Raw genomic sequence first — 117,087 nt, 5'->3', positions numbered from 1 at the left:
TAAAAATCCTGTTTCTTGGCATGCCCCAACAGATATACAGGCTCTGTAGTCACAGATCAGAATTAAATCCAGTCCTTAAAATAGAAATTGGCATGACAGCTTGCTTCAGAATACGCAGGTGTGGAATTTGACCTTGTCTTAGATGCATACAAAGAGCATACTCTTTGTATGCTTTAGTCATACACTTCCTCAACTGAGTTGATATGTACCTGGCATATGGCCAACAGATTAGTCAACATTCTTGTTATTAATATACTAATGGACATATAGTACAATAAATAGGGAGAAAATAAACATAATTTCTAATTTCTAAGCTCAAACAGTAGCCCTTTTACATGACTAATTAATGCAAAGTAAAAAAAAACCAGAGCTTTCATAAGTGGTAAAGATGAAAGAAGGGAAGAGATGATTTACATTGGAAGCATTTACATATTGTACCAAGCATAATGCAAGTTTTTGAAGTTTTAGGTTAATGTGATGCACAAACCCAGCCATTGTGGTTTGTAAAGCATGGTGATTTAGCATATTGTAAAAACTTAGCTAATAGTGTTTATTCAGTAATATAACAACTAAATAAATCATGTCTTACTAGTTATAGACCATCTCTCTCACATGTATCTATTTTACTGCCTGAGATTATAACAAGTGGGGATTTGTTGTACTAAATTTAACTATTTTCATGGAATTAATCAGTGATATGTAACTATTTTCTCAACTCTGCTGGATTCCAGCAGGTGGTCAACCTCTCAGTTTCCTCTTTGGCTGTAGATCGGTTGGCCTTTTGCAAGGTGAAAGCCAAACATAGACTATAAATCCACTGCTTGGGTCACTAACCCTCCTGTTTTCTTTATTTTTCCTTTGCTCCTCTTCCCATAAGTTTTTGTGTAATCACTAAAGAGGAAGGGAACACAGTTTATAGTGCATAGTTCCACACTTGTAATATTATGTAACTTCCTTGGCTTCAAGTGAAGGTTGATGGGAAAGGTGAGATTACCAAAAATGTTCTAGTTCACTGCCTTTGTTATCTTACTTCAGTTGACAAATAACTAATCCACACTTGAGTGATGAAATATACAATAGTCAACTAAGCCCATGGCAAAGGGCAGCAGAAGTGCTTTTGCACTTTTATTTATTTATTTATTTATTTTATTTATTTGATTTGCCAATTATCCCTTAAAACTTTTCTAAATTGTATAAATATAGGTAATCAACAGTGGAATAGTCTGTCAATACTATTTGTGTAGGATTCAGTTTTACTTTCAGTTTTGCAATTGACTATACATTATAAAAAGCATTACATTTTCAATTACTTTTAATTTTTAATACTTTATTTGCAGTCACAGACCAAAACACAAGTACAACAAAAGAACGTGGGAAAATTAATCATGAACAATTGGTCACAAAAAACTTGACTAAGGGGAATTACAGCGTTCTCCTCTGATGGTTACAGCTCTTAAAATTTTTTGGAAACCTGAGAAGTGATGTATGAGGAGCCATCCCCTAGACCTGAGAATAATAACTATTCGCCTCTTTTATCAGCCGAAGCTGCTCCGAAACGAAGAAGGCAGGCAGGCAGGCAGAATGGAGCACTGTGAATGGAGCACAAGCAAACCACCAAACTCGGATTCTCCCCCTGGTCCTTGAGAAAGTGTTTGTGCTTGAAACTGGTCCCTGGTAAAAAAAGGTTGGGGACCACTGCCCTAGACAATATAAGAACAAATTACTAACACTGGGTCTAGAAGAGTCTGTTTCAAGGAGAGGCAGTAACTTAGATCTGCCTACGTTATACATACGGCAATATAAAAGGACATGCTCCACAGTTTCAACCTCAGCTCTGTCACAGGGACATAGCCGCTCGTTAATCGGGAGCCTCTTAAATCGCCCATCCAGTAGACATTTTCAATTAGAAAATCTTGGGGGCAGGAAATACCACATTTTATAAGGTTTAAAATGGCATTTACTAAATTGCTATAGGTAGTTTCAGAAATCTATTAAGGTATGACATAATACAGCTTTTTTACTTTTTGTTTAGTGTGTAGTATAGTTTCTTTAACCCTGACAATTTTAAGATGTGTGAACTTCAACTCCAAGAATTCCCCAGGCAATATGCTGGCTGGGGAATTCTGGGAATTGAAATTCATACATCTTTTAAGTTGCCACAGTTGAGAAACACTGGTGTAGTACAAACCAAGCTAATTGTGATTTGTCAGGATGTATGATTTTTACTTATGTATTTGCATTTCGTTAATGTAGAAACCTAAAATCTGCAGCCGAATATCTCTTTTTCTACGCAAGGATATACTGTATATTCTTGCAATGGAAGCTTTTCTAATGGATTAACAGTGTGACTGAAGCGGTTGGAATAAAGTCAGCCTTGTTTCTATTCCAGCTGTCTTTTTAGTTTTATAATATTTGGGAGCTATAACTTATCAAACTATTTCGTCTACTGTTATTATACTGGAGGCATGGAGTAAAATGACACTCTTGTCTCTGGGTTGACCCATTCAAAACAAAATAGTGTTGTACTGTCTCTTTCCTCTACAAAGTGATTTTGTAATCACTATCTTGGAAAAGATAACATTTCAGTGTTTCCAAGAATGTTGGGTAAATGTTTGATCTACTTCCAATCACTGAAATCATTTTCTTACAAATGTTGCTCATAATGGGTGTCTAAATCCTGTTTTATTTCTAAACACACTTCTCATCATCCAAGGGCATAGCCTCATCTGCCAAGAAAATATTGGTTTCATGGAAGTTAATAAAGCCAGAGGCTGCTTTAGACAATGGATCCATTGTCCAATATTTTGCCTTTTTCTGATAATTTGGAGACAAAAGATCCTTCAAAAATTTAAGCATTACTGTGCTTACTATTTCACAAATGTTCCAAGAAGTGCTTAATGGGGCGAAAGGAAGTGTTTTACATCATAATTAATGACATGTAGAGATTACAAGCCTGTATGAGTTGAACCATCAACATCTGGGGGTGAAACACAAATCATCATAGAATTTTAGGATACAGAGAACATGAAAGTAGTGGAGGGTTATTTCTATGTAATTATTATTTTGAGGAAATAGTATTCAATTACAGAATCAATCTTTGGCAACCAGTTTTAGTGCAGAAAAATACTTTGAAAAAATCATTAAAAGAAACCCTAAAACTGCCTAGTTACATTTTCTGGAATGTAGTCCCTGGCTTGAAATCAAAAGTCAAGTGCAGTCATCAGACTGAAAAAATACACTGCTCAAAAAAATAAAGGGAACACTTAAACAACACAACGTAACTCCAAGTCAATCACACTTCTATGAAATCAAACTGTCCACTTAGGTAGCAACACTGATTGACAATCAATTTCACATACTGTTGTGCAAATGGAATAGACAACAGGTGGAAAGCATAGGCAGTTAGCAAGACATCCCCAATAAAGGAGTGGCTCTGCAGGTGGTGACCATAGACCACTTCTCAGTTCCCATGCTTTCTGGCTGATGGTTTGGTCACTTTTGAATGCTGGGGGTGCTTTCACTCTAGTGGTAGCATGAGACGGAATCTACAACCCACACAAGTGGCTCAGGTAGTGCAACTCATCCAGGATGGCACATCAATGCGAGCTGTGGCAAGAAGGTTTGCTGTGTCTGTCAGTGTAGTGTCCAGAGCATGGAGGCGCTACCAGGAGACAGGCCAGTACATCAGGAGACATGGAGAAGGCCGTAGGAGGGCAACAACCAGCATCAGGACCGTTACCTCCGCCTTTGTGCAAGGAGGGACAGGAGGAGCACTGCCAGAGCCCTGCAAAATGACCTCCAGCGGGCCACAAATGTGCATGTGGCTGCTCAAACGGTCAGAAACAGACTCCATGAGGGTGGTATGAGGGCCCGACGTCCACAGGTGGGGGTTGTGTTTACAGCCCAACACCGTGCAGGACGTTTGGCATTTGCCAGAGAACACCAAGAGTGGCAAATTCGCCACTGGCGTCCTGTGCTCTTCACAGATGAAAGCAGGTTCACACTGAGCACATGTGACAGACGTGACAGGGTCTGGAGACGCTGTGGAGAATGTTCTGCTGCCTGCAACATCCTCCAGTATGACCGGTTTGGCAGTGAGTCAGTAATGGTGTGGGGTAGCATTTCTTTAGGGGGCCACACAGCCCTCCATTAGGTACTGAGATGAGATCCTCAGACCCCTTGTGAGACCATATGCTGGTGCGGTTGGCCCTGGGTTCCTCTTAATTCAAGACAATGCTAGACCTCATGTGGCTGGAGTGTGTCAGCAGTTCCCTCAAGACCAAGGCATTGATGCTATGGACTGGCCCGCCCGTTCTCCAGACCTGAATCCAATTGAGCACATCTGGGTCATCATGTCTCACTCCATCCACCAACGCCACGTTGCACCACAGACTGTCCAGGAGTTGGGGGATACTTTAGTCCAGGTGTGGGAAGAGATCCCTCAGGAGACCATCCGCCACCTCATCAGGAGCATGCCCAGGCGTTGTAGGGAGGTCATACAGGCACGTGGAGGCCACACACACTACTGAGCCTCATTTTGACTTGTTTTAAGGACATTACATCAAAGTTGGATCAGCCTGTAGTGTTTTTTTCCACTTTAATTTTGAGCATAACTCCAAATTCAGACCTCCATGGGTTGCTAAATTTGATTTCCATTGATAATTTTAGTGTGATTTTGTTGTCAGCACATTCAACTATGTAATGAACAAAGTATTTAATAAGAATATTTCATTCATTCAGATCTAGAATGTCTTATTCTTGTGTTCCCTTTATTTTTTTGAGCAGTGTATTATATGCCACAGAATTACACCTTGCACTTAATTAGAGTCAAATAAGTTGTAGCTGTCATAGACAAGCAGCACCAAGAATCAAACTGTATGAAACTTGCAATATGCTTGGATATAATTATCTGTCCATTAAGCATACAGTAATATCTCAACTGATGAATATAAAAATTTAACAAGATAAAAAAATGGTCTGCTTTAAAAAAAATCAAGTGAGAATAGATGCCAGAAAAATAAACATAAAGTGCCTTCATTATAGTCAGAGCTATCAACCATTAGAGCAGAAGTGGGGACCTGTGGCCCATTTAAGACTTGTGGACTTCAGCTCCCAGAATTTTTGAGCCTTACACTGGATTAGTTAGAAAAACATACCCTCTCTCGCGTTCACACACACACACACACACACACACAATTTATATTTGATGAATCTAATTGCTATTCCCCATCCCACCCACCAAGAATCTAATTGCTATTTCAAAGGGTGTACAGATATTGCCTGGGTACTCTAGGTTGATATTTTCCCCAAAATTGCCCTCATACTCCCATCTATCTCACTATTTACATTTAGCAAAAAGAAGACACTAAAGATATTTTCCATGGAAAAGAATGTCAGACAGTGAAAGAAAAGAAATCCTAGAAGGACACCTGGGCTCAGCACATGGACACTTTTCTTACCAGCTATGAAAACTGGCCTCACCCCAATACATGGTCTACACAAGATTTGTTTCCAAGAACTACAGCTTTGACATTAAAAGGATTCTCTTTGCTTCGTATAGATTAATTCAGTGAATAAAGGAAGCCAAATCCAGTGAATTAGGTCCCTCTAAAAATGTAACAGTAGAGATAACCCTTGACTTACAACTTTTCATTCAGTGACTGTTCAAATTTAAAACAGTACTGAAAAAAGTGACTTACACCAGTTCCCAAGTTCCCACACACAGGCAGAAATTATAGTCTTAATAGTGGTTGTAAGTTAAGGACTACCTGTAGCAAAGTTTGCCATTTGTTTCATATGTCCGAGATGAATCACTCTTTTATTCCTGAGATAAATCACCTGTGATTTGGCTTGTATGTATGTATGTACATACTGTATATTTCACATTTCTGAACATCTACCTCCATTTTTTTTTGCTTGTGTAGTAGAAATGCTGTAGTTCTGCAAACTTTGGAGGCATTCATAACTTTCTTTATAAGTGCTAAACCGTTAAAACAATATGGTCTCAAAAGAGAAGTTAAAAGAAAACAAAATATGAAAGAACCATTAAGCATAAGAAAAACAACTGGCAGAGGTAACTTTTACAAATTCAAAACAGTTCACATTTCAAGTGATAATTCACATTTCAAGTGAATGAAATAGTTCACATTTCAAGTGATAATTCTATGCTATACTGAACATTTGGCTGTGTTCCTCAGATCTGCAGGTACAAAAAGGCTGTTCCTTGATTTTTGGAAAAGTTATTTCTTATGTAAAACTGCCCTTTTATAGTTAAGATAACAGAAAAGTTCTTCACTATGTAAATATACTATTTTCCAATAAAATCATCCATGGATTTTGGCTGGAAGTGGAGAAGGGAGGTGAATTATATCAGATTTGTCAAGATGTCACACCTAATTGCTTTGGACATTATTGTAATATTATTGCATAAGTGACATAATTCATGCAGACAGCATTGTTTTCAGGTTTCTAATGCCTTTGAGTCTGAAACATAATTTTATGTAGTTCAGAATAATTTGTTGAATAGTTGTTTAATAGTGTGTTTCACAACAACTTGCAGTGCAACTAGGTTGTGTTATTACTTTAAATCTCTAACACAGTAAAGAAGTTTGGGCACTGAGAATAAAATGGAACACTGCTGCTTAGAATAATTCAGATTTCTAACAACTCCCACTAGCCTTTATATTTTCTTGTTTCTATAGCTCATGTAGGTTTGTATGTGGCTCTGTGGGTTGGTCCAAATCACAATTTTGAATTAGTTGAAAGAAAAATTCCACTTGCTTTGCATAATCTTCCACAGAGATCCTTTCATTCAACCCATGGAATCTGATTAAAAGGGGAAAAGAAAGCAGCTGTTTAATACCAAATTAAGTAAAACTTAAATAAAAGTTTTATGTTACAAATATATATGTGCAGTGCAACAGTACCCCAAAGTTTAGATTCAGATTTAATCATACTTGGAGACAAAACTAAATTAATGCAGGGACTAGTTTACACTTTACAGTAATCCTTAATGGAATTCCTTGATTTTGTTTTAGCATGCTATACAACCCAATGTTTATGATAACAGTGCACAACCTCTGGCCATACAGCTTCTGAGTTTCCTATTGGTAGTTTCCAAAGCACCCATAGAATGGGACAGGATCAATATTTTACAATTGGGAAGAATTTGAGAGGTGAAATGAGTTCCTTAAGCCTGGCCAATTTCCTCCCTTTTGCTGGACTTATCTACTCTAAGCTCAGTATATCATTAGCCAAATTCTTTAAACCAGGGGTCCCCAACCACCGGTCCGCGGACCAGTACCGGTCCATGGAACAAGTCCTACCGGGCCGCTGGCTTGCTGGGCGCCGCCATCTTTTTTTGATGAAAAAGTGCTTCCGGTGAGCTTTTCCGGTAAGCTCACGGCTCAAAGCATCGTGAGCTTTCGGTAGAAAGCCATTTCTACCGGAAAAGCTCACCGAGCGCATGCCGCCATCTTTTTGATGAAAAAGTGCTTCCGGTGAGGTCACCGGAAGCACTTTTTCATCAAAAAAAGATGGCGGCGCCCAGCTAATGCCGGTACCGGGCCGCGCCATAAAAAAGGTTGGGGATACTGGGCCGCGGCGTAAAAAAGGTTGGGGATCACTGCTTTAAACTACCAGGAAACTGTTTTTAAATGTAACTCCCAGCAAAGTTGCCCACTCCTTGTTAACAGCTTGGTAGCCCAATAGTTACCGTATATACTCGAGTATAAGTCGACCCGAATATAAGCCGAGGCACCTAATTTTACCACAAAAAAACTGGGAAAAGTTATTGACTCGAGTATAAGCCGAGGGTGGGAAATGCAGCAGCTACTGGTAAATTTCAAAAATAAAAATTATTAATTTGGGAAACGATCTCACTCTTCATGAAAGGTTTAATTGATTCACTAACCCAAAAGAAGAAGATGATGATGACAGCGGGAGGCAGGAGTCACTCTCTTCCCCTCCCCTCGGAGGCCCCCTGAGTCAGGAGTCGCTACCGCCCGCGCGGCCCCAGTCCCGCGTCGCCTCGGGAAGGGAAAGGCAAAAAGGAAGAGCCGCGGCAGCGCTTTGCAACGGCAGCAGCGGCACCGGAGGCTCAGGCTCAGCGGCTCCTGGTTTTGCCCCACCCTTCCCAAGGCAACGCGGGACCGGAGCCGCACTGGCGGCAGCAACTCCCGACAGCCTCAGCCGGACACCTGAGCGGAGCCTGGGCGGAACTGCCTGTTGCCGCCATGGGCGCCGCTGCGGGCGCCCGGCTGCCCAAGTAAAGAACAGGGCGGCGCCGGACCATCGGAGAAGCGGAGCAAAGCCGGAGACCAGCAGCCGCCTCCCTCGGCGCAGAAAGCCTCCCCCAACCAGCCGGCCGGTCTCCTCCTCCTCGGCCACACAGAACAAACAGGCAGAGAAGGAGGAGAGCAGCTGGCCAGCCGGGGGAGGCCTCCCGTGCTGCGAAAGAGGCAGCCAACGATCTCCGGCGCCGCCCTGCTCCATGCGCTGGCTGCTCGGACTTGCTGGGCCCGGCACATAGAACAGTGCGGCGCCGGATGTTGGAGAAGCCGAGCGGAGCGGGATCATTAGCCGCCTCTTTCACAGCACAAGAAGCCTCCCCAACTGGCCAGCTGCTCTCCTCCTTCTCTGCCTGCTTGTTCTGTATGGCCGAGGGGAGATGACCAGCCAGCTGGTTGGGGGAAGCTTTCTTCGCCGAAAGGCAGCTACTAATCTCCGGCTTTGCTCCGCTTCTCCAATGGTCCGGCACCACCCTGTTCTTCTTGTGCTGCGAAAGAGGTGGCTAATGATCTCCGGCGCCGCCCTGTTCTATGTGCTGGCTGCTCGGACTTGCCGGGCCCGGCTCATAGAACAGGGCGGCGCCAGATGTTGGAGAAGCCGAGCGGAGCCGAAGCCACCTCGGCTCGCGTTGTTTTCTGAGCCCGCGAGCCTAGCGCCAGGGCGCTTTCATTGCACGGCGGAGATTCTTGTCTCGGGAAAAACCGGGCATCATTGCTGCCCCCTGAGGGGAGGGCGATTCTGGGCTGCGCGATTGGGGGATTTCGTGGCTTTGGGTGGGAGCGAGGACGGACGGAGTCCATGAAGTGGGGCTTGCCTGCCCTTGCTGGCTGCCTCTGCTTCCTTAGGGGCGGGGAAGGGGGCTCATCTGGACCAAGGATGAGTCTCCCCCTGAAGGATCTTCCGTCGCTTTTGCCTTCTCCCTACATCTTCCCTCTGTTAAAATCCCCCCCCCACACACACACTTATTTTCGGGCGGATAGATTTCGTGTCTGAGCATTCTCACATGACGGTGGGTCTTTCCCCCCCCCTAAAAACAGTTAAAAAAAGAAAAAAAATATCCTCATGCAAGAACTTTTCTGCTTCCGATTACCCCCATGCTTAAAAGTTGCAAAGGAAACACGGAAGCAGGGAAGCGCCTGCCCAGCTCCGCAGCTCCACACCATTTTTTTTTTCCAGAGGGGAATCTGACTCCAGTATAAGCCGAGGGGGGTTTTTTCAGCACAAAAAATGGGTTGAAAAACTCGGCTTATACTCGAGTATATACGGTACTTTAAAATCATGGCTAAATAGCCTAATCCTATGCAAAAATCCTGCCTACATATGAATAAGTTTGGATCCTAATTATGATAGTCTTTATTGTGAGAATGTTCATTCAGCATTTCTACTTATATTTAAAACACTCAATGACATATGTTTGTATAGTCAAGAGCCTATAGTTTTTTTTCAGAGTTTGTTTTAGACCCCAGCTAAGAAATTAAAATCAGGAATTCTTCTTCCCCAAAGAGTTTTAAACAGACCACACCTTTAATACAACAGAAATTTCAGGGCACCTCCATATTGCCACTGCTTTTTCTCCCCAGTCCCCTAAAGCAGTTTGAAATTGTCCTACAATTTTCTTAAAATTTGCAGAACAATATAAGTGAAGGGAAAAAAAAGACAATGGAGCCAGGAACTGGGAGTGAGTTCTTGCTAATGGGAGAATGTTCTGTCTACAGTAGTTTCAAAGTGGTAACATTTTAAGCAAATACATTATGACTGAATCAACAACATACTCATTTAGCCCCAGGCAAAGCCAATACTGGATATACCTGAAGATGATTCTGAACTGAGGTAAACCCCAGGCAGAAATGCAAGTGTCCTCAATTAACCAGTTAATCTATCTGTCAGGTGCCTAAAGAACTTATGTAGTTTATTTATATAAATCCTGATATCCTCAGTTTCTTTTAAAAAGTGTCCAAAACAGCAAAGCCATTAACTTAAGGTGTGGTGTGTTTATAATCATGACATTGAAAAAAACACGTGAACTGGTTCATAAACCATAGTTAACTAAAATGGCTGGAGTTACATTACGCAGAAATAAGCTAGCATTATAAATGAGTGCAATATATGAACCCAGACACAGATAAATAGGAAAGTACTTTGTAAATTAATTTCTCTAATTCATCTAGCTGACAATATAGGAATATGCAGCAGTGCAGGTATTAATCTCAGCTCCATGTGTTGCATTGTTTGCCAGTTTGCTTCCAGGTCCAATTTAAGGTAATAGTTCTAACTTTAAAAGTCCTTCATTGAATAAGCCTGAGTTATCAGAAGGATTGCCTCTTCCCAATTGTATCTGCCTATCCCATTAGATTGGTCGAGAAGGCATGCTGTGCGTCATTGTCTGCTAGGCAGGATCCAAGACACAGGGCCTTCTTGGCCATGGGACCCATTTTAAAGAATATTACCCCCTTCCTCCAAAATAAGGGCTAGCTCTATCCCTGTTAATGTTCCAGAAGTCCCTTAGGACTTAGGGCTATGTTATCAGACCCAGGGCTCCCAGGGGATTCGTGAAATTCTAAGATGGCTCCATCATTGTAATTAATATTCACATTCGTTTGTAACTGGTGCTTTTGATTTATTAGAAGCACTAGGTACAAGACTGTTTTATATTTTAATAATTATTTTTATATATCTACTGCTTCAATTAACGAGATTGCACCCTGCCCAGAGTGACTTTTTATGAGATGGGCAGCCCTATAAGTTTGATAGATAGATATCAATATCCATTTAGTTCTAGAAAAGATCCTGCACTTTCATTTTGCTTTTTTAATCCGGACAGATACCAGCTCTAACTCTCCCTCTATTATTTTTTAACTAATGCTATGCACATAATTCAGGGCCATGAATTACTGTTTTCTTTCTCAGGTTTCAATAGCTATGTCTCATTTGCTTTTCTTAAAAAAAAACACTCATGTTTCTCATCCAGTGTTTCATTAAGAATGATCATTGTACTGTACCTTGGCAAATCATCAGCATTAAAGACTACTGAGCTAAATCGATAAATTGCCTTTGTGAGGCTGCTGTAGTGCCTGCTATCAGTGTTTCCAACACAAATGCCTGTAAAAAAAATAATCAGTACAAAAAAGTTAGCAATTAGTATGTTTTTGTTTGCTTGCTTATCAGTTTGTATTTTGCTGTTTAGCAGTTTTGAAATAACTAACATTGTATCAATTTTAATCAGGTTCCTCTGATTTGCACTGAATCTTATATGCCAAAGTTTTATCATGAGCTTTGATAATTCTCTCCTGAATTTTTAAAGAGTATAGAAAATAATTAAATTTTTCAAGAAGAATCTGTTTAAGAATGAAAGTTTTTAATGCAGTAAATAATGGCTGAAAGACTCATAGTTTGTACTGGAACAATCCAGCGCTATAAGACATAATTGAATAGCAGAGATGGTCTCACTGAAGGAAATAAAAGCACAGGTCAACATAATCCTGAAAAAAAACTTATGTATGAATGGAGAGTATACAGTTCACCAGTTCCTGATAGTAATAATATTAATAAAAAAACAGCTCCCAGACATCAAAGAAAAAAATGTAATTGTTTCCATGTATGTATGTAATTTTAATAGTATTTGAAGTGTCCATATACTAATGTGCATCCACATGTATTGGAATAAAGCAGAGGAACAAAAGAGAACATAGAAAAAAATGGAAACAATGTTGGGATTGAATGGAAACAGAAGAAAAAAACACTAATGATCATGCATCTGCCACTACCTGGAACTACACTGGCAACATCTGGGAAAACATCCAGGATGGTCTGGCGGAAAACCCGTACAGCGAAGGTCTGATCATCCCAGGGGCTAATGGGGGGTGGATCAAAGGTATCCATCACTTCTATCTTCACTCTCTTATCATTAATTGTTTTGTCTAATATTTCCAGGATCTAAGAATACACCCAAAGAACAAACAAGTTAAAGCAGCCAAGATGGTTTTCATCATGATACTAGCACAAGTTCTAGGCTTTTCCTCATTCCTTCATACCAGTTTCAGTTCTCCCAATAAAAATATGTAGGCAGGACAGGAATCTTTCGGGAATCTTATTGTTCAGATCTTATTTCCTGTTATACAAAGGAACTGAAAGTTCTTACAATTTGAATTTGGGTCCTTGTATCAATATATTTTAACAGTCTCTTTAATACAGATATAATTCCAATATTTAAATCACTCATATTAAATACAGAAATATATAACAGAACACAACAATCAGGCAGGATGGTAAAGACACTGTTACGATCTTAACATTTGGCTTAAGCATTATTTCATGTATTTTTTATCACAAACACTGTAGGAGAAAATGTTCCTTTCATGCCTTCCTCTACCACAAAGACATAGGAAAAAGGGGATGCAACTCCAGGGATTTAACTGTTTTGTCTTTATTATCCTTTGTACAGACAACCTATCATACATAACAGACAGGCATGTTGATGTTCTGCTGGCTGATTTAGGCAGCCAGGCAGCTAAACGGGTGCAGCCTGATTCCAACTGAGACCATTGTGTCATCTGGTTCAGTGTTGCTTTCCCTGACTGGTGTGTCTTTCCAAGCTTCCAGAAAATCTTAGCCAGATATTTTAGGGACTGAATTTAGGGCCCTTTATCTTCACAGCATGTGTTGCAATATTCAACTATTAAAAACTGTTTGTTCCTTCTCTAACATCATAGTGGGAAGGGAAGAAGGACCTCTGGAAATGCCCAATACCTCTGGAGAGAGAATTCTACTTTCTAAAGCAGGGAGCAGGTTTCCCAGTAACATTATCACTCAGGACCCATCCATTAGAACTTTGTGTTAGCGGAGATGTAGGTGGTGAGGGAGTGCCTGCAGCTACTGGAACCCTACACAGCGTTAAGGTGGAGAGGAGAATACGATAGTTGATCACTCCCAATTATGCCCTAACTTCCCCTGCTACAGCAGCCAGGAGAATGCCAGTAGCTGTGCCATGGAACCAGCTAGCATCCTGACTACAAGAAATAGGTATTAACAGGATCAGGATCAGGTTATATCAGAGCTACTTAAAGATGGAGGGTGCAGCACTATATCTAAATTAGGTAACCTGTTTAATGTTTCCTCAAGTAAAACTAAAATGTTAAACTCTTACAAGCCTAGGTCTGAATTATGACAAATTCTAAGACTAAAACAGCAAAGGCATATAAAACTCCACCGCACTTCATCATACTACCTCCTCAACGGATTGTGAAGAGTGGATGCGGAAATTCACTGTGGCATCAGCTTTTGGTGGAATAACATTTGACTAAAAAGAAGGAAAGAAGAAAAAAAGAAGATCTAAACGAGGGTAGAATTATCCTCAAGCATCAATACATTTTAGATCTGTGGCAGCAACTCAAAGCAGTTTCACCTGAAGCCATAACATAGTTCCTGGTTTGTCGGTAGCATCTCTTTAAGTTCAAAGGAGACTTGCAAATGTGCCTTAAAGAAGCATTTGCTTGCTTTTGTTCTTCTTTTCTAAATGCCATTATTCCTATGCCACCCTATTAAGGCTGAACAAAGCTCTGCCTCTTGTTTTGCAAAAGGAAAACTTGGCAGACAAATATGCACTTGGAAAAGATGTAGCCACATACTATGTGAGATGACAGAGAATAGCTTGCTTCTGAAGAATAGTAGACAGACACACTTGTGGGTCCATCTTCAGGGAAAGGAAAATGCTGCCAATTCATGTCTTATATCAATACAAATTTACACTGGGCACATATGTCTATGTGACAACAGCAGACCCATTATCTTAAATCAGAGTTCAGCCCTAAACATGGATAAAAGAGTGGGTGGAGATTCAATTTGAAATATATCCAGGGTGCCGATTTGCTGGATCATATTTTTCTCCCCAACAGTCAACCCTCCCACCCTAACTTTTTTCTCTTTTGGATTGTTTTATTATAAATGAACTTTTTGCAAGTAAAGCAACTGTATTGTGGATTAAGTTGTTTTTTACTTAAAGTCACAGACAGACACATCTCCATTTCACACTTGACTGGGACAGAGTAGCATTTAGAGTTGTGGATTTGTAATTTGGATAACTTGTCTCAGCTCTACCAGCTGATGTCGCTGTTTAACAATAGCCACATTACTAAGTGATAAAACACTACATCTCTGGTATTCTATTTTCTACATGTGTGCACAAACACACACAGCCACAGACATCAGATTAACAAACCACTTCCATTATTCAACAAGCTTACTTTTCTCAAGCATAGACTGACGTTTATTGTATATCTAAAATTATCAAGGATAAATATGACGAACTATTTGTAAAACTCTTTGTGCATCTTATGTATATGCGTACGTTTATTGGGACTGTGCAGTGCTTCAGTTTAGAAAGACAAAAGATGTTTTGGAGCATGTAGGGATGTGGATGCTTCATTGTGTTTTCTGGGATTAGATAGCAGTAAGGTTGTCTGGGAAAGATGTGTTCCCCTTGTGAGAGGTGAAAAGGAAAAAGACAGGGATACCCACTGTCCCCTTTTTTGTTTATTGTGATTTTGGAAATATTGAATAGAGATATAAGACAAGATGAGACGATTGTGGAGGAGATTTTAAAAGGAAGTTATGAATTGGGGGCTTTATGAGTCACTTGCTATTGCTTTTAGAAGACCCTGTAAAGGGAATTGAAATATCAATGGGCAAATTAAAAGAATTTGGTGCATTAGCAGGCTTTAAGATTAATAAATGAAATATGAATACATTAACAAAAATGTATTAAGGGACTTCAAATTTATGCTGGAAAAGTTAATAATAAGGGACATTTTATCATGTTTGGTGGATGTGTAAAAATAGCTAGAAAATTCTGGATTCAAATATACACACTGATTCAGAGGATTTTAAAGATTAATATATAACTGAAATTGGAAGTTTTTCATTTGGAACTGATAGACAAGTAGTTGGAAAAAAGTCAGAGATGTTTTTCTACATGTTAAACGCAACAAGATTATTGTAAAAGTGAAAAGTGAAATATTACCCACAATAAGAAACAATATGTAAAGATGATGAATGGAGATGGCTAAATTGACTTCCATGATAAGAGAAAGGACAATCTACATTTGTTGCTGACTGAAAACCCTTTATAAACTTTTTGTGTGAAACAAAAAAAAAAGGATTTTTATGATTTTTGATTATTAGAAACAGCATATAATAAAAAATAAAGATATTTGGCAAAAGGTAAACTTACACTTGTACTTAGTGTAAAGAAAATTAGAAGCCACTTCTTTATATTTTTTTATATTTTTCTTTACTTTGTTTTACAGTCTTGCATTTTTAGTTTCTTTGATTTTTTTCTCTTCTTTTTCTTACTTTATATTCGTTTCTATTAGATTTTTTCTTTTTAAATGTTTTAAAATAAAATTATATATATTAAAAGGAAAGATGTGTTTAGCTTAGAGATGCACCCCACCTGTTTCATGTGGATTTTCCCTTTAAATCCAAAACTATGCATGTATGTATGACTTGTGTATACACACCAACCCACCCACACACCGAGGTGCAAACATAAAAACACTGAGAGAACTGATGTGGCACAAGCATTCTCTGATGTGCAGGGGCAGGATGATTGAGAACAGTGCATGGGTATGTGCAAGAGATGCCACATGGGTCAGGGAAGGGTGTTGTGTGTGGGGGTTAGGTAGGGTGCATGGGAGTGCCCAAGAGATGCTGTTTGGGTTGGGGAAAATATGCAGTGGGATAGAGTGAGTTAATAAAGAGTGTTTGGGGATACCAGGAGGTGTTATGCGGATAGGAGTATGAGCATAGGGGGCAGCACGTATCAGGTGAATATGGACCAGAAAAGGTATACTGGATTTCCTTCCTTCCTGTTCTCCCTCCTTCCTTACTCCTCCCTCCCTCCCTCTCTAAATGGTGGCAGCTGGATGGGGGAGTGAGTGAGAGATTGTTAGATTACATTGGGAAACATTGAAAATGAAGATTACATGACTGCACTAGCTGCCCAACAGCAGCCAGTAGCAACAAAGTAGTCACAATGTCCCCGAATTTCATTCCCTTGGGAATTGTGGGTCTTGGATTTTGGTCACATCCTGTAAATTAGCCAATTGAGATACTTTGGTTCAAAAGTAGTTGCCCTACAATGCATTGTTTTGCCCAGTTAAAGGTTATGACGAGAGTTTTAGTAACATAATAGATTATTTCTGCAGGAAGGAAAATAATGCAATATGAGACAATTGGGTGGAAATGAAGGAATTCTTTTGCTGATTGCATTTTTGTTCTGTTTAAGCATGTTAAGCATTTCCATTGGCATATATACCTGTTTTGTTTTATTTTCTAGCAAAAATGGCGGGAAATCTTATCTGGATTTATTTTTCTATCAAATGTTTATTTATTAAATTGATGTGCTGCCCATCTTGCTTTGAGAGCAACTCTGGGCAGCTTACAGTGCAAATGTTGGGTAGGTTACAAAGTGGGGCAGGGGCCACTAATTGTCCCATTCAGTTTTCTTTCAACTTTTCCCAATCTAGTGTCTTCCACGTATACCTTTATTCCTGCATGAAACATGGTGATTGCAGTGGTGGTCCGAACTAAAGCATTAGTGCTAGGAGTTTGCTCAAGAAACCTGCATAAAGATTTAAAAGACAAAAGTTTATGTGGTATCTACATTAAACCAATATAACTTTCTGTACTCTGCAAAATAGCAGCAATATTTTATATTGATTGAAGTACAGTAACTGATACAAAAAGGAGAAGAAAGAAGAAGCACTTGAATTTTATATAATCCAGTTAAGTATATTGCCTGTAGCTTCCAGTATATTTTTCATTTATTTACCCAGACTCAGCTTACTTCCTCTGCTCTCTTTTACATAATAAATTTTAGATTGATAACTGCTCAGGGCATAATTTTATCTTGCAGTTTGTGAAGACACTCAATAGCAGATACTTTTCCTCACACAGATGTCATAGCATTCTATTAACACTTACATAATTGCCTTTTCAGAATTTGATAAAAGATCAATGCAGTTGAAGAAAGTTTTCAGACTTTTTGCTGTTGTTTAAAGGCTTCTCAAAATAGAAGAATAGTTTTAAGAAAGGAGAAGAAAGAAAGATTATGGAGAGGAGAAACTACTACCACCATTTCCTAATTAATTTATGCATGCAGGTTTCAAGAGAGGAAAGTGATAAAGCATCTTTTCTTACCAGCCAACAAGAGGTCCAAAGAGCCACAGATTTGCCATGATGATATTGAGGGGGAAGTCGAACTGAATAGCAAGGGATTGGGAATGGAAAGAGAGTATATACACATCAGCAAATGTATCCTCGCATAACACTTTCTTCTACATACTATTTATTTACCATTCAAAAGAACGATGATTGTACAAGTAAATATAATTACTATATACAAACCACAATCCAGTCCATTCTTGCTAGAGGCAGCAGTGGGCTTATGGAATTATTTTTTATAATATTTTATTAATTATAATCTGAGTTGAGTACTTGTTTTAGTTGAGAACAAAGCCAAGATACAATTTTCTTTTACATGGAATAAAAAGAAAAATAGGAAACGAATCTATAGAACAAAAGAAGTAATAGGTAACAAATTAGGCTATTAGATGCAATTCAAGATTCTGATTATTACCTATACAGGTAGTCCTTGACTTACAATCACAATTAGGACTGGAATTTCAGTCATTAAGTGATGTGGTCATTAAGTGAAACTAACTAGATCTGATTTTAACTATTAGGGTTAGGGTTAGGGTTGTTAGTGGTTGTTAAGCAAGTTATTGTGGTCATTAAGTGGTCATTAAGTCATTAAGTGAATCATGCAGTTGTTAAGCGAATCTGGCTTCCCCAATTGGCTTTACTTATTGGAAGCCAGCTGGGAAGGTCACAAATCATAGCCACATAATTGCAAGATGCTGCGACCATTGTGAACGCGAGCCAGTTACCAAGCGCCCAAATTGTGATCATGTGACTGCAGGGGTGGTATAATAGTTTTATTTCAAGAAAGGGTTGTAAATCACTTTTTCTAAAGCCATTGTAACTTTGAACCACTATTAAACAAAAGGTTGTAAGTTGTAAAGTCCTTTATGGCACAGATCTGACTATCTGAGCAGACACAATTTCTGCCCATCCAATATGTTCAGATAGTACTGATATGCTGCATGTCTAATCCATTAATCAGTGCCACCTGATGAGATCGAGGAAGATTATCCCCTCCCCACCCCAAGATACATCTGGCTGCGCTCTTGCTATGATCAATAGAGCTCTGAAAACTTGGCTGTTTCCCCAGGCTTTGGGGTAAGTTGGTGGCAAGTCCTGCACCTTATTTTATCTTTTAATGGCTGTCTTTCTTCTGATGATTGGGTTGTTTTGGAAACTGTTTTGCATGTATTGTATGATGATGCTACCCAGAGTAGTTTTCTCTGAAAATCAAGTAAATTTGCCTAGTGCTCAGTATAGCAACTCATGGGAATTCTCCCAAGGGGGAAAATGCCTTAAAATGATCCGTGTGTTTCCTGAAAGCTGTAGAAATGAAGAAAACATATATGCTCAATAACTCACCACTGGTACCAGCTGTTCAAACAACATGATTTCAGGTCCATGACCAAACAAATTGGGCATAGGCTGTGTTTCCAACCTATAGGAATCAAATGCAAAAAGCAAAATAAAGTACATTCAGTTGAATTATTTTGTGCCTGTTGACACATTGCACTAAGATGTAAGTTTGTTAGATATGTTGGCTTCTTTCTTAAAACAGGAAATCAAATTATCTGCTTTCAAAACAGGTTTTAAGAAAAAAGTATCCCTTAGAATGTGGAACATGTAGTTCATTTTTCTGAGAGTATCTTCTTTCAATCATATTGTGTGGCAAAGAGATCTTTTATAATTTGAATGTAGCCCTCTACAAAAGAAGGGAATCCTGGTGGTGAGACAAGCAGAAGATATGGATGGATGAAATCTCATTCTCTATTCCCAGTGTAAAATGGATTAAGATAGAAATGATTTTACTCTGTGTGATTGGTATATTTTAACTTTCTATACTATTTGTACTATTTTCCTTTTTAGTAATGATTTCTAAAATATTTTACAATTATTATTTTTATGGATCTTATTTGTTTGTTGTATATTGCCCAGTCACTTACTCTGAGATGGGCAGCTATATAAATATGTTGAATAAATAAAATAAAAGTATATAAGAATCTATAAGTCATGCACTGTGTTAATTATTTGTAGCATATTGCACATAGCTTTTGATCTTCAATAACAATAGAATTAATTGAAGAAACAATATTGAAAGAGAGAGGAAAATGGAGTGGAAAAAGAATATGCAATTAATTTAGTTAATTGTTCTTAAGTACAATTACTTGCTCAATTGCAGCAGCGTATAATAGGTCAAAGTTGCCCATGAAGGCTGAAAGATTCTTCAGAAATAGAATTTCTTATTCTTGTTCATTCCCTATGTTGAAATGATTGGAGGCAGGAGAATGATAGGCAGGAAAAATGTGAAGTAAAAGTAAGGAGACAAAACAAAATTATGCTTTCTTTCCTAGTAGCCTCTCAATGGCACAGCAACAAAGCACCCCATAAAACTTAGATATATCTCCCACTTTGCAACTTATTGTGACTGGTTCTAGAAAATAACACAATAGAACTGAATAAATAGATACCACTTATTTCAGAACTCTACAACCATGACTTTCCCCTTGAAGATGTGTTGGACTGTAACATCCAGCATTATGGGTTAGGGATAGGTTGTAAATCATCCTATCGAAAAACTGCCAGGTTGTAAAATTCTGTTACAACTATTTATGACTTATTCTGACCCTTTCATTATTGCAGATATTTAACGTAGCACCTTAGATTACTATGCTTTGTGTGTTTTATTGGAAACTTCTGCATTCAACCCAAAATAGGTTTTTTCCCCATTCGATATGCATTGAATCGCAATGATAATGTGTCCCCAAGACAGACACTCACTTGTATAAGGCTTCAGAAAGAATACCAATGCTGGTCCTCTTAGGGGGTGCAGAAGAATGGCCAACTTGAGATGTTACAGTGAGATTTACGTCAAGTGCACCCTTTTCTGTGATACCTATTCTGAGTTGGGGGGAAAAAAACATTAATGAAATTCCAAATGCAATCCAGTTGTATTGTTCGTCATATTCAAACTGAATAAACAAAGAAGTGAGGTCTGACTTTTGCTGCTTTTTGCACAATTTTATGTAGACCTTTTTTTGCTTTGCTTAAATAACACATATACATCATCCAATTTACTCTGCAGTCAGATTTCTTGCCTGCTGTGCAGAGCAGCAGGAATTTCTACTAAAATCCTCACCCATCTGATATTACAAAATACATGTTGCCCTAATTACTCTAGTTTTATAAGAGCAACAAAAGCCAAAAGGGGCTTGTGCATAAGTGCACAATCATGCCTACCGTCCCTGTCCTATTGTCCCCATTTATTCGTACCTATTTTCTGTATTCTACTCATGTTTATACTTATACCTATTATCTTGTAAGTGATTGACAAATCAAATCAAATAAATAAATAAGTAAATAAATATAAACATCTAGAGATGTAGGTCTATGTTTTTTACTCTATTGCTGGGGTATACTGTGATCAGGCATTCATGTACCTGAAGTTAATTAGTTACTGTATGCACAACCTGGAGAAATATGAGATAGAGTACAATGTCCATACTTTCATCATTCCAGAACAAAGGTAGGCAAAGTACAGACAAATTGATAAATTACAGTTTCAGTTATTTCTGAATTGCAAGGCATGGCTTCCAACATTCAATTGTTTAAACCTGATGCTATGAAATAAGTAAAGAACTGCATTTACTGTAGCAAACAACTGTATTTCTTTACTTACACAGCTACTGGTTTCTCTATTTTAGGGATGATTCCATCAAAAATAAAACTTCCTTCATCAAGCACAAAAGTAAGTTGTACCCCTCTAGATTCCAGCTCAGCCACAATTTTCATTGCTCCTTTTTTACCACCCACCTGAAAGGGAATTAGAGTAACATTTTCTAAGTTAAGCCATTGGCTAGCCTTTAGAAAGAAGGCAATTATTATTCAGCAAAGGCTGTAAGTGATTTACTAATTATAGCCCAAACCACTGAAGTTTGAATCTAAAGAGATTATACATAATCTCATTGAAAAAGCTACTACAGAAATAGCACTTAGACTATAATGTTGAAATATATTTGGCAGGGAAAGAAGACAAGAATTAAATTTAAGTTGTTACAGGATGCTAGAACAAGGGGAGGTTTTGGATTACCCAATTGGAACTATATTACCAGGCTGTAACAATGATGTGGTTGAAAGAATCAATTGTTCTGAGAAGTACTAGACTGTTAACATTGGAAGGCCATGACTTACAATTGGAGTGGCATGCATTTTTATGGTATAAGGAAAGTAAAGCGCACGGGTATTTTAGGAGACATTACATTCAAGATGCCTTGTTATCAACTTGGGAGAAAATAAGGAAACAACACTATTTGAAAATACCAATCTGGTTATCAAAAATAGAGTCATTTGCGTATCCAATTATTTTTAAAATGGAACATGTTGTTAGATATAGTGAAATTTTAAATGAAAAGGGTGAACTCAAAACAAAGCAAGAACTAGATGAACAAGGGATAAATATGAACTGGTATTCATATGTGCAAATACATTCTAGATATGATAAAGATAGTAAGATAGAAGGATTTTATAAAGAATTTACTGAATTAGATAAAATCTTAACAGGTACTGATGAGAGGATGATTAAAAATTATATGGTTATTTATTGGGAGTGAAATTAGAAGAAAAACAAGTTAAAAGAAATGATGATTGCATGGGGGAAAAACTTTGGATATGGAATAGATCTAGAAAAATGGCAGAAATTATGGACTAGAAATTATAAATTAACTATGTCAACAGCATATAAAGAGAACTTGTATAAGGTGTTTTACAGGTGGTACCTATCCCCGGCAAGACTAGCAAAGATGTTCAAGGATAAATCGGCAAAGTGCTGGAAATGTCATCAGATACCTGGATCATATTACCATATGTAGTGGACATGTGCGGAAGCTAAAAGATATTGGACTAAAATACACACATGGTTGGAAAAAATGACAAAAAGCATATAGTTCTAAAACCAGAGATAAGGATACAACAGAGAATTGACATATTTGATTATTAATGTTTTAACTGCAGCTAGAATTGTATTTGTTCAAAATTGGAAAAATGAGAAAATTCTGAGAGGAGGATGTGGTTAAGAAAATAATGGAATGAGCAGAAATGAGTAGATTAACATTTGTAATTGGAGAGCAAGAAGAAAAAGAATACTACAAGATATGGGATTTATTTTATCAATGGCTAGACAGAAAAGTAGGAAATTGAAGTATAATATAGTAGTAATGATGTATTGAAACTGATTATTTTTAAATCAGTTATAATATGAATAAAAATTATTAAGAATTGAGGTTTGCTCTAAAGGATAATATGGATTTGAAGTTAATAGTCTAATGATGGTGTAATAATAATACAATATGATATGGGAATTAATGCAATATGAATGTAAACCTAAGAGGAAAAGACCATAAACATTGTGCACAAGACATATGTACCAACCAACACACTGTGTAATTGAAAGGTTTTATTTGTTATGTTTGTTGTAAAAAATAAAAAACTTTTTATACAAAAAAGAGAAAAGAAATAGCACTTATACTTATATACCACTTCACAGCAGTCTAAGCGATTTACAGAATCAGCATATTGCTCCCAACCATCTGGCTCCTCATTTTACCAACCTTGGAAGGATGGAAGGTTGAGTCAACCTTGAACCGGTCAGGACTGAAGGAATCAAACTCCTGGCAGGCAACGTGAGGACAATTAGCCTGTAATACTGCATTCTAACCACTGTGCCACCATGGCTTTATACTGTATATCTAAGCTGTCTTTTCATATGTATCTAAATCCTAATTGGAGTTTTTAAAATATATTTTATCCAGTTTCTTATTATTTTTATAAATGATTTAAGGCAACATATATACCTAATACTCCTTCCTTCTCTTATTTTCTTCATAACAACTCTGTCAGATGAATTGGGCTGAAAGAATGATTGGCCCAAAGTCACTCAGCTACCTTTCATGCCTAAGAAGGGACTAGAATTCACATTCTCCTAGTTTCTAGTCTGATGCCTTTAAAAAAGCATTTTTAAAAAAATTGGGGATTGAATTTAGAGTACCAAATGCAATATTTAAAAACATTCAATATCTTATATTCCCATTCAGCAAAACAAAATACTCCTATATAGCCAAATTATGATCAATGGGCAATAACCTTCTACTTTATTTGGACAGTATACATTAAAGATATTTAGGTTAACAGAATTTTTAAAAAGCAGTTTACTTGGAATCTATTATTCAGTTTATGGGGATGGCTAAATAAACTTCAAAATCATAAAAACATAGGAGAAATTGAGGTTAAAAACAAAGACATAAACAAATAATACCTCTTCATCATGCCCAAGGCCTATATAAAAAGATCTTTGTGGTCTGTAATTTCGTCTCAGTAAAAACTCTAGAGCGTGCAAAATGCCCTGAGGAGTAGAAAGAAAATAACTATTTTACATATGGTTATACAGTGAGTTTTATCATATACATTGATTATTGAGAATTAGACTACGAGAAAGCAGAGCTCTATACAGAGACCTTAACTCAATTCACTAAAGGCTTTTGACCATTATGGAGCTATATAGTACTATCTACCCCTCGAGGAAGCATAAGCCAATGAGTTCCCTGGAGTTGGGCGGCCAATAAATGTAAATATTTGGCAAGAAATTTGTTGTCCCTATAGCTGAGCACTATCCAATAGGAACTTCTATTGCCTCTGTCCCTAGTTATCTTGCCTTTCTTCCACAATAACAGATGATGAAGCCTAACAGGTTTTACACTCCTTGAGGCTAGCCAGGTATGGTATTGAAGCAAACAGGAAAATGATGCTTAAAGACTGGTTAAGCCTGCATCACTCATGGGCTGGGGATGAGGTCCATCATGGGAATACATGAAGATGATCCTATGTTTGTGCTGTGTTAGATGCAAGTGAGAGTCAGAGCAGCAATGAGAGCTAGGTAATTTTCTGTATTACCTATCTCTGTATAATCTTACTTCCTTTTCATTGAAGATAAATTACTGTCCCAAACACTGTGTATGGATTTCTTCTCTCTTTTATATTTTTTAAAATGTTGTATGTGTGCTGCCCACCATTTCTAATAATCCCCCAGGGCAACTGACTCAATCATGCAATAAATAATGCTTTGTTAACATCGGAGCAGGGCAGTAAAATCTGTTTCGAGCCAACAGCTGTAATTGCCTATGGCAGCATGCCAGGGACAATACTCCAAAAGTGAAGTGAGCCAAGACAAAAACTATATTTTGTTTAAATTAAATCTACTTAGTCTCATCATGTATTTAATCATTTTTCCCTTCTGTCATATTACAGACATGTCAATTTGGTGGCAGACGTTACGTTTTGGAGCTTATGAACATAATAATGGGTTCTTAATCCTGGGATTAAGCAGTATTTTATTTTTCTCAGAAGAGGTATCTCATCTGTCGTCAATCGAAGTCTTCCGTGCATCAGCAGATATGCTAGATACGTTGTTATAATGATCTAATAATGGTCTATGTGACTAATATGCTATTAATCAGATAACTCATCTTGCTTGTTTCTAACTTTAAACCAGCTTTCAGAAAGGATATTGGGACAGAAGGATTACTATCGCTTTTCCCTCCAGCTTTCCAATCTGAGTTAGAGTAGTATTGTTGTTCCTGTTCTTTGAAGTTCTGCACTTCATTATATCCATGTCAATCATGAGTCAATTCGTTTCAGAAAGGTTGCTTTAATCACTAGTTAGCCAGTTGTTGTGACCAGAGAACTGAGCAAGACTGATTAGAGCAGAGATAGGAAATGTGCAGCCCAGCTCCATTTTTGCATGCCTATAACTCCACTAAAATCACACTATTTCAAGGGAGGCTCAATTTGCCATTATTTTTCATAGAAAGAATTTACTACTTTTAGTTGCCAAATGGCTTAATTCAGCCATAAAACCCCAAACAAACAAATAAAAGAGTCGAAAGCCACATCCTTTGACTCTCTTTCACTACTTTTCCATTTTATCTGGTGTTCACCAATCACTTTTTCACTTCAAGATAGCATGTGTGACCTGTATTCACCCTACAATCAGGGGTGGGATTCTACCGGTTCGGACCAGTTCTATAAACTGGTTGTTGATTCTGAGCAGTTCGGAGAACTGGCAAAAATACCCCCCAGGAGGCTTCACTGAGGCCCAGAATGCTCCAAAACAGAGGGTGGGGGGTGCTGTGCACTCCCCCGGGCTCCATTTTTTTCTTCCTGAGACCCAGGGAAGCCTTCTGGGAGCAAGAACACCCCCACCGAGGAGGCTTCCCTGAGGCCCAGAAGCCCAAAAAATGAGAGGGGGGGGGGGTTCTGCCAAAAAAAGCCATGCCCACCTAGTCACATGGCCATGTCCACCTTGCCATACCCACAGAACCGGCTGTTAAAAAAATCGAATCCCACCCCTGCCTACAATCATCAATTTAATTTATTCTGGAAAAAAATAGAGCCATTTGTTCACTGAAAGCAGGAAAAGCCAGTGTAATTTCCAGCTTTTCAATTTCAGTTTTCCAGGAGGAGCAATTCAGTGGTGGGTTTCAAAAAAAATTACTACTGGTTCTGTGGGCGTGGTGTGGCTTTGTGGGTATGGTTTGGTGGCCATGGCAGGGGAAGGATATTGCAAAATCTCCATTCCCTCCCCACTCCTGGGGGAAAGTTACTGGAAAATCCCATTCCCTCCCCACCCCAGTAACCTGCTTTCCAGCTCCATTCTCCTGTGCAGGGCAACCAAAGAAGACCCAGCTGATCAGCTGGGACTTGTGAGGCAGAGAATAGATGGGGGCGGGGCCAGGCAGAGGTGGTATTAGCCGGTTCTCTGAACTACTCAAAATTTCCACTAACGGTTCTCCAGAACTGGTCAGAATCTGCTGAATACCACCTCTGGAGCAATTGTAACTGATATTGAAGCAGAAGGTGTATCTAAGAAGTCTGTATGAAGCTCAGCCAAATGCAATTCTAAAACCAGTAAGATGCTTTTGAAAACTGCAGCATACAGAAAGAAAACTGACTCCCTCTTCCCACACTGTGTAATGAAAGCCACGATTTATCATAAATATGGTATGGTACATAAAATTTCATAGACTCCTGCAACTCATAGTATTTCTGCATCCCAGCAAAAGGAGATAAATTGATATACCATAGCTGAGTTTTTATTATCTAGTGTTCCTCTTCCATATATAAATCCATCATGTTCCTCAGCAGAAAAGGGATCACTGACATCCCATCCATCAGGGTATGCTGGGACTACATCTATATGTGCAAGCAGCATATATGGCTGTAACTGAGGGTTAGCTCCCTGGATGGTGAATAGATGGCTGTAATCTCCGATGACTTCATGTTGAATGAATGAGGTAGAAAACACTAAAGGAAAAGCTTCAAGAAAGAGAATTAAAGTTAGCCACTAGATTTAATTTTGAAATTACGGTTTGTTGGGTAAAGAAGCCAGATTTTTAATGAATGACACGTATAAAAGAATAGTGGATGATATATTTGGAAAATGGTTAACTGAAGTAAGGAAGAAAGAAATCATTTTTGTATTTCTGTATGTGAATAAACTGTTTTAAAGCAAATAATATAAATAAGAAATAACATTCTGAAATTATTCTTTTCCCTTTTATCCACTGGTGGACAAAAAACAAGTACAACTTAGTTCAGCAAATGTTCCGCCTGTGACCAGAGCAGTGAGAACATCTGCAATACAATAATCCTTCAATTTACATTGTTCCTGCATCAGCATTTATTATCTTACTCTGAATATAGACATAGCAACCTTTGGATGCTCAAAGTTCTACTCATACTTTATCTCAGAAACTGCAATAATCTAAAGTAAACCGAAAGTATCATCCTTGTGTTGCAGTTAGATGAACAACACTTTGCCATCACAAAAGGAGGAAATGGGAACTTGGTGCAAAGAAAACCACCTAACAAAATTACTGATTAAACAACAGAGAACCAAATTTGTTCCCTAAGAAAATTTTATGCCATGCTGTTTCTCCATGCCTGAGAGAAAGTGGCTTACTTAAAGCCTCCTTGTTTATTTTTTTAGTTGCATTGATTTTAAAACTTTGCATTTTCTGGTTCAACCCACGAGTTTTAGATTGCAAGGAACAAGGTATATTGAAATAAATAGGACAATTTCTAAGTAATATATGGTGCTTTCCTTTCCTAAAAATGTTTAAAGCTGCAGGTACATATCTATATCAACATTTTGAACTCAAAACATATTTGGGTAGTTGCAAAAGTACTCTCCCCGCCAAATTGTTATGATACAAATTTTAACAACACTAGAAAGTCCCTTTTACAGAATCATACCATGAATCCACTGATGTCAGTCCTGTCTATACTAACTTTTTCGTGTGTCACACTTAAGAGTCAACTGTTTTGTTTGGCTTAAAAGTGTATATTTATGTTATACACAAATCAAGTATTGAGTTAGAATCCATAACATGTAGCTTAGCACTGTGTATCCAACAAAGCAATTAACGCTGGTCATAACTTAGTATAGTACCTCTGACAACCACTGATTGAAAGGGAACTCATTTTTCCACTTACATTAATATTAAACTGGGAGTATTTGCCATGAAAAATACATGTTTTACCCTTTTTGTCGATCTGTATAATTTATGACAGAATGGTATACATTTATGACAGAATGGTATAACATTGAAAAACAATATTAAATTATTGTTCAAATACATTTTCATTTATAAAGAATCCATATTTCTTCACTGATGAAACACCTATATGTAACATCTATAACCACTTATAACCACCAACACAATTTTGTCAATTGAACTTTATTAAATAACGAACCATATTTTTTCAGTTTGGTACTTCAGTTCTATCAAGAAATAAACACAATACAATAATTATATTTTCTATGCAATTATTAACATTGTCACTAATAAAAACAAGCATTTAATTTTAAATACCTTTGTAAATATATGGCTCAAATTCTTCCAAGGCTGTTATATTCTGATCATTTGGTGAGAAGGAAACTGTTTGTATTCTGACAGCACCTTTTGGAAAGGATAAAGCATTTTTCAAAATGCTCAGGCAATATTTCAGAAAAGTAACACAAACAGATGAACTACTGCACCCATTAAAATGCCTTAAAGATATGCTTATATACAAAAAACAATCATTATCACTGGATTGATAAACTCTAGTATCAATTATAAGAGGGAATTTGTGGAACTTTTGGGATAATAGTGAACAACTGTCATGTAAGAGCTTTGTACATTAAGATGGGAGCACATTCCAGAAGGGCACAAAGTTGTTTGTGCACAAGTTCTTCAGAAAGATCTACCCAACATGAGGCATGAGAGTTCAGTTTGTTGCCATTCTTGTATTTGACAGTGTTTATATGCCATGCCAATCATAGCCCCTGAAAGGCTCATAATAAAATATCAAATACATATTTAACTTCCCCAAGAGGTGCAAAATGATTTTAAAATACTTTTAAAACCCACAGATCCTATTAAAACACTGAAGTACAAAGCATACAGTAGTCATCAATTTGCACAACAAGTTATCTCCATCTCCTTAATATCTCCCCCCAAAAAAAAAAAGGATGCAAGAAAAGAAAGGATTTTACTAGCTGCTGAAATCTACGGGCCTTCCTATGTTTGGGGAAAATAATCCCCCCAACCATGGTTTGGGGAAGCCATGAAAAAAGCTCCCCTCCCTGAAAACTCATGGGAAGATAGAAATCAAGCAGGAAGATTGAATGTGGAGTAAATGATGTTCCCATGGTAATTGGGGATCCAAGCCTCAAAAGGTTTCATAGGTGTTGACAAGCATTTTGAATTGTATTTGGAAACTTGCCAGAAATTAATACAGTTCCTGCAGAATAAGTGTCACTCTGCTGTTCCTGCAAAACAATTGTAATTCTCTAATCTGCCTGGTTAGCAAATAGGCAACTATTGTTGTCAACTGTTCTTTCCAAGTGGAAATTATAAAGGATCTCAGCTAGTTCTAGCAATGACAAACTGATGGCATGTGGCAAAATCATTGTGCAAACACACTCCCATGCACTTGAATCCTGATGTGGGAGGGGAGTACATTGTGATGTTACAACACATGTTTCATCACTATGTCAGCAACCTAACTAGAGGTTAGGTTAACATGAAAGCATGGGTATCAAACCTTTTGGCTTTCTTGGTCCACAATGAGTGAATAATTGTCTTGGGCCACATATAAAATATATAACATACTTGATCGCTAAGAATTACATAATAATGTTAAACGTCTATAATCTTATTGGGCCACATTACTAGCTGTCCAGGGCCCTTCTGCAGCCTGGAGCCCATGGGTTGACACACCTGCATTAAAGCATCTGGAAGGTGTTAAGGGCATGAGTGACTAAAATATCTCCTATTGGGACAAAAGTTACAATGACAGTTCAACTCCAATAAAAAAAGGGATCAAATAAGAATTATTTAGTGACTGAATGGCAACTGTCTGGAAAAGCAGGTTTCCCACCCCACTAACTTGAGGAAGGAAAGAAGAAGAAAAATGAATTCATCCATGATACTTCCCCAAGTCCTGCAGGGTGCAAAGCCTGCATTTTATAACAGACCAAATTATATGAACACTGTCTTTTCTAATACATTTGTGCCTACAAACTGAATTCCTGTAGGTCATATCTAGAAAGAACTATATACAAGGGTAAGGACCCTAAAAGTGATTTTATTCAAAGCTTAGAGACTCCAAGAAGCTAGGGTTATTCTGGGCAGAATATAAAGTTGTTTTATGCATTCTGATTGTGAAAGAGTATCAGTAAAGCAGGAGTTGTAGCAGAGGTGGTAGCAACAGCAGCAACAGACATTCCGTCCTAAGCAGCTATTCCCGGGCAGGAGATCTACATATTGTACCAAACCATTTAAGCCAGTAACAGAGGAAAACACAAATTTAACGCAGACAAGGTTATAATTTTGTTCTCTCGAACCAACAGCACCAACTTCCTATTAAAAACAGAGAAATATTTACTTTGAAGAAATGACTCTTTTACACCCGATTTCATCTTTGCTTTTGCATGTTTTTTTTTTGTTTTTTTTACCTTTGAGCACCTCTTTGAGCTCTTGCAACTCGCGGAGGCTAAAGGTAGCCTCCCCTCGCCGCTGCCGTTCCTGCTGCTGTTTTTCCCGCAGCCTTATGGCCAAGCCGGAAGTTCGGGTCCCATAGGTTCGGAGGAGCATCGCGACCACTAGAAACAACACTATCCCGCACAGTCCCAAGCCAGCCCCGCAGAAAACCCCTCGCAGCCGGGCACCGAAGGCCGCCATTTTCCTGTGTCTTGGCCCAACCGCGTTGGGAACTGACAGGCAGGCGCGGCTTCTAGCCAATCATTGACCGAGCTGTTAATTTATCACCGCCGCGGGAAACTTGGTTTGGTTGGCCTTCTTGGTGCTGTACCGGAGGACCCTCGCAGTTCGCGGCAGAGGGGAATCTCAATTCACTCGGTTGAAGGCATTTAGAAATGGCCCGTACAAGATTAAGGGTAGTCATTACAGGTACTCATCGACTTACAACCGTTTAGTGACTGTTCAAAGTTACAAGGGAACTGAACAAAGTGACTTATGACCATTTTTCACAGTTAAGACCTTTGCAGCATCCCCATGGTCATGTGATCAAAATTCCGATGCTTGGCATCTGATTCATATTTATGACCGTTACAGTGTCCCAGGGTCATGTGATCCCCTTTTGCGACCTTCTGACAAGCAAAGTCAATGGGGAAGCCAGATTCACTTAACCAAGGTACTGCCTTAACACCTGCAGTGATTCACTTAACAATTGAGGCAAGGAAGGTTGTAAAGAGCAAAATTCATTTAACATGTCTCACTTAACAACAGAAATTTTGGGCTGAATTGTGATCATAAGTTGTAACTGCTTCTTATGGCTTATGAATGCCCTGTCCCTGTCTTTCTGTCAAGGAATTGGTTTAAAAACAGTGTCTTGCTCTCTTTTGTTGCAAACACCCTTCCAGTTATTCTTTCATGCGACTCTGGCAATTGCAGCAGAGAACAAGTGCTGATCAATCTTGTCTGGACTTAAGTTCTAGTGACCGACCTGGTTAGTGCTTGCCAGGATACCACAAGCACAAGAAAAGGCCAGTGCTGCAGTCAAACTGGGAAACCACTTGCTCCACTTGCCAAATAAAGATGCAGGGATTCATCCATGAAATCACCAGGAATCCAGTTTGGACTGAATGAGAGTTTACTATTTATATACACTCAGCATGAACTTTGAGACCAGTAATTTTAAAAACATACTTTCAACTATTTTAGAGGCAAAACCTAGTTAATTTTTCACAATTCAATGCATATAACGTTTTGAAGAAGTCAATCTTTATTTGCTCTAATTTCAGATTCTACCTTAATTGACTTCAGAACCACTGGGTACTTTTCTACATTAGCATTTTGAAGATAAACTTTTCATAGAACTAAACTTTGGTATATTAAGAGACTTTGAAAGAAACATCCTTTGGTTTGTGGTGTTCATATGATGCATATGTCCTGTATATCATACACTTTACAGAATCATCCTGGTGGAAGAAAAAATCACAACAAAAAACTATCCAACCTCAATAGTCATTTGCATAATTCACATTTTTATATAAAATTATTTTGCATTTACAAAATACAATTTTAAAAACTATATTTGCTTAGATTAGCTAGTTAGGCAAATTTGCCTGAGAGGTAGATTTTCTTCATTGTGTCATAATTAAAAAAAAGAACCTTGAGAATGTTTGACTAAGCAGCTTGAGAGGAATCGGATGATAAACTGCTGCTCTTGAAATGAGTCCTATAACTCATTTAAGAACCCCTTAATCCAAACTATATGCAAGGCAAAACTTGAGCACTAAGAAAGTTTTAATCTAAATTATTTTAATGGTATGCTTAGGCAGTAAGATTTACTAAGTCTGTGCAAAGCAGGGGCATTAGTGGGGAGTCAAAAATATCAAGATGGCAGCAGTGATTATGCAATTGAAACCCAACCCCTTTTAAATATGCATCATTCATGCAAACTATGTAAAAAGCTTCGGCTCTGATTGTGTCATTGTGGCCACCATTTTGACTTTTTTTAAACCCTTCCTGAATGCCCCAGGTACAAAGCATTCTGCAAATATTTTGCACTTTGGGAAACGCCTCTTTCAAATGTGTTGGACAGCTTTACACTTCTGTATCTTTTTTTGAACACAATACACAGGACTGGTAATCAGGCTGAAAAATAATTGTTTCTTATAGAAATTTTATTTTTCAAAATGAAGCTAAGGTAAATTTGTTTAGTTATTAAGAACAAAAGGCTACAATATCAAGAATAATGTGGAATTATCTTGAGATTTCTAATCACAAGTATAGTAAAAATGTTACAGGTAATCCTCGACTTAACAACAGTTCATTTAGTGACTATCCAAAGTTACAACAGCATTGAAAAAGTGACTTATGACTGTTTTTCACATTTATAATTGCAGCCATTGCCGTATCCCCATGGTCATGTGATCAAAGTTCAGACCTTGGCAATGACTCATATTTATGACTGTTGCAGTGTATTGGGATTGTGTGATCGCCTTTTGTGACCTTCTCACAAACAAAGTCAATAGGGGAGCCATATTCACTTAACAACTGTGTTGTTAACTTGACAACTACAGTGATTCACTTAATAACTGTGGAAAGAAAGGTCGTAAAATGGGGCAAAACTCACTTAACAAATGTCTCACTTAACAAAAATTTTGGGCTCAATTATGGTTGTAAATCAAGGACTACCTGTATTGGAATAAATTAAAGTATCTTCTTTGGTTTTGCTTAATTAAACCTACGTCAAGCTTAATTTTGAAAAAAATATATAAAAGAACTGTAGAAATGCTCTATATACATAGATCCTATGAAAAAATATTTTCATCCTCTAAACATCAACACATTCTTCAGAAGAGAGAAAATAGCTCAGAGATAGGTGTGGTTTATAATGAAAAAGGCATGTTGCTTCTAGGCAATACAGTAATACACGTTGGATGATGTCCAGTACTACAATAAACACATTTGACAAATGATTTGACAAATGAGTTGGTGCATTTAGGCCACAAAAATAAGGAATATAGCAGTAGGTTGCAATGAACAAAATTAGAGGAAAGTTAGGCATCATTGTAGTTGTGTTTAACTTTGGTGTGGAGTCTATGCAATGAAACAATTGCCCCTCCTTGTGAACTGAAACTGCTGCAATTTGTGAGCAATTTATCTGGCAATCAAACATTTTCCATATTTTCCTTTGTTTTCCCTCATAAGAACAATGCTGGAGAATTAGTAGATATGCATGTCTGTTACATGCATACTTATGGCTCCATAAATAAAGAGGAGGAAAATAATGAACCAGAAGATATTCAAGCGATCCTTTTGCTTCTTCTAGATGGATGAAATATATTCCCTGAGTTTCTTCCTTCCATGCCAACTGTTTCAAGAGTCAGATGCTCTGAGGTTCATAATCCAAGAGGAATTATAGAAGAGAATACCAGGTCCAAGAGTCTGTCCTCAGTGTTATAGAAGCACCCATGGCCCTTTGCTAGAAAGGCCATTTTCCTTGCCATTCAGACACAGGAACCTTCATAAGGAAACATCATGAACAAATAATTTGCCATCACAGGAATGTTCCTGACTTGCTCACAGCGCTGTTTGTGTTTCCGAATGAAAAATGCTTCCAAACATTTCCTAGAAAAAAATGGAGATTTCCATTATAAACTGATACCAATGTTAATAATGATACATCACAAAATTACATAAGATGTATGTTTGGACTATAGCTTATATCAGATAAACTTTAGTTATAATTAAGTTAAGGAATTTAGTTTAATCTGTGACTAATTTTTCTTTTTGATTTTAGAGAAACGAATGTTAATTCTGTTTGAATTTAACCATTATGAATTCCTTATTACTTATGCTTAGATTTTATTATCTGTTTACTCATAATTGTGTGCTGCCTCAATTTACAAATTTTAGGTAGCTTACACTATAGTACAATACAGAAGCAATTCATTATAAAGCAATATAATCCCGAACAAAGAAATACAATAGTTAACATTTCAGTATAACCACCACTGAATTCAGTCACAGCACGGTAACATTACTGGAAGGCCTGTGGGAAGACCAGTGTTTTAACTGCTGTCCTAAATATTAATAGGGCCATCTTGAATTTAGGGAAGCAAGCTGGTCCAGATGAAGAAAGAGATAGCAGGGTTTAAGTCCCACTCCCTCTCTTTCCTATAGTGAGCACCATTGGTTTGGGCAGATATGAATCAGAACAGAGGTCTGATTTTCTGAAGCCATGCAAGCCAGAGAGTTAATCACCAACCACCTTGAATTGCAATTGGAAGCAAATTAATACCTATAAATAATGCAATTCCTGCAACAGGATGACTGTGCTAACTGATATTTTGTGAATGTATTCAGTAGCAGGCCAGGTAGAACAAACTGCAATTCAAACATGAAGTGACTAGAGCATGAGAGATAATAGACAGTACATCTGGCAGAGGAATGAGTCAGATTCTTCATTTAATATCATTTTGTTCTTTTAACTGACCTCTTCCAAATTTTGGAATTCAGCACTGCTATCTTCCAGAGATTCATCTGAGACAGAGACTTCAATCTGATTTGACCTCTGAGTAGGAAGAAATGACTTGTTATTGTTTACATATGATAATAAAGCTTCAGAGTCTGTTTTTTTAGTCAAATATCAGCATAGGATTCTAGAGGGATCCCCCCGGCCGGGGGGGGCGGGCGGGGGGGGGGGGGGGGGGGGCGGGGGGGGGGCGGGTGGGGGGGGGCGCGTTTTTTTGGGGGGGTTTTTGTTTTGGTTGGGTTTTCGTTGGTTTTTGTTGCTTCCGGGGGGCTTTTTGGGGTTTTTTTTTTGGTCCTGGTTTTTTCCCCCCCCCCCCTTTCTTTTATCTTTTCCTTTTTTTTTTTCCTAAATTTTGGGGGGCCCCCCCCCCCCCCCCCCCCACAAAATTTTTTCCCCTTTTTTTGGCCCCGGCCCCCGGGGGGGGGGGGGGGTTGCCCTGTTTTTTGATTTCATGTAACATACATTTCAATAAGTCCATAAATCAATACACAAATATGTAAGATGATTAACCGAAGTTACAGCATAGTATAAATTTTTATGGGTTTTTTTCAGGAGCCACTGATAATGTTTCAGCCTTGTAAGATATACATTTAGCAAATTACAAACTGTAATTATGATACATGAATCATAGCTCTGAGTTGTAATAAATATACTTGGTGTGAACCAGCATTTCATACCTTAACAATAGCATTCAAATAATGTTTTATGGTGGTATGAAATTTTAATCAACTCTGTCATTATCTTTGTGCTTCAAATATCAGTAAAATTTTCTGGATTGTATAACAGTTGACAGGAGTTACTTTTAAATACTTAAGGAATAGAGTTGGAAAAATATAAATGGAATTCATAGCTGGCAATCATCTTCTATGAATGTACTCAAACCAAATGATTAGACATCCCATGAAAGACAAATCCTAGAATACAAGTCCTATGTTTTTCAAAGTTTGGGGTAACATTATTATTTCTCTATTTCTCTAATAATCTATTAAAGAAGAAACAGAGAGTGGAAATCATTCTCTGTTTAAAAAAGTGAATGTATACAACTGGATTTAACTGCAAATATTTGTATATACCATTTAGTATTTTTTTCATATATATTATATAGACTGAGTTTCATAAATGATTATTCTAGTCCAAAAATTCTGTTTTCTGTTTCCCAAATGTCTACACCTTTTTTTTTCTCCTTCTAGAATTTTGACTGCTAAAGTCAGCTTGGCCATGGCAACCAAATTACCAGCTACAGTTTTGGTGGTCATGAGAAAAGGTGAAAGAGCATATATTACATCGTTACAGTTTTTTGAAGTGATATGTATCCATAAATATTTTTTAAAAAATTAAGATCAGGGTATAAAATAAAGTAGCAAATATAAATAAATAAGTGAATTGTATGGTATTCAGCTTTGTTCGGGTATTTGTTCGGGTACAATACATAAGCCTGATGATGGCAGATGAGATTCTGCCGAAACGTCGCTACAACTTTAAAAGCTACAACTCTAAAACCAAAGGTCTATAATGACTTGGGAAAATACCCAAACAAAGCTGAATACCATACTTATAGATACCTGCAAAAACTTAAGAAAACAAATAAGTGAATTATTTATACCTGTTCTAGAATAGAATGACAAGTAGTTCTGCTGCTGTTCATTGTTGCAAACAAAACAGCATCATGGATAGTCACAAAGAGGTGACAAGGCTCAAGACCTCCTTCTTCAAAGACTCCACCAATACGAATATCATCATACACTTGAGCTAATGAAAAAGACAAACTTAAAATTACTGATTGCAGATCATTTCTTTTTGACTATAATTGTTGTGGGAGAGGGATTTCCAAAACCTTTAAAGTAAATTAAGTAAACTCTATTGTTGTGTCAATCTGAAGCCAAATAGATTGAACAGGAAGACTGAAAGAACTACACTGCCCCTACCTGGATAATGAGTTTATTCAGCAATATACTCAGAGTTGATTTTACATAGCAGAAAATTTTTCAGGGAACAGGAAAAACCTGTACCACTTAGGACTGGCTAGACAACGTTCCTTCTTTGAAAGAAGATAAATTTTATCTCTGGCATGACAGTCAACCAGTTGAGCGCTTTGGAAAATTTAAAATTGTTCATCTCCATATATGTTACTTTTGGAAGCCTTGTATGTAAACTGCCTTTTGGTCTGATCATTCACCCATGGTTGAGTTTAAACTTTGAAGCTATCTTACATTTTAAAAATAACCTATACAACTCACATGTTTCTGCATGCATATTACTAGAAGGCTATCTCAAGTAGATTGATTTCATTTCTGCTCTTTTCAGGAGCAAGTATTACTGTAAACTTTTTCCTTGTCCTAGATCAGTAAAGGTCTATTTAAAGTGTTTTTGTCTTAAAAAGGAAGTCTTTGAGTCAATGTAATTTTATCAGTTTTGTATTTGTTTTTAAATTCTAAAAAAAACCCAGAAGATAGCAAAATTAAACTATCGCTTGAACTGTGATTTTCCAGTCCCTGGGCTATACATTGCATGTGTAAACCTACACGTGACATGATATAGTAAGTGAACATTCAACTTTTGATATTTGCCACCAGAAAATATACCTCTTGTTAAATGGAAGTCAAATGAAGTTAGGTATATGGGTTTGTCCCTTTACCAAGCAGCTTATTCTAACAGCTGTGTCATTAAAGTTCTTAAAATATTAAATATGCATATTTCCCTTATTCCCCACCTCTTTCAATGGTTTTATTTACCTTTCTATACTAAACTCTGAAAGCATGGATTCTTTATTAATCTGAAAACCACCCTGGGCATTTTTAATCTCAAACAGTATCGCATTTTAAATAAATAAGTAATAAAAATAAAATTCTTACCAGATATATTTGCAAGAAAGACCTTAATACCAATCCTTTGATAGTTGTTACATAGCTGCACAAGAAAACAAAATGAGAGAGTGGTAATGGATTGATTTTGCATCGTTGTGGCTTTAGCATGTACAAACATTCATTTAATGTGCAGGTATTAGACATAATATATTAAGTTCATTTTTTTTCTAAAAAAGCCAAAGACAACACAGCACTGAATTTTCCAAAGTGCCCAGTTAGTAATGATGCAGTATATAGTCTAAAACCAAATAATTAGAATGGGAATGGAAATCATAAGGCTCACTTTTATTTATAAGGTATATCTTTGAAAATGAAAATAACATTGTACTTGGCATATAGAATTGAAGCCACAATCTGCATCTCCTTATTATGTGGCTTGCTATATACTTAGTCAGAAAGTTAAAATAACAGTGTAAAAACTCATATTTTATCTACTGACGGTGCAGCATTTATTTTTTGTTTGATCAATAGAGTGTTGATAGTTTCTTTGGTTTCATAAATAATCTCTTGGCTTCTCCCATGTGTTCTCCAGAAACAACCTTCAACCACAACAATACAAGAGCACACAACAGATACAAACTCACTGTAAACCACCCCAAACTTGATTGCAGAAAGCACAACTTCAGCAACAGAGTGGTCAATGCCTGGAATGCACTACCTGACTCTTTTGTTACATCCTCGAACCCCCACTACTTTAACCTCAAACTATCCACTATTGACCTCACCCCATTCCTAAGAGGTCTGTAAGGGGCGTGCATAAGTGCACAGTCGTGCCTACCATCCCTGTCCTATTGTCCCCATTTATCGTACCTATTTCCTGTATTCTTACTCATGTTTATACTTATACCTATCATCTTGTAAGCGATTGACAAATCAAATCAATCAATAAATAAAATAATTAAAAATAAACCTCTCATTCTGACTATACTGAGTTGTCAACATTTCCGATTTCCATCCAGAAGTACAATGCTACTTGTATCAAACTTTAGTCCTGATTAAGTTTAACCCTATTTAAACAGAAACCTGTCATTGAACAAAACAGGTTCCGAAAGAACAACATACCTTTCCCAAAGCTTTCGTACCCATCAGATCCACAAAGCAAACTCCACTCATGTCAAGAATAATGGTGTGAAAGTTAACAAAAGGAGGTGCTATGTTCATAGGATCAATACCGGAGGCTGGAATAACGCTGCAGTTGCTGTTCCTATGATCACCTGTGTTTCTCTGTTCACATGAGGTATTATTTGGACTTAAAGAGTTTACAGCTGGATTGAAGACAATATAGGAGATGCTGTTGCCATTGGCAGCTGTCTGGTTGTTGTTGGTATCTGTTGGAGAAGTGCTTTCAAAATCCTTATGGAGTTCTTGCAGAGACACAGTCTGTAACAAAGAAAAGTAGTTATTTTACAAATCTGGGCCAGGTGTTCATAATATTTTATGTGTGATAAATATATTCTTTTTTCTTCTTTCTAGGATGAAAGAAAATACCATTTTTTTGCCTAGCTGTAGGAAACCTCACTTATAACCTAGATAATTGCTTGGTTACCTTGTCTTTTCTGAAAATAGATTTGAATTTGCTTGTTTTCTGTACTGCTGCTGTCACCTTTTCTTGATTTTTCACAAACTTTTTTCTGGCCAAGTAGACTTTGATGGGATCCACACCAGTCTGTTTAGGGGGAAAAAATGTATTTAGCTGCATCATCTTCGTACTTGGACTTTTGGGATATTTGAATGTTAAAGAAGTACTATTTTTTATGCTAAGACATAAAAAATAAAGCAGAGGACCTCTACTTAATTAATTGGTTTTTTTTGTTAGTATCCAATAATAGAATTTATATTAACACATCCCTGATTAGTTTTTAAAACCATATATTGAGACTATAAAATATCATATGAAATAAAATTGCATTTATTATTAGATAACAAACCATACCAACATCTCTCTGGGAAACACTGAGGAAAGTTAAGACATAATTTTGCAGTATAAATGTTTCTCCATGGGCTGCTTTTCCATTGCAATAAACTTCAGCAAACAGACATATTTGAGGAGTTTAATGTCATCATTCAGTAAAAATATTTTTAGGGTGGACTATGAATAAAAGCACCCCTTCCCCTAAAATCAAGCACTAATAAAATATTAAAATCAAAACTTGAAGCAATGTATAAACAAGCACATTGTAGTAATGAAAAAACTAAGGAGAAATAACAATATATTCACTTCCTATGAAAAAGATATCAGAAGAAGTATCAATCTTGTCTCCCTGGAAAATAACTCTGCAAGGAGCCCTCTCATTCGACAAGGCCAAAAGAAATTTAAAGAACTATCTGTGTACAAGTGTGCATGTGTACATGCATGTGCATGTGTGTGCATATGCAGAAATGATTCAGTCTTTTGTTTCTAATTTGGATATGTTTCATTTGAAGTTGAAGTTTCTTACCTTTGCGATAACTTTCTCCCTGAATATTTCTGAATTAGCAAAATATAATGGGGAGCAGTAGGTGACAATTTTAATCCCTTCTATTTCTTGAACCTACAAAACAAGAGTGACAAATTTCAGTAAGAGAATATTTCCTGGGACCAGCAAAATGAGAAGGAAGAAAAAAATAGGGAGAAGTTAAATTATACTTTGTCTTTTTAAAATAATAATAATAATAATATCAACAATGAAAATAGTTGTTGCTTTTCACAGGTGAATTAGTGCAGCAAAATAAGGGCTATATGTTTAATGCTGTATATAGTACAGATATATAACCTCTGTAGATCAAATAAATAAAATAAAATACAAGCTGAATAGTCAAGACCTTGTTGATGATCCAAACTCTGTCAAGGACCTTAGAATTCTCATCTCAAATGATCTAAGTGCTAGAGCCCACTGTAACTGCATAGCCAAAAAAGCATTAAGAGTTGTTAACCTAATCCTACGTAGCTTTTTCTCTGGTAATATCACACTACCAACTAGAGCATACAAAACATTTGCTAGACCAATACTCGAATACAGCTCATCAGTCTGGAACCTACATTACATATATGATATTAACACAGTTGGGAAAGTCCAGAAATATTTCACATGAAGAGTTCTCCACTCCTCTACTCGTTTTAGAATACCTTATGCCACTAGACTTGAAATTCTAGACCTAGAAAACCTAGAACTACACCATCTTGGATCCGATCTAAGTATAGTATATAAAATCATACATTGCAATGTCCTACCTATCAATGAATACTTCAGCTTCAACCATAACAATACAAGAGCACACAATAGATACAAATTCAAGGTTAACCGCACCAAACTTGATGGCAGGAAATATGACTTCAGCAACAGAGTGGTCAATGTCTGGAACACTCTACCTGACTCTGTGGTTTCTTCCCCAAACCCCAAAAACTTTAACCTTTGACTTTCTACTATTGACCTCACCCCTTTCCTAAGAGGTCTGTAGGGAGTGTGCTTAAGCGCACCAACGTGCCTACCATCCCTGTCCTATTGTTTCTTTTATTTTTCTTATGTGTACCTATTTCATGTATTCATAACTATGTTTATTCTTATACCTATTATCTTGTAAGCAATTGACAAATCAAATTACAATTAAAATAAAAAAAATAAAAAAAAATAATGCTGCAATTTCTGGAGTACTACAAAGTCCTTTTCAGATTCTAGTAAATTGTGACATGGAATGAAACTTAGGTTTCTTCAAAGTAGTTGCTGCACTTTATTTTTTAATGTGATGAAAAGTTGTTTAAGGCAGGGATCCCCAACCTTTTCGACGCCGCGCCCGGTTCCGGCGCAGCTGGGCGCCGCAGCCCGGTTCCGGCGTTGCTGGGCGCCGCCATCTTGACGAAAAATCACTTCCGGTGACGCCATCGAAGTGATTTTTCGCCAAAAATGGCGGCGCCAGCTTGGTGAGCTTTTTCGGTAGAAATGGCTTTCTACCCGAAAAGCTCACCGCTGGCGCCGCCATCTCTTTTGATTTAAAATTGCTTTTTTACCAAAAAGATGGCGGCGCCCAGCAACCAGCGGCCCGGTAAGGCTTGTTCCGCGTGGCTCTGCACGTCCGCGGACCGGCGGTTGGGGACCCTGGTTTAAGGCATGAAAAATAATATCAATTGTATTATAAAATTTGATTTAATTTTAATTTTAAATATGGTAATTTTCTTCCCCTTTTCTATTCAATGGCCATGAAAGTAAGGGGTGAACAAAAGAGCAGAAGGGTTTTCTAGTTCTGCTTGCTTTCTTCCCTTTGCAAAAGGGACAAATAAAATAAGGAGGAAAACCAATTCCATTATAAAACTATTTCCAAAACCTGATATTTTCCCATCGCAAAATGGCACTAAAATTTTTGGTGGTGGTAGGCAACAGTGCTTTGGGTGAAAGAAAAAGAAGTTGGGGTGGACTTTTGGTATTAAATTATCTGATTGCATTTAAACCAGGAGTGGGATTCTACTGGCTCGGCTCGATTCTATAGAACTGGTTGTTATGATTCTGCACAGTTCAGAGAACTGGCAAATCGTGCCCCTGGCTGGCCCCTCCCCTCTCCTCCTGCCCTCCCCTCCTCTCCCCTCCCAGTCAGTCCCTATCGCGCATGCCTGACATCGTGCTGACTGCATTCTCCCCCGCCCAGTCACTCCTTAAGGTATTTGTTTCCCCCTCCTGACAATCAGCTGTTCTGATGATCAGCTGTGCCGAGATCCCCCTCACTGTTTTACTGTGTTGCCCAGGAGGCTTCCCTGAGGCCCAGGAGACAAAAAGGGGCATTGTAGGGGGGTGTGTGCTCCGTTTTTTGCCTTCTTGGGCCCAGGGAAGCCTGGGAGCAAAAACGCCGCCCCCGGAGGGTTCCCTGAGGCCCAGGAGGCAAAAAAACTACCCTGTTTCTCCAACAATAGGGCCTCCCCCAATAGGAAGTCCCAGCATGTTTTATAGGCATGAAATGAAATTAAGCCCCTCCCCCCAAATTAAGGCCTATATTAAAACATGCGAAATGGGGGGGGAGAATGGTGGGGGGGCTTGCCCTTAGGAAGTGCTTTTGTTGCACACCCAGATATGGTGCTGCCTGCGTTGACCCCGATACGAAGTGCCCCACCAACGCCAAGGTCAACATCCAAGCTGTCGCCACCCGCCCGCCCGAAGATGCAAGGGGGGAATTAAGTCACCCCCGAAAAGACAACCTAGCCATTTTTTCAGGGCTCAAAAAAAAAATAAGACCCGGCCTTATTATATGAGAAACACGGTAGGTGGGGTGGGGTTGCTGCAAAAAAGAAAAAGAAAGAAAGAAAGAAAGAGAAAGAAAGAAAGAAAGAAAGAAAGAAAGAAAGAAAGAAAGAAAGAAAGAAAGAAAGAAAGAAAGAAAGAAAGAAAGAAAGAAAGAAAGAAAGAAAGAAAGAGAAGCCATGTTCACCCAGTCACATGGCCATGCCCACCTAGCCCACCTAGCCAAGCCACAGAACCAGTTGTTAAAAAATTTGAATCCCACCCCTGATTTACACCATTTGCTTCCAAATGTGATATGGTTTCATGAAGCCTAATATCAGATAATAAATGTTAGAAGTACGGGTCCTCCAAATAGTGTGGTTATACGGAGAGCTCCTTGATTTTTTTTAGTAATCCCAAACTATAGTATTCACATGAGGAACAGAATAAATCTAAGGATAAAAGAATGACTTTTTCAATATTTTTGAAATAAGAGCCAGTAGCAATAATATTGATTTCCAGGTCATGAAGCCGTGATATTGTTTGAGCATTTTGCCTCTCAGTTTCTAAACTATGACTTCATTGGAATAGGTTGCACATCATATCCAAACAAACAAAAATGTTTTATAGTTTAGCATTATGTAGAAACCATAATCATCCAACAAAGTCAAATCACTTCAATATGGTATGAGGTTCTTTTGTTGTTTCCATTACCTTGCTGTAGACTTTGGGGTTCTTGTAGATATCAGTAGAAGCTACAGGGCCGAGGACAGAACCATTGCGACTGGGGAAAAAAATAATGGAACATGAATGTTAAATTACAGGTAGCTAACAGATGCAGTTTACAAGAAATATACAACAGTAAATGCAAAAGAGGATGATGACTTTTTTAAACCTGCTAATTATCAAACTATCATTGGTCTTGTTGTAGGAGTTTGGACCCAGTGTTATCTCCTGTAGAGTACAGGAGAAAAGAAAGCTTAAAAAGGACTGTGTCTAGATCCAATAAAAGAGCCTTCAGGAATGGGTGGCATAAAAGTAAGTAAGCAAGCACATAAATAAATATTTCCAAGGAATTAGCTCTCATACATAAAATACTAGGGAAAATCCACACAAATTAACTGGAATTATTTTGAATTCATTTTTTCCTGGTCTGAATGATTAATTTTGATGCTGGGAGAAGTTTCCTTAGTGAAAGAGATGAACGGTATGTATAGAAGCAGTGTACTACTAATCATATTCAATTATTCTTCCTTTCTCTTTGTCAGGGATTGTTACCAGGTATCAGGAAGATGACAGAAGTGATGGGAAAGCTAAGTCCTTCAGAGTGGAAGACAATATTTGCACTCTGTAGGAGTGGAGGAATGAGATGGAGCAATCAAGTCCATCTTGCCTGCTTAAACTTAAACAAAAGCCTAGCCGATCTCCTAAAAACATCATTGTCTATGTCCATCATGTTTACCTAAGCTAAACAAACCTATACCTTGCCTGACAGAGTTGGAAGCATAGAATCATTCATTCACTCAATAGAAGAACGCTTACTAACACGTCTTGAAACAACTATACAAGCAAGCCTAATCTCTCTTGAAAAAAAAATACAGCACAAATAAGCGAATACCTATCAGCTAAAACTCAAGTCCCAACTCAAAAACCACTACCACAACTACTACCTCAACTACAATCAAAAATAACCACCAAACCACAGCCACAAACAATCACTATCCCATCAAATAATTCCACAAATGATAAGAGAAACAATAGGACAGGGACGGTAGGCACGATGGTGCGCTTTATGCACGCCCCTACAGACCTCTTAGGAAAGGGGTGAGGTCAATAGTAGACAGTCTAAGGTTAAAGTTTTTGGGGTTTGGGGAAGAGACTACAGAGTCGGGTAGAGTATTCCAGACATTGACCACTCTATTGCTGAAGTCGTATTTCCTGCAATCAAGTTTGGTGCGGTTTACTTTGAGTTTGTATCTATTGTGTGCTCTTGTGTTGTTATGGTTGAAGCTGAAGTATTCATTGACAGGTAGGACATTGCAATGTATGATTTTATATACCATGCTTAAGTCAGACCGAAGACGGCGTAATTCAAGGTTTTCTAGTTTTAGAATTTCAAGTCTGGTGGCATAAGGTATTCTACAACGAGTAGAAGAGTGGAGAACTCTTCTTGTGAAATATTTCTGGACTTTCTCAATTGTGCTAATATCAGATACTAAATGAGGGTTCCAGGCTGATGAACTGTATTCGAGTATTGGTCTAGCAAATGTTTTGTATGCTCTGGTTAGTAGTGTGATATTACCAGAGAAAAACTACGTAGGATTAGGTTAACAACTCTTAATGCCTTTTTGGCTATGTAGTTGCAGTGGGCTCTAGCACTTAGATCATTAGAGGTGAGTATTCCAAGGTCCTTTACAGAGCTTGGGTCATCAACAAGATCTTGACTATTCAGCTTGTATTTTATTTTCTGATTTTTTTGCCAATATGTAAGACAGAGCATTTATTTGTTGAGATTTGAAGTTGCCATTTGTTTGACCATTCAGATACATAGTCAAGATCTTTTGTAGGGTAGCAGTATTGTCTGTGGTATTGAACAGCTTTACATCATCAGCGAAGAGAACGCAATTGCTCTTAATATGATCACAGAGGTCGCTTATGTAGAGTATGAAGAGAGTTGGTCCTAGAACACTGCCCTGGGGACACCACTATTGACAGGTACTGGATTTGATAGGACGCTCCCGATTTTGACCATTTTTGTCTGTTTGACAGGAATGCTTCTATCCAGTTATTCAGTTGTCCAGAGATACCATAGGATTTTATTTTTAGGAGTAGTTTGTCGTGTACCACTGAATCAAAGGCTTTACAGAAGTCTATGTAGATTGCGTCTATTGCTTTGCCCTGGTCGAGTTGTGTCGTCCATATGTTTTTGCAGTGTAAGAGTTGCAGATTACAGGATAGTTTTTTTCTGAAACCAAATTGTTTATTGGAGAGTAGGTTGTTTGTCTCTAAGTGGAGGATGATGGATTGGTTAATAATTGATTCCATGACTTTACAGGTGACGCAGCATAAGGAGATTGGCCTGTAATTTTCAACTAGGCTTGGGTATCCCCTTACTCATCAGAGACATCATGGAACATGATCAGAAACATCCAAATGCCATTTTATTTGGTCTTGAAGACACCAATGAATCAGATGATATCACCAAAGTTCACAATATCATAAGCAACTTAAATACAACAAACACCTCTCCTGAAGATATCATTGAAATAACCAGAGATGGCCCTGAGTTCAAATACAATGACGCCTCAGTGGCCCCAAGATTTTGTAGAATTGTTTGCAAAAATGAGGCCAGCAAACGTATATTCATCCATACAATAAACACCATTGCAAAAACCAATCCCAACCATAACAAACTTCGCTCAAGACCAGACTTATCCATACGGCAAAGAATCCGCTCCTGTGAACTCCACACAGAACTCAAAAAACATCTAGACAATGGAGAGAAGGATCTATACATTGACTACCGTGCTGATTGTATCAAAAGTAAGTCACACAACGCACAACTCCACATCCAACCCTACCTCATCCAACCCACCATCACTCAAAACTAGGCATGCACACCCCTAACTACCTCAATTCCAACTACAACTGGCCTTAAATGCAAACTACACAATGCAAGAAGCCTTATAAATAAAATACCTGAATTTCTCCTCTTACTAAATACGGCTAAATTCGACGTCATATTTGTCTGTGAAACATGGCTGAACGCATCTCTCCCTGACTCCATTACCACAGTAAGAGACTATCATGTTTACCGATCAGATCGTGAAATCCGTAGAGGAGATGGTGTTGCTATTTTTTATAAAAAGTCACTACATCTAAAAAACATCCAAGTTACCCAGGAGCTTGCTCTTCCTGAGACCATCATCTGTGAACTGTCCTTAAATATCACATTTCGATTCTTATTATGTTACAGAGCCCCTGATTATGATATCGAACATGCAAACAAGTTAAATTCACTACTAACATGGGCAACATCCTGCCCACATGCTTTTATCTTTCTTGGTGACTTCAATCTACCTCATATTAACTGGACCCTAAACAAATGTAAAACTGAACCCATACATGCAACCTTCTACAGTGCTGTAACAAATCTGGGACTGGAAAAACTAGTAACCAACAATACTAGACTTAACAACTGCCTCGATCTCATTTTCTGCAATAGTTTGAATTCAATTTATGGAATACAAATTAAAGAACCCTTTTCCAACAGTGACCACAACATGATTAACTTTTGTCTCAACATACATCCACACAAAAATCATCATAACAACAGGATCCCCAATTATAACTTCAAAAAAGACAACTATGATCTTATAGACAATGATCTCTCATCTCTTGATTGGCAATTTATATTCACTGGATGCAATACTGTTGAAGACCATTGCAACATATTTTTACTTGAAGTCAAAAGAGTCATCAAACTAGATGTACCAATAACAACTCCCAAAATCAGAAAAAACAAATTACCCATAACAATAAGGAAGCTTCAATCCAAAAAGAAATTACTTTGGTAGAAAAATAAATCTGGTCACGTTGCCAACTTCAAAAGCCAATACAAAAATTTATGCCACCAGATAAAGACTGAATGCACCAATTATCACATTAAACAAGAGGAAAACCTTCTATGCACCAGTTCCATCCGCGCTTTCTACAATTTTGTAAACAACAAACTAAAAGATTCAAGGTCCATCCCACCCCTGAAAGGATCTAATGGAAAAGACTGCAACAATGACACCATTAAAGCCAACCTCTTTAACACATTCTTTGGCTCAGTATTTGTAAACAGCAATGGATCATGCCCAGTATTTCCTAGTCGAACCACAGTCAACTACAATGATCTAATACATATCAATTTTACAGAAGACAATGTTGAAAAAGCACTATGCAATCTAAAACCATCTCTATCTATTGGACAAGACGGAATATGTGCCTACTTCTTAAAACAACTATCCACTGCCATAGCCGAACCTCTAAGCATAATCTTTGAAAAATCTTTCAGGACCAGCTCCTTGCCAAAACTATGGTCACAAGCCACGGTCACCCCCATCTTCAAAAAGGGAGACCCCAGCCTAGTTGAAAATTTCACCAATCTTTTTATGCTGCATCACCTGTAAAGTCATGGAATCAATTATTAACCAAACCATTATCCTCCACTTAGAGACAAACAACCTACTCTCTAATAAACAATTTGGTTTCAGAAAAAAACTATCCTGTAATCTGCAACTCTTACACTGCAAAAACATATGGACTACACAACTCGATCAGGGCAAAGCAATAGACGCAATCTACATAGACTTCTGTAAAGCCTTTGATTCAGTGGTACACGACAAACTACTCCTAAAACTAAAATCTTATGGTATCTCTGGACAACTGCATAACTGGATAGAAGCATTCCTGTCAAACAGACAACAAATGATCAAAATTGGGAGTGTCCTATCAAATTCTGTACCTGTCAATAGTGGTGTCCCCCAAGGCAGTGTTCTAGGACCAACTCTTTTCATACTCTACATAAATGAGCTCTATGATCATATTAAGAGCAACTGCGTTCTCTTCACTGATGATGTAAAGCTATTCAACACCACAGACAATACTGCTACCCTTCAAAAAGACCTTGACTATGTATCAGAATGGTCAAACAAATGGCAACTTCAAATCTCAACAAATAAATGCTCTGTCTTACATATTGGCAAAAAAAATAATCAGAAAATAAACTGAATAGTCAAGACCTTGTTGATGATCCAAACTCTGTCAAGGACCTTGGAGTACTTATCTCTAATGATCTAAGTACAAGAGCCCACTGTAACTCCACAGCCAAAAAGGCATTAAGAGTTGTTAACCTAATCCTACGTAGCTTTTTCTCTGGTAATATCACACTACTAACTAGAGCATACAGAACATTTGCTAGACCAATACTTGAATACAGCTCATTAGCCTGGAACCCGCATTACAAATCTGATATTAATACAGTTGAGAAAGTCCAGAAATATTTCACATGAAGAGTTCTCCACTCCTCTACCTGTTGCAGAATACCTTATGCCACCAGACTTGAAATTCTAGACCTAGAAAACCCAGAACTACACTGCCTTCGGTCTGATCTAAGTATAGTATATAATCGCTTGGCAAAACAAACAAACAAACAAACAAACAAACAAACAAATAAATAAATAAATAAATAAATAAATAAATAAAAGGATGGCAAACCAGTCACAATGCAAAGAACTGGAGAGATAAACAGGCAAGAACTTTCATCTGATGCAGAGGTGCATGGAACAAAAGACCTCATTTCCAGGTCTTGTGGAGCAGCAGGAGGTAGCTCCGACAAAATGATGAGAGGTGACTTCCAGAGTAATCACAGGGAATTTGGCAATGGAAGACATCTCTTCAAAATGCATCTGCTGCATTTCTTGGAAATTCTCTAATTGAAGGACAGTGGTTTTACAATATGCAAGTGTGATTGTATCTGCAGTTCAATCCTTCTCCCTGTGGGTAATGAACTGAGTGGCCCAGAATTTTGGATGTTACGAACCGGCACATCCAAAGACTACTGGATTGGGAATAGCAGAACTGGATTTTCAGAGAAAAGAAAACCCCAATGGTTTTTAGAGAGTTTGATAAAAAAAAAGGGTGAGGATTGGAGCCACAATATGACTGAAGCTCCTTCCATTTATTTTATATGCACTTGCAATGCAAATGAAAAGCAGGTTGAACTTCAGTCACACTATTGTGGCCACCTCCTTGATTATTTCTCCCAATAACCTGTGAATTCCTCTGGAAGAAGTGGAAAATATGTGTGAATCAATCTGTTGTCTGAAGCATGCATTAAAAAAAAATCCACTTTGTTTTCCTCTAGGTGAACCCATGATAAAGTTTTATAGATATATTTCAGAATACTAAAATGCACTGAAATTAAGAATTGAAAATGAACTAGTTAATTGTAGAAATAGAAAGGGATGAAATTCCATGGAAGTGGATTATTTATTACATGTGGAACTGGACCTTTATTACAATATTCCTGCATGCAGGGCAGGGGTGGGATTCTACTGGTTTTGTCCGGCTCTGTAGAACCGGTAGCTCTGAAGAGCAGCAGACATAGAAACGGTTCTATGTCTGCTGCTGTTCTGGTCCATCCGCTAGTCGGGGCTCAGCTGAGGTGGAAAAATCAGGAAAAAAGTGCCTTTTCAAACGCTGCGCACCTGTGCGCAGTGCTGCTCAGCTGTCCAGGCTGCAAGCTGACAACGATTTACATGCGCACACAGTGTGCGTCAGGTGCGCATGCGCGCAAAGCACAAATGCGCATGCAAAATGTAAATCACCGAATCGGTAGTTACACCAGTCGGATCCCATCCCTGATGCAGTTGTAATCACAAAGATACAGCTTACTTAATCACAAGTAAATACCAAATATCACCAGGTGAGGGCAGACTAATGATAATTATCTTCCTAAATCTATGTTTTTCAAACTTGGCAATTTTGAAGATGTGCAGACTTCAACTCCCAGAATTCCCCAATCATCATGCCTAATACAGACAGGGAAGCCAGGATCAGCACTGCTAGCATCGCATGTACACTGTTCACTGTTGTAAATTCCTACTGTAGAAAAGTTTCTCTTATTGGTTTGTTTATCTACTAGGTGGTAAAATGTGTGTGTGTGTGTGTGTGTGTGTGTGTGTGTGTGTGTGTATTTATATATATATATAAATAATTTCTGTGCTGTTAGAAACCAGCATTCTTTGCTTTCTAAGAATTATTTCCCTAGGAAGAAAAACCAACAGACAAGTACAGATTCATCCAATATTTGCTTTTGTCATCTTTTCCTACTCTTTTTTCTCCTTTTGTATCATGTCCATTAGAGAATGGATAGGGATTATTCCATCTTTTCATAATCTGTCCAGCACCTAAAACACTTCAAATGCTTCCTCAATGTTTATTTACCAGAATAGCAAATAATGTAAATAATACAGTGCATAAGCACATGCAGATGCTCCATAGACCAATCATGATTTCCCTGGGGTTCATAGAGAAGCCAGTATAGTACCCAAGACTGGCTTTGACAAGTGAAGTCATAATGTGGAAAGATTAGCTTAGGCCAATAAACCCTTTACTTCTTACATTGAGCCCTTGATAAGCAATAAAAGGAAATTCCCCTGTGTATACATGGCAGAAGTACTTTCCTATTCCATCCTTGGAATATGTTCACAGGAAAGATAGATTAGCAGTTTGTTAACAGTGGGTAGTTCTTTCATGTTCCACATCATGCCATTCTGATTTTCATTGACATCTTGACATAAATTATGGAAAATGTCTCTACTGATGTGTTAATACTCACAACTGGGTGTGGAAAACTACCACTAGGATGGAAAAACCCACTCCCACAGCGAGTCCGAAAGGCAAGCCTAGGAAGAATGCTGATAGGAAGCTCACCACCCAAACCATCTGTGGAAAGATAGAAAAGCAGCAAGTTACTTCCTTGCACTGAGCCCAAGCTTGCGGAGTGGATAAAGCAGAGCATGTATTTGGAATACAGATGCATAGCTATGGCTTATGGAGACTAGAACTTGGAGTTACATTATTGCCTCTAGATAACTCAAGATCAGGTACTCTAGAGCAGTGATCCCCAACCTTTTTTATGCCGCGGCCCGGTACCGGCATCAGCTGGGCGCCGCGGCCCGGTACCGGCATCAGCTGGGCGCCGCCATCTTTTTTGATGAAAAAGTGCTTCCGGTGATCTCACCGGAAGCATTTTTTCATCAAAAAAGATGGCGCCAGCGCTTCCGGTGAGCTTTTCCGGGTAGAAATGGCTTTCTACTCGGAAAAGCTCACCAGAAGCGCTGGCACCGCCATCTTTTTTGATGAAAAAAGTGCTTCCGGTGAGCTTTTCCGGGTAGAAAGCTCACCGGAAGCACTTTTTCATCAAAAAAAGATGGCGGCGCCCAGCAACCAGCGGCCCGGTAGGACTTGTTCCGCGGACCGGTACCGGTCCGCGGACCGGTGGTTGGGGACCCCTGCTCTAGAGGGATCACTAATATGCACCCGGAAACTCCTACAAATGCTGAAGTCACTATTCTGTTTTTTGTAAAGATCAAGATTGCAACCTTGCCCTGTATGAAAATATTTCAAGTGCAGGACAATTTCGGCAAAGTGTTCATAAACACCAAGTCAAATTCTAAGCCCATATGCAACACCTATTCTTTTCACATATTTGCTCTGTAGCAATGAACACTAGCATCTCTCTGTACATCATTGTGGAATAATTTTTCCCTTTCCTGAAAAATGCTCAGGCAGCATCAGAAAGCACTGATGTAATCTGTTCCAATTTTCCATTATGCTAACCAAGCACAAGCATTGTAAGAGTTTCTATTCCCAAGAGGAATGGCTAGTAAAACTGAGTAACGGAAGAAATTTGTGTCTGAATTTCCCTTCCCCCCCTCTTTTCTTCCTAATTCTTTAAATAATAACAATGGCAAAACTCTTAATTTTTACTGAAACAGTAGCTCTTTAGTTACTGTTACTATTAGTTTTTATTGATATATAAGCTTCTCTTGGAATCTTTGCAGCAGAAAAGTTAAGTATCAGTGCTTTAAATCAGAGATAAGTAACTTTTTCCATTGGAGCCCTCTTTCCTATTTCTAAATTTGCTCTGACCACAAAGACTATGGGAGTATTATTCAAGTAGGGGGAAACTTTTGTAACTTTGGGGAAGAATTGGGTGGTTAAGGTATAAAACAGGCCATGCAGACATTAGTCACATTTATTTTACACATTTGTTTGCTAATACCACAGAAATGTATACTGATCAAAGACAAGATTTGGTGGCATTTTCTGAACTGCAAAAATGGGCCAGGGGAGGTTGCAGGAACTTTGGCTTCTTTGCTTGCCTACCTTTGCTTTTACATAAAAGAGAATTTAGTGGGAGAAGAATTCCAAGAGTTACAGAGTCAGTGCCTCTGTGTTTGCAAACTGATGTGAGCCATTCTCGGCAATGCTAACTGACAAAGCATAAATTAATGAAATGCAAATCTCCTCTTTTTTTACTGATGAAGCAATTTCTAATAAACTTTTACCAAATATGGCCAAATTTTGTCAGATGTAATCTACTGTTATACAATTTGCTCAAACAAAATATCCAACAGCAAACATTTAAGAGATTTGCTTTTTCAATGATAAAAGATTTGGAACGTTTTATACTTTTGTCAATGGAATTTATTTCAATCAGTGCCTAGTACTTTTATCGTTTTCTTTTTAAACCTTTTCCTTTGGTCAGTGGAAGGTCATCTATGTTCTAGTATAGCAACTCTCAAAGTTGCAGGGTGCCTAGTATGTGACATCAAATAAATAAATATTTTAAAATGTTTCAGTTTTAATTTCTAATATAGTAAATATTAATAGATAAAGCCCCCCGAAGCCAAATGATTGAGGGCTCTGTCCTCAATCATTTATAAAAATGTAGGGGCTGAAAATGTTTGAGAACCACTGTTCTAGTAAATCAGCCACCTGGTGGAAATTCAGGTAATTTGTTTCTAGTCTCATATTTTCTACTCTGACTAGCATCTGCTATCCATGTTCTCAACTAAAAATCTTCCCACATTTTTAGCTGTGGTGATGTTTAAATTCAACATATACAATAGTAATTCAGGTCTGGGTATTACATATACTACAGCTTAGTCCAACTTACTTATTGTAATATCAACTCAGATACGCTTATTAACATCCATGCATAACTAGTTATAAAGTCACAAAAGAAAAAACCCTTTGAACAGTAACAAAAATCTGGTATCTGGCTAAATATGTACAAGTTCTACAATATGCATTTTGTGATACACGGTGTCTTTTAAAATGAAAGACATGATTGAAATACTCCTCCGGACTAGATTGTTTTAACAAAGCTTCTGAAAATTTTAATGGTAAGATTCCAAGAGGAAATTCTGATGTACAGAAATGCAAAAAATAAACACCTTTCAGTATAAAAAATATTTTTCAAGTTTTTTGCTAATGTTTTATAAAATAGTGAGTTAACTTACACTAAAAGGTATATTCTGCTTTCTCTAAATATTCTGATACTCACACAATCCAACTTGCTTTTTTTCCAGAGGTAATATGGGTCAGTCAGTTGCTTGAGAGAATTCTTCAAATTTACAGCAATCAAAGCTCCCAGAACAGCCTGTGATGGAGATTACATGATAAAATGAAAAATCTGCGTGAATATGTAGGCACCCCAGTATATTGCCTGTTTATTTGTAAACAGGATACATTTATAGAAGCAACCCACAAGAAGTAATGTAATTAGGCCTTTCAGGTATGGGCTGCAACAATCTGGTGACCACCAGATGGCAGAAAATATTTTTGTTGTCTAGTATAGGGATTGCCAACCTTTTGGACCTCAGGGACCACCAAATTTTAATTTTAAATCCCGCTGACCAGAGACCCTGGGAAAATCCCCAAAAAAGTCTGCAGGAAAATTCCCCACCCCGTTTTGCTACTGATTGATCATTCTTTATTTGGGATCGCATGATACTGTCTCCAGCTCCATTCTCGGGGGGGAGACTTTTGGCTTCATGCAAAGAAATCAGCAGAAGCAACAGAAGTCTTTCTTTCTCTTCCCCAAACTCTGCCAGAAATGAATCTTTGCTGCCGCAGCCTCTTGGACTAGGATGCCTTGCAGGGCCCCAAAGACTCATTTCTGGTGGAGTTTGGGGGAGAGCAAAAAAGACTTTTGCTGCTTTTCTTGCGTGCAGCCAAAAGCAGAAGAAGAAAGAAGCGGAAAGAAGCAGCCCGGTGGGCAGCCCAAGCACATGGGGCGAGTGGGGCAAGTTTCCCACTCTGCCCTTTCCCCCCTCCCCTCACTACCTCGTGTTGTTTGCAATACAAGTGACACATAACTTGTGTTCCTGTGCAGCCTGTATTAATTGCTTTGAGGGTGACATTTCTCTGCGAACCACCAAATTTTATCACAGACCACCAGTGGTCCCTGGCCACTGGTTGATGACTACTGGTCTAGTGGATAGCCAAATGTTTTAAGTCCAGACCTGGCAGCTCTAAATGTGTCTCCTTCCACAGTACTTGATCAAAGTACTGTGTTATAATTATCACAGTCCATGTTATCATATAGAACAGTACTTCTGGACACAGATCACAGAATAAAGAAAAGTAGCTGCACAATCATACACAAATATTCTTGAAATTAAGTCTCAATAAATACAAGGCTTAATCCCAAGAAGTGTATGTAAAATTGCTGTCCTAATATGAGAGGCATCTAGTTTTTTTAAAAGCTTCTTCTCTAATTCATGTTAGTTTGTTATTTTCTGTTCCTCATTCCATTAAGCAAATACTTTCTTGAAATAAATTACTAATTGCTTTCCTATGATTATATGCAAACCTACTCACAAAAGTTTCTGATATTTTCAGTCCCTGACCACTAGTCTTATTGATTTGGGATGATGAAAAAACAGTAACCCAAAACATTTGGGGTTGTGTGTGTTAAATAATAAGTGAACTTTTTTCTAATTGATAGATATATTTAGCTTCCAAAACATATTAAAAAAACTACTATAGAAAGGAGGACGGAATTATGGTGCAAATAGTACATGAGTGAGGAGGGAATATTTTGTAGTATTTCTACTAAATCTAGTTCATGGCTTTCATCACTGATTTTTTTAAAAGTTTCCTACTTTAAACTAGAGTGGCTCCTGAAATCTTCTTGCTCAGTCCTACTTGAAGGACAATTAAATTCTACCTAAAATCTAAAAGGCAACTTGTTTAAGAGTCAAACAACTTATGATGTTTTGCCATATAATTTGCCCTTAACTGCAAGGAAAGTTACAAGCTGTTGACCCCCCTTGATCTTAATTCCAGTTTACAATGCTTGAAAATCATATTTACTTATTTATTTATAAATGTTTTACAATATTTCTGTGCCGCACAAACATGGGATTGAGTAGCTTATCAGTGCAAAGCAACCAGACAACCAAGCAGGAGAATACAAATGTCCTATTCTAGAAGTGGAAAAGACAGCACACATTAAAGTTCAAATGTGTAGGAATGGGAAGATTCTGTTTGAAGCAGACAATCCCAAAGACCCAAGCCATGAGGGCCTTAATGCATAATAACTTGAATTGTATGGGAAACTATTAGTAACCAGTTCATTGACTGAAGGAAAGGTGTCTGTTGAATCATCTTTTAATTGTCACCACATGGGCCACCATCTTTTCTACCATTCTTTGAAATGACTTCAAAGGCAGCCCAAGTAGCCTTCCCTACAGTTGTCCAACCATAAGATATTAAGGCAGTGAGTCACATTAGCCAGAGCATGTAACTCTAAGAACAGCCACTTCTGGTGCCTCAACTAAAACATGGTAGCATATTCTTCTGGTAGCATTTCCTATCTTCTATTTGAGCAGGAGCCATAAATCTAAGATAATCTAAATCTATTTGAGCAGGAGCCATAAATCTAAGCCATAAATCTAAATCTCTTCAAACTTGACAGCTTTAAGACTTGTGGACTTCACCTCCCAGAATTCCTCCTCCAATCATGTTAGCTCAGGATTCTGGGAGTTGAAGCCCACAAGTCTTAAACTTGCCAAGTTTGAAGACCCTTGATCTAACAGAACCCCCTAATCATGGATCTGGTTTTTCTTGGGGACAGGGTTGTAATTCTATTGAAAGGCAAAATTGGAGCTTTTAAGGAGACAGATGATTTATGGACAAATTATTACTGCATCACATAGTTTGTTTTACTCATAGTTTGTTTCTAGAAGTTTAGTCAAGGTATTTTTTGCATCTCCTGTTCAGTTATTTAGTTGTTTAGTTAAGTTCAGGGGTGGGATTCTACCAGTTCGCACCTATTTGCTAGGACTGGTTGTTAATATTCTAAGCAGTTCGGAGATCCGGTTGATAGAAGAAATTACTGGCCTAATCCTGTAAGGAAGGCAGGAAGGAAACATTCTGATGTTGCTTACAGAAAGTGCCTCTCCATTAACCCTTATTACATTCTTGGCAGGACTAGACTTCCTGTCTCTGGAACTTCTCTGGAGTTATTTTTCCCTCCTTTGCTGGTACTTTGTTTGTGTGGAGTGACCATTCAAAGTTACAATGGCACTGAAAAAAGTGACTTATGACCATTTTTCACACTTACGACTGTTGCAGCATCCTTACAGTCATGAAAGGCCAGGCAAGGAGATGCATGCCTCAATGTGAGTGATATTAAGTTGGCCACGCCCAGCCAATAACATGACCACCAAGCCATGTCTACCAACACCCACAGAACCGGTTGTTAAAAATTTTGAATCTCACCCCAGTTAAGTTGTTTGTATATCAATTCAATTTTCCTGGCTTTTCCTATAAAATTTATAATTTGGCAATCAAATAATGTGTTCACAAGAAATGCAGTTCCCCTGTTTAAATCTGTGATGAAAATATTTAAAAAATGAGGCAATAATTCTGATAAACACCCTCTAAAAACAGATCTAGTGATTACCTTTGGAAGAGGGTTAAGATAGCTTCCCAAAGACAACATGGTCAACATTACCACCAATGCTACACAAAAACTTGCCACCTGAGAAGAGAAAAATAGCTTATTGCAAAAAACTATTTGGAAATATGTCATAGAACATTCCAGTTTAGGAATAAAAATCAAAATAACTGATGAAAGGAAGTGTTATGAAATAAAGATAGTTTCCTATCCTAATTTAATCCACATTTTAACTTGTCCTATGAAATCATTGTAATAATAGCTATTGCTGCTGCACTGAATATTTCTTCTGCATTAAAGAAAAATGCCATTTCATTGAATGTAAAAGCAGTTCCCCAAAAACAAAAACATGTAGTGATATTAGCAATAACAATAGCACTTAGACTTATGTACTACTCCATAGTACTTTACAGCATTCTTTGAGCGGTTTATAATGTCAATATATTGCCCCCAACAATCTGGGTCATTTCATGACCTTGAAAGGATGGAAGATTGAGTCAACCTTGAACTGTTCAGGATTGAACTCTTGCCTGTGGGCAGAGCTAGTCTACAATACTGCATTCTAACCACTGCATCACCACAATTATGATGGGTGGAATGGAATTCATTTCACATGAATGGGAAGTGGAGTTCTTTAATTAGGATGTGGCCAAGTTATGTGTCTGTGTGTCTTGCCTTTCAATGTACAAACCACTTCTCAATGGATTGCAATTTCCCTAATATCTCACACCTCAATTAAACCCCAAGAGAAGACAAGACAAGATACAACTTCCAAGATCTTTTTCAGATTAGAAGGGATAGACAACCATTGTGACTTCCGTGGGTAAGAGAAATATGCATTAGAAAGGAATGCTAACATTCTCCATTACCTTACAGAAACAACAACAAAATATGTCCAAAAATACTAAAGAACTCTGTGAATTAGACTGGAAAAAAAGCTTCTCTTGCAGCACAATTATTTTTAACTACATTATTCCCCCAAAAGAAAGAAATGTTATGTATATGATAAGGAAGTTGAATAAATTCCTGGAATTATTGCTGATGAAAAATGACTCATAATATGCTGAATTTGCTGGATTTAAAATGGAGATTCTAAAGAAATAGCAGGTCCTAGCTCACAAACGGGTGTAGTGTAATGGAGCAGAATAATGAAGAGATGGGATTCTAAATTAATAAGGTGGTCTTAGCTGCACCACTTCATCTCTTTTCTACAGTTATAGGAACAGTAATACCGATCTACCTGGTATGATTAATTAAAGCAGTGGTGACCATATGGCATTTTAAATGCTAATTATTAGAGCTCTCCAATACTTTAGATTTGATTCCCCAAAAGGTGCTTTGGAGGACATGGGGTGGCAAAGGTAGTATGTGCCTTCAACTCCTTGAAGCAGCCACATCTTTTTCTGGGTTCACATATCACCTTTCTGGAATTAAATCTAAAGAATTGCATAGCTCTGCCATATATCACTAGGAGAATCTAATTTTCTGGGAGTTCCTTATCCTTCTGGCCACTTCTTTAAGAATGGCAGTACAAATTATGCAGAGAAACATTGATCTCTAGTTGTTGCTCCAATACAACACTCAGCAGCCCCAACCACCATGGTCAATTGCAATGTGAAGGGCCAGAAATTCCCAGTTATATCTTACAAATATTCTGTATTAATTTAAACGTGACTCTAGAAATATGGGTTTAGAGATGATGCTGAAAACTTTAATTGTGCATTCCCAGAATCATCTATACAGAGTGTGAAAATGTCTAGAATACTTTTCACAAACAAATCTTCCCATTATGAAGATGAAATAGCAAGAAAATGATAAATTACCTGAGATTTTCCACCAGCTCCATCCACAGCTAAGGTGACTGAAAGCGCACAGCAGATCACATGGATTTTAAAAAAGGATCCAAAAAAGTTACTACAGCCCAGGGCCAACATTTCCTATAGAGACAATGGATTAGTCAGTTAAGGTTGTAGAAAACATCAAGCCCTTGTCCTTATAGTAAGTTTGTTTTGGTAACACTTAACTGGAAATAGAAATAGGTCAGTCATTATCCTAATCTGGTCCCTCATATGTGGGTGACATTATTTATACAAAGACTGCGCCGATTAAGTCTTCAGAATCGGCTATTCAATTGCAGGAGAATCATCCAACACCAACACTACCTGAGGATTCTTTCCACTCATTCCAAAATTATCCCAGGATTCTCTGGGTCACATCAGTCACATGTTTGGAAACTTTCAGGCCAAGTCAGTACTAGCAGGTATCTGTCAATTTAAATCTGCCACCCAAGTGAATCATCCTTTCAGCTACTAGGCTAAGAGAGAGCATGTCATGCAGAAATGGCACAGCTGGCTGTTTTGATTGTTTAAAAGGCCAGCATTGTGCAAGTTATTGTACATGATATGCCTTGATGGCATTCTCGGATGGCATCATTCTAAGTTACTATTCAAAGAAGTTTGATTAATTAGATTAAAAATATTTACATATTAAATTCTTTGAACAGTTTGCTCCAGATTCTGCTCTGAGGCAAGTCAGCAGTTATGAAGCAATTGAAGGATAGCAATTATCAGGTTCTTACTGGCTGCCTGACTGTACAACTTCTATATAGAGGGGTCACCTAAAACTATGACACGGGGAAGTGGAGAAATGATTTTCTTTCCTTGCTTCCTCCTCGTCCTGTTGTTATTATTTATTCAATGTAACTTACATCCTGTTCTTCTACACGTAAGTTCCCAATCAACCATGCTGAGAAGCAGAGACAGTTAAACTGCTCCACCCAATAGCCATCTTTATGAGGTTGTGTTTTCTGTGAAGTAAGCAATCTGCTTTCTCAGAGTAATACATGCCATTCCCTTTTGGAAGGAATACAGTATTGAGAAAATTATCCAAGTTGGTTTACCAATTTACTATCAATAAGAGAGTTCCTTGGAAAAGGCTGAGTCACAGCGACCATTTTCCTTAATAACTTCAAATCATTTATTATCACTGTATTTTGCAGTTTTCAAATTATATAAAGATTTTTTTATTTACTGACATAACCGTACTGTATTGTTTATAGGGGATTACATAATCCCAAAAGGAGGATGACACTGTCCAATAAGTCCCGCCTACATGTCCTTCCATAGATCTAGTTGTGTCTCTCTGAGGAAGAAAACAGACAGTAGTCCTTGACTTTTGACTGGTTGCTTAGCAACTGTTCAAAGTTACAATGGACACCTCCATCCCTCAAAAGTGACTTATAACCCAGTCCCAAAGTTCAGATGGCCACACCTTCCAGAAGGCCATATGACCACACTTTGTGCTCAGGAAGTGGCCTGCATTTACAGCCATTTGCAATGTCCTGCTGTCACATTACCATAATTTAAAATTTTTTTTTTCAGGAACTAGCTTTTCCTTCTAGTTTCCAGCAACAAGTGACCACAATGAACAAAGGGTTTGGTTATGACTGTGCCATTCACTTTATGACTGCTGCAAAAAAAAAAAAAGGTCATAAAATCAGGTCATTCATGTCATGACCTGCTTTATAACCATCACAACATATGACTGATTCTTAGGTTCAGTTACGCTAGAAAGTCCAGGACTAACTATATTTAAATTTCCAGCCTTGGAAATGGCAGCCCTGGAATTATGGGCAGGTAAACCATGCAAACTTTCTATATATTATCCAGTTATCAAGATTACCTGATTTGGGTCCACATCATAGCCATGCTTGTTACCAAGGGTTCTGCCCATGGCTAGGTTGATCACGTAGCCCACAATGGCAAGTGAAAAAGCTGGGCCAATCATATCTTTCCATTTGCCCACTAGTGGAAGTGTGGCAGATGGAAACCTAGAATCAAAAGAAGAAAAACAAGGTTGACATAAAAGCCTACACTTCAGTTTGAAACTGATAAATCAGACTAAGACATTTTGTTCTTAGCATGGAAACAAAATTCCATACAAAATTACAGAAATCCATCTCGATTGCACCTGGAGTGCACCTTAGTTGTTGCTTTTACAATTTAACCCGGTCAGCCAAAACTTTCACTTCTTATCTTCCTCCTGCACATTCTTTTCCGGTCAAGTTCTTCTTTGTGGTGACCGTTTCTGACCACCGCTGCAACCGCCTTCGGGAAAGGGAGTAATGGCCAGCTGAGGAGGAGAGATGTGGCTCTCCTCAACCCTGCTGGCAGTCTCCCGCCTCTTCACCACCTCTACGGGGTGGCTTAGCCCCAAAACCAGCCGGCTCGGGGCGCTCCAGCGGCGAGCCCAGACCGAAACTGCGCACAATCGCACATTTCTGTCTGTCACCAAAGAGACTTCAAACCGGAACCATTATTGCATTATTTTTTTAATTATTTTTTTTTGAGTTCCCCAAAAGCTGTATGGCTAGAGGGGCCCTGTTAAGTTAATATTTTGCAAACAATAACTGGATATCTGTATTTCTAAGGATCATTGTTCAGGCAAAGGTTTTCCTGTGCAGTTGTGTCTGATTGTAGGTGGAAGTGTTCATCTCTGTTTCTTGGCAGAGGGAGCCAGCATTGTCCAGAGACATTTTCCATGGTCATGTGGCCAGCATGGCTATATGCCAAAGGTGCACTACCTTACCACTGAAATGGTAGCTATTTATCTACTCACATTTGCATGCTTTTGAACTGCTAGCTGGGCAGGAGCTGGGGCAAGTAATGAGAGCACTTTCTGTTGCGTGGCATTCAGCTCTCAAACCGGGTCGTCAACTTTCTGGCTGACAAGCTCTGCATCTTTAACTGCTGAGCCATCATACTCTCCCTCAGTGTTCAACAGCCTTAGTAGCTGTTGAGCTATACTCAACCCTTATGACTTTTTCAATGCACTGATATATACTATAGGTTTTGATCCTGTAAGTAGAAGTTCCATAAAGTATTAATGGTTCCAACAGAGGTGGTATATGTCATGAAAAATGTAGAATAAAAGCCATGCATGAAATGTAGAATAAAAGCCATGCAAAGAACATCTAAAGATCTATGTTTATCACAATCTTCTTGAAATTACCCCAAAAGCAATAAACTGGGAAATACTAGTTTATTGGATTCCCAATAAAGGAAATACAATATGTCCTTCAGCATAGAAATGCAGACAGTGTAAATTTATAATTAGAGCATTATAATGAGTTGTCACCTTTACATAGCAATAATTATTATACATATTGTAATTATGCTATTACTGTAAATTATTAGTGGATTGACTCATTGTCATTCGAGCCTTGCAGATACTAGCACTTTTCGTCTGCCCTACTTTCTACAAAATTCTATGGTATTTATAAATGGTATGATGAATGCAGCTATTGGAAATTCTAATTTAAATTTAACTTGTTTTCAAAAAGATTCATCATTTCCTTCCTTTCAACACTGCTGGTTACAATACCGGAAGTTGGAGAAGAGGAGGAGGAGAAGTTAAGTCCTTCCATTTGTCTTGTTGATGGCACTAATGAGATAGCTTCATTAGCATATTCCTTTTTGGAGGAGAATAATATTTACTTACCCCATATTAATAAGTCCAACAATTGGCATGTCATATTTCTCAGGCATATTAAAGCTTCCAGAAATGGCTGTAGCCACAATGACCTGAAGTCAAAGCATAAAAGAATTTTTTTTAGCTTAGTCACATCTTTTTAGTCATAACTTTTTAATTTGTGGTGTTAATTAGCACTGGAACTGCATACTTTCAGAATATAATGTTTGTGTTTGCATATCTGTTTGAAAGAGATTCAATTTATATTATAAGCTGTTACTCAAAGTTCATGAAATGTTGTGATGTGATTGAGAACCTCCAGGACTCTTTCTTTCAAGGTTCATAACAGTTGATGACTTTATATGAAAGAGGAAGAATTAAATTTATTTCCTCCTCTTTATTGAAAAGAGTATTTATTACCTTGTCAAGACTGCCCTAATATCAATCTTTGCTCATTAGTTTCATTTTAAAACAAGTACTATATGAAAAATGAAAAAAATATATTGTACAAAAGCATAAATCTCTCATGTAGTAAGCAAAAATGACTTCTGCATATACAGTATATTAATACTTTATTATGCCATTAAGTTGTTAACATTTCAGTCAATTCACCTAAGTAGGAGAATAAAGGAAAACTAATCTGCAAACTATACCTTTGTTGATGCAGTTTAAAAACTGCATTTGTCTTTTTTGCAATCATATCACACTTTGGGCTCCTACATAATATTATTCCAAGAACTTTTTCACAAGTACTATTACTTGCAAATATTTCCTAACTGAGTAAAGGTAGTTTCCTTTGCCCCTGCTAAATTATTCTATGATTTTGATTCATTCATCTAACTTATCATCAACATTTTAAATTCTTATTTCTAGTGAGGATATGGTGACTCAGACATCACTGAAGGACTGAAGAAAATATTGTGGTGAGATAAGCTGCTGAATGGTTTATTTTGGCTGCTTTTCTGGATAAACACCAGGTGTCCTTTATTTTTTGTCTATCTGTACTTTAGTTGATCTTCATTATATGTTTTGTGTATAAATAGTATTTTTTTTTATTTTTTATTAGAATTTATTTTAAAATTTGTTAAATATGGGGGGGGGGGGTGGGGGGAGGATTTTGGGGGGGGGTTTGTTTGGGGGTTTTTGTTTTTGTTTTTTTTTTTTTTTTTTTTTTGTTTTTTTTTTTTTTTTTTTGTTTTAAGTATTTTTCTAGCCCTACCCCCCACCTTCCTCCGAATTTCCACGGGTTTAAATGTAGGCGAAAAACATCCACTAATTTTTGTTTTTTTTTTTTTTAAAAAAAAAAAAAACCCGGCCTATCTTCATAGCACTGCTTCACCAATTAGTTTATTTCAGAACAGTAGTAAATGAACAATAAAGGTTCTGAATGTTATGAGCCATCTTTTTTATTTTTATTGTTAAGTTTAATTGTCCCCAGAAAGTGCAAGTGATCATAAAAATCAAACTGGAGTTACACATAGTGCCTCCCTAATATGATAGAAGTGGATATTGCATTTTAACAAAGTAATTAGACCATAATACTTCAATTTATAAATGCACTAATTTCAAGGTGGCCTGTGGAGGGAAATCCCCAATATCCAAAATCAGAACATAGTTCTAGAACAGTGATGGCTAACCTTTTTGGCACCAAGTGCCCAAAGTGCAAGCACAAGCACACCTCCAAAATGCAATGTAGGTGTGCCCTGCGCATGTGCCCCACGCCCCCTGCATGTGTGCATGACCCCCCACACCCTTGTGCATGTATGTGTGGCTCCTGCGTGTGCACCCCGCCCTCCCCTGCGCATGCCCAGCAGAGACCTGAAGACCAGCTGCCCAGGGGGAGGCGCGCCTGTGCATGCGTGGCGGAGCTGAGATGGGGTGATGGCTCACGTGCCCAGAGAGAAGGCTCTGCGTGCCACCTCTGGCATGCATGCCATAGATTCGCCATCACAGTTCTAGAATCTAAGGACGATCTAAGATTTGAACATGTATAGTGTTTGCATGGATAACATAGTTGGCTGTTTGGATCTCCAGATTTAAACTTGATCTGTATCTATGAGTAAAAGTTCTTACTGGGTTCTTGTTCTGAGTTTACTACCATAAGAATAGTTTCCACAAAATACCCATTTTCTCAGAAACTGTTTTGCTCACTATAGTTTTTGAAACTACCATGAACTCTTTTCCTGTTATCCTGTATCCATTACTGCTTTTCATACAGAACAGGGAAAATTTGGTTAAGAGCAATGCTCATTTCACAGGAATGCAATTCTGGATGGATTGCAAACTGAAACCAAAGGCATTGTCTGCCAAACTCTGTGCATTTCCCACAGCTCTAATTACACCAATACTCCCTGGATGTCAGCACGTACCAGACACATGTAGGAAATCTTACTATACTTTTTTTCTCATCATATTTCAATGCCTTAGAATAAAGCTGCATTACCTGCATGTACATTTTCTACAGAATAGTTCAAGGATGTTGAACCCGGATACATTGAAATGTAAGTCAATCAAGGTCAACCTATGCAAGCCAATGCTTTATCTTGGATGACCAAAGTCCCATATCTGACAATAGTTTTGAGACTGAGACAATTATAACAAAGACCATGCAGGCGGGGGAATATGGAGTTCAACATATTTAGGTTGCAATATCTTTGGGATGGCTGCCTTTAATATCTCAGAGCTTCCATAAAATATAAGTGATCAAGAGTCTATTGGCATCTCAGTAGTAATCTCATTGCCCCAGTGATTTATATACAATAGTTCCGAAATTATTGTACGAAATATTATTGCTAAATTGTCTTCTTACTTTCACCAGGACTGTCTTAGTGCATGGGCCTTATGGGCACTTGCCCATTGGCCTCACGAGCATAGGGGTCCCATACTAATCTGTGTATATTAACTATTCAATGTACCTTGTAACATATAAATACAGCAACATATTTATTACATTTTACTGCATTTTTATTAATACTAACATGCAGGGATGGGATTCAAATTTTTAAACAACCGGTTCTGTGGGCATGGTTAGGTGGGCATGGCCATGTGACTGGGTAGGCGTGGCTTCTTTTTTTGCAGCAAACCCCCCCCCCCATTTTGGGGGCCTTCTGGGCCTCAGGGAAATCTCCTGAGGTGGGCGTTTTTGCTCCCAGAAGACTTCCCCGGGGCCCAGAAAGGCAAAAAATGGACCGAGGGGCAGGGGGCGGGAGGGGGTGGCATGCCTCCTCCATTTTTTGCCTTCCTCAGCCTCAGGAAAGCCTCCTGGGTGAAGCAGTAAGACAGCAACGGGAATCCCTGGACAGCTGATCTTAGGACCTTAAGGAGTGAAGGGGCAGGGAAGAATGCAGTCAGCAATATCAGTCATGCGTGCAATGTCACACATGCATGATAAGGACTGACTAGGCAGGGAGGGGAGGGGGGGGGGACCGGCAGGGCCAGCCAGGGCACGATTTGCCAGTTCTCTGACCTGCACAGAATCATAACAACTGGTTCTATAGGACTGGTCTGAACTAGTAGAATCCCACCCCTGCTAACATGCAAATATATGTTTAATTTTATTGACCATTTACATTTTTATTCCTGTGAGTAGTTGTCATAAGGGCCCCAGTACACTGGGTCCATAATGCTGTTAAGACGGGCCTGACTTTAACTTATAATCATATCAGCATTTCCTAAAATGAACAACAAAAAGGCATGCTGTCTCAATCTTAAAAGCTATTTTTTCCAATTTATCTCTACTGAAAAGTACCAATCTCAAGGAAAATCATATGTGAATGAAAACATCTGTAACTGCTACTTACTATAATGATCTCCATGGGAATTGGGACTCGAATCTTCTTCATATATTTCATATTTAGCTCCTTCACGATGATGAGAAGCACAGAGCTGATCAAAGCAAAGACCAAAGAAGCCACATTGGTTTTTGAAAGGTTTTTGCAAATATCAATAAAGGTCTGGAGGTTTAGACAAGAAAAAGAGAACATGAGGTTTTTCAACATCCCATCTAGACTGGATAATATGCTATGGTGTTTGTTAGTCAACATGTAAAGATTGAGGACCATTATTTAACCTAGAAATCTGCATTTTGAAGTAATAGCCAACACTCAAAGCAACACAAAAAAGTGCAGTTCTGACAGTAGCCAACTTTGAATTAATTAAAAGGTCAGTAAACAGGGCCTGACCAGACAGGATGTATTTAATCTAACCTGAACATCCTGCTGAGACTTTAGAAGAAAATTCAAGAGGCCCACAACAGGTAACTGAGAAACTCCAAAACTGTATGAAGGCTTTCTCCTAATCCTTTATAATTAAATTGGACTAGAATTAATTGTAACTGTCTGCTATTTGTAAGCTCATTCCTTAATATTGCAAAAACATTGGCATTTGTGGTCTTAAGATTCAAGAATTGCCCAGAAAGAAAACATGTTCCAGGCAAAATTTTATTTACTTCTTCTGTTGCAGTGATTTGAGGAAAATTATATAATAAAATTCAAGTTTTGGTGTAAGATTTGGCAGACAATGGAATCCTAATAGGAATGGAAGCCCTTGGCTTCGGACTTTATTCTTCCTTTTATTTAAAACTTCAACAACACTAACAATGTTAATCAACAAATATTAACAATGTTATCAACAAATATTTAAAATAATAATAATAAAAAATATAAGAACAGAGAAATAAAAAGTCCAGAAAACAATTTTTGCTCATGAACAAAAAGTAAAATAATTGGGAGTTAATATAAATACACTGTGGTACCATATTCAATATTTCCATCAAATTTTAAAATAGAAGTACTCTATTGTTATTGTGTTCTAAATAATAGACACCAGATTCCAATAATACATTTTTAAAGGTTTCTTCAAGACTTTTTGTTGCTATGTCAATTTTTCAGTCAATACTTTTTCACCTATTTTTAGTTACCAATGGCTCAGAGAAAGTGGACTTTCCTGTTCCATTATTTTGCAATAGCATACAATATATGGTAGCTAATAACAAGCAAACAATTAATTCCTTTTAGTAAGGAATACATATAAATAAGTAATTATACTTTCTAGGAAGATGTACAATAAATTTACATTGGTATTAATTATTATAAACCACTGTGTCCAAATTCTTATACAGCTTTCAATCACAATGAGAAATTTTAAAAACTATTGTTACCTTGGAAATGAATATGTACCGTGTCAATTTAATTACAGCCCACTTCACCTTCCTATTGGTTAAAAGCAAGAATGTTTTTTTTTCATAAACATTTGATTGTTGTGTAGTTTAATTACTTGTGTTTTAAAGTAAGAAGAAATTGTTTCATTCATTAATGATTTCATTTTATACTTTTGTTAATTCCTCTCTTTGTACAGGGAGTTGTAGCAGTCTCTTGCTACTTTCATCAGAATGGTGGCAGCAGTGTCACAATATCATCTAGCAAGCTCTACCCTTTGGGTGTATGAGTGCAACATTGCGGTACATGTAGAAAAGGGGAGGAGCTTGTGTTGTGATACAGACTGCATCACTCTATTCACTGCATTCGGTGTACCTTGGCGTATAGTCATCCAGACCACAAGACCATGGAAGTGTCTTTGGACAACACTGGCTTCCTTGGCTAAGAAATGGGCATGAGCACCGTCAGTAGAGTTGGATACAACTGGACAGAGGAAACCTTTACCTTTACCTTTATATGGAAATAGGTGAAACTCCCCATTTTGGTAATTAAGTTAAAATTACACTTAAATATTTTTAAACTGGTGAAAGTGAGAGAAGATAGTTGTGGAGAATCAAAGGTAAATAGAATGTAAGGAGAATATCTTTCTTTTTCTCATTAAATCACTATCCTGCTTTGGTTGTACTGTCTTTCTTTCTTTCTTTCTTTCTTTCTTTCTTTCTTTCTTTCTTTCTTTCTTTCTTTCTTTCTTTCTTTCTTTCTTTCCTTCCTTCCTTCCTTCCTTCCTTCCTTCTTTCTTTCTTTCTTTCTTTCCTAAATTATATGTAGCCCCTGACAAATTCAAGCTATCTGTCTTGATCCTACTAATTGTGCACTCACAATCAATGTAAGTTTGTGTAAGATTTAGCAATAATCATACTATCAGCCTCACTTACATAGACAATGGCAAGGGGTCCTGTGTAGGCTTCAATCTTCAGACCAAAGATATACTTGAGAACCGAGATGAGAATCTGTAGACCAGCTGCTGTCATGAAACCCCTAATGAAAGATTCTGAAAGGTAGATGGCTACAAAGCCAAACTGCACAAATCCCAGGCATATCTATGGAAAGACAGACGATCAGGCATGTCAGATACAATAATAAATGGAATTTCTCAGAGAAAGAGATTGTTGATAATAAAAAATTGGCACAACCACTGATGTGTGGAAAGATATGCTAAGAGATAGTCCTTGAATTATGACCATTTGTTTAATGATTTTTTGAAGATGTGGAAGACAGGATTCCTGGGTCACATCAGTATTTAAATGCTATCTATGAAACATGGAAAGAACATTCCCATTAATTAATTTGTGTTCCATGTTTACTGTTCTAATGATAAAAACCTTTGACCTATTCTAATCTCCTTCTCCTCCTTCTTCCTCTTCCTGCTCATTGTGGTTATCATCTGCCTGTCTGCCTGTTTATGACATACAGATTGATAGATTTCCCACTATGCAACAAATATTAAAATTATATTTCAGTCAAGATAGGGAAGAATTCAGATGTCAATGCTTTCTTGATTCTCATACAAAGAACTTGGAAAGCAGTAGCACCATTGCATAGAGTATATTGAAGTATGTAATACAGATAAGGACAATAAAACTAATGATGGGGAACATATAGTCTTCCATTTGTCAATAAATTACAACTCCTTGTATTATTTATTGTTAGTCATGTTTTTGAGGGCTATTGGAAATCTTAATTTAGCATAAACATGAGATCCATATGCATCCCACTCTAGTTCTATCAGACATCCAGTCACTGGAATTGTAGATCATATGGACATTTCCTATAGTTTTGTATGCAAAAAAACAAAACAAAAAACTCTTACTTGTATTATAGCTGTCAGACAAGCCAAGGTTGCAGATATTTCCAATCTGGCTGCTTCCATGGCTGTGTTGTTAACCATAATCTCATTGGCTGTGTGGTTAAAGTATTGAAATTCAGAGTCTGGAGCAAGCTCATGGCAGACATTTCCTACGATAATACTGATGACTGCAAATGTACCTGTTTGGAAACACATATGAAACTTATCTTACATTTTTGAGCTGAGTACCTTCCAAGTTTGTACAGAACAATCTTCTTCAACTTGGTGCCATCAGTGTATATTAGTTTTAAATCCTGTAATTAACAGTCAAATGTCCTTTGAAGTACAAAAGTACAACAGTCAAATGTCCTTTGAAGTACAATATATCTGGATTGCATATAAATTAGTAATAGTAGTTAATTGGTAATTGATTACACTCTAAAGGAAGTTCTTTGATTCAGCTCTGGCTTTAATCATAATCAAGAAACCAATAATTCACAATTATTTCATGAAAGCATTTGTGATAGCAAATTGAGAAAAAAATATCCAGAGAATATGATTTCATGCACTAGGATTACAAACATGTAATATGTGCATTCAATAAATATTAAAGTAGAAAATGAAATCTTACCTGGAACCATCTGATGAATACCTCCTAGCAAAAAATAGGTAATCAAAGGAAAGAAAGAAGAATAGAGCCCATTCACTGGAGGTAGGTTGGCCAGTAGGGCAAAAGCCATGCCTGAAAAATAAACATGAAGAACATATCAAATTTTCCTTCCTACAATTACACTCAAGATCACATCATGCAAAAGGATGACATTCTTATATCTGATGAATGTTTTATGGAAGGTGCTATAGATATGTTCAGAAATGAATTATAACATAGGAACCTATGTGACAGTATTAGTCTTTTGGGATAATTTGTCTGCCTGGTGTTTGTCTGCTTGGTTTTTGCTAAACCAAAGATGGGTGAAGCTAATCTTTGGAGTGGTACCCCTTGCTTTTCCTGTCCTTTTTCAATTTCCCTCCTTTTTCCTTTTGTATTCTTTCCAAGCAGGTTGCTGGGAGAAGTGGAGAGGACTTTTGAAATTAAGTTAACAGTTTCAATGAAAATTGTTGTATGGACTGCTTGTGACTGATTGTAAGCCTTTATGTTGTCCAACCTTAATTATTGGTAACACAAAGTAACAGAACAGTGATTAGATGTTGGGGAGGAGTTCTACAAAAAGCAGTTTAAGGGTGAAAAAAAAGAAGTTAATATATTTGGTATTACAAAACAATTCATATAGGTGCATCCATTTACCTATATGAATCTGTGTAAAGGGGTTAAACCCTGAAATGGAAAGGTTTTATATTCCTATAATATGCCCATGCTAATGTTAATGATTTATTCTTTTCTGAAGGTAATAGAAAGTGGTTTTATTCGGATGTCAATGTATTGCATTAAATAATTGTTTGTTTAACCCATGTTTGAATAATTCACAATTTTCCTGCTTAGTGAGCTATAGTAATCTAAAAACAATATTTTACAAAGAACATTTGGGTTTGCAAAAGCAAACAATCTCTTTTATGGTCAAATATAATATTCGAACCATATTTTTGTGAGAACCAGAACATTTTCTGCTATTTCATACTTCCCAAATAGGAAATTGGAAAGTTATACCCAAATATTTTTTAAAAGCTTGGGTAGACTTTTTTCCCCCAAAAAAACGAAAACTGGAAATTTTGTTAGTTCATTGAACGCATTGGCAAACTGAACCTAAGCATGACTGCAAATAGGATTTATATGGAATATAGGAGCAAGAAACATATAGGGATTTTTTTTTTTTGCAAATGTGTCTAACAATTAAACTACCCAGTAATGTTTGAATAATATGGGAAAGGCAAGTTTCTTTCACCTTGAGGTACTTGAATGGTTCCAGCACTTACTCCACCAAGGACATCAGGCACAATGTAATCTCTGATTTTGTATTTTGGAAGCCATACAAGTATGGGAAATAGACTGTAAAGGATGAGCTTGAGTCTGGATGGTGAACATCTGAGGAGAAAAAACATTAATAGGAAATATTTACTATGAGGTTTATTCTGTAACTTGGGAAGGCAGATGATTATTCATTATCTGAACATGCAACTAGAGCAAAGAGCTACCATTTCAGGTTTGTTTTCACCACCCACACAGCACTGGAACAAATCATAGAAAGCACAATGAATAAAAAAGTATCTCTCCTGTTATTCATAATTATCCTCGCATTGTACGTAATGCCCTGAATCCAGGCTTCATCAAATTCCAGAGAACATAATATCTGGCCTAAGTTTTGAATTGTTTTCAAGTTTTTGCATACCAAAATGTCAAACTAAATAAAAATTTAGCAAAACAGTTATATCTAGGATGTTACTGGGAAATTAAACACCAATTATTCTAATTAGCTCCTATATTTTCAATGCAAGGAAACATAGTACAAGATGTTCAGCAAATTAGCTAAGAGAACAAAACAGTCCTAAGTGGCCTACTTCAGTAATGGAACAGAAGAAATCAATGGGATATAACAGCACTTAACAGCCTAGTTAAGTGAATGTTTACTACTAAGGAAATTTGTTAGTACAGCCTTTTCTCCAGGATGTGTTGGGCTGAGTCAGAATAGTTATAAGTAGAGGTCTCCCAAGAAACCTCTCTTGGTTAGAGAGGTTTCTAGAAACCTTATTTCAGATCAGCTTGTAACTGGAAACGCACAAATTTGAACCTAGCAAAGCACATGCTCCAATGCATACAATGCATTCAGAAAGTATTAAGACCCCCCTTCACTTTTGTCAATTTTTCACTGATTCTACAGTTGTTAAAAAAACTATAGCGCATACTTATGCCAATGTGATATGAAAAAACTGAAATATCACATTGGCATAAGTATGCACTGTAGTTAGTGTCAGCATGCATAGAATTATAGCTTATTCCAGTAATAGCTTACTGCTCTGTTACACTGATTGCACACAGATAAGATAATTACAAAATCCTCTACTGTATAGCATTTAAATTTAAGGTGTAAAGAAACAGGGATATTGCAACAACAACATTAATGACAGCAGTTATAACTCTTAATTCAGTGTAAGTGCTGCATTACTATAATGATTATGGTTTAAATTAGAATAAGGCAGTAGTTGTGGAAGAAGTCTACTATCTTCCAGGACTATACTCCACCCCCCCCCCCCAAAATAGTAATCTCAATCCAGCTACCTTAATAAATCAATAAGGAATTCAAGGTGATTGTTTTATCCTTCTCTTTAATCTTATCTGTATGCAGAACAGGCTTCTTATTGACTCAGCAACCCAACAAGGCACATCAGCAAAGCTGATCAGAGTATTACAACTCACAGATAAAATACACACAATATAAGTCTGTTTGCACCAATGTGATCCTATAGTTAGAAAACTAAGAGCAGTAAGTGAGGCAGTTTCTGTACTAAACAAATGCCAAACTTGTACAGAAACCATTAGACACAAAATCACTCCAGCAAAGAATAAATATCAGCAGAAAAGAAAAAAAAAAAGAAAAGAAAAAAGAAAGCTGAACAAAAAACAGTTGATTCTGAAAGCATAAGGAGTTAATCACAGCTAAAAAACCTGAACTAAGTTTCCTGGTTGAACATGAAAGCTGTCAGGCTTTTAATTTTCAGTAACATTGGTAATAAGTGGAAATAATTAAACTACTGCTGCTTTTGGTTAAGCATTAATACATCCAACATAACAGGTGTGTTGTACATTTGCTACTGAAATGGGTTCTTTTCGACTAAGAATCTAAAGTAGCTCTGATCATGTATCTATGAGATCATTCAGAGAGCAATTATTTATTTGGCATAATTCCATTGCTGTCCACTTAAGAGACCATTCAGTCACATTGGGTGCCACCCAAATCTAAAGTCAACATGAGAATTGCTGTGTAGTTTAAAGTAATGCATCCAGTTTACTTAAGTAAAGCTAGTTCAGTTATGCCTTCATTTAACTGACATCTAGCAAAAGCATACATCAAACGACATGCATACAGGTCACAACAGTAGAAACATACTATTCAAATAATACCGTAATAAAAATGTTCTTGCTACAGAGTCTGGTTGTTATTTTCATATTTCTTGCACCTGAATTATGCTATTATTGATACTCTGCATTAAATCGGGTATGTTCTTTCTTCTCTTCAAAACAAAGTTGAAAACTCAGAGGATAATTAGACATGCATATGACACCCCCAACATAAAATGTTTATTAAGTATGAAGGACAAATATAAACATTTATTTGTCTATGCTTGGTTATAAAATAGGGATCAAGTCAAGTTTCTATTGCCAGGAATTAGGGTTGATTTAAAGGATTCCCCCCCCTCCCTTCTTATATGAAAGGCTGGATGAAGATGAATGGTGGGACAGATGTCACAAAGCAAAAGGCTGCGTGGCTAATTTCGGTGATGGACTGATCAAAACTCACCTTTTGCTCTGACCTCTGTTTTTCCCTGGACTCCTCCTTTCCTTATAGTCTCTCAGACTCTAGGCTTCAGGGCAAAGACAGGAAGTCGTTTATTTTGTTATATGTACCACACCTCTTTTCTTCAGGTGAACTAGAAATTATACCACACTAAGAAACTGTAATGCAGCTTGGAAATTCTCTTATTCTCAAATGTTTTGACCAACATTTTTTTGAAAAAAGCTAAATGTAAAAATGTCCATGCCCTGAACCACAAAGCATTTTTGATAAATAAAAAAATAAATAAAACTTGCTTTGAAACAATAAAGGGCAAAAATTTTTTTTGTAAAAAGAAAGTTTTTTTAAAAGGCTCCATAGTTTGCACAAATGTCTTTTTGTTCTTCACTATTGCTTACTTTTTAAAAGTATTCCTGTAATGTGTTGGGTGTGCCTGTACATGTCTGTGTATGCACAGATACATATATACATAAATATAAAAAATTTTGTAGGAGCTACTAAACGATATTTTTGTTCTTTCCTTTCTTAATGAAAAGCATCATATTTGCTCAATAACAAATAAAGGCAAATGGAAGGTATGTTGGCACTGAATTAGTACAGCCAGTTCCCTTATCTACATCCTTTATGACGTTCTGTTGATGAAAGTTGGAAAGTAATTTTGTATTTTCCTCTTTGCATAGTTTGCCTATTCTAATCTTACTTGGCCTTGGCAATGGAAACATACTCTACCTGTGCTTTACCAAAACACTTTTTATCAAAAAAGAAGAAACCTGGAACTATTTCCCACATTTTTCCAATGTCTCTAAGATTTGGTAATTGGTACTCCTGATGCCAGGTCTGAATTATTCCTTTGACTGCTAGTTCTGAATGAATTGACTCAGAAAAAAGGGGGGATTAAATTTACTGGAAAAGACTCCTAGGATGAAAGTTGGTCTCTTTGCTTTTGGATTGTACAAACCAAAATTAGATGTTCAATTTGACAATATCTGTACATTTACCATCAAGGGCTAACGTATCCAAAAATCTGGACAGCATGTGTGTTTTACAATCTATAATATCCCACCTACCTGAAAAGACTCTTTATTTTCTCTCCAAGGGGATAACTTCTACTTTTCCTGTCAAACTCTTCATCAAAGTAGTTGCTAGAATAAGCTGGACGGTTGATAATGTAACGTGGCCGAGTTTCAATCATTTTGCTTCATGAATCTTTCACCTCAAAGTGAAATGGAAGTCAACTGGAGAAGGAAGTGAGCATCACCAAAAGAAGGTCTGTTAGTCAAATGAGTAGCTTTCTTCTCTTACCCTTATCCCCATTAACTTGTGTTTTAGAATTTTATTTTCCAAGCCCCACCCCTTGTCCTTGCCCTTTCTCCAGAAGCCAGGGATTGGGCTTCTCTTGAGACATCACTGCCTTAAGGAAGGCCTCCTGGAATTTGAATGGTGTGGGAGGAAGAGCAGGTTCAAAAAACACACATGTGGCCAAGTGATACAGATGATACTGTTGTGATGACACTCCTGTTCTGTTGTTAGTTGTGGGCCAGTCCTTCAGTTTTTCTCTATCATGGTTTTATCACAAAGAAAATGGGATTAGTGTCCACTGTATCTCATGTTTCACACATGAGCTAGAAACTGCCAAAGATTCTACAGCAGAGCCTTGAGGATTATGGTTGTATTCAGAACAGCCATTCCAAAAACTTCAGTGTGTGAGCTTCCATTCAGCAAATATGCTTTGGAATGAAGGACAACACAGAAATGCAACAATTTGACCTATTTAAATGATAATAATGCCAATCAATCCAGCTCAACCAGTCCTGTGTCAGTATCAAGGTGTTACCAGTGGCACATAATAAATAAACTCCTTGAGGTATAGGCCTTAATATAAACAAAAGGATCAAAGGAGGGGGAAAGAGCAGTTTTGCATAATGATAAGCTGGAGGAGAAAATGTTCCAAAATAGAACAAGGATACAGGTGATTATTTTAGTATTATGCTTAGGTATTTAGGTGTCTTGTAAGTGGGCAAACAATCAGGAAAAGAATTATGAAGTAACTGGAGAAACAATTCATATAGTTAAATTCAGAGGGCATTTTTTTGCATTATAGGTAGACCTCAATTTAGGCATCATTTGATGTTCTAATGGTCTTATCTAGAGGGTACTTACAACCTGGACAGGAAGTTCAAATGGTTCCCCCCCCATTGGTCACATGACTTGACTTTGGGTGCTTGGCCACATTTATTAGACATTGGGTTGGCAATGGAATCAGTTCAGTCCATGTTAGGTGTACTACACAATTTTTTTTTGTCCTTCCCATCCAAGTAGGAAAAGCAATGGTCAGTGTCTGTTTGCCTTTTCCTTTTAGAGATTGTTTCATCTTTCATGAATGAAGACAAATATACATGCAGGATTCAGTCTGAGTTGATCACTGGAATCAGAGGTTTCGTCTTCCAAGCTTCCAAGACTGTTTCATCTTTACCAGTTCCTAGGTTTTACTCCATGCTTTATCTAATCTGAGTGGAAACCAAATGGATGCCCATAAAAGGAAGCGATATGGATTGAAAGGAGCAATAAACTTTTAAACAGGCTGGGAAAACACGGCACAAGGAAAGTGGATTGTTGGATTAACCACAAGATAATTAAAAATGGCATCTGCTGACCAGTGGATAACATAGGAACCTGGCACCCAGTTGAAATGGTTGCATAGAGTAATGACCAGAAGTTGGGTGGGAAGGATATTCTTATTTCTGTAGCCAATCAGAGCTGTCACTAGAGGAGAAGGCGGCGTGCAGGCAATTCACTTGAAAAGGTCTAACATTGCTTAGATGGAAGATGGCAATTTTGAAACAGAAAACAAACTTCAAGTTTGCAAAAGGACGGAAGAAGATGGAGAATGACATCAAATCATACATTCTTGCTCTCAAGCAGTGGTAGGTGCCCTTTAATGGCAATGGAGCAAGCAGAAAGTTGGATAAATTCTTATTTTAAAGAGGATTATTTCTTTATTGCTAAGATACCAAGGTTAAATTCCTTGGTTGTGATAATTCAATACAAGTAGACTTGCTTAACAAATTCCCTGGTAAGCAACCATTCCCCAATACATCACAAAATAAAAAAAAAAATCATTGAAATACAATTGCCCATAAAATGTCAAGCTTCTGAAAAATATGTGTGTGTGTGTGTGTAAATAAAAATATTAACTAATGTCAATTTGATATATAATTTTCAAATATCAGATCTTGATACAATTTCTTTTGGGGTTATTTGTTTTGCAAAACTGGACATTTGGATTTGATTCTGTCCAGCGACTAATTGGAATAAATAAGCTGAACATGGGTGATTGTTGAAACTGAGATTGCCTTCATGGGTTTTGGAATGGGGAACCGAGTCTGCTTTCTGTTTTGTCAAACTGAAATCCTAAACACATTTAAACCCTTAATGAAAAGTAGACTCCACAAGACACAGAGGACCCTACTTCTCCGAAGAAGCATTATTCATGACTCTCTTCAGCTGTGAACACTTATTTGTCTTTGTATGAAAAACTTTGGGAGCATTCAAATGAAAGAATTCACCTTGTGACCCCTTTCAAAATTATTTTTTTTTTACTAGCTGCCAAGTATATTGAAGTTTCCAATATCTATTAGGAGTTCATAATAAATGGCCTCCTGCATCCCACCCTGAGACTGCCTAAGGGAAGGAGAGAGTAAGAAAGGGGCAGCAAAGATTGCCAGGGGAAAGGCAAGTTTCTGCTAGAAGTTTCTGAAATGGCCCACTAATCATTGCTGTCACTAAAGGAATTTAGCTCTTTGTCACTCATTTTAGAATTTACACTGCTTTCTCATGAGATGGTAGCAAAGAGATGCCCATGGATCGGGTCCATCTCTCAGAGAACGATGCAGCCATTTTGATTCACAAAAATACCTAGAAGAGATTTGCATTTGTAGTGGGATATAATGGACTGCAGAAGAGCATGCTAGGTAAGCATATGCAGGAATAATCCTGTGTTTGAAAGACAATTCAAGCTGCTGATGTTGAATTATAAACTAGGATTTCTTTGAGTTTACCATTTGCCAGACCTGCTTCAGTTCCTAGACATCGATCATGATTTGGTAAAATTCTTGTTGGGAGGATTATTTTCCTTGTATAATTTTTTTAAAAAAGCAAACCCACACTACTTTGAAGTGGGTCTTTCTTTCCTGTTCTTTATCTGATCAGATTATCAAGGTTCAGCCACAGCAATACATTCAGATCACTTTTTCATTTCTCCCCCTCTGCCCCCCAGCCAAGTCTACAGAATTTGTCTAGAGCAGGGGTGTCCAACCTTGGCAACTTTAAGACTTGTGGACTTCAACTCCCAGAATTCCTCAGCCAGCAAAGTTAAAGTCCACAAGTCTTAAAGTTGCCAAGGTTGGACACCCCTGCTCTAGAGGAACTAGACTGATAGGCTGAAGCCTGATATATTGAAACTGCTTCCAGCATGAAACTAGCCAAATTCTTCTTCAGATTTGGAGAAAGGTGGAAGAACAAGCTGAAAGAAAGGATAACATTCTTTTCACCATTTCTTGATGTCACTCATCCCCAGGACACAACTCTTTGCCTTATGTAGATGACCCATCAGTTGTTTTCCATCCTACATTTTCTAGGTCTGTGCTATCAAATCCCAGGAAAAGATGTATTCACTGTAAGTAGTTGCACATGGGCACTAAATTTGAACCCATTGCTTCCAGCACCTTTTGGGAACTGAATTGAAGCACTGCACAACTCTAGTACTTTTGTTATTTGTCTTTTTACTATTACAGTTGCAGCATTCCCAAAGTTTCCAGTAATGCAAAAGGAATTAATCGAATTCCACCCCGCCTTGATTATCCTCTTGCTTGGTTCCTTGTGTTGTTCAGTCAGAACTTGAAACACTCTCTTTCCATAAACTTGCCAGCTATCTGAAAGGCTACAGTTGGGATAGGGGACAATGGTAATCACAAAATGAAGACAAATCTTGCAATCACTGCATCCAATTTTCTTAGTATTTCTAATATTTCCAAATATTAATTCCCAATCATTCCTTTCCTGCTTGATTTGTTTTGTGTGAAACAATCTGGAGAACAGTAGAGTTCTGAATAAAGGTTGGTATCAACATTTTACAGAGATTCTAGAATCAGAATAGAGTCTGATGATCAGCATGAACAAATAAAAATGTGTTCTCAATTTTCTCTGGAGCTTGCCTTGTTTTCTATTTCAGGTTCAGTGTCCTCTATTGCATGGTTCCTAATCTATAAAGTTTCAACTTGTATTTAACCCAGGGAAAGGCCATTGATAAGACCAACTCAAAACCTGACTCTTGGTGATGTTGACATCATTGACCTGTTTGTTTTAGGGGGAGCTTTAATCATGAGACTTTGTTATCATTCTGCTGCTTGCCTTTCCTCCATTATTTCTGCTTTGTTCTTTGTTGCCAAGAGCATCTGGTATCACTTGATTGGAAGAAAAGTCTTTAAATGTTCTACATTTGAACTTGTGTAACATAATAGAATGCTCTATTAGGAGAGATAAAATAAATATAGACTTTTAAAAGAGTTATATTGTGCTCATGAAAACAAGGTTCAGTCAAACTCAAAAGCTTGACCTAAACATAATGCTTAGGGATATATTTTAGTGACACTTCTGGAAAGTAAGAAACTGAAGTATTTTGGGAGTGATGGAATTTCTGGAATACATTTTGAGCTATGAGAAATCTCTCTTGCTCAAAAATTATATGGGCTCTCCAAATAAATTGTTTTCTATAATCTTCCAATTTCCCCCACCTCTTCTATCATTCTTTTTTCTGGGAGAAACAGTTTATGGTTGGTGATACTACGGTACCAGGCTTCTGTTCAAAAGCGTTCTAGGAATTTACAGCTAAAACCAAGCACACTTATTTGAGAAGAAATTGCATTCATTTCAGTAGCAATAGTTTATGTATAAATGGATGAACAGGCTACTGAAGAACCTAAGGAGTGTTCTTTTAGCAAATAAAGATTTAAGTATTAAAATATTACAAAATAAGAATGCTGTTTGAAAGGAATGTGAAGTTTTTCTACTACATTTTGTTCCTGCTGAATCTGGTCATATTAAACGAAAACTAGATGCTATAGCGAATAAATAGCAGTCATCCTCTTTCATTTTGAAAAATAAAACTTAGATCTCATAAAGTAGAAGCTGGCAAGCTGGTTTGCTCCAGATGTTCTAGACAGTCTAATAGGTTGTGACTAATGGTGCAGATCAGAGGTGGTATTCAGCAGGTTCTGACCAGTTCTGGAGAACCAGTAATGGAAATTTTGAGTAGTTTGTAGAACCAGCAAATACCACCTCTGACTGGAGATTTTACAGTATCTTTCCCCTGCCATGCCCACCAAGCCACGCCTACAGAACCGGTAGTAAAAAAATTTGAATCCCACCACTGGTGCAGATTGTGGGATTGGTTCAAAACATCTGGAATGCTTCAGGTTATATATTGTTGTAATGTACACGTACTTGTTTATGCTATTATGTCTCTATTACAATCTTAAAGGGTTCTCTTCATGTGGGATTCAAATTTTTTTACTACCGTTTCTGTGGGTGTGTCTTGGTGGGCGTGGCAGGGGAAGGATACTGTAAAATCTCTAGTCAGAGTGGTATTTGCCAGTTCTCTGAATTACTCAAAATTCCCGCTACTGGTTCTCCAGAACTAGTCAGAACCTGCTGAATATCATCTTTGGTTCTCTTGGTAGTTAAGTACACTACAAAAATATCTCCAGCAGAATATTGGTGGTTATAGGCAAAGTTTGTTAGCATGAATGTAGTAGTTGTAAGTACATATGTATGTAAATATGTAGTACTTACTAAGAATGATTAGTAACTACTTTCCTGAAATTTAATCTTTAGAATGTTCAGAGCATGTTCAGCCCAGTTTTCAGATGAATTGTGTATGGGAATAGGATTATGAAAATTGTATGTTCTAGCTGCATGGATTATTAAAGTTTCCATCACACATTTGCATTTGATTGTTGTTTTGATTTCCTGGCTGTATTCCATTGGGCTAATTATTGGGTAGTTGACCTATATACCTCATAAGAGTCATCTGTATGGACGTGGTTTGCTTCCTATTTTACTCTGCTCTCCATCACTATAATCATCAGAATTATCCTAGAGGAAGACATATTTTCACAAGAACAAGGCGTTTTTATTTTGTTTCCCTTGTTGCTATTAGAACAAGACTACATGGAAAATGCTCATAGACATTGAACCTGATTCTAGTGACCTGACTGGTTGAATCTTCATGCATCTTAGGATGCAGATCCTGAAGTTGCTAGTTGCTATCTGTAACTGATTTCCTAAAATATAGTATATCTTGTATAACACAAGTTTAGTTTTAGATATCAAAACTGAGCCACTTGATTCTCTGGAAAAAAGAGGAATAATCTGCCATGTCCTTATTATCTTAGAGATCCTTGCCCATGCCTGTTATTCACGAGAAGGTGGAAGACAAAATTGTAAGAGTACATAACAATTATCAATTTCAACTATCTTGAAGGACATTTGGCCATGGAAAATCTTCATTTTATATTGGAGATTGCTAAAATGCATACAGGTGGTCCTCAACTCAGATTAGTTTGTTATTCAAAGTTATAATGGCTTTGAAAAAATGCTCTCCTTACAACTGATGCATCCCCATTATCATGTGATCAAAGTTCAGATGGTTAGCAATTGACTCATATTTATGATGGTTGTAGTGGGCCGAGGTCATGTGGTCCCCTTTTGCCATCTTCTGACAAGCAAAGTCAATGGGGAAGCCAGATCCACTTAACAACCATGTTACTCACTTAACACTGCAATGACTCCCTTAACTGTGGCAAGAAAAGTTGTAAATGGGGCAAAACTCACAACAACTGTCTTCCTTAGCAACATACATTTTGGGCTCAATTGTGGCTGTAAGCCAAGGATTACCTGTATTATCTTAATGAAAATGAAATGGGAGCTTCTATTACCCTTTATTTAAAAGGGGAAATAAAGTTTGTGTTTTACTATAAATAAACCCCTTCTTAAGTAAATAGGATGCGGGTGTTCTGACCCAAACCTGGCTCCAAGAGAGCAAACACAGGACAAAGGCAGCAGCACAACCTTTTAATGTTTCATCTAAGAATTCTGTTTCTTCACAGATAAAAGGCTGCTTCCAACTAATTAGCTCCGACAAGAAAGAGCCTTGCCAAGTTTTTGCAAGGCTGTCAAAAAAACAACAGATAAGAAATAGTTTACAATACAAGAGTCTTCAAATACCAACTGTATTGTCCATGAGGCTGAGTTTCAAAATGTCTTTGCTTCCTACAAAGAACGTTCACTACACAGTTGCCTTTTATCTTCTTGAAGGAGGGGACATTACTTTGCAGCCTTACTCTTGAGTCGCCTGTGCTGTTGTAGCTGCTCTTTCCTATGAGCAATCCTGCGCGCATGCGCACCTGGCATAGGCTCCTCAGGAACCTCCTCATCGCTGCTGCCAGTCCCCACAATCTCTGAAGTCAGCAGTCCACTCCCTAATGGTCCTGGCCCCTCATCTGAGTCCTCACTCTCCTCAGCCGTCCATACCTGCTGCCAATTAACCACAACAGGGGGAAATGGAGGATTACCCAGATTTGAATGCATCATCTAGGACACAACTTAGTCATATTACAGCACATTCTAATGCACTGTATTATTACAATGGTCTGTATGTTGCAATATTACGGCAGAATTCATGTCACAGGAAGTCGGGTACCTTTCATTCAGACCAAATATTGCTCTGGAATGACTAAATTAAGTACATGACGATGGTCTTCACTAAACATGTCTTCAGTTGTCTTTTTATCCTTGATCTCATCCACATAAATATTTCTACTACTAAAGCAGGTAAACACTATGATTCGGGTTGAAATCAGCAATAAAAGTTAGTTGATATAGTTTCAAGCTTAATTGTTACTTTATTTTAGTGAGTGTAATATATTGTACTAAGCAAGTGAAAATAATTTAGCTTCCTTTTCCCTTTTGCAGATGTTAGTAATGGTCTAAAAAAAAACAAAAACAAAGGGGAAAGTAGGAAAGAAATATGAATTAAAAAATGCAGAGTTGCATTGCAATTATATAGCATTTTGTTATATTTGGTCATTATATTATATTACTACATTTATTCTGCACACATAAAACATTGTGAGAATAAATTAGCTAATATTGATTCAGACGAATGTAAGACTGATAACTTTGAAGTGAAAATCAAGATCATAGGATAAGTTGAATTGTTTTAATAACTCTAAGAATGCAAACCTGTATTCATAAAGTGACATGAAATGAATCATGAACAGTTTGAAAGGAAAATCTCTGGAGGCAGAAAAATAATTTGCATTCTAGATTCTGGGCCTCAGGGGCAACAACTGCAATCATATATAGAATAAATTGCCCAATAAACATGTATAGAATTGTTTTATTTTTTCCTCAAATTTCTCTCTCTCCCCATCTTACCATTGCTAATGTTATTGTTGAGCCCTTTGAGATATGACTAATCTTCCTGCTTGGTGTGAATTGATCATATCTTGGGGGAGTTAGTTCTTTTAAGAAGCTTCAGCAACACAACATAATAGCTGCCTTCAGTGAAGTGCTGTATTTTCAGATTAAGGTTTCCAGAATTCCTAGCCATGCTGGCCAATCATAGCTTAAAAAAAAATCTAGTATGCAGTACATGCTTCATGTAGTATGAAGATTTATATAATCCCAGAATTAAAAGCAGGAAGAAATGGGATATGATTTTTTTCAGGAGTGGAAAGGCAGTGTGGATTGTTTTTTCCTGTAATAGATCACATTCTATTTCTTCCTGCTTTTATCTAAGTGTCTAGGTCCGAATTTAGTATGGATTATTTTAACTAGTCCTCAGCAGTCTTTGAGCTTCAAATCCACAAACTGGGATAAAGACACTGTTGAGGTAATTCCCCGTTAGGAGAATGAGCGCATACAGGGAGACGTATTTGAGAGGAGTGTTTGAATAATACACACAGAGCACACAGATACACTGTACAGTAAATGTAGGTTTTTACTTCCAGAAAGGTTTAAGCAAAGTCCAAAATAAGCAATCCAAAAGTCATTCACAGGTAAAATCAGTCAGTTTTCATCCAGGGATAATCCAAATATCAAATTCCAGTGTCAAAAACAGTTCAGTATCAGGCTTACATTAAATCCAGTAATATCAGTCAATTAGAAGAAATGGAGCAACGGCAATACTTTCCAACAGAAGGAAACAGAGCTACACTCACACTCTCTTCTGAGACTCACTCACACTCCCCTCTGAGACTCAGACTAAGACAACCCAGGTTTCTGGCTCCATCTTATGGCCGTTTGAGAAACCACACCCAACTACAGTTTTGTATTTTCTTAAAGATACAGTTTTAAAATGTCTATCCTGGTTTATATATTTCTAACCCAAATACCTGTTAGGTGACTTATATTCCTAACAGACACCCACCCATGTCTTCAGACACATGAATATTTGTTGGAAGAAGACAAAAAGTCTACTTTAAAATTGGAAGTGGTATATACAGTTTTAGGTAGGAAGGAAAGTATGTTATAGAAGTTCTCAAGCTTACAGGGCAAAAACCTCTTATGCTGGTATGTGGATATATTGTGGTAAAGGCAAAGGTTTCCTCTGTCCAGTCATGTCCAACACTAAGGGCGGTGCTCATCTCTTCTTAGTTGAGGGAGCCAGTGTTGTCCAAAGACATTTCCATGGTCATTTGGCCAGAATGACTACATGCCAAGGTGCCTAGAATGCTGTTACCTTCTCATCAAAGTGGTACCTATTTATCTACTCACACTTGCATGCTTTTGAACTGCTAGATAGGCAGGAGCTGGGGAAAGTAACAGGAGTTCACCACATCACATGGCACTTGGGTCTTGAACCTGAGTGGTCAGCTCCAGCTCCAGATATTTTACTAGATGTATTAAGCACCTTCAGTTAAATGGAGCCAATAAAAGATAGTTATTCAGCTGGTGAGAACTCCTAACATTCCTGTACTAATTTATTAGAGAAATACAACCACCTTAAAGTGATCTTATATGGAAGAATAGTGTGAATTCTACCCAAAGCTATACCCATGCTATACCTTCAAACCATTGCTTCACAGTGCCATCTGGAGGCCTTGACCAACAATGGTGCTATGTGCTGTACATTAAGAACTGATAAGCTTCATTTCACTTTTGGCCAAAATTGCTTGTTCAATATTCTGAATCCAATTTTTCCATGTTAAATGGTAACCTGAATCAGCTACATGGCTGTAAAATTTTGGTAGCTCTTTTCCTGATATGGAAATGCAACATATTATATAAAAATTGAGAAATGGAATATTGCCTTTTATCACAACTCCCTCCCTCCCTCCCTCTCTCTTTCTCTCTCTCTTTCTCTCTCTCTCATACACACACAATCACAAAAATGGCTGGATATGTGTTGCCTGTTGAAAGAACAAGAGGTAAGCCAACAAATTATGTTTCGGACCATAAGATGCACCGGACCAGAAGATGCATCTAGGTTTAGAGAAGGAAAATAAGAAAAAAAAAGTTTTTGGCCTCCCTGCATCCCGTTTTTTGGCCTCCCTGGCCCCCAGAAGCACTCTGAAGGCCAAAAACAGGCTTGTTTTTAGCCTCCCAAGCCCTCTGTGCATCCCATTTTTTTCCTCCCCGGCATCCAGAAGCACTCTGCAAAAACGGGCCCATTTTTGGCCTGCAGAGTGCTTCTGGACACCGGGGAAGGCAAAAACGGGACACGCGGAGGGTTGGGGAGGCCAAAACCAGGCTCATATTCACTCTATAAGACACACAGACATTTCTACCCACTTTTTTTGGGGGGGGAAGTGCGTTTTATAGTCCAAAAAATACGGTAAAAAGCCATTGTGTAATTTTCTTTGCCTCTGCTTTGTGATCTTTTATTGCCACAAGGAAAGCCCAGTGACATCGGCATATTAGTGCAGAATGGGATAAATGGCAACAGCCAACTTGCCATGGCCAATAACTTGCCACAGGACAATTCAACAAGTTAAATTAATTTCAATGTAACTATAACCAAAAATTATAAAATAAAGCTAATCCAAAAACAAGATTTACAATAATTTCTATGAAAACATGGTCACCAATAATAAAAGTAACTGAATGAAATGCAACATTGAATTGTACTGCAGCAAATTGTCCTGTACCGAGCTGTCCTGTGGCGAGTTGGTCATGGTGAGTTGCTCTAGACCAGGGATCGGCAATCTTAAACACTCAAAGAGCAATTTGGACCCATTTCGCACAGAAAAGAAAACACCGGGAGCCACAAAACCCTTCCCATGCCTGACTATTTCCTGAGTGGCCACAAAACTAGCATATGTAGTTGAATTAAATGTTCTGTTTTCTTCTGAAACTTTTATTTTCTTGGATTTATCCATGGTTGGCCTACTGGAGTTGAAAAGCTCAATAAATCACATGCCAGTGGGTGTCGCACATTGACAGTTATGACACATATTTTGAGTGACAGGGAGCCACAGCAGAGGGATGAAAGAGCCACATGTGGCTCCAGAGCCGCAGGTTGCTGACCCCTGTCCTAGACCTTAGTGACATTATTGGTTGGATTGAAAGGTGACTTTAGGTTTGATTTCAATCCCAGTCAGTCATGAAGTTCAATAGCTGATTTTGAATTGGCCATTTTCTTTTTCAGACTTTTTCTCCTCCGTTTTCAGAATTATAAAAATGGTGCCTCAGAGTTATTGAGTGGAGGAATGAATTGCAAGGAGCAGGACCATGGGTGGGATCCAGAGGGCAGCATTAAAAGAATCTAAAATAGTGATTTAAAATAGCAGCAACCATTGTTTATGCACTATGCATGCACACACATACATTCAGCAGCAAGTATAATAGAGGTTGAAAGTAGATGTATTTTGATGTCTTTTTCATTTTCCTTTCTACTCACTGTTTTAAAATGCTCTTAAATTCATTTTCCCAAAGAAGGACGTCAGCATAAAGCTCTCTGGTTCTCACCAGCCCTCTTGAGCCTCCACTAGTTAAGCCAAATGTCAATGTTTTTCTTTGCTTACATTAAATATTTGGAGCATTTATAGATGATTTTTACAGGCAGATGGTCTTTTAAAGTGCAAAAAAATAAAATAGCCAGGAGTCATTCATAGGTTCGGCACTTTCACACTTGCTGAGCCTGTGCCAATGTTTGATGTACCACTTCACATGAGTTTCAAATCAAACTAACGATGGGCTTGGCAGCCAGAATGAGGATTCCAGACACCTGGCAACTACTAATACACACACACACACACACACACACACCTGGAGCAATTGAATTAAAATGGATGTGCACAATTTTTTTTCTTCCATCTTGAGTCCAAGGATAGGAAATGAAGTTAAGCAAATAAACATAGCCATAATGCATAAAGAAAGGACATGTTTTGCGAGAGTCAAAATGAATTGAATTTTAGACCAGTCAAATTATTTTGGCCCCAGAGGTGGGAAACTATGATTTGCTTCCTGGCAGTAAAAATACGATTAGCTGGATGCCCTCCAGCTGTTGGACTACAAGTTCCATGACCACTTAGTATTGAACACAAAGCTGAGTTTATATCTGGAAGTGTATATGACATTCCATAAAACAAAAGAAAAAAAAAGAAAAGAAGAAGAAGGGAGTGGATAAACCAGGACATTTGTTCCACCAGATGAAATTGTTCATCTGTTCTTTCTGAGGAAGAATATCTTTGAAAACTTGATGGGCTCATTTATTTATTTTTTTGCACAATTTTGTCTCTACCTCTTCTTTTTCCTTCTAAGTTGTTGTATCTTCTCTTTTCACTTCAAGCTTAGATAAACAGTTAATATCAAATTGTTTGAAATCTGGGTCAGCAATGGGCAACATGGTCTTGATCTAGATAAAATCCAAGTCCTATTGACATTTATAGCTCCATTTATATCAATGTTTTTTTTAACTTGTCAACTTTAAAATGTGTGGCTTTCAGTTCCCAGAATTTTCTAGCCAGCAGGCTAGTCGGAAAGTTCTAGGATTTGAGGTCCTAGGATTTGAAGTCTATGCATTTGCCAAGTTAGAAAAACAATGATTTAGATTAGATCTTCCTTGTGGACATGAAGCTTTCTTTTTAAAATTTGATATGTTGGGATTGAAGCAAAATAAAGAATATGAACAAAGATGTGCTGGGGATAAAGGATGAGGCAGAGATAGGTGGGGATGAAAAGAAAGAAAAATAAGAAGCAGAGTGTGAAAGAAAGGAAGATATAGAAGCAAGCAGAAGAATCCATCGATCAAACTCCTACTTTCAGAGGTGTTCACTGCAGGAGCAAATAATGAAAGCAACATTGCACTTTTGATGCAAACTCTGCTCCTTCTCGGAATGCTGTTCTTGTATGTCTTTGAATGAAGGATGCAGACTATTGATCTCTGGAATTACCCGGAGAAGATAGCCATGGCTAATGCAATTGGGAAAGGGTGGATCTACAAATCTGAAATCTAATGACTGGTCACCTTGTGATGCGCCAATGAATCTTGGCTTGTAGAAGTCATAGGTTGATTAAAAGATGAGACATACTTCTCTCCCCACTTCTTTCAGACAGACAGAGAAAATTCCTTTTAGAGCACAAATATTATTTGCAACCAAAAGATTCCCATTGTTTTTTTCTTGTGGAGTATGAAGGACTACAAGCTGAAACAATGGAGGCAAAATAGACAATGAACTTGTTATTACCCCTTACTATGTAGAATAATAGGGAATAATAGGGTTGAAGGGGCCTTGCAGGTTTTCCAGTACAGCTCCTGCCTGTAGCAGGAGACCATTCTGGAGAAATGGCTGTCCAGTTTCCTCTTCAAAATCTCCAGTGATGGACTACCCACAACTTTTGAAGGCAAGCCTTTCCACTGATTAATTGTTCTCACTGCCAGGAAATTTGTCCTTAGTTCTAGGGTGTTTTTTTTTTCTTTAATGGTATACCACCTGTTATTTCTTGTCCTGTTGTCAAATGCTTTGGAGCATAAGTTGAGCCTTTCTTCTCTGTGAGAAGAAGTCCTCAATTATTGGGAGATTCTCTTTGATGGACTAGACATACCTAGTTCCCTCAATCATTCATCATATAGTTTGGCTACCAGACCCCTTATCATATTTGTTGCTCTTCTCTGCTCTCTTTCTAGCATCTCAACTTCTTTTTTGTATCATGATGATCAGAATTGTATGCAATATTTTAAGTGTGCTCTCACCGGGACAGCATAAAATAGTACTATCACTTCACGTGATCTTGAAATTATCCCTCTGTTGATGCAGACTAGGACATTTTTTGACCACTGCAGCACACTGCTGGCTCATAAAGTGGTGGTCTACCAGGAACCTACATCTCTCTCACAGTTGCTACTATTGAGCCAAGTACCACCCATTTCATATCTGTATTTGGTTTTTCTTGCCTAAGTGTTGGACCTTGGTTTTCTCACCACTGAATTATAGTTTGTTGAATAGGGCCCAGTATTCAAGTCTGCCAAAGTTTTTCTGAATCTTGAGTCTATCATTTAAAGTGTTAGCTATTCCCCTAGCTTGAGGTTGTCTGCAAATTTGATGAGTTCCCTTTCTATCCCCTCATCTAGAACATTGATGAAGATGCTGAAAAGCATTGGTGGGATTCAATTTTTTTTTACTACTGGTTCTGTGGGCATGGCTTGGTGGGTGTGGTGTGGCTTGGTGAGTATGGTATGGCTTGGTGGGCATGGCATGGTTTGGTAGGCGTGGTTTGTTAGGCATGGCAGGGGAAGGATACTATAAAATCTCCACTCCCTCTCCATTCCTGGGGGAAGATTACTGCAAAATCCCCATTCCCACCCCACCAACCTGCTTTCCGGCTCTGTTCTCCCATGCAGGGCAACAAAAGAAGACTCAGCCAATTAGCTAGGACACGGGAAGCAGAGAATAGATGGGACGGGGCCAGTCAGAGGTGGTATTTGCCAATTCTCCAAACTACTCAAAATTTCCACTACCAGTTCTCCAGAACTGGTCAGAAGCTGCTGAATACCATCTCTGGCCTCAGACAAAACCTTGGGGGTACCCCCAGTGCACACTTCACTCGATGTAGTTGCAATTCCATTGAGGATCACCTGGTAAGTGCAGTTGGTCAGCCATATATTTTATTTGCTATACATACTGTTAGTACCCCTTCGAAAAATGAATGCCTAACGTAAAGTATTATAACATTAGAAAGTTTGCAGACTGTAGTATTCAACTAGCACCTGAAAACACTTTCAGCCAGATGCCTGCAGAAAGCTCTCTAAGCCAGGCACATCCTTTTTAGCTCCCCAAGTTCTGTTAGAGAACCAGGCACTGAAAAGGACAAATATTTTCAATGTCCCTCCAGAAGCGAAGGCTTCTGAAAGTAGGAAAGTTTCCCCTTTGGGAACTGATCCCTGAGGCAGCTTCTCAATTCCCAGGGCTCTCCAGAAGTGTTGGGACTATAAACCCTAGAATTTCCAGCATCACACCTCATTTTCATAAAAGCATCTCTCCATTTCATGCAAAGCGTATTAAGCATGTAGGCAATACATTTGAAAGTGCCTTGCTAGATATAATTTCTAATAGTACCACTCCATGTGAATGTTTTTTTAATTAATTAAAAGGTTTAAAATATTTATCTTTCTAGCAATTGTAAGCCACAAGTATTTTAATGTTTTTAAAAAAATATGAAGTAGCACATGATCTACATGTTGTGAACTAAACATAAAAGTAAATTCTGAGATTAATGGAATTTACTTTTGTACTTTTGTATGCATGTATGAGAGTGAATCTTAAACATTATGGCCTTTCTTTTTCTACTTTTTGTAAACTTTTAAGTTGGTTTAACATAATTTTTCAATTAGTTTTGGTAGAACCTGTTCCCAAAGCTCAATCAATTTAGTATAACTTGTTCTCAAGGCTCAATTTAGTTTAGTAGAGTCTGTTTTTCCAAATAACTGTCCTAAAGTATGTATTATTAGTGATTTAAATTGTAAAAAATTGCTTTAATATGGCTTCGGATTATGTTTATTTAAAACCCTTCTCTTTACATGATTAATGGTCCACTGGTGATGTCACAGCACAAATCTGATTTCTGCTTATCAGATCCAGAACTGTAAGTTGAAAAGTTGTGATCTGACAGCTGTTTCAATAACAGTCACCCAAATCCATCAAAGAATATTAGCTCAGGATGAATCAAATTAAAATGTATATATACATTGGATAGTGTTTGTGGTATACATCTCACAATTTGTTCAAAGGTTATGTTTTGTGTGTGTGTGTGTGTGTGTGTGAGAGAGAGAGAGAGAGAGAGAGAGAGAGAGAGAGAGAGAATAAATGTGAGTAAGGTTAAATCCTCTCCTTTTTCTGCACCAGCACCCCAGATTGGAGCACAGGTACCATTTTCAAATGCTTCCATTGACAGAGAAGTATTCATATGTTTCTCTCTTTCATCCCTCTCTGTTCTTGCAGTTGCTATAGTTGTTCAAAGGGAGGAGAATACAAAAAAATGGGATTCGGTTTCTTTTTCTGTGTTTCTAGGTTCAGGCGAACACAAATAATTGGATACGGATTTTCTCTGTGTGTGTGTTTATAGGTCTCATGTTAATGATATGCATCCTTTCATTGCTTTGAAACAATGTGAGTGATTTTGTGAAGACTGGCCTAGAAACCCAGGGAAAGAGGGCATAACCACACCTGATTCCTCTCTTGTAACTTCTTTTGCATGTTTAGAGCCCAGAAACGGATCTTTTTCTTTCAAATGTCAAATTCTTGACTCTTGGATAGAAGCAAATAAGACAATAGCATCCTGACATTTAAAATGTCAATCTGACACAAACTATCACCAAAACACAGTTTTTCATGACTTTCCAACTCTATTATCCTTGAGCTAGGTGGAAATTTGTGTCCGTTTTTCCCCACAAGAAAAAAATGAAACATAACTACTATCTTCCTTATTTAGTGCCTACTAGGTATCTTCTATTATAATTCTCATTCATCATCACTCAGTATACTGAGCTTTCTGGCTGCTCCAGATGGGAATTGTAGTGCAAGGCTTTGAAAGATAGCAGGAAGACTGTCATCCTTCTTTTGTTCATATATCTTTGCCTGTATGCCATTACTTCTTTTTTCTTTCATAATTTTCTGACAATCTCCTTTCTTCAGTATCTAGGCTGTAAGTTCTTTGGATCCGCTCCTTGATTTGCTGGGGACTAAAATCTAATTAAAAAGATTCACTGGCTGAAGTTTTAAATCCCCACTGACTGGAGGGTATACTGAATAACTGTGGACTATTTACTCCGTTATCCAGCATTTTTTTTTTTTTGTAAACCCAGTGCAAATTTGTCTGAACATGGAGCGCTAGGGCTTTGATACTATTTATAATAGTGAATTCACATACATACTGCCATATTTTCCTTCATAAATCATTACCAACTAATTCCTTGGTAAATTTGCTTTGCACAAAAAGAAGAAAACATTTAAAAAAAAAAAAAAAAGGCACCCTAGGTCTTATAATATTGAAATTCACACCCAATGGTTTGGCAAGCAAGTCTCCCTCTCCTCCCTCCCTGTGCCCAAACTGAACAAAGAACTCAATTGTGTTGGAGCAGAGCTTACCTTCACTCAGGAGGAGAGCCGCAATGGGCTGATCCTGGCAGATGAGAGAGCTGCACAAAGTGACAGGAGGCAGAGAGCTGCCTGCTCTAAGGAGTTGCAACTGAGAAACACTGGGCTTCAAAAGCCCGGCGAGTCATTTATAACTCACCTCAGTCAAGGGGACAGAGGGCAGAGCTTGGAGTCTGATTGGCTTGCTAGCAAGGCAGTTGTCAGGGGATAGGAAAAGGAGATAAGAAGGCACTGGAAGGACAGCTCCCTCCACCCCCAATTTTTCTATATGCCTCCCATCCCTTTAGAATCAGGTTGTTTGATCCCTTTGACCTAGGTGGCCACTCTTAGACAATACATTACATTCAGAGTCCAGTGGGCTTCCCCCCCCAGCATCACTCTGTTTCCAAAGTTGGGACTTTTGAGAGGGTTGCCAATTGAGGAATTGCTTTTGTTGACCTGTTCTATGGTTTCCTGATGGACTGGACAGTGTCTCCTGCTAGTCTATCTGTCTTCTTGATGGCCAATCTGCATCAGTCAAGGACAATGGGACTCATTGTGCCATCTACTGAACTCCCACAAACTGGGCTTTGAAGATGGGATGTCCAGGGGAAAGCACTTCCTTTCTTGCTTCCAGGTTTTATTTTAGAAAAGAATGAGATAAAGAGGTAGAATGAAAGCAAAGGAAAGGCCTCCTCAACAGTGGCAATTGATTCTGAACTCCCTGAATTGAGTGAAGAGACTGAAATTGAGCAGTTTCAGTTCTCCCACTTCCACCTTGGTACGGACTTGCACACAGGCATACAAATCACACAAGGCTACAGTTTTAAACAAGCTCATTAGAGTTCCAAAATAAAAACAGGTCATCCCCATTTGTATGCCTGTCATGGTCCTTTAAAAAAATAATTTTAAAGAAATATACTATGACTAGATTCCAGCTTCTGTCGGGAGAGCTAATGTCATAGACACTAGTGCTAATGTTAGGAGATGATGGAAATTGCATTAAAAAAAGCATTTGCAGGGTTGCCCTTTACTTACCTCTGCATTTTCTTGAGAGAAATAGAAAAGTGGAATGCTCTGTTCACTTTCCACACAGTGGCAGTTCTTCAGATAGTAACACAAGGGAGATTGCATACATAAAGCTGGATGTTGGTCAAGTTTGGCTGGTGGATGCATAGAAGTGAACATCACAGGTTAGTGGTTGGGAGGGTGGATTAGCAGACAACATAGACTGAAGATGGCTTCACACTGATTCTGTGCACTCAGATGCTAGTATCAGGAGATAAACTACAATCCAGTCCTACAAATATTGGCAGAAATGTTCACAGCAATACTCTGCTTTGTTATTTTGATATCCAGCTGCTAAGAAAGACCAGGAGAAGGAGAAGAATTGGAAGCAGAAACAGAAATGTAAAGCAGGAAGAGAAAAAGATGAAGATGTCATTGTCAAGTTCCCAAAAATCTACAATTATCCCTGGGAAAATAATTTTGATATATGGGTATTTTTTTCAAATGAGGAGTTGCAAGAGTGTCAGTAATTTTTCATCTGTAAGTATCATTAATATTACAAACTTATCGCAGTGCCCAGAAATCATACTTGTTTAGTTTATCAATGAAAGCAGAAGTCTGATTAATTGTTTCCAGAGAGATAAGAGGAAATAGGTGCACACTTGTTCCCCTGTAAATATAATTAACTTTCTGTATCACCTGATGTTACAGGTAGCTTGATATGAAACTACAGGAATCCCAGGGGAAAAAATGCAGGGAATATCATACCTGTAATGTTGTCTTTCCTGCCCTCATGTTCTTGAGAGGTGTTGGAATACCACTGCTCAAACTTCTCTGCCAACATAGTCAAAGTCTGTTTCAGATTCTGGAACATGCACTTCATTATACATCTCAAGAATACCAGCTTTAAGGTGGTTGCTTTGTGAGGTCTCAGCTCCAAATCTTTCTACTATATGCAAGCATAGATTAGAACTCTGAATGATATCTTCACAACATCACTGTGAAGATGGGATGGAAGAAAGTGATCTCAAAGCCATAATTATTTGACCCATAAATATATGACTCTTTTCTCTTTTCTCAAAACATGCATAATGAATAGTGAATGTATGATGATGGAGTGATGACTGCTTACTAAAAAAAAACACCTGCTATATGTCTACAACCCATGGCTATATATAGTTGCCAAATAGACTAATCCTATGCTTCTGAACTAGTGGAAGGTTATCATCTTTGGACTCTACTTTATGGGCTTCCTGGAGGTTTCTATGTGACCACTATAAGATGCTGGACTGTATGTCATGAGCAATGAACTTCACCACCCTTGCTTTCTAATAATTTACTTTTGAATAATATTTAATATCATGGGATTCAAGGGATTTAAGGTTAAGTGTTACAATGCTACAATGCTGGATTATAGAACAGAAATGAACATTATTTAGAGACTTACTAATTGTTAAAAAAAAAAATCCTTCTTACGGTCTCATAGCAAATACTCAGAACATTGGAATGGTTGTTACCCCTTTCCTCTTCCCTTCCCTTGCAGAATGAAAACTACTATTGCAGGGATGTCAAACTCACATTGTCACGGCAACATCATATAATGTATTGGGACTTTCCCCCCTTCACTAAACCAGTGTGGGCATGGCCAGCACATGGTGCATCTGGCCCATGGGCCAGGAGTTTACAGCCCTGTACTACTGGATTTCAGTTTGATATTCCATAGGTTGCATGAGCAGCATTAGCACATCTACCATCATCATTCAATTAAAAAAAAAAACCACCAGGAAATCTCAAATGTAATGGTTGAACTAAAAGAAAGTTTCATGTCTTCTTTGTAATCTACTGCTCTAACTCTGTTCCAAGACGATTTAACTACTAATAGCTGTTTTACTAGCTATTACACATCACATATTTATTTCACTTTCTTGCATATTTCCTTTCTTAACCAAATATCATAGTTAACATCATTAGCCAAATCTCGAACTCACATATACAATCAGTGTGCATGCCTGACATTCAAATTTGGCATTATACTTCTGTGCAGTTTAAAAGTTGGGTTACACCTTTACGATATATATAAGATAATAGCATACTTAATAATTCCTGGAAAATGGAATCTGATATGAAGAAATATAAATATGCAGCTACGAATTTTTTATTTTTGGTAAAGGTGTTAGCTTTAACTTTAGCGGCTTTCTGAAGTTTTCCTTGGTGTGTGCACCCAGCTCATTTTTTGGGTTCCATGTTCTTTGAAAACCTAGGTTTTCAAGGAAATTGTGGGTATGATCCACAGGAACTTCAATCAGGATATGTCTTTCCTAGAGTTACCAAAACTAGGGTTGTAAGAATCCAACAGATGGCAAAAATTCAAATTTTATTTGCATCTTTTTATTTCTAGCTAGTGCATATATACAGTAAAGTTTTGCCAGCCAGGTCTGTAATTACTAATCAATCTCATGTACTTTCTCAAAATGCAAAGGAGGAATATTGTCTTCAGCCATGGGGTGCCATCTGGAAGGATAGTGATTGCAAGGGTGTTAAAGGGAAATTGTGACATGATGGTGACACGAAATGCATTCTGTCAACTATCTCTACTGCTGTGTCCATGTTAGTACAAAATGGTAAATCAACTTTTATTTATTGTTTATTTATTGTACGTGAGTATCTTGTCTTGCACTGCTTGCTCTCCATAGGTAGTGGCTTATATATGCTTAAACATACCATTTGAAGCTGAAGCATTATTGCCATTTCTAGGACGCAATAACAGGCATTTGAAACCAAAATGGCACAAAGCTCTTGCATCTTGAATAATTGTCAGCAAAGCTATTGACATGGTATACCATACCAAAATTATGAAAGATACAGGAAGTTTGTCCCTATCAATCGGTAGTCGCTGAAACAGATAACTCTGCAGAATGCCCTGGGCAGAAGCAGCTGAGAGACATCAAAGGTGAGAGAGCTTCACTGGTTGAATTCATTTGATTAATCATAGATTATTGAATAACCTAAATTGGCTGTTCAATGTGCGAAGACACAAACCACATCTTGGCTTAGTATAGGGATGAACTTACTTCTAATTCTTGCTTCCAAGAGAAGACCAAAGTTGAGTCAATCTTCTTCAAGATGGAAGTTTAGCACTGCTTCACTTCTTTTCCAGATGGGGGAAAAAGCTTTGAAGAGAACTGAGTTCTATATCCAGAGGTATTTACTTATTGCTCTGCTGATAACTTGTTCAAGGAAGTTTGAGAAAGAGGAAATAAATTTATCCTGTTCTAGACCTTAGTGTACCCTAGAATGTACATGCATATAAAATATACCGGCAATTGTTTTTCACATGATAACATTATCAAAGTAGAGCGTTTATTTCTAGACACTTAATATTAGTGAATTTATGACTCTTCATTGGATAATATCTTAGGATGGATAAACTTATAACAACCTTCATGAACTCAACTTAGAATGGCAACTTTTATGATTTGAAATATTGAAGTGTTTTAAGGGATACAAGCTTGACAAATGGCATTAAGCTTTCACTAAAATCATAACAGTCCAATTCTTGTACTATAGAAAAGTCAATAGGACTTAATCCCAGATGAACCTCTATATATTTGTAGTCATTACAATTAAAATGCATTAATTCCTCATTGGGATTTGCAACCTTATGACTGAGGTTCTAACTTCACGTGAATGTGCTCTAAGCACTAAGAAAAAGTTCTGCATATAAATTCTTTATAATATTATCACTGTAACTATGTTTCTGTATGAAAGTTTTTATTTTTAAACAGACTGGGGCAATCAGCAATACTCCTAGAGTAAATGTTTCTATTAGTCAAATGAGTTTCACTGCCTGGAGCAAAGCAGTTTTGAAGGACTTGGCCAGAAATGTTACTCAGGAGAGAAACAGGTCCTTTGCTTCTTTTAGGTGAAATAATCCGTATTGAAATTTTAGCTCCCAAGTTGCCTTATGTTATATTTTTAGATCAACTAAATCCCCTTGTGTTCACTTGAATACTTGTCTGAGCTAACATAGGGAGGCAGAAATTTATCCAGGCAGGAATGAGGAACTGAAATTAGAGAGAAAAGGGGGAAGGGGTGCGGGACAGAGGAGGCCTTGGGAGAAAGATGGAAAGAAGCAACCAGAGTGTTTGGCCCAAACAGAAAAAAAAAAGACTTGAAACCTGTTTCTACCTAGATAAAATATATATGAGTACTGTTTTTTTATTTTTGTTATTATCTTGCTTCATAGGGAATCCTTGAATTACAACCACAATTGGCCCCCAAATTTCAGCTGCTAAGTTGTTAAGTAAGTTTTGCCTCATTTCATGACATTTTTGCCACAGTCGTTAAATGAATCACTGCAGTTATTAAATGAATCTGGCTTCCATCTTGACTTGCTTGTGAGAGGTATGCAAAAAATGTCAAATGACACTGGACACTGCGATCGTCATAAATAAATGTCAGTTGCCAAGCATCCAAATTGTTGGTCATGTGACCTTGGGAATGTTACAATGGTCATAAGTGTGAAAAACTGTCATAAGTCACTTTTTTCAGTGCCATTGGAACTTTGAATGAAAGATTGTAAGTTGAGGACTATGGTAGCTGTATAAACTTTGAGAAATCTCATTATGGCTATAATGAGGGTTGCTATGTCCTAACACAAGTCCAGGCCTGTATACCTAAAATACACTTGTATATATTATATTTTACCAGGGCTGGTGTCAGCATAAAATATATTTGGCCAATTGCTCAGATTCTTATAATGGCTAGAGTCTAGACTGAGCAGTCCATATCCACTTGAATGCCATCAGTTGATGAACCCTGAAGATTCTCTGACAATTGAATGGAATGCTCTGCAAGAATTTTGCTCAGGTTCTCACTGGCATGGAGTCATCATTCATTTGTGCTATAAGATCACTGATGAGAGAAACATGGCAGATTAGTTGAGTAGAACATCCCTCACATCCCAGACATAAACTGTTTCAACTCCTTCCCTCAAAACGACGCTATAGAGCACTGCACACCAGAACAACTAGACACAAGAACAGTTTTCCCCCCAAAGCCATCACTCTGCTAAACAAATAATTCCCTCAACACTGTTCAACTATTTACAAAGTCTGCACTACTATTACTGTTAATCTTCTCATCACTCCTTATCACCCATCCCCTCCCACTTGTGACTGTATGACTGTAATTTTGTTGCTTGTATCCTTACGATTTATATGGACTGTTTCCTAGTATGATTTGATTGCTTATTGTACCCTATGACTATTATTAAGTGTTGTACCTTATGATTCTTGATTCTTGACGAATGTATCTTTTCTTTTATGTATACTGAGAGCATTTGCACCAAGACAAATTCCGTGTGTCCAATCACACTTGGCCAATAAAGAATTCTATTCTATTCTATTCTATTCTATTCTATTCTATTCTATTCTATTCTATTCTATTCTATTCTATTCTATTCTATAACCATGCTTTAGTCCTCCCTGAATGATAGGGTTCATATATTATACTGGGCAATTTTTATATTAACTAAGATTTGTTGAATAGCCACAATTGGTGTATAAGCCATAATTGACTGAATTTATCCAACATGCTAAGCAGATACCAAAAAAAGTCACTTTATAGTTTTGCATATTCAGTGAACTGGGCCATTTTCTTGGCAGCAGCAGACGGATATCTATTTATTTCGAAGTATAGTTTTTCAACTTTTCAACCATCTATTCTACGTGCAGGTTTAAGCAGCTACTTGATCTGCAAATCTTACTAATACGTATAGCAGTGAACATTTCCTTGATGATTTCTCTATTTCAAGGTACAAAACTTGGGCAAGCTATTTAAAACTAGCAGCAAGTTGGCATTCCTATTTGGAAGTAAGCCCTACTGAAACCAAACAGAATTTAACTTCCTAATAAATAGAAATAGCATGGGGTATCTGGTTGATTATTTAGTAAAGATGACTCAAATAGGAGGAAGTGATAAAGATTTAAGTTCTACTATAGAATGAACTAACCCAGAACTTTTTCTTGCTCAGTTCTAGTACTTGACACAAATACGGCAAATCCTTCACTATTACAAATTATTTTAACTACTATAGAAGATACGAAAACCCATAACAATAGTGTACTTTTTGTATTTATTACCACATTATTCAATAATAAAGCTTATATCCTGAGAGGATATCTGCAATACCATGAAGAAATAAAAAACAGCCTTTCCCAGGTTCTTGGAAAGGACTTGATAGATGGACAGAGATGCCAAAACCAGTCTGAACATCTGGCTGACTGTGCAATGAACCATAATAATAATGATAGGTAGACAAAAATGCCAAATCCAATTGAAACATTTGGCTGACTGGCTGACCAACAATAAAATATAATTTATTAAGGACTTTTTTTAAAAAAAAAACTAAGACCCTAGTCAAATCAAATACTTCCAGGTAATTGATTACTAATCTTGTTAATATCTAATAAGAATCACCATAACATGACCGATCACATATATAGGATAAGGAAAATGTTGGAAGTTTTGGAAGAATTACAAAACTGCAACAGTGTATTATATTTCTTTATGTTTACTGTCCACCTTTTATCTCGAAGCAAAAAATAGCATATAGTTACTTCTAAGTGTATTTATGCATTCATTTATTTATTTGTATTCCACCTTTGTTATTATTACAAATAACTCAAGGTGCCAAACATATCCGACACACCTTCCTCCTTCTATTTCCCCCACAATAACAACCGTGTGAGCTGGCTTGGACTGAAAGTGCCCGGCTCAAAGTCACCCAGTTGGCTTTTATGGCTAAAGGAGGACTTGAACTCACAGGCTCCCACTTTCTAACCACTGGACCTAACTGGTTTATGAAACCAATAAATCCTTGGATTATAGGTTTATTAGTGGAATATCACTGAACAGGATAAAAATGATTCTATGATATTTCATGACAAGAGAATAAAATTTTCACACAGATTTAATATCCGTAGATAGACAGATTGGCAAAGAATAGAAAGGCTGTATGGTATCAGCTAAGTTATCAGATGGTACAATATCCTGTAATTAGTAAAAGCCAGAAGCTAATAATTTACAGTAAGTTTGGAGGAGTATATTTAATCTTGGAGAGCAGGCAGCTATGGTACAGTTCAATTGTATCGAAAGCTTTTCCTTTTGCACAGAAATGAGAGGCATTACACTTCCTTTTCCAAACGTTCCAGCTCTAAGGATTCTTAACATTCCTTTTCACTGAAGTTTTGAAAGAACATTAAGCTTTAGACTAAGATTTTTGCTTACAGAGGTCATTGTATATGTAGGTGGACTTCCAGCAAATCATTAAATCCTTTGTTTTAGAAAGCCACACATACCTAGAGTGCATATGCGTAATGAAACACATAGGTACATAAAATTATCTCTGGAGTTTGAAATATTTGTTTTATGTATGCTTTGTAGGGATAAGAGGAATTGTTTATTGATTATGAAATTCTCTAGACTTTAATGCCAAGTCACAGATCACATATAGCATATAAAGTCCTTTGTACATGTTATTCACAAGATCAGGGACATATAGCTCCATTCAGGTGCCCAGACTCCACCCTGCAAGGGATTCTGGGGTTGTTAAATGATTATGATGATGATCATAGTGAGCTCCTAGGATAAATGATGAATATTCCTTGAAGCAGGTATATCTAACAAATCATCCTTGGTTTGATTTATCACTCTTTGGAGATATTTCCACAAAGGTTCTGGCTTTACCTGTCCAAATAAACTAAAGCATGGGTAATTTACTTTTCATTTTTGATATCTTTGCTCTCTGGCTGTTTTCAGACAGACAAAGTTATATCTCATGTGTAAAAATCATATAAGCATTGGCTAATAGAGCTAAGCAATTTAAGTTAAAATTATAAAATAAATTTAGGACAGAATGCTCCAACGTTTAGCTATCAAGTTTGGGTTTCAAAAATCCAGGGAACCACTAAATATTTCTATGCTGACACCAAATAATCTACAGGATTATTGCAGCACAAATTTGGTAGCCCTACGAGCCCTACCAGCTCCTGCAATTGGGACCTTGTACTTGAATTAGAAAAACTTCCTGTCATGGATGTACCCTAGACCTGTACCCAGAATGTAACTTGCTGTAGTCAACTCACCATGGCCAATTTGCCACGGTCAACTCATCACAGCCAATTCACCATGGCCAATTTACCATGGCCAATTAGCCACAGAATAACTCACCGTGGCCAACTCACCACAGGACAACTTATTGTAGGACAATTCAACAATTCAATTTATTTAAAAAAAATTAAAAATATTTTAATTTTTTTTCTTTCACATTTCATTTTGTCCCTTTTTGGGCATCCTTTCCTTAATGATTCTATTCCATATTTCTTCAATATTAGTGTAACTCTTGTCCCTCAGCAAGTACAGTGGCAAATTACCCATGGAGAGTTGGCTGCAGAGAGTTGGTTGTGGTGACTTGGCTGTGGTGAGATGTTATACACATGATGTTGTTTACAGCAGAAATAGTGGAATAGGTCTGTGAGACAGAAATCACTTAGTGGTACAGAACTGTACTGTACTGTACTATATTGTACTGAATAGGTAGTAGTTCCTCTGTTCTATACAATCTGCTTGAAGGAAGGGAAAATTAATTATTTGGTTATGCAGTGGTAGGCATTCATATTGATCTTTAACTGTCATTTTTTTTAATTGAGAGGAATTATTAATTCCTGCATAAGTAGTTATTCCCTAACTGAAGTAAAATAAGCAGAACCATTTATTTACCACTCTATTGTACTTACTTCCACATAAAATCCCTCTCTTAAGCAGAGGCTTAAAAGAGATGAACAGAAACATCACCTTTACTCAGAAACAGGGTCCTATCTTACAGCCCTGATTGATTAGTCAAAGGGAATACAAGTTTATTAAGTATAAATATTTGGAGTTGGTAATATTCAGATTATAATCTGGAGGCTACAAAGAGGATATCTGCCCCATTATTCATATAAGATTCACCTTATAAGGCAGATTTTATTTAATAAATAAATAAAATAAATTGAGAGTTGTTTCAAGGTTAGTTACTGGTTATAAACAGTGGCATCAACATTTTCAGACTTCTGGGTTTTCCTACAGTTTTCATTTTATTTAATTTTAGTTGAAAGGGAAATATCCTATATTCTGTTCAGTGGAAGTTTGGAATAGACTAGGATAAACTATTTGAACACATAATCTTTCTAAGAACCTATACTTGAAAACAATTTTAGTTGAAACTAGTAAGAATGCCAAATGCTAGTATAATTAACTTCAGTGTGATTCAAAAATGTTGAGTTTGTGGAAATAAACTGAACTATGTTATTTCTAGAATATTTCAGGCAATGCAAAATTATATGGCACAAAGAGATGGTTTATGATGTCATTTTTATACACCATGATTAGCCAGCTTCTGTGTAGCCTGCAGATTAAAATGTACTCATGATAAGATAAGGTGTTCATTGCAGAAGGTTTTGTACCATAAAAGCAATTTATGTTGGCTTTTTTATATTATGGAATGCAGGGGAAACAGAAAGTTTAAGGGCCTCTAATATATTCCCATATATGCTTTTCTGTTTTGTCTCTAATACAACTTTCAGATCTCTCTTACTGAATTGAGATATTCACTCATGCACATTTTTTGTGTGTGGTAGTGGTAAGAAGGGGGAGGAAAGAAAGAGAAACATTGCCAGATACTTCAGGAGAAATGCAGGAAGTGTGAAATATAAAGTAAATTCATTGAAGTGGAAAATCCTTCCAAGAAATCAAGCATCAATTATTTACTAATTATGGTACAGATAGTTAGTCCTCTGAAGTTAAAACATTAAAGAATATTGTATAATACTGTATCTTGAACATGATTACTAGGAACTATTTTGTCCGCTCTTAATGCTTTAACAAGGATGGAAAACTATTGAAGTCTGGAAGTTGTGCTGAATGTGTCATGGGCAGCAAAAGTTGGAGGTGGCACAGTAACAATGTCTAGTGAATGTGTTCCATCTTGTGTTTTTCTGAAGCTAGGATTTCTTTCATTTCTCTGGTTTGCTTTCAAGGGAGATGTGGTGTGTTCCTATGGTAGTTTTAGTTTGGCTTACCTGGTTTGGTTTACTTTAACCATTGCAGTTGATTTAATATAACTTTACTTTGCTTTTTCCTCACAAATTGGGAGGGGAGAGAGAGAACATAGGTATCAAGATTATGGAACAACTCTGTAGTTCATGTACTTTTTGTGAAAATAGAAAAAAACAAAACTAAGAATGTAACTTGCTGCAGAAATGTGGTTGTATACCATATGACCAAATATTGCTGCTTTAAAATTCAAAACAGCGATTTGCCCTTAGCCTTGGGAGACCAAAGCGAAATTCCATAGGGGCTTTATTGCATCCCACAGAGAATATTTATGCCAAGGTCAATGGTGCACTTGAGGCCAGAACTGACTGCTGATTTCAGCAAATCCCAAACTTGGCCAAGGAAATAGCCACATCCTTATAATCCTTATTACATGCTGATTTGCAGAAATGGTATGTAAAATTGTAGCGTTAGTATGGCTTAGATCTTTGCCATTCCACAGCTATACAGATATCATGGGTTGTCATTTTGTGCAATATGTGATTATGCACAGCAGAGAAAATCCCTATATCTCTCAGGGATTTTTTTTTTTTGCAATACACTAGTTTTACCTTCAAGGCTATTAAATAGCTTTTAATAATGATTATGAACTATTTTTTCTCCTGATCAGGTTAGATAAAGTGGAGTACTTCTTACCAGCTACCAACTCAATGTGAGATGAACAACAAAGATGACTTCAAGAAATCAGGAATTTATTTGATATAATGGTTATAAAAGATTACAAAATGTTGATAAATGATTACAAAATATTGACCTAGAGAGATCTGTAGATAGCTTTAAAATGAACAAAGTGAGAAAACAGAATGATAAACACCAAACTCCATGTAATTCAAACCACTTGATATGAAACTTACTAATTCTTTGATGCTGTGACCACTCAGGTTAGGAACAATGACAGAAGAATGAACATCCCAACTGGATAATTGACTAGATTAGTCAATTGACAAAAGTCATTGTGTATGATATCAGAATATTTCAGTGGGATGAGGATTATGTATGCCCCACTTTCTATTTCACCTAAGAAAACAATGCATGTCCCCATGATACTAATATTCATAAATCATACACAATTAAGCAGCTTTCTTTGGTTCCTAAGGTTGGATAACCTTGAAGAGACAAGTAAACAAGGGAGGATCCTGATAATAGATGCTGATGAAATAAGCACCTGGTCCCAGCACACAGAAGTGGAATATCCTCTTCAGAACTCTTTACACATAAGAGAGTGAAATCAAGCACCCTTTATTGTGCTCCTTACCTATGTGGAGAGTTAACATTCATTTATTATTGGACATGCAGATTTCATCCTGTTTGCCATTTCTAAGAGCCCTTTCACATCAATTACTGCCTCACTTCGGATCAGCTCTGCATGTGATTAATCTCATTGTATCATTTGCTTTAGCATCAGATTATATCTATTATACTTAAAACTATAGCAATGTGGGCATTTTCTTTGAATCATCACAGATCTTCTAACTTTCATATTGGCAGGAACTCTTGCCTTGCCATGCCTTCCAGATCTAAGACTCAAATCAACTGTCACTTTCTCAATCACTCCTTCCCGCTCCCTAAAAATTAAACATCTTTCTTCCTGGAACTTGTCGCTTCCTGGGTGCATTGTTTATTTCCTTTCTTCCCCAAATCCAGCCATTGTGGCAACATGTAACCACGGTCACAGCTATGCAGAAAATTGCTGAGATGCTCCCATTTCACTTTCCTCATTCAGAGGGGCTTTTAAACAAATCAGAGGAAAGATAGTGAGTAAGCTCTCTGGAGGATTTCTGTTCTTATCTTTTTTAAGAATTGATGTTATCATACAGTTTTCCCTCACAGCACTTTAATGGATATTTTGGCAAACTAAGAAGTAAATGCATGCAAATACCTGCAGGGGGAAGCTAGTGTAGCAAATTCTTTTGTAAGTAGAATTTTGTTAGCACAGGACCTATGATAGCTGAGGTTAACCCTATGGTCAGCTGAAGGAAAGAGGATGAGCCCTGGCTAACATATGGAGTTTTCTGTGTTATGACATTAGAATAAATGTCACAGTACAGTGCAGCTGTGGAAGTGGAAATTCTGGTTCTGTAGAAGTATAGGTATTTCTGACTAACCAGGATAATGCCCAAGTGTGACTCGCATAAACAAACTATGTCCTTTTGTACTTGTATCACAACATCACACACAAGAGGCACAGTTTGTGGCATTTTTTCTTACTTGTTCAGCTTGTCCTCTTTCTGTCTGCCCTTCCCTATCTTGCCCTGAGTCTGAAGATTGGTTTAAAAAAAAGGCTAAAGAACTTTAAAATTAGAATGGTATTTCTTTCTAAAATTCAATTCATAGATTATTTGGATAGGATAATGTAAGTATTTTTATGCTGTTTTGCGTCATCCTAAAATCTTTGGTTCCAGGGTTGAATTTACTTGAAGTATCAGTGATTTTCTCCATATTTCATTTTAAGCAGGATATCCATAAGATATATTTTTTTTACAAAAAGGAAGATGATCATCATGGAGTGACTGAAGGTCCACCCATTTTTAATGGCATTGCATGTGCAACATGTCATCATGGCCGTCAACTTGTACTTTCTGAAGGGGAAATGTGACAACTTACCACAGCCAACTTGCTGTGGCCAACTCACCATGACCAACTCGCCGGAACCAACTCGTTGCAACCAACTCATCACAACCAACTTGCTGCAGGACAACTCACCGTTGGACAATGTAACAATTCTATATAATTATTTAAAATAAACAAAAAATATTTTAATTTTTGCCATTCACATTTTATTCTGTCCCTCCTTTTGCATCCTTTTTAAAATGATTCTATTCCATAATTTCTTTGATATTAATGAGTTGTCCTGCAGCGAGTTGGCTGTGGCAAGTTGGTCATGTGAGTTGGCCATGGAAAATTGTCATAGACCCTTCTGAAGGCACTCCTGAGTTTAATACTGGGAACATTCATGGCTTTAATAAAATCTATTCCCTAGATTTTATGCGTGCCTTTTTTATCCCTGAAATCTTTTTTGCTTTCCCTGAAAAAAATTAGGACAGAGTTTGCCGAAGTGTGTGCTTTTAGGGTAAAAAAAAAAAACCTTAGAAACTGATTTAACTTTTTTTGTTTTTGGTCTAATGTGGACTATAATCCCAGATAAAGCACATTCTGGCATTGGAGAGAATGAAACTTCTTATGTTGATTTGAAAATCATATTAGATCTAAGCAAAGCCATAATTTTTACTGTTTTTAAAAAAATCTATCCTGTAAATGTATGCTTTTCATTCTGTAAAATGGAAGTAAAAGAAATAAAAAGGGTGAAAAAATATTACAAGATAAATTAATCTTCCAAGAAAATGAATAAATGTGAATGTGAAGAAAGGGAACAAAAACTTGGAAAATAATAATTAGATGTTAGTTATTGAGTGACACAAAAGTCCGTGGAGGCTAATGGGAAATATGAAAAAGAAAATGCTTGGTTGAAGTGAAAGAAATTGTGGACGAGAAACACAGATATACAAGATGGAAAGATATTGCTATGTGTTGCATAATGGAACAAAACAAAATCAAAGACTATTGTGAACAATAGAGGAAAAGAAAATTCAGAGTGATTTTGAAAAAAATAAAAGGGCTTACTATTTCTGTCACAGTTTCTAAACTGCATTATATAACTTCTCTGTGATAAATATGTACCGGTACTATATTTATGTACACATAAGAAATAATGTATATTTATATCTATATTCATATGCTTTTATTATTGTCATTTAACATTTGAATATCTGAAACCAAACAATCGATTGATATATACAACCTGCACTTCTCCTTGGACTTTACACTTTTATATTGAATTTTATATTATATAAGGATATGGTTAGGGTTACATTAGTCTTCAAAGAGACCTTCTAGAACACGGGTGTCAAACTCAAGGTCGGTGAGCTGGATCTGGCCCATGGGGTGCTTCAATCTGGCCTGTGGAGCTGGCCTGGAAGTAGCAAAGGACCAGCCTGCAGTGCCTCTGGCAACCGAAACAGGGTGCGGTGGGGCTGTATGAGGTCCTCCCACACCCCATTTTGGCTGACAGAGTTCTGCAGGTAGCATCTGTCCCATCTCCTGCCCCCCCCCCATCCTCTGGTCCGTGGAGCAGAACTACAATGATGATTCGGCCCTCGAAGAAATCCAGTGTGATACCCTTGTTCTAGAAGTTTTAGACAATTCTGAGAAAATAACTACTGATGGTAGAAGATAAGATATTCTGTCATTAGTGGGGGACAAATGTGTAGGAATTAAATAATTTAAAAAAATTATCATTAGATTTATCAACCAGGAGCAAAATGTAATTCATGCACTTCTCTCACCTGTATTTTTTGTTGTTGTCATAATAACGATGCTATGTGTTATATTCTGGGCATGGGTGCAAGGAACGGAGACAAGTCAGAGAACTAGTGAACTTCAACTCTTTATTAAGGATTAAGAACAGAGCGAGCAAAACCTTGGGCAGCAGCAGCTCTTTTATAGAGCTGGCTGCTGACCCGTTAACCAATGACTTGTGTCCAAATGCTTAACTTTTGCCCAATGAGAGATGTTCAACTAATAGCCAATCAGGTTGCTCCGTAAGGACCAATCCCTGTTCGCTATCCATGGGCCAATCAAAGGTGCAGGATTACAAGCCTGCTTATCATGAGGTTGATAAGTTTTATTAAATAGTTTTTATTAGTTCATAACACTATGGAATAGGCTGGACTGAGGAAGAGTGACTGATTGAAAGACACAGAGTTTCCAAAACTAAGAGTAGATTTGAGCCTATCATGATACTATTACTATTCTGTATCAAATCTTTGTACTTGCCATTTATTTTGCAACAAATGGTATTTGAATAGCATGGAGCTGCTTAGTTCATTTTTTCATCACTTAAGAAGTAAACACATTGTGTTATATTACAATACTAATAGGAAGGGCCATTAATGTTCTAGTGAAGATCTAATAAGAAAGGCCTAAAGGCAGCCTTTTTAAAATGAGCACCTATTCGTTTATGCAAGCACTCTTATATTGGAAACCAAATAGAAAATACAAAATAAGAATGGGAATAGGAAACCTAACCAACTAAGGATCTTTTTGTCCAGTAGTGGGATTCAAATTTTTTTCACTACCAGTTCTGTGGGCGTGGCTTGGTGGGCATGGCAGGGGAAGGATACTGTAAAATCTCCAGTCAGAGCCGGTTTTCCGAACTACACAAAATTTCTGCTACTGGTTCTCCAGAACTAGTCAGAATACCACCTCTGTTTTTGTCCCTGTGTTGTAATATTTACATGGGATGAGTCACCCTTGAATGAAGTACACCTTCAAAATTGAACCAAACACATATTAATTCAAAAGCATTTCTAGTGCTTGAGGTGTAATCAAGAGAACGGGGAATATCTCACCGTTTTTCTTAACTAATTCAGATAATTATAATTAAATACTGAAACAGAATGTACAAATCTACAATATTGCTGTATTTGTGGAACTATGGATTGATGGAGGGAGTGGAATCAGAACTGCTTCAAAGACGCAAATTGGAGGTATACGCATTTTGTAAAGAATTCTCTTAATTAGTTTGGACTCCTTGAAATCTACTTAAATTGAGATAATTCTACTGATTTTCTTATTAGATAATTCTAATCCAGCATTTAGGATAATAGAAGACACTATTTTTGTAACTAGGGTTTCATTTAATATTTGGGAGAATGCCAATGGTCACAGTCAGGGTGGGATTCAAATTTCTTAACAACTGGTTCTGTGGGTGTGGCCTAATTTGTAGGTGTGGCTTGGTGGTCATGTGACCGGGTGGGCATGGCTTGTATGTAAATTATAAATATTATATTTATGTAAATATTGATTTTTTTATATATAAGAAGAACTTTTACCCCAAAGCAGGCAAAGCAGACAGGCAGATTGAGTTGCTCACAAAATCACAGATTCATTTAGAGGTCTATCTATCTACAATCAGCTACCTGAGTCTGTCACATAAAATTTGCTTGTAAGCAAACTCACAAAATTAACTCACAACACACCATGTATGTAAAAATTGATTTTTTTATATATATAAAAAAGCAACTTTTACCCAAAAGCAGGCAAAGCAAACAGGCAGATTGAGTTGCTCACAGAATCACAGATTCACTTAGAGATCTATCTATCTGCAATCGACTACCTGCACTGAAAAGTAGAAGCTTCAGACCTAAGGAAGGTTCGGCTCTGCTTTTAGATTAATCTCTAATCTAAATCTCCTGGCAAAGCAGAACAGCTGATGGTTGGGAAAAGAAAAAGGAAAAAATAGCAACTTACCAAACCAGCCAAGTTGGATGGCTCGCATGCCAGGTAAGGAGTGAGTGGGCAGGGAGGGGAGGGGCTAGCCAGTGGAGCGATTTGCCGGTTCTCCGAATTACAGGTGTGTGCAACATTTGCAAGAAATCAGCCGTGCCACCTGAACAGCTGATAAGCGCTGCTCAAGGGTGCGCAGCATTTGAAAATTCTCTTGTTTCCTGCTTTTTCAACCTCAGCTGTGCCGCGCAAAGCAGCTGAGGAGGGAAAAGCAGGGAATAAAGGACAGCCTAGAGCCCAGACAGGTGGGTGGGCCAAACACTGAACTGGTTCGGTGTCAGCTGTTCTTCACAGCTATCGGTTCTATAGAACCGGGCCGAACTGGTAGCATCCCACCCCTGGTCACAGTAGATGGGACCCACTTATGGACCAAGATTCTTTTTATAACTGATCAAAATTTGGAGATAACTTTTATATAGATCTGAGAGTTTATGGAACTGTGTGTGTGATTTCTGAATTTATGTATGTATGTACGTATGTACCCATTTGTTTTATTTATTTATTTTATTTATTTATTAAATTTATTAAGTTTATTGGCTGCCCATCTTACCACAGGTTAACTCTGGGTGGCTTGTAATCATTCATGTATGTACTATATGTATGTATGCTTGAATGTATACATACATAAATGACTTAATGCCAACTGCTAAAATCTAATTACAGATAGGGAAGGTGGGGGCAGGGTAGGGGGTGGGTGGGATCTGTTGTTACTCGATCAACCACCTCCACTCTGACACTCCCCCATTGGGGCTTCAACCTAATGGGCAGTGCCAGATCTTTAAGCCATTATGAAAGGTCAGGAGAGTTGAGTTTGACTTCACATTGGGGGTCAAGATGGTCCAGAGAACAGGTGCAGTGGCATGGAAGGCTCTTCTCCTGGATCCTGCCAGCTGGAATAACCGGGCCGATGGGGCCTACAGCATGCCTTTTCTGCCAGCACAGGTGGGATGGACCAATTTTTGGACAAAATGGTAGTATACATTTTAACAGTTGGGTTCCAGGGACTTGGAGGCTGTATGCAGATCTGATATTTCAGATTGACTGCTTCTGTTTTAGATATTTCTGGGCAAGGAACTGGGCAACTAGTCAGAATAGAAAGCAAATAATAATGCTGTTTGGAATGCATTGTATAATTCCAGGAGATCACATGGAATAAGTTTTGCAATGGGAGATAATGGAAATTTTGACTGGTGTTAAGAGACACAAATAGGGTGCCATACAGGTGAGTTATCCTTAAACGTGCTTACTTAAACTGTAATTAAACAATATACCCGTCTTCATTTAGAAAGTGTATCTTACATCAATCTGTTTCTTAGCTTTGTGGCAGTTGTTATTTTTACAGGAGGACATTCCCCATCAGGTTTATGGTGAAAAAAATGATGTTGGGAAAGTAGTTATATAAGACTATTAAATCTGGCCTGAAAAAAATCTATCCAACTATTGTAAGGCAGCAAAGAAATTAATACAACTTGTCTGGATTTGTGCCATTCAGACAGTAGCCCTAGGTTAGGCAGAATAACAGGAGTTGGAAGGGACTTCTCGTAAAACCACCTGCTTAGTAGAAAACCCTATATCATATCAGACAAATGGTTTTCCAATCTCTTATTAAAAATCTTCAACATCCAGTGTTGGACAATGAGTGATCAAGATATAGTTAAAATAGACATTTTGGAATGTTTTCTTCCATCAAGAATAGTGACCAAGTTTTATGAAAGAACTGAAAATGTTTTTTTAAATATATTTTTTAATTTTAAGACAAACGTACACAGACAATACATAAAAAACCCATAAAACCATCTTCCATTTTGTACATACAGTGTGTCAGTTGGTTTAGAATCTTTTGTGCAATCCTTTCATAATCATTGTTCACAATTTATGTCAATCTCACATTGTCAAACTAACATATGTTTATCTATTTATCAATTATAAATTATCCTGCTATTTATTCCATCAATATTATATTATGCTGTCATCCAATGGTTACATATGTCTACATTATATTTTGTATCAGTCTATTAAACTTCTATAACAAAATCATCTATTCTGTTATCTTACCATGTCTTTTTATCCAACCATTGATAAAACAAATCCCATATCATATAAAATTGCTTGTCTTCTTGTTCTCTAATTTCAAATGTCAGTTTACTCAATTCTGCACAGTCCATAATTTTTTTCATAACTTCCTCCTGCATAGGTATTTTGTCATTTTTCCAGTTCTTCACAAATACAATTCTAGCCACTGTTAAAACATTTACAATCAAATATTTCAATTCTTTATTGTATATGTCCGATATGACTCCCAATAAAAAGATCTCTGATTTAAAGTCTATATGTTGTTTTATCATTTTTTCCAACCACGTGTGCATTTTAGTCCAATATTTCTTTGCGTCCGAACATGTCCACCACATATGGTAATATGAACCAGATATCTGATGACATTTCCAACATTTATCCAATGTATTCTTAAACATTCTTGCAAGTCTCGTCGGGGGTAAGTGCCACCTGTAAAACATCTTATACAAATTTTCTTTATACGCTGTTGACACTGTCATTTTATAATTTTGAGACCACAGTTTTTGCCATTTTTGCAAATCAATCCCATATCCAAATTTTTTCCTCCAAGCAATCATCATTTCTTTAACTTGTTCCTCCTCCAATTTAAATTCTAATAGATGCCCAGAAAGTTTTTTAATTATCTTTTCATCAGTACCCATCAAAAGTTTATCTAAATCAGTCAACTTATCATAAATACCTTCTGCTTTAGAGTCTTTATCAAACCTAGATTGTATTTGCAAATATGAAAACCAATTCATTTTTACACCTTGTTCTTCCAATGCTTGCATAGATTTAAGTTCACCCTTTTCATTCAATGTCTCACCATATCTAATTGTTTGTTCCTTTTTATATATTATTGGATAAGAAAAAGCTTCAATAGTTGATATCCATGTTGGAATTTTTAAGTAATATTGTCTTTTTATCTCCTCCCAGTTCAAACAAGGCCAGACAAGGAATAATGGATGGAAACTGAACAAGGAGAGATTTAACCTGGAAATAAGGAGAAACTTTCTGACAGTGAGAACAATCAACCAATGGAACAGCTTGCCCTCAGAAGTTGTGGGAGCATCATCAGTTGAGATTTTCAAGAAGAGATTGGACTGCCATTTGTCAGAAATGGTATAGGGTCTCCCGCTTGGGTGGGGGGTTGGACTAGATGACCTACAAGGTCCCTTCCAACTCTGATGATCTGTATCTGTATCTGTAAAAACAATGCCTCTCGAATATAATGTCTTCTAAAATACCCCTCTGTTTTAGTTCCCTTATACCAGAGAAAGGCATGCCATCCGAACAGCAAGTCATGGCCTTCTAAAGCCAGTAATCTACTGTTCCTTAGTGTTATCCATTCCTTTACCCACATCAAACTTGACGCCTGGTAATATAGCTCCCAATTGGGCAAGGCAAACCTTCCTCTTATTCTTGCATCTTGTAACAGTTTAATTTTATTCTTGCTTTTTTACCCTGCCAAATATATTTCAACACAATTCTATTTAAATCTTCAAAGAACTCTTTCCCTAGTCGAATAGGAATTGTCTGGAATAAATATAAAACTCTAGGCAATATATTCATCTTAACTGTAGATATTCTCCCAATCAATGATAGTTGCAGTTTTTCCCATTTTATCAAATCTGTTGCAATCTGCTGTTTGAGTTTAACATAATTATCTTCCTTCAGTGTACTACATCTTGGTGTAATATATATCCCTAAATATTTAACCTTGTTCATGACCTGTATTTTTAAAATTTCTTCCAACTCTTTCTTTCGTCTTGCTAACATATTCTTTGTTAATATCTTTGTTTTATCTTTATTTATTCTCAAACCTGCTATTTTTCCATATTCTTCTATTTTTTCTATTAATTTGGGTGCTGTTTCCAATGGGTCTTCTAATATAAATACCAGGTCGTCTGCAAAAGCTTGCAATTTATATTCCTCCTTTTTAATTTTCATTCCTTTTATTTCTCTTTCTTCTCTAATATTCCTGTTCAACAGTTCCAATGTTAACACAAACAGCAGAGGCGACAATGGACAGCCTTGCCTTGTCCCTTTTCTTATATCTATAGATTCTTTTAATTCTCCATTCACCATCACCTTTGCAGTTTGTTCATAGTATATTGTTTCAATGGCTTGGATAAATTTTTTACCAAAGCCCATTTGTATCAATTGCAGTAAAATAAATCACCAACTCACACTGTCAAAGGCTTTTTGTGCATCTAGAAACATCAAGGCCATTTGCTTCTTAGAGTGTGCTTCATAATATTCCAGAATAATTGGAAGAATCCAAAATAATTGTCACATTGTCTTTGATTTGTCTCTTTAGCAGAAATCCATTTTGATCAGTATGAATAAAATTATATAAGTATCTTTTTAGTCTTTCTGCCAAAATTGAAGCAAATATTTTATAGTCTGAGTTCAATAAAGATATAGGTCTATAATTTTTAACTTGCTGCAGGTCTGTACCTTCCTTTGGTATAAGTTTAATGTATGCTTCTGACCATGTTTTTGGTATTCTTTTCTTCAACATAACTTCATTCATAACTTCTAAAAGATGAAGATTCAATATTTCCTGAAAAGTCTTGTAAAATTCCGCTGGCAAATCATCTGGACCTGGTGCTTTCCCAACATTCTGTTTTTTTTAAGGCTTCTGTTAATTCCATCATTGTTATATTTCTTTCTAACATTGTTTCAATATTTTTAGGTATCTGAGGTAGGTTCGCTTTCTGTAGATATTGCTTAATTTTTTCTTCTTGAATATTCTCGTGAAAGTACAGTTTTCCATAGTAGTCTTGCATAATTTTTTTTCTTCTCCTCATTTCCATAGCAAACCCGCCCTTCTTTATTTATTAATTGACTAATCCTTCTTGCTTCTCTTTCCTTTCTCAGTTTATAAGCTAGCCATCTGCCTGGTTTGTTTGCATCTTCAAAGTATTTTTAATTTTTTGTGCTAATTCTTCTTTTTCCATTAGTCCCATTTTATGTTTAATTATATCCATTTTATTTTTAATATCTTTTTTTGTGGGGATTTCTGTAAGTCTTTTTCCAATCTTTTATAGTCATCCTCTAATATCTTAAATGTCTTTTTCTGTTTTATGTTTCTTCTCCTAGTATAATGTATTATCAAGCCTCTTGTGCAGGCCTTCATCGTGTCCCAGAGATTCTGTAAAGATGTATCCTCTTTTCTATTTTCTTTGAAGAAATAAGTTCTTTCTCTATTTTCTGTTTAAAGTCTTTTTCTTTTAATATCATATTATTTAAAGTCCATCTAGATCTCCTCTTGTATCCTTTCCAAATAACTGACACTGGATTATGATCTGCCCAAATGCTTGTTTCTAGTTCAATCTGTCGTACATTAGTCAATAATTCTGCTGACATATCTATTCTAGACTAGGATGTGTGCCTGTTTGAATAAAAAGTATATTGCTTACTTTCCGCATTTCTCTCTCTCCATGAATCTTTTAAATTAAATTCTTCTATTATTCGAAGGAAGGATTTTGGTAGTATCTTTCTAACTTTCTTTGTTGTTTTCTGTGTTTTATAATCCCAGTCATTAATTATTCCATTAAAATCTCCCATCATACAAATATTAACATAGTCCAATTCAATTAATTTTGTGTGTAATTTTCTGTAGAATTCTTGTTTATCATTCGGGGCATAAATTGCAATTAGAAGTGTTTTAACGCTGTTATCCATTATTTCCACCATCCGAATCCTTCCATCATCTGTGTAGATTAATACTGCCAAAATTGTTTCTTTAATATATAATACCACACCTCTTTTTTGGGGGTTGTGCCAGCGACGTAAATAATTTTCCTAGTTTTCCTTGTTTTAGTATATATTCATGTTGTTTTTTTAATATGTACCACTTGTAAGCAGATTATATCAAAGTTCAATTTTTCTAATTTGTGAAATACTTTCCTTCTTTTAGTAGCCAAATTAAGTCCATTTATGTTAATCGAAATCAATTTTCTTTCATCCATGTTAAGCTATATAAGAGGGTTTTATTGCTCTAGTAGATCTCAATTCTCGTTGTTCCCTGGGTTCACCACCTATTGCACCTTTTTCTTTTTCAATTACTGCTATACATCCTCTTGAAATTCAATCAGTGACTCTTCCTTTCTTTCTTCTTCCTCTTTTCCTCTAAAGTATTCTATGTAGAATAGCTCAGCTTTTTCAACTGTGTCATTCTGTGTCTTTGTTCCTGGGAAGTGAACAAGAGGCCTTCTGGCATCAACCATCTGTAGTTTACTCCTCTTTTAAGTAACTCTTTAGTCAAGAATAAATATTCTTTTCTCA

General features: G+C 37.3%; 2 protein-coding genes across 3 annotated transcripts; both read right to left on the bottom strand.

The window, feature by feature from the left end:
- Window positions 1-6,511: 6,511 nt before the first annotated feature.
- Window positions 6,512-30,788, bottom strand: PM20D1 (peptidase M20 domain containing 1). Its single transcript, XM_026676791.2, has 13 exons — window positions 30,539-30,788; window positions 28,410-28,496; window positions 26,615-26,850; window positions 23,795-23,881; window positions 21,164-21,297; window positions 20,266-20,385; window positions 18,850-18,925; window positions 17,485-17,546; window positions 16,828-16,906; window positions 13,514-13,585; window positions 12,054-12,222; window positions 11,289-11,388; window positions 6,512-6,825 (listed from the first exon to the last, which is right to left on the bottom strand). The coding sequence occupies exons 1-13, from the start codon at window positions 30,762-30,764 to the stop codon at window positions 6,696-6,698; spliced, it is 1,578 nt and encodes a 525-aa protein (XP_026532576.2). The 5' UTR covers window positions 30,765-30,788; the 3' UTR covers window positions 6,512-6,695.
- A 1,287-nt stretch (window positions 30,789-32,075) lies between these two features.
- SLC26A9 (solute carrier family 26 member 9) lies at window positions 32,076-93,340 on the bottom strand. 2 transcript variants are annotated; one of them, XM_087959647.1, is made up of 21 exons: window positions 93,247-93,340; window positions 75,667-75,834; window positions 72,035-72,174; window positions 70,765-70,875; window positions 70,158-70,333; window positions 69,223-69,387; window positions 66,932-67,084; window positions 63,162-63,244; window positions 61,344-61,491; window positions 59,486-59,599; window positions 57,669-57,746; window positions 54,261-54,356; window positions 51,525-51,631; window positions 43,850-43,919; window positions 40,391-40,483; window positions 39,499-39,618; window positions 39,015-39,332; window positions 37,941-37,995; window positions 36,692-36,837; window positions 35,050-35,127; window positions 32,076-34,181 (listed from the first exon to the last, which is right to left on the bottom strand). In XM_087959647.1, exons 2-21 carry the CDS (start codon window positions 75,789-75,791, stop codon window positions 34,134-34,136), a joined length of 2,424 nt encoding a protein of 807 aa, XP_087815773.1. In that variant the 5' UTR covers window positions 75,792-75,834; window positions 93,247-93,340; the 3' UTR covers window positions 32,076-34,133. The 2 variants fall into 2 exon arrangements, with proteins under 2 accessions (XP_087815773.1, XP_026532682.1); XM_026676897.2 differs by lacking the exon at window positions 93,247-93,340 and having other exon boundaries at window positions 75,667-75,905.
- Window positions 93,341-117,087: the final 23,747 nt, after the last annotated feature.

Source organism: Notechis scutatus, chromosome 3, assembly GCF_049901735.1.
Source record: "Notechis scutatus isolate UNSWTSFEM ecotype Mainland chromosome 3, rNotScu1.2, whole genome shotgun sequence".
NCBI classification, from domain to species: Eukaryota; Metazoa; Chordata; class Lepidosauria; order Squamata; family Elapidae; genus Notechis; species Notechis scutatus.
The sequence above is the reverse complement of the archived record's forward strand: the minus strand, read 5'-3'. Positions and strand labels throughout refer to the sequence as shown.

Coding starts and splice junctions, on each gene's coding strand:
- PM20D1 (XM_026676791.2), bottom strand. CDS start 30,764: ATGGCGGCCTTCGGTGCCCGGCTGCGAGGGGTTTTCTGCGGGGCTGGC. Junction 26,851..28,409: donor TGAGCCATATATTTACAAAG/GTATTTAAAATT, acceptor TCTTTCTTGAAG/CTTTTCCTTTAGTGTTTTCT. Junction 13,586..16,827: donor TGTTTCATGCAGGAATAAAG/GTATACGTGGAA, acceptor CCTTCTTTTTAG/TCAAATGTTATTCCACCAAA.
- SLC26A9 (XM_087959647.1), bottom strand. CDS start 75,791: ATGATTGAAACTCGGCCACGTTACATTATCAACCGTCCAGCTTATTCT. Junction 70,334..70,764: donor TATTCATCAGATGGTTCCAG/GTAAGATTTCAT, acceptor GTTTCCAAACAG/GTACATTTGCAGTCATCAGT. Junction 39,619..40,390: donor GGGAGAAAGTTATCGCAAAG/GTAAGAAACTTC, acceptor CCCCCTAAACAG/ACTGGTGTGGATCCCATCAA.